Source organism: Mugil cephalus, chromosome 18 (assembly GCF_022458985.1).
Source record: "Mugil cephalus isolate CIBA_MC_2020 chromosome 18, CIBA_Mcephalus_1.1, whole genome shotgun sequence".
Lineage (NCBI taxonomy): Eukaryota > Metazoa > Chordata > Actinopteri > Mugiliformes > Mugilidae > Mugil > Mugil cephalus.
The window spans coordinates 358,635-499,627 of record NC_061787.1 but is presented as its reverse complement, the minus strand read 5'-3'; the positions used below and the strand labels follow the sequence as shown (position 1 = coordinate 499,627).

The following is a 140,993-nucleotide window of genomic DNA, read 5'->3' as shown; positions in this document are numbered from 1 at the left end:
AAAGCAGCTGATAACAACAGTAGCTGAGGTCTCTTCAGTGATAATAAAGTCAGACAGACACAACAGAACCATGGGGTCAAAAGTCACATTGGTTGTATATTACTGGCTGAGTTTCCAGAATAAAAGTCCAGTTGTTCTTTGTACGTGTTTCCATTGAAAGGTCCCTGCGTCATCTCCAGGAAAAAGTGTTTCTGTTGCAGTTTTGCAATAAACTTTTACACTGATACGTCTGCGCCCCCCCCCCCCCCCCCCCCTCCCCCAATGCAACCTGTTCTCATGTATTATTATTATTATTAATATGAATATTTTTAGACTAAAATAAAGTCCTAATGATAACCGAACCCCGCCCCCCAGCGGTCTGAACTTCAAACGGTCGTATCAGTCTGTTGAGGACCGGGGAGAACATCCCAGTTTTACAAATAGTGCGTTTAGCTGAGCGTCTTTGAAGTAGAAAGTATTATTCATTTATAACTTGCAGTAGCGTTGAGCTCAGTGCGAGTCCTGGAGAATCTTTAAAACAACCGTTCATTTTCCAACGTGCTCAAACTAATCCGAAACAAAACTGAAATCCCTGATGGCAGGATGAAAGAAGTGTTTTGATCCTTAAATATTAACGTGAATAATAGATGGACGTACCTCGCTCTGCAGCTCTGTAACCTCTTTAACACGCTGCGTCTCCAGAGTCTCAGGCAGCTGGTGATACAGAGAGCTGCTGGCCTCCTTCCTTCCTGCCTCCTTGTACCTGACCTGCAGGGAAAAACACTTTCTTTCACAACGAACACCACATCATGGAAGACAAGCAGCCTGCTCATCACTGCCCGAAAGCTCTGAGGACCAGCTGAAACACACTAAACAGCTAAAACTAACAGGGCACATGACATGTTAAGTGAAACCCGGGGCCACAAACAAGCTGTGACAACAGAAACTATTTCTGCAGCAGAACGAGGCAGAGAGGACGTGTTTCTGATAATGGGACCAGAATAGACGACGGGAGTCAGTTTATCAGCGGCGTGTTAACATGAGGACACAGTCCTTCTCCCGGAGAACCTGCAGAGAACCCACAAACACAGGGAGAACCGGTCCACAAAGGAAAGACGCCAATAACGCACCCATCATGGACCAGTTATTTGGTTTTGTCTGATAGTTTAGTGTAATTTGTTATCTTAATATACACCGATACTAATATCCTGTTACATATGCTAAATGATCCAGTTCCACTTGAACACAGTGAGTTTTCATCAGTTTTCTTCCATTCTCCTCATATGTTGAGTTAACTCATCTCAAGAGAGAAAACGACGTAAATCAAGTCAAAGATGTGTTTCCTGTGTGAACATCTGATAACGTCACAGCCTTAATTATATTATATATATATTTTCTTTTTATTGAAAACAATGTAAAACACCCTTTTTTATTTTTACAATAAAGTTTGAATAAAAGTCCCACCTCGCTGTGCATCTCAGCCATCTCCTTAACAAACTGAGTCTCCAGAGTTTCAGGCAGCAGAGAGAACAGCGTGTTGGGCAGATCCTCTTTGTCCTTCCTGTAGTTCGCCTTCAAACACACAAAGACACATCAAACTTCTGGACTGATGGTAAATGGAGTGATTCATGCGGCCAAATCTTAACGTGAGCTGTAAAATGAGGCGTTCAGGGCCCTCACCTCGCTCTGCATCTCTGACATGTGTTTGGCGAACAGCGTCTGCGGCGTCTCTGGGAGCAGTGAGAACAGGTTCTTGCTGATCTCCTTCTTGCCGTCTTCTTTGTACTTGACCTGAGGGAGAGAAGAGGGAGGTCACCGGGTCGATCTGGCTGCAGGGCGGCTGAAACGTGTCTGTGTCGGCGTCACCTCGCTGCAGAGCTGCCTCTGCTCCTTGGCCAGCTGCGTCTCCGTGGTAACGGGTAGCTGGTGATACAGAGCACCGCTCGCCTCCTCCAGGCCGCTCTGCTTATACTTCACCTGAAAACACAGAACCTTCACATTCAACTACAAATCCTTTAACATGGACGATTAAAATCACATCTCTGGTTGATTAGTCAGTTTATATATATATTTTTTAATTTTCTGCCATAGATTTAAATTTCTTTAAATACACATTAACATGAATCCAACATGTTTTAGTAAAGAGACACATGGAGACAGAGGACGTTCTCTTTCAGTCAGTGACACAGGATCTGTCTCTACAGCCACCGTTTCACACAGAGCGCCACATCAGTCTGGTTCCTTGGTCTTCAACGTTTTCAGACCTCAGGTCTGATTTAAAGAGGAAGCTGCAGACCTGGAGTTTAACAGACGCCGTGTTACACACCTGACTCTGCAGCTGAGACGTCTCTTTAGCGTGACGAGTGTCCAGAGTCTCTGGCAGCTTCGAGTACAGAGAGCTGGACGCTTCCTTTCTCCCTGCTTCCTTGTATTTGGCCTAGACAACAAGAGGAACGTCGTGAAAGTGTAATTTAGCTCAGATATATAGAAAAGATTAGAAACGCATCATGACATAGCAGAGCATCAGGTACCTGGCTCTGTATCTCAGATAAAGCTTTGGCGAACTGGATTTCATTGGTCTCCTGCAGCTGAGAGTAAACGCTCACACTCTGACTCTTCTTCCCACTTTCCTTGTATTTGTTCTGGGGATGAACAGACAAAGAGGATTAGATCCGATCGGCCACAGCGTAGTGACCAGAGTCAGAATCAGGGTCTCTCCTTATTGTCAGCGCTGTGTCATGTGATGTGATGCAGGAACCAATAGTGAGTCTGGAGGGAACTTTATGTCGTAAAACAAAACAAGTACAGGTAAACAGGTAAACACAGACTAATCTGGTACTTTACTTAGTATATTATAAGAATATATATTAGAGATGTAACGATACACTCAACTCTCAATTACACACAACTTCCGATACTGAGTTAACGATACGATTTTTTAACCTAATGAGCTTCCAGACAAATTATTTCTCAGACAAAAAACACATTTGTGAGGTAGGATTAACTTCAAAACACAAACATATGTAAAAAACATATGTTTAGATATATAAAAACTACAGATTATATTAAATATATCAATTAAAGAGAATCTCTTTATTTCTCTGATGTCTTCAGAAGTTTTAATATTCTAGCAGTGTTGCATCTGGCAGCTGATTATTAAACGTTCTGTAGTATAGTATAGTATAGTGTAGTATAGTATAGTATAGTGTAGTATAGTGTAGTATAGTATAGTATAGTATAGTATAGTATAGTATAGTATAGTGTAGTGTAGTATAGTATAGTATAGTATAGTATAGTATAGTATAGTATAGTATAGTATAGTGTAGTATAGTATAGTATAGTATAGTATAGTATAGTATATATAGTATAGTATAGTATAGTATAGTATAGTGTAGTATAGTATAGTATAGTATAGTATAGTATAGTATAGTATAGTATAGTATAGTATAGTATAGTATAGTATAGTATAGTATAGTATAGTATAGTATAGTATAGTGTAGTATAGTATATATAGTATAGTACAGTATATATAGTTTGTCTGGTCTGAACTGTACCTCGCTCTGGACTTCACTCATCTCCCGGGCGAACTGTGTCTCTGCAGTTTCTGGGAGCTGAGAGTACAAAGACGACGCCATCTCCCTCCTCCCTCCCTCCACGTACTTTTTCTATTGGAGACAATGACATGAATCAACAGGGACGAACACAGAGCTACAACTACACCTGCAGGTTTCACAGTTAAAGCAAAGCTTAACGACAAAAAGAAATGTCTGTAGGTTTAGTTTTCTCGACTGAGCTGCAGGAGAAACAAAGAGACGAATGCAGAGAGCAGAGATAAAGGTGGAGAGAGGTGGAGGTCTCACCTCACTCTGCAGTTCAGTCACTTCTTTGGCGTGTTTGGTCTCCAGAGTTTCCGGTAGTTTGGAGTAAAGAGTGGTGGCAGTCTGCTGCTTCACCGCCTGCTTGTACTTCACCTGTCACACACACACTTTACTTCAGCGCTCTGTGATGGTTCTAATGACTTGAAGAACGTCTGCCTCCACCGAGCTATCAGCTCTGTGAGCCTCTGATAGGAAGCACCAATCAGATCCAGCTCCCTGTCCTGTTTTACCTCACATGGACGGATATGTGGGAAAAACACACCCACCTCACAGAACTGAACTAAGATGCATTTTCAGTCTCAATAGAACTGATAAACTCCTCGTCCCTCCACCAACACGTCAGAGAAACCGGACTTTTAAATTCTGACGAGCTCTGAACAACAGGCCCGGTGACTTTTCTCATTCTCTCCCTGTGTCTGCCATCAATGTCCAAATCTCCCTTCTGGGACAAATACAGTCAAACACTGATCAATCTGGATATGTTCTTCTCTAAAATATCTTCAGATGTAAATAAGAAAAGACAGGAAATGTCTGGACATGTTTCCTGATCACAGAACTTTATCGTCATTAAACATGTTGAAGCTTCCGTTATGATTTAAACTGGTTCAGGCTGTGAACGTCTCCCACCTCGCTGTGCGTCTCAGACATCTCCTTAACAAACTGAGTCTCCAGAGTTTCAGGCAGCAGAGAGTACAGCGTGTTGGGAAGATCCTCTTTGTCCTTCTTATACTTGGCCTTGAAACAGGAAAAACAAGCAGACTGTCAGAGGAGATACTAGACTGGAAACGATCAAACTGATTCAGGATGTGACCAGAGAAATAAGCTGCACCTCGCTCTGGATCTCTGACATCTGCTTGGCAAAATGCATGTCTGCCGTCTCCGGTAAGAGGTGGTAGAGGGACGAAGACGCCTCCTTCTTAAAGCCCTCCTTATACTTCACCTGGATCACAAAACACACTGGTCATGACAAGGGAAGCACATTGAGACTGAAAATAAAGAGAACTTCCAAGGAAAAGGACGCAAACAAACAGTCTGGACTCATTTTGACTGTGTTGTCCAGCTGATTGACTGGTTTAAACTGATGCTATTTTCGTGTGATCAGTACATCTTGTGGGCGGAGCCACGATCTGGATGCCCCGCCCACCACACTGCAGACTACGCCGTCACCTGAGCAGCATCTTATTTCTGGAAGGACCTCCTCCTCCTCCTGCTGCTCAGGTAAAAGTGGAAAGTGTTTGTGATGTTTCAGTCAGCGCAATACGAACAACAGCGTGATCTCACAAACTACGACGAAAAAACACAAAAAAACATCAAAAATACCTGCATACGTGTCTGTTATTTGAGTTTCGTTTCATTCCCAGTTGTTATGTTTAAAGGAATATAAATGTAATGAATTACGACTTAAATCCTTTGAGAGCTGCAGCAGAGTTCAGTCTCTGTGACGTCTGATTGAGAGGGAGGTTAAAACCTGACTGACTGTGTCCAGTGTTATGAAGGCGATAAATGGAGAAACGCAGGACAGAGTTCGTCACCTGACTCTGAAGCTCCGTCACTTCCTTCGCCAGCTCGGTCTGCAGGGTCTGAGGAAGGCTGGAGAACAGACTGGACGACAGCTCCTTCTGCAGGTCCTCTTTGTACTTGACCTGCAGAGACAACATGTGTCCAGGGTTTGTGATGTGTTGTACATGAAGGAGAAGTTGCAGTGATCTTAAAAGCATGAAGTTGTGGTGTTGCCGTGTCTGTGCCGAGTACCTGGCTCTGGATTTGTGAGGCCTGCTTGGCATGTTGAGTTTCCAGAGTTTCTGGCATCACTGAGTACAAACAACTGCCGGTCTCCTTCTTCCCTGACTTCTTATACTTGGTCTGGAGTTAAGTAAAAAAAAAAGCGTCCATCTTTGTATTGGTTTGACTTTTCAGGGACGTGAACCTGCAGCTCGCTCTCATCTCACCTCGCTCTGCAGCTCAGACACAGTTTTAGCAAACTGGGTTTCTGCTGTTTCTGGCAGCTGAGAGTAGAAACTCTGAGACAGACTCTTCTTCCCTTCTTCTTTGTACTTGTTCTACAACATATGACAGAGACAGTTACCTCCGCTACAAGAGAAGCTGATGAATGCAGGACAAGGGGAGGGGAGGTAATGAACATTCCTCTCAAAGAAACAGCTGCAAAACACACTCATTTATAACAGACTGATTCATTCGTCGCAGCATGAATCCACTGCACCGAAGCATCCAGAGTCGCATCCTGTCCACATGAAACGTGACGTCACAGATATCCATACGAATCACACACAAACACGGCAGCAGAGAAGATGCTTGGAAACACAGTGGATGTTTCAGTGCTGGAACTCTAAGAAAAGATTTGTGCAATGGTTCCAAGATTTTTTTTGTGTGACAAAAATTCTTAAAATAAGCACAAAGTTCTTGTCTCTGAACAAAGAGAAGATGTATTTCTTTGGTACAAGGGTTTTTTGCTTTCTTGGAATTTCTTTTTTTCTTTTTTTGCAGTGCATGCTCTGAAAGTTCAAGTGTGTGGAAAAGTTTTCTTTGGATTTTTGTTCTTCTAGCTCCTTGACAAAGCCTCAGCCAGGCTGAACGGAGGTTCACCTACAGTGTTGGAAGTTTAACAATGAGTCAGTTGTTGTTTTTTTGAACAGCTGATCTGAGGTGACTCATTAAATCCAAACACTAAAATAAAGCTCATTAAATCGATTTAAGGCCGACAAATAAACTCAAACCTCATATGCAGATGATGTAAATTCATTTAAGCAAAAGCATCATAGAAACAGAAGTAAACCATTGCACTCTTACTTATGGCTTTTCCTTTGAAAGTAAAAGCTGCAGTGGATCATATTAACATGTCACGGTATGAAATGAAATGATTTGGTCCTCAGGTTGGGAGTCATTGTCCCAGAGGTTCTGAAGTAGAACGTGAGGTAGAGCCTTCAGCTACCAGGCTCCTCTCCTGTTTGGGTTCTGGAGGAAGACACCGTCTCTACATTTAAGGTCAGGACTAAGACTTTCAGACAAAGCTTCTAGTCAGAGCTGGACTTAACCATCCCTTAGTGAGGCTACTATAGGCCGAGGCTGCAGGGGACATGTCCTCTACTAAGTCTATTAAGTCCATTCAATGCCACCAGGAGCTGTGACTGGAAACCCTGAGGCAGCTGACATCGCTGGAGAAGGCAGCTTCCACATGAACATCTTCAAAGAATCAGGTTCATGGTACTTGGTGACAACAACTGGCAGTAAAACCAGAGCTGTGACAGTTTCTTCTAGTTTCACTGATGAATTCACTCAGTGATGAGTTCAAATAACGTGAGAATGTGTTAATGTAAGAAACATGCACCAATCCATCTGAAGGTTTCTTACTTGGCTCTGCATGTCGGAGATCTCCCGGGCGAACTGGGTCTCTAGAGTGTCAGGGAGCTGGTTGTAAACCGGACATGACAACTCCTTCTTCCCAGCGTCTTTGTACAGGATCTACCAGAGGGGAGACAAAATAAAGACTTTCTGAAAGAGGAACAAGCTGCAGGTTTCTGAATATTTTAACTGAGCAACTGCAAACTTCTAGAGCAGTTCATTAATCTGTGAACTTATACCTGGTCCTCAGCAACTTCACACAACAAAACAAATATAAGGAACTTTAGGTTAATGAGGTTGTTTTTTATTATAATTATAATTGTTGCAGCAAATGATCGTCCACTTCCAGGGTGAAAACAGTTGATGCAAATATGTGAAAGCAGGAGTTTTTACTAAAACATCTCAGTGCACGATGCTTACAACAAGTTTTAGCACCTTCACACACAATCACACATTTAGAAAACTCATAGACAAGTAAGAGGTGGAGGTGTCTCAATCAAAGTTGTGTTATTAAGCATCAAACAGAGGAACTTTAAACCAGCTGGACTGAAGGTCAGTGGGTTTAGTTCATGTGTACCTCACTCTGTAGCTGTGATGCCTCTTTAGCGTGCTGTGTCTCCAGGGTTTCAGGCAGTCGGTGGTACAGAGACGCTGACGCCTGCTTCTTACTGGTTTCTTTGTATTTAGCCTGAAAGTCACAACAGGCCCTTAGATCAGAGTTTAGTTCTCAGAGCTCCTTTTACCCCGAGGTGGTCGCTGTTAGGGAGCTGAACTGGACAAAACTCAACAGAATACTGAGCTCATGAGCTGAAGTTCACCAGACACAGACACCAGCAAAGAAATGTGATTTATTCACAAACTGGAAATAAATAGCTGCTAATGAAATGCCACTGATTTATATCCCAGTTACAGGAGGTCTGAGCCAGACAGGACGAGAGGACTCGCTTTATTTCCATCAAACCTCAGTGTTTTCCTGCTGTCCTGTATTTTATCATAGCTCGGTGAACGCAGGTTATTCTGTTCACTGAGCACTGAGTCCGCCCACCTCGCTCTGCATCCTGGTCAGCTCTTTAGCGTGCTGGGTGTCCAGGGGGTCCGGGAGCAGAGAGTACAGGTTGACACTCATTTCTTTCTTGCCCTCTTCTTTGTACTTGACCTGCAGAGGATTGAAAAAGTAATAATAATTTAGTGGAGGGTTTCACAAAGCCTCAGAGTGCTCGTGCAGATGCAGATGTCCTGTATGTTTGCAGTGGTCGAGGGGTCGTACCTCACTGAGCATCTCCATCTGCTGTCTGACAAACTCAGTGTCATTGGTCTCTGGCATCAGGTGGTAAAGACTGGAGGCGTCCGTCTTCAAACCCTGCTTGTACTTTAGCTGCAGCAGACACGATTAAAGCACAGTGAACAACTGATCACTGATCAGGGGTAAGAAGGAAAGAGATCAAACACCACGTTGGGTTTGGAGAGGGGCTTATTCTGAGCATTGATTCCTCCGAGCTCAGGTCCAAGCTCCACACTCCATGGTTTAATTTATTTATTTGTGTTCTACTGTGTTTACACTGAAGCATAAGTTACAATTTAACCCCTTGATTTTCGCTCATTTATGTCACTGAAATTCTCTGTCATCCCCTTTTTGCACATCTAAGCAGTCAGTGCAATAAGAACCTTCACCACGGGCGCCTGGCTTGGTCACGTCTTTTCATGGCGACCCTGCGATAAGCTCTGAAGACGAGGACGGCCTCCATGCAGTTACCTGACTCTGCAGCTGGGAAGCCTCTTTAGCGTGCTGAGTTTCCAGGGTCTCTGGTAGAGTCGAGTAGAGAGAACTGGACACTCCCTTCTTTCCTGCTTCCTTGTACTTCATCTGAAAACAAACCAAAGACCATGAATGTTGAGTGCACATTCACTACACTTCCTCTTCTGCTGGGTGGTTTATGGGACAGCGGCAGCTTTCTGAACCAATCAGAGCTCCTGGTTGTGTTTGAGTAAACGCTGCATGATGCAATATGTCATTTTCTTCTGGTTTCACTAATAAAAGTCATTATAGGATTCAACCAACACATTTTTTTAAAAAACAAAAAACCCCAACAACCCACGTGGACCACAGAGTGGTTCAGATTCTTTTTGTGATAGAAACTTCAGAGTCTTGATTTTCAAAAGAGACCGAGACCATGAATGAGCTCCAACATGTTCATCAACAGCATTTAATTTACTTTGGAAGTGTCCTAAATAGGATTTTATTTTTTTGCATAAAGGCTGGAATGATAAGAGTAATAAATGATAATGATAAAATGTGTTTTGTTGACTTCAGTTTCAGTCCTGATATGACCTGCGTCCACATTTATGGGATGAATTTACATTTATTGAGAGGAAACGTAGAGTCGTATGTCGTCTGCATAGCTGTGAGACTTGAATTACCAGGACAATGCATTTAAATGCTGTAATGCTTTGCATCCTGTTGTTGTGTAAATTTACTGGGAGTGAAATAAAACTAATTTGTAGTCAGAAACATGCTGAGGTCCACAGATGATGAAGCCGTCTCTCCCACACCTCACTCTGCAGCTCTGACACATTTTTGGCGAAGCGAGTCTCAGTGGTTTCTGGGAGCTGAGAGTAAATGCTCTGGGAGAGGTTTCTCTTTCCATCCTCCTTGTACTTGTTCTGGAAGAGATAAAGACACACATGTTGAAAACATCTGGGGGCGACGAACAGCTGCCCAACACAAAATAATGATGAACGTGAACCGCAGACTCAGAAAGTCGGCTTCACCTGTGGCCTAAAACAAGAACTGGACTACAGCCCCCGTCTCTCCCGGTAGATTAAATGTGATTATTGATACATCTTCAGTGAATTTTATAACGGCCTGTGATATTCCTTTGATCCTGTTTCTGATCTAAGCTTTAAACATCTGAGAGCATCCAATAACCAGCGTGGTGATTATTTCTAACCAGTCAAACAGAATTCTTGGTGCAACTCTGTCTGCACTTCAGATATTTTGAGATGGCATCAGCTGTCAGTTCAAACATATCAGGAAGCATCGTGAAGTCCTCTCTGAAATGTCTGAGTAACGGGTATGACTCAGTCTCAGGATATTTTCATAGACATTTCTATGACCAACAACACAGGAGTCAGTTAATACATGTGAAAAACTCAATACGGTCTCAATGGTGCACAGGGCAGACTGAGTAATGAGTATCCATAGCAACCGTACTGATGTGTCATGCTGAATGAACTGTTACCTTTCAATATGCACTGAGTTTTTTATGCTTGTGTGTTAGCAAATGGGGGAAACAGTGGTGCTTGTTAGGGAGCATGTACTGTGGCAAATGAATCCACACTGCGGTGAAACGATGTGTTTGGGATTTAGTTAAAACGTTGTGTCGCCTGGAGCAACAGTTTGACTCACTGATACCTTGTACTCTTGTTTGTATTTATATATTTATATGTGTGCTTTATTCAAATGAATGTATCTGCCTCCTTCCTGAGCTCGGTTCTGCTCCAGGTTTGTTTTTCCTGCCACCACCACCTCAGTGCTGTGAACTGACGCTGTATAAATAAAACTGGACCGAATACAGGAGATGAGCAGAGATGTTCTCTGATGTTCTTCTCATGTCTACGCTGGTTTTAATCATAGACTGTATATATGAATATGGACAACATGTCTCCACTTCCTTGCAGTGGCCAAACTGACTTTATTTGGGTCATAAGCTCCACCTCCCTTTAGCTAGTGGGCGGGACTTGAGACAAACTAAAACACTAAAAAATATGTTTTTCAAGGATGGTTTCTGTCATTTTAGGTAGTTTATAAAATGTTGATGAACATTCAAGTGTCAGTTCCTTGAATAAGTTGAAAATTAGGAAAGTGTATAATCCATCATGTCCTTGTAACTGGTGGAAGTGCCACACGTATCCCCGGGAAAATATAAATATGTTGATCATATTTATATACAGCCTATGGTCCAAACCACAGCCTAACAGAAGACAAAGACATGGAGCTGCAATACTGGGAATGACTCATCTTATGGGTCTTTATAAATCCTGACAGTTTGTTTGGAAGTTTACTGGTGGAAATCAGTGATGTTTAGCTTATAGGCAAACGTCACTGTGACAACATTTGGGAGGTGGAGGAGATTCCAGCTGATGGAGGGGTTGTGTTGACCTCGCTCAGCGTGTCCGTCATCTCTCTGGCGAAGCTGGTCTCGGACGTGTCGGGTAAAGTGGAGTAGAGCGAGCTGGACATCTCCTTCTTCCCGCTCTCCTTGTACTTGATCTGAGATTTATAAGGACATCAAATGTATACATTCATACATCCACTGATTTGAAATAAAAAAACATCATCATAATCAGACATATATTACTCTCGTTTAATGCTACAAGTCGTCAACACATTACCTCACTGAGCAGCTCTGCAGCCTCTTTCGCGTGCTGCGTGTCCATAGTGTGAGGCAGGAGGGAGTACAGGCAGGTACTCGCTTCTTTCCTCCCTGCTTCCTTGTACTTGGTCTGCAGTTTCAGATGAGCATAGGCCTTAATGCATGCAGGTAGCTTTGTGTAATACACATAGAGCCCAGCAGCTGCATGGACGTTTCTGGCTAAAAACAGGTGGAGAAGTTGTGCAGGTGTAGACAGAAACACGTGAGCATTTTAAGCTGCTTTTGTTGTTCTTCTCCCTCTGGGAAAGGAAACTTGTTCACGTTGTGTGACTATGAATGAGTTTGATATCACAGACAAGAGAGCAAAGGAAAAGAAATTGAACAGGAACCCTGTGTAATAAATAATAAATAACCGTATACTGTTTCCGTAGGGTGCCGTACCTCACTCTGCAGCTCAGACAGCTGTTTAGCCAGCTGTGTCTCCGTGGTCTGAGGCATCTGATGGTACAAACTGCTCTGAATCTTCTGCTTCAGACCTTCTTTATACTTCACCTGCAGGGACACGAGGGAGCATCACATGACAGCGTAGATACTGGCCTGGGGTGAACCACGGGAAGATAAGTCCCAAAAGACTCTAGTGAAAATTGCCTTGATTGTAATGAGAACTGGGGACATTTGGAGCCGGAGGATTTGTTCAGTAAGTCCAACAATATGTGGAATCCAGGTTCTTAGGCAGTGAACTCTGCAACCAGCTTCCTACTCTTTTCCATCTTTCACTTCCTGCAAAGACTCTGGACTGAAAGTGGAATCAGCTGATAAAGAAGCAGCTTGGTTGAGTACCTCACTTTGCAGGTTTGATGCTTCTCTAGCGTGTTGTGTGTCGATCGTCTCAGGCAGCAAAGAGTAAAGATTGATGTTCATCTCCTTCTTCCCATCTTCTTTGTACTTCACCTGAAAACAGAGTCGATCTGAAGCATCTCGTACGTGCTCTGCATTCATGTCTTTAGAGTCTTTAAGCTTCCTCTAACCTCACTGAGCAGCTCAGACACTTCTCTGGCGTGGGCCGTCTCTATGGTTTCTGGTAGCTGGTGGAACAGACTCGAGGAAAGACCTTTCTTCAAGGAACCCCTGTACTTGAGCTTAACACAAACATGAGCACAGACAATTATCCAGCCAGAAAAACAGCTTCCTCCACTGAACTTTACAGATCACTACCGTACAGAATGACTACATGACATGTTAAACCAGGGAGGATCAGGTTAGAGTTGCTGGTGACAGTTTAAACCTCCTCACTGACTGCACTCACTTCACTGCTGTGCAACGATGCTTTAAGCAGGAGGTTGACTCGTCTCTGATAACATGAAAAGTCGATGTTGTCAACTCCTGGACTGAAACTAGTCTCCTAATCATCCAGGCTATTTGTGCCTATTTAAGTATTTAATTACCAAAATCAACCGACTGTATTTACTGTTTTTAATGTACTTCCGTCCTCTTTTCATTGTGTTTTAATGCTGTTTCTTCCTATTTGCTTTGAATATGCATATAACAGGTGCTTTACAAAAGCCTTTTACCTCGCTCTGTAGTTCAGACGCCTGCTTTGCGTGCAGCGTGTCCAGAGTCTCAGGCAGAGTGGAGTACAAAGAGCCGGACGCTTCTTTCTTCCCCTTCTTGTACCTCATCTGAAATGAACGCCATGAAATTATAATAACATCATAATTCATCCATGGCGTTCTAAAAACCATTCATTGATAAAGTTCATTTTCAGTCAAAATCAAATGACACCATCGTTACACAGAAGATGCAGATTCCTCACCTCGCTCTGCAGCTCAGCCACGTTTTTAGCGAACTGCATCTCAGCGGTCTCTGGCAGCTGGCTGTAGATACTCTGAGACAGACGCTTCATCCCGCTCTCTTTGTATTTACTCTGTTAAAAGACACGAGGGCAAAAACATGCACCATGACATCTCTGACCACTACACATTTCTGCGTGGAACTTACTAAAGGTGCAGTAGATATGGAGGAATTTTGATGCTCACAGATTTAACCATCAGATTTTTTGTGTTTCTCTTAAATGCAGTGCTAATGTTGTGGCTTCTCCGTGTACCAGGTGTGTGTAACATTCATCACTGTGATTGATCAGGTTGAAAAAATGCTGTTTATTGTGTTGGTACCTCACTGATCATGTCCGTCATCTCTCTTGCGAAGCTGGTCTCTGACGTGTCGGGTAAAGTGGAGTAGAGCGAGCTGGACATTTCCTTCTTCCCGCTCTCCTTGTACTTGATCTGAGGACATTCACACAGAGCAAAGCGCATCATGTTGATCCAGTCCTAAGCTCGGTGAACCCTCGATGTTCACAGTGTGGAAACACTCACCTCACTGAGCAGCTCCGTGGTCTCTTTTGCATGCTGGGTCTCCAGAGTTTCAGGCAGGAGAGAGTACAGGCAGGTATTCACCTCTTTCTTCCCAGCCTCTTTATATCTCGCCTGCAGATATCACACAGATATCATAAGCTAACATCATTTAACTCCACGGCCTTGGAACACCAAGGTTTCAATCATATTTTGAAGACTTTGCACACACGATCATGAGCAGATTTATTTTGGCATTTCATTAAAAGCTCAGAAAATAAAAATCAGCCTCTAGTTTAATTCCGATGCAGTGATACAGTTAATAGAAGCTGCAACGCTCCATCTGTGTAGGAAGTTTCATGAGAGCTTTGAGCAAGTGAGAAGTGACGCCTCAGAGAGTTAAATTAGCTCCAAATGATGACTGAGCGCCGCGCTGAGGAAGGCACTGCTATTCATGCTCAACACAATAAACCAGTATATTTAGAACTGAGCCTAAATCTTCTGTCATTACTGTGTGAGTCAGTGTTGGTCTGTCAGGGCCAGCGAAGCCTTCGCTACAAGCCTGAACCTTATCAAGATCACTGACTGACATTTAATATTCTCCCACTAATCTTATTAAATCATTCCCAAAAGTCTTTTCATTTTTCATTTCATGTCTGGTCTGTCTCTCAGCTGTGGCGCTTCTTTCACTGTAACTTTACATTAGTGGTGGAAAAAGTGAAATGCCTCTTTTCTCAAATATTTTCCAACTCAGAGCTACAACAACAAATAGAAGATAGAAAGATATTCAATATTTAACAGTAAAATAAGCTTTAAAATGTTACTGCAAGAAACACAACGCGACCCAAATATATAAATATATGTGCCACTCCCACATAATTCCTGCTCGACTGCCTAAAGCCAGAAATATTGGATTTCAAGAGTGAAAAGGAGAAAGTGTGTCACGGTACCTCACTCTGCAGCTCAGACAGCTGTTTAGCCAGCTGTGTCTCCGTGGTCTGAGGCATCTGATGGTACAAACTGCTCTGAATCTTCTGCTTCAGGCCTTCTTTATACTTCACCTGCAGGGACACGAGAGCAGATTGACTGGAAATTAACACCGTTTTTTACATGTTGAACTGAAAATGGTGTCACGACAGAACTGATTTTGTATGATTTAAGCTAGAAAATAAATAAAAATGTACCTCACTCAGCAGGTCTGACGCCTCTTTAGCGTGCTGGGTGTCGATGGTCTCGGGCAGAAGAGAGTACAGGTTGATGCTCATCTCCTTTTTACCGTCTTCTTTATACTTTACCTACAACACACACACACACACACACACACAATGACCGTCTTATACGTCCATAATGATCACATTAACTAATATCAGGTAATTTAGTTGGATTAAACCTTTTACTGTACCTCACTGAGAAGCTCTGATACTTCTTTGGCATGAGCTGTCTCTAAGGTTTCCGGGAGGAGAGAGTACAGGCTCGAGCTCATGCCTTTCTTACCCAAGTCTTTGTAGCGCATCTGAAAACAAAGACTGGCTTCAACGTTGTTCAAGTTTTAAAGGACTTGCACAGAGTTTAAGATGTTTACGTTGAAAGAGCAATGACGCTGAGTTGCCTGGCTCATTATTTATTGCTGAGGGACTGTCTCACCTCGCTCTGCAGCTCAGCAACACTTTTAGCAAACTGAGTCTCTGCGGTTTCAGGGAGCTGAGAGTAGAAACTCTGAGAAAGGCTCCTTCTGCCCTCCTTGTACTTACTCTGTGGGAGGACAAGCACAATGATCTGTCAGCAGTGTGTTGACATCTGTCAGTCTATAAGCTCAAAAAAGAAAAGGTCAGTGGAGTCATTTCAGTCTGCTGGACTCTGGCAAATGAGTCCGATCGATCAGATAAAACTCGTTTTTTTGGTGAACTGAAGAAAAAATGTTTGCAGCTACTCTTGAGTGGATAATGCAACTGGAACTTCAATGTTGAAGTCAGTTCACACAGATAAAGGAGGAGTTGAACGGATAAACTAGCTTCAGGTTCAAATGGCACAACTCTATAGTAACTTACAGTCAGTGGAAAAAACTGGGAGCTAGAAACAAACGTCTCTGAAGTAGTGGTCTGTACCGACTAGTCGACTTTACTGCCGCGCCGTGACGATGTAAAAAAAACTTTTACACAGTTCTATGGTCTAAACATATCTGCAGCGCACAGTATTCATAAGCTCATGACTATGTTCAGGTCTGTGTTCTATTTGTTGATATTGTTGCTGTGGTTGTAGAGTTTGTAGTGTTTTTTTGTCCTTGATGTCAGTGAATGCACCATGCCAGAGACGGGAGTTATACAATAGGTCAAAAACATAGCTGTGATTGCTGTAAAGCATTACAAGTCACTGACTCGTCGACATCGACTCACCTTTCAACACATATTAGTCGACTTTAACTAGGTCCGACCTTATTCTGAACAGTCAACGCTCAATTCAGTTTGTTTTAAGTGTGTTTTAAGTGTGTGTCGTACCTCACTCTGCATCTCAGTCATCTCTCTGGCAAACTGGATCTCTGTTGTGTCCGGGAGCTGAGAGTACAGAGAGGACGGAGCTCCTCTGACGTGCATCTTAGGACGGTAATTCACCTGGAACAGAGAGAATGACTGAACCAAGGTGGGTTTAATAACATGCACCAAGAGAGCCGCTGATCGGTCCAGGTTTTCTTCTGTTTACTGGTGAACTGGGTTTGTTTTGTGTAATATTTATGATACTAGACTTACCGGGTTCAATAATTAGTCAGGTTTTTTAAATCTGTCATACAGGCACACAATATAATATGATCATGTAATCTAATATATACAGTACATAATGTAAATGGAGATCAAATAACCAAACTATGTCTCAGACCTTTCTATCAAACCACTGAGAAAGATTTCCAGTGAATTCTAAGGACGATAACGTGAAAGGTTGACAGTGACCGTCCACTAGAAGGTTCAGCAAATAGAACAAAACATTTCTTTAACCTCGGTGAATGCAGAACTGTTACCAAATATGAGCTGTGGCAGTGATGCTTGTTGCCCTTTACACATTTCTGTTCAACACACTTGCATTTATAAGGTGTGAGCGTGTGTACAAGGACCAAAGGGAGAGTTGAACTATCTGTAGTGATGCAGGAAATGACACGTTGCAGGACAAAGAAAGGAAAGCATGAGTTGTGTTTGTACTCAGAGTTATGAGCAGGTGACTTCAAGGAGCTACAGAAAAGGAACAGGGTGCACTCATCCTTTCAGGGGAATCACTTCAGTGGACAAAAAGACGTCATTACAGAAAAAGAAAACCTCCTTCAGAGTACCTCACTCTGCAGCTGTGACATCTCCAGAGCGTGCTGTATTTCTGGAGCGTCTGGAAGTTGGGAGTAGAGGGAGATTGAGGCCTTCCTCTTCCCGTCTTCTTTGTATTTTTTCTGCAACAAGAGCACAAGTGATGACCTGACATCTGTTATCTGTTAGCCAGCATGGAGCCCTACTGAAATAAACCCAGCGCTGATGCTCCGACTGGAGTTACCAGAGTAAATATGTCAGACATGCCCATTGGCTGCACAACTAAGAACCAATGTACCTCGCTCTGAAACTCATGGACGGCCTTGGCCAGCTGCATCTCCGCGGTTTCAGGAAGCTGAGAATACAAACTGTTGCTCATCTCCTTCTTTCCTTCCTCTTTGTACTTGTTCTGAGGAGCAGAGAGAGTTTTATGGAACTTAAGAAAAAGAATCATTTTAACTGGGCTGTAAAACATGGAGCCGTTTACTTTCATGGAGAAGGAATACAAACATGTTTCACTAGTTTAAATATCACAACGTCATTGGTTTTACAATGTGCAAATATTTTAATACACTGAATTCATCCATCAATCTGTCCATCAGGGATTCATTCATCTTGTTCCTCCATCATCCATTTACACCTTTACACCACCAGCATCCAGCCTCTCACCAGTCATTCATCCATTCATCCTTCCTATGAATCACTTCTAATCTTAACCCACTCATCCATTCATCTGCTCACAGACTCATCCTCCCATCACTTCATCCCATAAACTCACAATCAATCACCCTCCCGTGAATCTGTCATTTATCATAATAATCCATCTGTCTGTGAATCTACTCATTTATTCATCGTTTCACCATCATCATGTCCCGTCCATCCATCCATCCATCCGTCCATCCATCCGTCCATCTATCCATCCATCCATCCATCCATCCATCCATCCATCCATCCATCCATCCATCCATCCATCCATCCAGTCTGACCTCGCTCAGGATCTCTGTCAGCTCTTTGACAAACTGGGTTTCTGTGGTTTGTGGCAGCAGAGAATAAAGGGAGGAGGAAATCTCAGTCTTCACGTTTCCCTTGTATTTAATCTGAAAAACAAAAACACGCCATCTTTATGATCCCTACGACCAACTTAACAAAACACGCCTTGTCTTCACAGTTTAACCTGGTTTTGTGTGGTCGTGCGTTGTGAGTTTGCCTGCACAGGTGCATCCGTTAACTACCTCGCTCTGCAGCTCTGAAGCTTCTCTGGCTCGTTGTGTCTCAGGAGTCTGAGGCAGGACGGAGTAGAGAGACAGCGACGCCTCCTTCTTCCCCTCCTCCTTGTACTTTGACTGGAAGAGTTACACGATTTAGACAAATTATCAGACTGACGGATCAATGAGAGAGAGAGAGTCAGGTTCCTCAGACGTGATCAGACCTCGGAGATCACGGCGCTGATGTTCTTGGAGTGGATGAGCTCGGCTCCTGGAACAAACATGCTCTGGCCCTTCATCTTCTCAAAGTCCTCCTTGTACTTGACCTGCAGGGAGGAAGGAGACATGCGTGTTCAAGCTGCACTCCAGCTCCATCCTCTGGACGAATGCTGTCCTCTTTACTGCAAACATCATTTATTATAGGAACTTTTAAATATCTTCTGCTCAAGTTGGACCTTGAACCTTATCGTGGCTGAGTCAGGACAAACATAATAGATTTTCTCCAGATTTGTCTAGTCTAATAAACACATTTATTAGTTTGACATTTTTTAAAACAATTTCTTTTTTGTCTATAATTTCCAATACTGTCTCTTGTTTTATATTACCCACCATCCCACATATACACTAATACCAAGTGGGTGATACTAACAGTAATGATGTCCTCCTATTTCACCTGAATGAGGTGGACAAATGGGACCTCTTCTATATTTTAGGGGAAAATACATCAAACTTCAGACAAATATTTGATACGGTAACATAACATGAGCTCTGAGGGAGTTTCCCGGTGTAAACGAAAGTGGACTGTTGAGAAACCTTAGGTTTTCATGTGAAAGTACTTGGTAGGTTGACCTAGCATCACAACCCAACAGCAACGACAGTGCCGGGAGGCAGAGGCTTTTGTGGTTCTGTTCCCGAGCACATTGTTTCTCTGTGCAGCGTCTGAGTCAACTTGTACTGAAGCTAATGAAGCTCGGGGAGAGAGCCGGACGTGTGTCCTTGTGACTTGCTTGTGAAGCCACCTACATCCATTCAACGTATATTTTCACCCAGAGCGACAGAGCTCCACAGTGCTGACAGACTTCCTTTTAAACACTTCTGGCTGAGACTGACTGGACGTTTGGTCAAACAAACAGAGTGGCAGATTTTCTGCAGAAACCCGGGAGAGAAATGGAATCGATCCACAGATGACAAGCTGTCGTATCCAATCTGTGAGTAGAACCCAGTGTGGGCAAAAAAGGAAGACAAGCGAAGAAATAAAAGCATGGTGCTAAATACTGGTTCCTTTGCATATAACCAGCAAGTGAATCCAAGTTCTCAGGAGCGGTTTACTGTGCTGTCATTATTCCTCCATGTCCGTTCAGACTGGTTGACGTCGCCATGGTAACAGAGCGTGTAATTGACCAGAAATGTTGAGAATGAAGATTCAGCAGAGGGTTGCTGACGTCCTAGGTGAGTGTTTAACTTCTGAAAGCGAATCATCTTCCTGCATGTGACAAAGTAAAATGACGTCTGAAGGCAAGTTTTCAGCAGCAGCTGGAGAACAAGCGGAAAGTGGATTGACTCGCTGCCAGTGAAAGCTGATGACTCATTGTGCAAACAGTCGAGCTGCCAGGTTTGAGTCACACCAGGGAATCAATACCTCACCCGCCAACATCCTACAACAATGTTCACACCCATTCAGCGACGGTTATGCTGAGAGATGTTTAGCTCTAAAAGGCGATCAGGGTCAAAAAGCTGCTGTCCTGTGAGTACACATTCCTCTTTGGGGGACGTTTCCAACGGCAACACTGCCTTCACATCACGTCAGAAGAGGCGTGAAAAAGGAGAACGACACATTGCTGTCTTACACGGTAAAGCAGTTTATTCATGAGTTTAAAATGAAGCTGAAAAAATGACTTGATTTAGAAATCCTGACGTTTTGGCTCCTCAGAGGCTGCAGGTTTGTTTTATTGTTTTACTGTCAAACCTTGAGTTCAATAGCCATGATACATCACGTTTGTGAGTGAAGATGCTTCTATTCATAGAAGACTGGAGCGGTTATACAGGAGTCGTAGGTTGGATTGGAAGGAGTGTATGAAGAGTCTTTGGGAGCAGCATCAGGGCGGCTGAAACATGGAACATGGACATGAGAACTTGTTGGTCTGTACAGGAACTTAAATACCACCAAGTGTCTTTCCCACCAAACCTGCATGGTGACACGCTAAAATGTTAAGTATGACAACATTATCCTGGCATGCTAGCACCATCAGTGTGTTCATGAATATACCTGAGCATCATGAAGCTACAACATGAACAAACAAGCAATGTTCACATTTAACAAACCGACGCTGAATTAACTCACATCACTGACGAGCAAACTGCACCTCCTGTTAAAGGAAGGGTCTGGCAGTGGAGGCTTCACGTCGGAGGAGGCCTGAAAACATACAGGAACACATGAGAACCAGAGAACCATCATTATCCAGACGGAAGGAGGTAGAGACTTAATTAAATCATTTTTATATTAGATTAGAAAGTTTTTTGGTTTGCAACAGAAGTCAACAACCATTGAATTTACAGTATAATACATAGAAACACAGATGTAAGTAATAAATGTCACCAGGTGAGTTATCATGACCGTATATGTAACCCACAGTGCAAGGACACAAGGACGTGACGAGAACTTATTTAGAAACCCTACAGCTGATTGGCTCTGAGTTCAGTACTGCTCAGCCTGTTTTTATTAGTGATGCTGTGGTTCCTGTACGACTGCAAACGTTAGGATTGACTCAATACAGGATGAATAAAACTTTTTAACAGTGATCTGTCAACATTAAAATACCTCAGTTTCCTTAAAAAGAACAGTCTCTGGTTGACTTTTTTGCAGATATAGTCCGTATTGACCTCAAAAGTCCGTTTGTACCCAAACACTTATACTGGCTCTACAGCTGTACCTTTAATGAAAGCCCAGTGTTTCCTGAAAGATCTCAAACAAACCTGTATATAAAACTTAAATCTCTCTATTCTAAGACTTCTAATGGAAACTAAAAGAGCAGAGAACAATAGTGAGAAACTTCCCTTATTCCAGCACTGTTAATCTCTCGCCTCTGTTAACTCGCCGGATCCAGTCCTAGAAAAACACTATCAAAGGCTAATAACGGCACATTTTCATTTGTAGTTTCAGTAATCCTCTCTAAGCCCTCATAAAAACCTGCGGTGCCAGGCCATGGCCCACACCAAGGTCAAGAGAAAGACTGAGGACCAGGACATAAGGTTTCTCAGCAAACTTCAAAAACACTCAGAGAGATTTATCAGGACGCAGTTTGTTCATCTGTTACATGCAGCAGAAAGAATAACCCGATAAACAGCACTGACAAGCTGAACTGTTCCGATGGTTCTGGTCTCACTGGGACATGTTAACTACTTTCATCAGGATCATTGAGCCTGTGAAGCTGCTAATTGCTTCTCTAGTCTGATTATTTGGGCTGAATATTTAATTTGCTTCTGAAAACTTGCAGGAAGTCAAATTTCAAAGTTCTTACCTCAGATTCCCAAACTCCCAACAACCTCTTTGGTTCCGACCTCTCATCCTCTTCTTCATCCTCTTCTTCATCCTCTCCATCCATCTCTGCATCATCTTCTTCCTTCTCCCTTCCCCCCTCCTCCTCGTCCTCCATTACATCCTTACATTCCCCCTCCTCCTCCTCTTCATCACGTCTGGTTGTCGCCGTGTAAACAGTCGTCATGGACGTTACCGTCATCTCCTGGAAATTCTCTTCTTCCTTTTCCTCCACTGTCACAACTTTCTCAATCTCTCCATCCACGGCCTGAGAAGCTGACACCTCCCCCTCCTCCATCTTGGTCGACTCTGAGGTAAAAGGCAATTTGTGTTTATGTCAGTTTTATTTATGACCTTTACTTTTATTTAACAGATAAAGAAAAAGAAAGGAAGCAGGGAAATCTAATGTCCAGATGACACAACCCATTAAAGACGACTCATAGCCAGGACTCAGTATGTGGAGTTTAGAGTTCAGGTTATGAACCAAAAGACATTTGGACCAGTTCAATGTATCTAAAGTCAAAGTCTCAGGGCCGGAGAGTTGGTATGTTTTCATACCAGCATTCACAGCGGCCTGAGATCTCAAAGACAGAAATTAGAGTGTTTCCATATGATGTGTTCATGGCATCAAACGGTTTTCACTGAGTTAGTTTCTTTATGGGAGAGTTGGTCCAACACTGAAGTGTCTCCTGATGGTGATCAGATCAGTCCCTAGGTCGACCAACTTCCTCAAAGTCACCACATGACCAAGGTCAGTGTTTTCACGTCTTTGGTCACCATGTTGAATCCGTCCGCGGATCCTTTAAGGTCACAGTCCCCTGTCAGTCGCCTCCACCAAACCCAGTTCTGACTCACCTCTGCTCTGTGGTTGGATCTCCATGTCTTGGTTTTAATTTTCTGTTTCACTGGTTTAGAATATCGTAACTTCTTTCTTGTCTTCTCTCGTGTTGTTTTCCCACAGTTAACTTCACTTCAGGTTCTTCAAGGCGTTTTCCGTGTCGCCCCTTTTTTTCTTGTAAAGCTCTGAGCTTCTTCTTTGACCTCTAACCAACGATATAAACCCGCTGGCGGCCGAGCTGCTTCGTCTAGTCTCCCACCGTCTACTGTGAGGGCTGAAGGTCTCTTATCACTTTTTGGCTTCTACATTTAGCCCTCCACTCCAGACCTTATCACCACCATGCCCTTCATCTCAGCCAGGGAGCCAGGTTTGGGTACAGCTGTCTTTTAGGGACCAGAACACCATTAGAGCGAGACAGTCCTCACTTCTATACAAGGTTGTTTCAGGGTTAAGACTTGGTTTTAGGGTTAAGGTCACTATTAGGTCATGATCAGGATCAGGATCAGGGTCAGGGTCAGTTACATGTAAATGTGTGTGTGTGTGTGTGTGTGTGTGTGTGTGTGTGTACAGGCCGAGGGGATGAAGCTTTGAGTGTCGTACACTGAAAGGAATTTAACTTGAACACACACACACACACACAGAGGTGATTTAGTTGAGAACTATGAACGAACACACTGGTCGACTTGTTAGCAAGTTACAGGTGATAAGACTCAACTGTGCCAACACCAACAGACGCGTTCTTCACGTTTCTGCCTCAAAATACCCAGTGACGCTGACCCTCTTCACTGATACCACACACCAACGCTGCACGGCCTCCTCTTCAACCAGAACATGGGATAATGCCACTGTTTCCATGGAAACTCTTTTCTTTTTTTTTGACAAAGTGGTGCTGCTGTTTTTCCATCTTTATCTCCAACCCTGAAAACATTGGATTCCATGGATTCCAGCCTGGTTCATCTTTTCAAACACTTGTTTTAACAACTGGCTGTTTTTCTACCTCCATGAATAAAACCCTTCAACGTGAGGTTCACGGTGCATCAGCCTGGTTATTAGAAGACCTGTTATCAACAGCTCCACGGTCACATAAACATCTATTATGGTTATTAGAGGAATTCTAGTGTCCATGTATTTTAGTCCAGTTTTCTGTTGGACGTGTGCTTTTAAGTTTCCAGGTGACCAGCTTATGAGATGAAATCACACACTACAAACACACATTAGGAACAAGCTTCAGACACTGACGTATTAACATTATTTAGTAAGAGGTCAGTTTGTGGTAAAGATTAAAAGCATGAGTTGTCCCAGAATAAAAGAGGTGTACGTCTGTATCAGCCCGCATGCTTGTGGTCACAATGCTAAATTACACAGTGATGCAACAAACACGCCAAACACAACATGAACTGGTCTCAAAATGTCTGACACAGTAAAAGTCCTAAAGATTATTGATATGTCTGTTTTCAAAGGATGATTTGATTCTTCATAGTGAAGCTACTGTGTTTGTAGAGACAATTAAAAAAACACAGTTAAACACAACTGTCAGTGTTGTTAACAGATGAATGAATGAATATTTGTCTCTTCTTTTATGCTGAAAACGCTGTTAAATTAGAAAATCAAAGGGCATGTGAGAGGAAAGGGTTTTTTTTTTTAATCTTCTCTCAGTAATAAATAATTTCTTTTAAATATCCCAAAGCTGTAAATATAAATGATGCAGCTATGTGAGTGTGACAGGCAGCAGGTAGTCTGGCAGGGCCATCAGTGTCAGATGGCTGTGGAGGTAAACAGGACACGGACGACCACAGCAGATCTGACTGTGTTAGAGCCAAGTGACCATCTGCTGCTAAGAACACAACACAACAACAGAGATTTCTATTATTACGCACTCAGTCTTTAACATAATACAGCACGCAGACCACAGACACATACGGGCAAATAAAAGAAACGTGTGAATAACTCCACTCCAACATCCACTCAAAAGTTTAACTCTGAGCAACTTGGGAAACTGGTTAATTCAGCAGAATCTAGGCAGGTATCAGGTTTCACTCTTAACTGGCCAAAAACACAGACACTGACCTGTACACACCAGCTTTGACCATTAGAACCGTAGGTAGAGAGGAAACACTGCAGGACGCACACATCAGCCCTTTAACATCCAGGACGGTTTATGGGACAGCAGCAGCTTCTTGAACCACTTAGAGAGATTCTGACTTTGGTCATAGAAACTTCAGAGTCTTGTCTTTGAAAAGAGACCGAGACCATGACCAGCATTCAGTTACTCTGGCTACATCATGAAAAGGAGTTTTTTTTTATTTATTTATTTTGCTAATAGGTTGGAATGATGAGAGGTTAAATAGTATTAACGCAAGAATATTGTTTCCTGGGGGCATCACATGATTTAGAAATCACCTCCTGCATCTGTATTCTGTGTGGTGCATTTGCAGAGATGAAGTCAAACTCTTACTTTCTGCTTCCGCTCTGCTACATATCAGAGCTAAATGCTGTAGTGATCCCACCATCACCTCTGTGTTTGCTGTTTAGTTTTTTATTTCACATAATGAAGACATGGCTGATTTGCTCAGGATGAAGAACACAAACAAACTCTGCAATTACAGCAAATTACTGGAGGTCTCCAGTGAGCTAATGAAATCACAACCAGGAACAACTGCAGACTTCCTTCCCACAATAAGACGTACATTTTAGAAAGTGAGAGAAATTGCTGCTTTACAGAGCGGTTGGCATGACAACAATGTCACATCCTGTTTCTATGGCGTCAAATAGCTGAAACGAAACTTAGCAAAAATTGACACTTGAACATAAATCAACGTTATATTAACTACCTATAATGACAGAAACCGTCCTTGAAAAAATGATTTTAGTGTTTTAGTCCCGCCCACTAACACGGAGGGGGTGGAGCTTATGAACTATACTGCAGCCTCCAGCCACCAGGGGGAGCTCCCCTTGCTTTGGCTTCACTCTAGAGGAGCTGTTCATCTTCATGCTGCCTTTATGATGTAGATACAACAGTTACCATGACAACTACCTTGGATAAGGTTGCCCAGCGTTTATACTGGTGACATTTGCTTCTGTTGTCTTTATTTTTACCACCACATACCTCAACGAACCAATGATCCTCACCTGTCTAATTAATCCGGCCTTTTAACACAGATTAACAGCTGAGTTGTGCCGGCAGAGTCACCCAGAGTCAACCAGTAAACAAGACACTCTGGGGAATAATCTGCCTCCACTCGAAGCTGAAGCAGAATACACAGTTTTATAGGCGATAATAAAGAGAAAAAGAAAGCTGCCTTACAGACCAGGAGGTCTCTGGTTCTCGTGCTGCTCAGAGCTTGTTAACGAACACAAAGCTTTTCCCGGGAGAAATCCCTGTGATCTCGTCCTGGTGTGAACCTTTGCTTTACTGCCAGACGCCTTTTGCACTTCATAAAATTCTACTCAGACTTGAAATATGGTAGTTCACAATGGATACATCCATCCAGATAATACTCAGAAAATATTAGGACTGACAAAATAAAAGTGACCTCTTTATAAATTACACAAGACTCTTTTGTAATAGCTTCTCGTTTTTCTTTCAGGTCGGTGGTTCCATCTTTGAAACCCGTATCCTGTTTTCATGACCTGAACCAGAACCTCAGGACGAGGCTAAGAGCTACACAGAGTAACTAGTTACTTCTGTTTCAGAGGAAATGCATCAGACGTTAAGCTTAACCACAGACACAATGGAAATGTGTGCAGGTGAAATGGATTTGGATGAAGCTAAATTTCATCCAGTCACCAGGATGTAACATTGGTCAACAAGGTGCCTGGATTGGGGGTCACCTGTGAAAAAGGTTCTGCTGAGGGACGTCACATGCACCGGACATTTAGGATCTGCTGCTAATTAGTTTTCAAGTCATGCAAAGGAACCACAGCTCATTAGATGGATAGGTGACCATAAGGGTTTGGCCTCAGAGACTCCAGGAGTAACAGGATCTAGAACATAAGAGAATGTTTCCTTGATCTTCTCTGATTGGCTGAATGAAAACCACATGACAATAAACCTCACTGAGAGGAACAGGGACGCATTTAAAATATCATGACGTCACTCATCGGATTCTGAACATTGAAAATGAAGCCTGAAGTGGGCGGAACCTGTATTCGCCATGTTGGATGAGCTTTACTCCGCCCACATTCAGATACTCCAAATATGGACATGGGGTCATACTGGGGCGGAGCTAAAGCAGCCTGGACGGTTTCTATTTGATACAACCATGTGACCATGTCACAGCTTCCACGTTAAAATGAGCAAGGAAACACGTTCAGCAGAGGAAACTTTACGGAGAACGTGGAAGGATTCAAATATCAGACGTTCAATGGACTCAGACCGAGTGGCAGCAGCTTTGTGTTGCTGTGCTACTGCCCCCAAAGATAAACTCATTCTGGTTCCCACAGCAAAGCAAAGAGGCTCGACCGAGACCGACTCAAGAACAGACCGGGACCACAGTCTGCAAAGACAGGGAGTTAAAACCCAGCAGGTACAGAACTGCACAGTCAACAACACCAACAACATGGTCAACTCCCGTCAGAACTCCCTTCAGCTCATCTTCCTGTCACATCTTACTCCTACTACCGTCCTCTTCCTCCAGCTTCTGGCTTCCTCTCTCTGCCACCACCAGGTCGCCCTTAAAGAGCTGAGTAATAAAATAAAATGTGTGGGCTGCTGAGTGTCACTCCGTTTGCGAGGCGGTGTGTGTGTTTTAATTAAGTGGAGCAAATGAGGAGAGAGAATTGGTGGCGTATTAACGCAGCGGAATAATGCGATCACTCGGTCAGGTAAACAGAGGGATAGAGAGGAAAACCCAAGAATAATAGCAGTCACTGATGATCATATGTGGGGGGGGGGAGGATAACGTCCATCAGACTAATGAGCTGCACCGGAGTGACTTAATGAAGCTTCAATCTGTGTCTCAAGTCATTGGACTCTTTTTCTTTTCCAAACCAGACCAACAGAAATATGACAATAAAGGGACATTTAAATGAAGTTCCTGTCTTATAACATATCTAAATAAAAGGATCATTAACAAGTTGGAGAAATGTAAGGAGACTAGCTTAGCATCATGTGCTGAGGTCACTGGGTCATCAGGACACATGTGTATGTATATATATATCATTCATTAGCATTATTAGCACTGTAGCTCAGACAAACAGGAAGTGATTTCAGTACGGGTCATAAGCTCCGCCCCCTCCACTGTCTGCGATTAGCTCCAACTAGTTCCAATCATTTACTTGTGGCTCATCTTGCTCTAAGCTCTGAGAGGATCTGCTCCACCAAATAAATACTGACCTGTTTGGAAGCTGTGCTCCACCTGTGCAGCAGATTTCTCCGCGCTTCATGTTGCCTCTGTTCTTGGTGCCTTTAAAATGAATTCATGTATGAATGAAACTGAAAAGCATGAACACATAAATGAAATGTGTTGGTCACTTACACTGATGGTCGTAGACGAAGCTCCTCTTCAAACATCCGATGGTGTCAACACTGGACGGCTTTGTGTGTGTGTGTCTGTGTGTGTGTGTGTTCACTGACCAAAGTGCACCCTCACACATACAATTCACATGCATACCTCACACAGAACGTGGTGTGTACCTGTGTGTGTGTGCGTGTGTGTGTGCGTGTGCGTGTGCGTGTGCGTGTGCGTGTGCGTGTGTGTGTGTGTGTGTGCGTGTGTGTGTGTGTGTGTGTGTGCGTGTGTGTGTGTGTGTGTGTGTGTACATACGTTGCTGATCTGCTCCTGAGTCCGTCTGAGTCTTTGCATCTCAGGCGTATCGGACACGATGCTGAACCCTCGACCTTTACTCTCCTCAAAGTCCTTCTTATACTTCACCTGCAGAACACAGAAAGAAACACTCGATGTTAGAAGGAAAATTCACTGAAACCTTCTACCAGCCAGGAAGGACTGATTATTAGGATTAGAGTTCAAAAAAACTTTGTGATTGAAAAGTATGTTTTTCAGTAAAGACCTTTTTTTTCAGCTGTGTTCCCTTAAATCTTTGTGGGAGGAATAAAACATCTATTGAGAAAACTGGCTTAAGAGGCAAGAGAAGTCAAACTGGATTATTGACCTCATCAACAATCACTGACTGTATGAAGTCATCCACTGGATTTGTGAAGTGTGCAGATCCCCAGATCTCTATGAGATGAGATATGATGAGCCTTTAGTCACTAGTGAATCATGAATCACTAGTAACTACTGACTACTATCACCTGAAAAACACTTCAATGATACTAGCTTTGGGCTAGTTTAATAGAGAACCGCTAGCTGCCAGACAGGAGCGATGCAGCATGGTGCTGGGTTAGCTGGCTGCTAGCAACAGAGATTAGCACTTAGCCTAGCATGGTGGCTTTAGCTAGCTGGTAGCAGTGAGTTGGGCAGTCGTGTTTAACAGCTTAATGTCATCAGGTCCATCCCACTTCCCACCAACACCAGAGGCCAGGTTCCTTCAAACGGATCTTTATTTCATTTCAGTTATTAGAACCTCATCATCTTTATTACTTATCATTATCATTATTTAATTGTTATTATTATTGGTCTATTAAATTGGGACAATGCACATTAATCCCCACTGATGTGTTGGTTGTGTTATTTTTCAGCCATAGTCCCAGAGCAGCTACACAACAGAGTTTGAGATATTTCTTTTAAAAAGTAAGTAGTTGTCACAGTTTCTGATGTGTGGTGGTAACTAGGAATGTGTTCCTCAGATCGGACCATTTAGGAGAATTTAGTTGTACGCCTCGGTACATTACAGTCACCTCTAGTTACAGCTCTACAAGTTTTATCTTGTGTACTTTAACTTCCTAGTTAATGAATGTGAGGTTTCCTGGCTGTCTTTCTACTGTAGTTCGGGCTGGAGATGGTCTGGAGTCCTGTTTTCAGTTTCTGTTCATTTCATTTAGGTTTAGTTTCTTTCTTTAAGGTAAATAGTGGAATAAATGTTCCCACTTCCTCTTTTGTTCTGTTTGGTCGGCTCCTGCAGTCCTTTTTAGCTCTTTAAGTTTGACTTGTTGGAGTTTTATTCCTACTATCTTTAAGCTGAAATAAAACACACAATGTTTGAAAATCTCCAACGGTGGTTTTTCCTTTTATATGTTATGTTTTTGAAAAAGAGACTGAAACAGTGACTATGAGCATGTTCAGTTATCATGAAACCGACCGATGATGTATGAAGGTGGATTTTACCCCTGAATGTGCCCACACAGTAATTACAGCACTGAAGTCAGCTTCACACAGTGTGAATGGGGCTTTAAATACACCATTCAGATGCACTTAAAGCAGCAATATAAAGGAAAAAGAGAAATACCTTTCTGACGGCCTTTATTCCCTGCAGACTATGTCCCACAGAGACATCACATCTAAAGATCCACAAAGATTATTTCAGGCTTCAAGTGTTAACACTAGGGTGGTGCTACTTCCTGAATGCTGACAGAAGAACTTAACTTTCCTCTATTTCACTTTAGGAAAGTTTTGTTTTTGTTTTTTATTTTGCCGTTGTGCACAGTTTTGCACAGTTTTGCACAGTTGTGTGTTGTGCTGTGTCTCTGCCAACCAGCCGGCGGAGTGGCCAATTTACAGCCCACAGACGACCACAACAAATGAGCGACAGACGGTCATTTCTTACTCAGGCCTTACTCTGCCTGCACTTCACTTCGACCTTCAGAGGAAACACTGCGGCTCATTTAGATGTAATGGCACCGTGCTTGTATCCATCAGTCATCTGTAACAGCCCATTAGTCCTCAGAACAGACTTGTATAAGGCTGTAAACTGCAGAGATATGACTCATACAGGTTTTGTGCCTTCCAGTATTACCTCACACTGATTGTGCCCCTTGTCAATACGAAGCAGATTGAATCCACATTTGTCAGTCCGGCGCTCCCTACTTAGCTCATATGACAAGTGAATGAGCTAAACCAAACACATGCAGAGGAAAGCAGCTGAGGGACAGCAACACTTGAGTGGAAAAAGTTGACTGCTCTAAATGGTGAAGGAAGGACGAGGCAACGGACGAGATGGACCAAGTTTTTCAGATATTAATCGTGTTGATGTCAGTTGCAGTTGTGTAAGAACAGACCCCATAAAATGTTGGCTCCATGAAGACCGTTTCACGTGGGTATAAACCATAGACTGTACATAAATATGGTACATAAAACACGTCTCTTCCTCCTGTCATTGGTCAAACTCATGCTATTTTCACGGAGATACGGGCGGCGCCATCTTGAGAGTCTGATGAGTCCGGTCTGAGAGTAGAGTCACATGCAGCCACATTGATGACTGGATGGCGTGGCACTGGTAGTCAGCGATACTGAGACCATAAAGGTACAGATGCTGACACTAACGGTAGTAACCAGACTGAAAAGCAATGATTTCGGTGCTTTATTGAATTTTTAATTAGCTTAGCATCCTTAGCTCTACTGCTGTGACATCGAATCAGTTTTTCTCCTGCATGGATGGAAGTGAAGCTTCAACTTGTCCTTCAACGTTTGTCTAAAGTTTGTCTGGACTTCACCTCTAAAGATGCAACAAGGAGGAAACACCTGGAATTAGATTCAGCATCTGACCACACATAGCATTAGCATAGTATTTTATTAAAGGACCAGAGATGTAGCGTCTCTGATGCCTGAAAGACCCCACGACTTAACGGTTGTATTTATATTACTTAAATTAATATTCTATTCTATTTCAGCTGCATGTCACAAAATGCCTTAAAAATAAAAAGTGTCCGTTTCTGGACAAAGTTTCTATGTTCAAAAGAACCAGTTTGGCTCCGGTACCAGATGAAACCTGAATCAGACCCAGATCTAATTATGTCACATCCTGTTTCTATAGCGTTAAACAAGTAAAATGAAACTTATCCAAAAAAAAAAAGACGGTGGTTTTATTTTATTTTTTAATTTAAACTTGTGTTTTGTCTATTCCCATGTCAGTGTTCAGCACTGTGTTGTTTTTAATCTGCTTTATGAATAAAGGTTGATTGATTGAGCTTTCAATTCTACCTTTTATTAAACATTTGCGTCCAACCAGTAATATGTTGTCATGAACACATTGGAAAAAATGTATTATTAACATCACAGCTTGATTCTACACGTCAACCGTAACCCGGTCATGTCACATCCTCTTTATTAACACAACTGGGTCAGAGATGAACATATGGGGGGTTTCCCACTGTGTATGTTTGTACACTCATGCCTCAGTGTCATTTTCAATTATTATCACCATCCTGAAGGTGAACTTGCAAGAATCAGTTCAAACATGAAGCAGCTCTGGTGTAACCTCGAGTCACAAAAGACATGTGGACCGGAAAATATGAAAAGGATGAGGAAGTGGAAGAGAGAGTCTGTCTTCAAGAGGTCACGATGGAAATGAGACCATGCATATCAATGCACATTTAAACGAGCCCCTACTGGTTTTACAAAGCTCCACGCTAAAAGATGAGAACATCAAAATGTCCTTTCGTTGTGAAATTTTATAAACTCGATCAAAGCTATTCAGCCAGTTGTGAAATATAAAGGGAATATGAAGCCCCTTCTATGTATGAGGCTGCATGTTGTGATTCACCATGATGTGCTTTGCATGTGTGTGCTGCTGGTAAGTGGCTGCAGACACTTATGTTCTAGTCTCTGCTGCTCTGCAGTTTTTACACTTTATGTACAAAAACAAGTTCTGATGGCAGCAGTCTGATACTTAGGGAACTGGAACTAACCCTAACCCTGACTAACACTAATCCTAATATTAATCCTGATCCTGATCCTAACCCTAATACTAACACTAACACTAACACTAACCCTAAACCTGGCACACAACAAAAGAGACCAAGAAAATCAGCTTCAAAACTATCGAAGCACAGGCATAATTATTTTAAGAAGTTCTATCCATCACATTTTCAATGTTTCCCTGAGAGCTTGGATGCTGAATTTTGGAAGATAACTCCGAGATAAATATGACTTAATCCAGGATCCAGGACACAAGTCGGATTTAGGGAAACAGTGGGAAGGAAAATCTCTCCGCCTGTTTGTAAAAATGCAGAAGAAGATTGAACAAGAGAAAACGAAGACGTCTGATGGAGAACGAGCAGCAGAGAGAAACGGGGCCAGAACAGACGAATGTGTAAATCTCTGCTCTGTAAATGACAATACATGGATCTTTATTGGTCCAGAGCAGCTCTTAAGCACACGTCCCATGACAAACAGCATGTCCCCTTCTGCAGACTGCTGAGTGGACATCTGTCCCTTTGTGCTGCAGTCTGCCGGCCTGACATTTCACACACAAACACACAAACGCACACACATCCCCTGGTTCCCTCACGTCCTTCCCATCAGTCTGTGTCAGTAGATCAGCACAGTGACTCATCTGAGCTGCTCCAGCAGCTTCTCCTGATGCACCTGAGCGTTTGTTTTCATCTCCACGTGGTGCCACGAGGGCGGAGATGTGAGCCAGAGAGCTACTTTAAAGAAACGCTGAATGCAGAGGCACAAGTCTGTCAAAATGTCCTTTCACCTTCATGTACACAAGGATCAAGATAAAACCTGTGCTGTCCTAATTCAGCATTTGATGGTGAAGGAGGATCGGGGCAAACTGTCATCTGCAGCGTCTCAGTAGGAGGAAACCATGGATACGGGTATTTTTAACATCTTCAATGGGCCAGAACATGGAGAGGGACATTTAAGATTCATAGTGAATTTGTTTTGCAAGTACTAAACTGAACTTGTGCTGGAGGGAATGTCATCAGATAGGAGACCACACAAGTTAAAAAACGATTGGAAGGGAATTCAGAAGGAATTATTCTTAATACTGAACACTGATTTATCTCTGACTCCAACCAGGAAGATAACGAGAATGATGATACCTCCTCCTGCTTTACCTCAGTGGCATGAGAGAGTGAAGAAGGTGTAATATGTATGGTATGTAATGAAGACAACACACCTTCATCTCACGATGGACATTTTCCATAGAAGTGAATATTTATATTTACCAACGTGGATCATTGTCAACCTGAACAGAAACAATCTAATGAACCGAACTGTTAATGGTTCATTCCTTGTGTGACTGTGGTTTTTCTTATGTACTGTATATATCACATGTTAATGAAATTACATGTGTAAATACATATGATGCCACTAAATATTTGGTTTAAAAAAGGATTTGTTTCACAGGGATTCAATGACATGTCAGAGTTTAAAGCAGAGCACATGGTGTGTTTACCTGGCTCTGCAGCTCACTCTGCTGCTTTAGTCTCAGGTTCTCTGGTGTGTCGGCCACGATGGTGAACGACGTCTTGGGGTAATGTCTGAAAAGAAAGAGAGCAGAGTTACACATCGAAACTACTCTGAGCACAGGCGGAGGATTAGAGAGAATTAGGAAGGCAAAGGAGGATGGTGATGATGTTAAAGCTATTCTGTAGTTAAAGGCCTGCAGGCGGAATGCCACCAACAAACAAATGAAACGAGCAGAAAGTAGCACATGCCAAAGAGAACCGAGGATCCTCAAATGAAATCCTTAAATTATACCAAGGATTAAAGCTCTGCAGAATCAGGGACAGGTGGATGTCCTCACAGGTTTCTAGATGTGTCCATCCACAGTCCACCTCTTCAGTCTTAAATAAGCCGCAGACATTTAGGTGGAGTCGTGACGGACCAGCTGCAGAACCCTGACAGAAAGCAGCGTCTGTGGCTTCTAATCTGTTTTGATGACAGATGTGTCATCAGTTACAAGACACATAGGTCCAAACTGAGGTGCGTTAGTTAATGTCTGACCACTTGGAGCTGATGCTTCATCTAAAGAAACAAACTCAGGAAGAAAGAAAGACAAAAGGAGGCCATTCTTCTACAGTCTGAAACCCTCCCATGGGGAAATTCATGACATTTTTCTAACTCTGCAATACTTGAGTTTTAAATAAATGTTCAGCCTTTACTTTAACTCATGAAAGCTGCAGGCTGCTAAAGGTCAGACCCCTCCCTATCCCGACATTAACCCGAGTTAATGACATTAGCAGAAACAATGAGGGGTCTTAAATAGAGACGCGCCCCCTGCTATTACACTTGTTATCTCACTTGACCTTTCAGTCTCTTGATAGTGGCCTAAGGGTGTGTGTACATTTCTCTGGATCTAAGAACACAATTAGTGAGCAGGGACACAGCGTGGAGGACAAGGGAAGTGCGATGGCGAGGACTGGAGATGGAAGAAGGAAACGCCTCCACACTCCACACTCCAACAACCTTTCAGCTATTAGTATTATTCTTGGCCAGAGAAGAGTTTGCCAAAGAAGGACCAGTGAGAGTTTAGGAGTTCAGTCCAAACCTCCGTCTAAACACTGAGGAAATACACAGCGCTGCACATCAAGCTCCATCGATAACAGCCCGGGTTATAAAGCAATTCCTCTGCACCGATGGTCAGACGTGTCCCTGAAGGTCCTTCATTCAATTACTGTGACTCATGCAGCTTTACTATCTGGAACATGACTCCACGTCGCTTCCAGACCTTTCCTTCCCCCACTGCTCCTCAGTTTGCAGGATTTGGTGAATATTGAACCAAAAATCAATTAGACCCCAAACTAATTTTTGGTTAGCAACAAAAACCTGATGTAATATGTAAATATTCATGGTGCCGTAGCATATTGACTTATGTCATGTTATCTTAATCAGTAAATGGACAGAAGAACTGTATCCCAGTAATCAGATGGTTCTTTAAGCGTTTGGATATCTGGGTTCAAACCTCAGTACTCTGGATCGAAAGAAACTGGAAGTCACACTTTAGTAGTTGACCTGTGGAGCTACTAATGTGACATACTGTAGGTGGACAAAACCGAAACTCCTGCCTGAAAAGGGACATGCAAGACAGAAGTGAATTACAGACCCAAAGGGCACTAGACTAACGTGACTCATTTCAAGATCACGACATAAAATCCAACAGTCATAGCGACGAGCATGTTTCAGATGGAAACGCTGAACAGAACAGAACCCAGAGACATGTTGATGTAGGAGTAAAACGACTTAGCCTGAAAACAGTTTATTTTATGTTGAGTCCAAAATCAAAAGTCAATTTAAAAAGCAGTGAAACCTGTTCACTGTTTTCTGTTCATTACTACAGTTTTTCTCCACTGATTTGTCTGACCAAAACAGCCCCTCCCTCTCAGACACACCTGTGTTCACAGGATACAGGTTTCACAGCAGCTCATCACAGCACACCACTGTTTAACGGAGGGAATGTTTCTTAGCAGTATTATTATTAGTCAGTATTATCAGTCATCCAGCTCCAGCAGGTTAATAATCCACTGATATTATTCCCGTTTACATCTCGTTCCTCACAGTCAGCGTTTCATCCATTTGCATTGTGTGAAAGAAGGTTTGTAGCACTGTTTGTGGTCATCTGTTTCGGTCGTTTAGTCCTGGTCCTGGTCTTCTTCCACCGGGACACGGACCGCTTCACGGTTCTGACACGGTGAGTCAGTCACGGCCTGTCTGGACCTGTGGTCTGGACCTGTGGTCTGGACCTGTGGTCTGGACTCGGTACCAGGTCCGGAGATGCTCCTCCTGTCGGCTTCTATCAGGACTTCTATCTATCAGGACACCTGGAGCTACAGCCAGATAAAACTTTTCCTTCTTTCACAAAATGCAAATGTTTGAAACGCACTGACCACGAGAACGAGATGTAAACGGGATAATATCAGTGGATTATTAACCTGCTGGAGCTGGATGAATGATAATACTGACTGGTTTGGAAATATTTCCTGAGGGGTTGATCAGCTGTGTCTCTGCTCGGTGCGTTACTGGACGGTGAAGCAGCGATGGATGGATGGATGGATGGATGGATGGATGGATGGATTTTATAGATGGATGGATGGATGGATGGATATGAGAAAGGAATTTAGTTTTGAATGGTTTTGTCAGAGATATGAGCTTTTACATGTGAGCTATGGTCATGTGCTGAACTCTACTAATGTTTTACCTAATGCTCTTAGAGTTTTTTGAGAACGTCATTTTAGTTTCAAGAAACGCGAAAAAAACCAACAGAGAAAATCTTTAATATGTGTCAGTCCTCTGCTTGTTTCAGCCAGTTTGATTTCATTTAAAAACTGGTTTCTAGAGAAACAAAATCAATCTGACATGTCGTCTTGACGTCATGTATATAAAAGAAATGGACGAGAATGAAAGTCTGTCCAGTGAATCATGGCTCCAGCATCATGTTCAGTCTCAGTCTGACCACTGCATCCGTCCGTCCCTCCGTCCTCTCTGCGCTGCCTCCCACTTCCACTCTTTCTTCCTCCCACTCTCGTTTCTCTCTGTCCTCTCCCACACACTCTGAATCCAGTATGAGCAGGGAGGTTATTCTCTGAAGAGCAGCAGGTAAACGTGTCTGTTCAGTGAGGATGAGGACGATGCCCACTGCTGTTCAGCTTTAGATTTAAGAGAATCATTTTATAGCCACGAGGATGTGAGATGAATATTCTGTTTTATCTTTATCTTCATGCATGAAAAGTGCTACAGTTTTTTTTTTACAAAGTGTCATAAATCTGGACGTGTCCATGTTGGAGACACGCGGTAAACGAAATGTTATTACAGTATGAAATGGTGAATTATTGCGGTGCTTTTATATACAGACGGCCAAAAGTTATCAGAGGAAAGGAGGCGCTGGTTAGTGGTTAGTGAAGCTAAACCAGGATCTAGAGAACGTCGGAATGTGTTCGGCGGTATTTTATTTTGTTTGTTTGTTTCTGTTTTTATATAAAGCATTTACAGCTGCATCTTTTGTATGAAACGTGCTCTTTAAATAAAGTCAGACTGATTGATTGAGTGTGGCTCCATGTTTCCATGAACTTTACCCTGTGAACAATCTAAAGTCTTTTATGTCCACGTTAATAATATGTCTTGTGAATAACTTTATTTGTTCTTAAATCTAAAAGGAATCTGTAAGTGGCACGAGTCGTCCTGTTTCTGTCATAATTCACTACAAACAGCATCACAGAGTTGTTGCTGAAGAGGATTCTCTGGATTCCTGGCAGTAATTAAGGCTCCCAGGCTGTGGTCTGTCCATGTCTGAGGCCTTTCACTGAGGATTAGCAGGAGATCATCTACAGTCAGTGTGTGAAGCTGAAACCATCATGTGGCTACGACAGGAAACAGCTTCAATAATACCAGGAAAAACAGGATAAATATTCTTTGTTTTCCTGTTGTCAGATGTTTCCCAGAGAATCAAGCTGAACCTGGTGGATGGTGAACGGGCCTGATAAATGTTTTCTGTGTCACATATTAATTGTCTGCACTCGCACTCATCACCTCAGTGCTGAGGTTAGATCAGCTCAGACTTTCCTCCTTCATGACTATAACTCTCTGAATCCATTAAAACTCGTGTCTCTGTGACTTTCTAAAAACCTTAAAGCAAAGTTTTAACATGTGTAACATCGAGCTGCTGGAAACTCAGCCGTGTTGTTGTGTTTTACTTCTGCTCTCTTAGTTTTAGTCTTACACGCACACAAAACTAATTTTGGTTTAAGTTTCACTTCACCTGCTCCTGTCGCTACTGGCAACCATGGATGCTTTGTTCGTTTGGTGCAACCCAATTCCTTTGAGACAAAGACCAGCTCTGTGGGATATTTTACAAGCACACACACACAGCCAAGGTAACTGCTCTGGCTGGACAAACAGCGCGGGACAAAACCTCAGTTTGTGTGGAGTCTTTAACAGCCAGCTGACGTCCAGACGCCTGCAGGAGACAAACGGCCGAGTGTGCTCTGCCCTGCACATCGTTTCAGTTTCTAATCACTAAGGACAAAGTCAGATTCACTCACGGACAAATCTCACATTAGGGAGAAAACCTGGAGCGTCTTAAACCATTAAAATACACTATTCACCTGCACAGAGCGGAAATGCAATCAGATAAATATCTGGATCACATGCACGTTATAGACACATAATCAAACTTAACACCCTCCTATTTGCAATGAGAGGTTTCTGTAAAAGTTGTCCTCAATTCAAAGACAGACAATGTTCACAAGGCTCCACCACAGTCACAGAAAACACTGAAATCAGTTGAATATTCGTGTCTGTTTTAATGAAATGTTTAAAATCAGACAGTAGCAGCGGTGACGTGGATTAAAATCCTTACGACCACGTTTGAGCACGAGTTAATAAAGGAACTGAAGTTGATAATCAGCACTGCTTTAAGTTTGGTGCAGTATATGTTCGTAATGTGACACCAGTCTGAGCTCCTTCAGCTGTCAAACGTAGACACACTGCAGGATATTACATAGATTATCGTGTCAGATCAGGGAGCATTAAATGCATCACCTCACATAATCTACCAGAGGAGGGTAAAGATGAAGAAACAGATGAACTCTCCAGGCCAGTAGGGGGCAGTAATGGGCATTAACATTGTGTCACTTGGGTTAAAAGCCTTTTGGTGCAGGGTCAGAGGTTTTTCTTGATGCACTAGCATTTCAATCTCATACCTGAGCTGTAGCACTACACTCGTAGTCTTTGGGGAATCTGCTCCTCTTCCTTCTTTCATATCTTTTTTATGATCCTAGCAAAATAAAGCCCGTAGAGGTAACTCAGGCCACAGCCGCTCAGTTTAAGATACGAGCCTCGTCAGTAAAACAACTAAATGTTGTGCAACCTTGTGTGTCGGCATCAAAGTTAAGGTGATGACACAAAGAAGTTAGAAGCTAAATCAAAGGTTCCCACTGTAAAGAGCTCAGTGATGTGGAAACGTTTGGCATCAAGACTTTATGTAATGTTTCTGTTTCTCCCTCATCTACAACACGGGCTAAAAAAAACCTCCACCAGGAGAGCAGAAACACACACACACACACACACACACACACACACACACACACACACACACACACACACCAATAATAGCCCAATAATACCTTCACATCCTGCCTTTCTGTTCAGACATCAGCTTTACAATACACCAGTGTGTGTGTGTGTGTGTGTGTGTGTGTGTGTGTGTGTGTGTGTGTGTGTGGTGCAGGACAGTGGGTGTGTTGTGGATACAGATTTAGCTTTACCATTGTCTAACACGTTGCGGTGGCATTTGCCAAACGACATCGGTCTCCTTGCTCCCAGCAGCAGTGACGCACACTAATCTAACAACCGAGCACTGAGACACAGTGAGAGTGAGCGAAGTCCTAAGAAAAGCTACAGACATTTAAACACAAAGACTGTGTGTGTGTGTGTGTGTGTGTGGTGGGGGGGCGTTTTTGTTGCATTATTATGTCATATCTCACAGTAAACAGTCGTTCTGTTGCAGTAAAGTTCCAGTTTAGCTGAATGACAAACCTTTAATGGGCTAACGTGCACCAACTTTAATAAAGCATATGTATATAACGAGAGGATACATCTTATTTGAACCCACTGTATTTCCTACTGATTGTGTGTCTGTGGGTCACACACAAAGCTGCACCTTTTACCTCCAGTGCAGACACTCAAGGAAACAAGGCGTGAACACACACATGATGAAAATCTCCTTCCGTCCTGGACTTGGTTTTCTAACTCCGCCAACTGAACAGAACCAAGAACAGACACACACATGCTAAATGGCTACAACATTTAGCATGTGTGGCTACAACATTTAGCATGTGTGGACCCGACTGAACACAGACGCTGACCGGATGATTAGGTCAGTCAGAGAGTTTCGTCCCTGATCCCTGTTCCCTGACGTACTGTTTTATCAAAACCTAAATCATTCCTGAGATTTTGGTGAAAGCTTCATGGAGGTCACATTAGATGTCACAGTTTTGTGTGTCTCATACAAAGTTATCATCACCCATAAAACCACGATGCTCCAGGCAGAAATAAAACCTCCTGCTGTACCGTCCACGTCGCTTCCATCCCTCTGTACGTTTGGTATTAAGAAAGTTGGGGTTCGAGCTGTTTGATCCTTATTGTGACAAAGATATTAATCCAAATCCAAATATAATGAGGACATGCAGAGCAACTTTGCTTTCCTGAATAACACCTCACCCAGTTTAGATCTTCTTATGATAGTGGATGATGAGCTGAAGGGTTTCCACAGTTTTAAGGTGTTAAACTGAAGTCGCCCACTAGCAGCAGGTCCAGTTTTTCTGATCTACACAGTTAAACTCCCAGCACACGAGGCCCCATTCTCCAGCCCACCACAACGACACAGGATGATACATATGTGTGAGGTCCACACACACCAGAACTACCACCAATAAAGGCTAAACTACCTGGGTCTGGTGCACTTGAACGCACCACAAAGACTGCAGTCAACAACCAGAGGATATATACAGCATGTTACCCACCCGAGAGAAGAGACCCTCATACCAGCAGGTATGTATGAAAAACCTAAGCCAATCATATCACTTGATCGGCTTTTATGGTGTGATGGATCAGGAGGGTAACGGTGCCGTAGTCATTCAGGCGTAGTTTTCACCTTAATGGGCAACTGCCCAGTGGTGTACGGAGGCCGGGCTACAGCATGGATGTGTGTGTGTGTGTGTGTGTGTGTGTGTGTGTGTGTGTGAGTGTGTGTGTGTGTGTGAGTGTGTGTGTGTGTGTGTGTGTGTGTGTGTGTGTGTGTGTGCTTGCTAGTCAGCCTGGCTGCTGTCCACCTTCCTGCTTAGGTGTTGATGAAAATCCCAGTGTGGGACCGAGATAGACTTGGCTCGTAATAAACATTGCTGACAGGTCTGGAACAAGACAGAAAACCATGAAATACCAGCAGCATCCTGCGTCTACTGCACGTTATACTACAGTTACAGAACTGCTTCATATTCTGAGACTACAGGGATATGTATTTGTTTTCGTTACCCCCAGATATATAACTACAGTAGCACAGCTGTGATTGGTCGGCTTAATAGGAGCAGGTCTCCTCTTCAGTGTTTCCAGCTGCTTCTCCATCGCCACCATTTTCAGATTGATTGTTTTGGATCCATTACGAAGGAAAACATGGAGGAAAGGTTCACCGAGGAGGTTCGGTTCGATGCAAACATTTTTACGACTTATCTTTACCAGCGAAAGTTACAGTCGTCATTGTTAAAAGTGAAGCAGGAAGTGAAAACATTAAACAAAATGAACTTCCTGAAAACACACAGAGCAGAGGATTAAAAAACAAAAAAATGTAGTTAGAGCGGATTCTTTTAATTCTGACTTTATTCTGAGATTAATCTCTGAATGCTGAGAAAAAAGTCTGAATAAAAGTCAGAAGTAAAAAGAAAAACTGAAATTTCCCTTTTGTTTAGTGTTTTTAACAGTGGCCCTGATCCTCTTCCGTAGAGCCGACACCAACATAGGTCACAAAAGTTTCCCAGCAGAACAACGAGTTGTCACAAGTTGGTGTGGTCATAATCTTATGCAACATTCTGTTTGTGCATTAAAGTATTGATATTCCTGATTTTGCACAGTGCGACTCCTGCACTAGTCACATAGAGACGTGACCACGTTGGGTAAAAGCCTTAAACGCTGCTCTGAGCACGACCGACTTTCACGGCTGAAGTTCTGGTGTTTAATTACTTCGCCTTCGTTGGCAGCATTTAACGCTTACATCCACCTCTCATGCCTTTCTGTTGGTGGCAGCGCTGATAAAAGGCCGTGACAAATGAGGGGAGTTAATTCAGGCTGTGCTAATTTAAGTACGAGATATTATCACACAGAGGATTTAATAGCAGGCTGCCGGGCTGATCTGCAGCTCAGATTAGACTTTAACAGTGTCTCATAGAGGAGATGAAGAAGTGAGGAGAGTAAAGTAAATCTGGGCCACTACCACTCATGTCACAACCTGATCAGCTCTGCAGTCGCTGGATTGTCTCCACGTTTCCTCCTGAGGTCAAATTTTAAAGTTGGACATGACCACAGGACTAAACCCGTCTCTGGCTTCTGCTGCAGTCAGACAAGCTCAGGGGACGTTGCTGAGTGGACGGGAACTTTGTCTCTGGTTCACGGGGAGTCGCACTCAGCAAACTGTGATGTTTTATGTCTTCCAGGAGACAAGAGACCGTGGTGTCCTTGGTGGCCTTAGCACTACATCTTTCTCACACTGAGACGAAAGGACAAAGAAAACAGGAGCAAAGACGAGGGAAAGGGAGGGAAAACACATGGAAAAGGGGGAAACTTAGGAACAAAGCAAAAGAAAACACAAACAGAGCAGAGAAGAAAGGGAAATGAGGAGCCTCCTGAGTCTCTATCGGCCCAACATGACAGAGCTTCGGATGAAAAGACAACGGCCACAGAGGATCATCTCACTGGAGGACTGTTTCTAACACCATGACACTGTCTCCACTCATCCCTCTTCACTGTCCTCTGTCTTTCTGTTCACTCATTCATGCGTGACGCTCCCAGCCAGCCTTCAATAGAGCCATTTCTCATCCCTCCGTCCTCTCTCCCTCGTTCTTTCTTTCCTCCGGTCGCTCTCTTCTTCCCCGATCCTTCTTCACTTCATTTATTTTTTTAACGACTTGCGTTTAACTCAGTTTTATCTGCCTCTCCTTCCTACGCCTGCTCCCGATTCCCCTCTCGTCCCCTTTCGGCAGACGCCAACCATGAAAGATCAGGCGGGAGGTTGCATAAGTTTCCCTTCGTTAGGATTTTTCAGCAGCTTGTTTTGAGTTGCTGCAGTAAGTTTTCTGCTCAGGGTCATGTTATCATTTTCTATTTTGTCTTTTATGCACATTTTTAATTTATACATAATCTCAGAAATATTATAAAAACAGGCAAAACGAGAATGTTCTAGCTTTCCTCTCGCATGCCTCACATCTGTGTAATGTTTTCACTGAGCTTTGACTGGTTCTTCTGTTTCTGTCCTTCTCTTCTGCACTGTTTCTGTAATGTCCCTAGACTGGAAAATCAGTTCCACTGATGAACCAACACAAAATAAAAATAACTGCAAAAGCTCCTTTTCTTCTGTCAGATTTCTGGTTTGCTTTGTGCTATTTGGACAATAATCCAGCCACAGAAAGTTCAGCCTCATTCATGCAGGACACTATTACCTGGTCTTAAAGGGGGGGTAGCGGCAGGGAGAAGTAGTCGACTCTACCACAGCACCATGACGCATGAAGCTTCAGAGACATACCTCTGCTTCTTTTTTTTATCCTGGTCAAACTATGTTGTCTTACAACCCTGTGAAGTACGATTAAACACTACATATATGGACTAAACATATCTGCAGCTCATGTGTTTATGTTAAGTTCTATTAGTTGCAATTGTTTCTGTGATTGTAGAGCGTGTTTTTTTTTTTGTCCTTGATGTCAGTGAATGCACCACGCGAGAGAGGAATTTATGGTAAAGCCGAGAGTTTGTCATCAGTGTTTATGGTGTTGACATGGGCTACGGCCGACAGTAGTTTGTGTTCAAGCTTCAGTAAAGTTGCAGAAAAGTTTCTTTTGCATGAGACGCTGCAACATGTATTCAGGTCAAAAACAAAGCATCACTTTCTACTGTTTATTTTTTATTAGTGACGTCATCGATTCGTCAACGCCAACTCTCACCACACATAAGTCGACTTTAAAAAAACTAAAACTGGTTCCTAGTGTCTTCTATTAATGTGCACTAAATGCACAGGTATCACATGCAGAGCAGCCATTTGAAAAGTATTAATCAGTAAGTTATCTGGCATATTTCTCCAAACACAGGTCCACTGATAACACTGCTTCCTGTGCAGCTCCTGGTACCTGCTGCTTCATGCTCCTAGTCTCACGTTTCATTTAAAAAACATAATGTGGAAAGTACCTAAAGCTGTCAGAAAACATCTAGCGGAGTAAATGTGAGGCTGCCTTCTTTGCTTATTGTTTTTAGTTTATTTTTGAGGTTTCAGCAAAGACACAAGAGTTTTCTTCCACTTTTCAAATTTCAGTTCAAGTGACATGACATAACAGCTGGACTTTGTCAAGTTTCCGGTAACTGTGATTCAAAACAGAAGGAATTGGAGCACAAAGCCTTTTCTTTTTTAAAATAGATCTTTACAAAGTGTTTCCTTCTCTGATTGATTTCTCCAGATGCTGTGTGCAGTCAGTGAGTCTCAGATGCTTTAAACGTGAATGATATCACATCCCGTCGCCTTCCTGCTGCCCCAGCGAAGCCACAGAGAAAGAGATGTGAACAGTATTTTCTGCGCTGCTGCTCTAGCGTTACTACTGAGGAGCACACAATAAGACGGGAGTAATCTGGGTTATGTGGGCAGCAGTGTTACATAACCACACAGCCTTTAACGCAGGCTGGTAGAACACTATGAAACGTTATTCAGTGCTGAACGCAGCATGTGAAATCATGTCAACGCATGTCAGTCTATGCACATCGATGACGAGCATGAGACCAAACTGACTGAGCTCTTTTCCAGATCACTCACATGTGTCTTTATGTTCATAAGAGCAGCTGGTGTGCAGTGTTACATAACCAGCTTTGATTGACACTAATTTGCATAAAAAAAAGACTGAATTAAACTGAATCATCTGACGAAGGAAGACCTGTGCTGAACACCGATGTAGCCCAGATTATTCCCATTGGGCACCATGCTGAGTTCTTGCTGCTTTGTTTCTTTATTTTAAGACACAGACATCATCAGGTGTGTGCTGCCACTTTTCATTACTGGCCTGTCCTCAGTGTGTTCCATCTTCATTAATCCAAAACAATCAATTAAAAGATTGCAGAGATGGAGAAGCAGCCAGAAACACTGAAGGGGAAACATGCTACTACCAGGAGGACCAATCACAGCTGTAGTGGTCGTAGTTGTGGGGGGGTGCGCTATGTTTCCGTAGAGAAATTTGACTAACGTGCCTGTAAAAGGTGAAGACTTGTTGAGGGAGGTTCGGTGTAGAAGGGCTGCATTAATAAAACAGGTCACACATCATCCGGGTTCAGTCACATGCTGCAGATTAAAAGGAATTCCATGACCTGCTGTAGGAATCCATACATCGCTATGTGAATCTTTGTGTGTCTTTGCCTTGAACAGTGAACCTGGAAATGAGAGGTGACAGCGTGAGGATGCCAGGCCATGTGTCCTCCCATACTTAGCGTTTAAAACAAATCTCTTTCTGGGAGTATTAGACCTTTAATGAAGTCAGAGAGCCCTGTGTGTTAGAGTGTGTCGCCTCTCATGTGCTTCTATAATCCCTCCTCCTTTTCCAGCTTCAGATAGGATTATGAAAAGCACAAGACCGTGTTCATTAAAATGTTATGGTTAAAACAGAAGCAAAATGAGAAAGACTTTTAAGTCAGTATCTGTGCTACTTCACGGAGTAGAGTCCGTCCAGGTCTCCCTGTCATCTGAGGCTTCTCCAGCTGGACGAGAAAACCAAGGAAGTCCCTCTGACCAGTCCATGCTTTCACCTCAGTGATGTGAATATCAACTCCAGGATGAGCTCTGTCTGGATGTGTCTCTGAGTTCGCTCTTCTCCAGCTCGGTTCACCCAGCGCTCCAATTCCCCCCAAGCCAAAGCCAATCACCTGCTTCAGTCGCCAAAGCTGGAATTAGTTCAAGTTGGTATCACTGACTTTGCATCTATGAGGTTTATGTATTTTTTCACCATCATCTCAGTGACATTCATGGTCTCTCCCTGTCTCTTCCTCAGTCTGGCCTTAAGTATGAGCCAAAAAATAAAAAATAAAGAGTTATAATCAGAGCACTCAAGAAAACTACAAGTACCTCGAAACTGTACTTCAGTCCAGTCCTTGAGATAATGCACCACATGTGGATGGAACATTTCGCTGTGGTGAAGTCCTCTTAACGTATTTTATTCGATTGAAGCTTATATCGTTTTGTAAAAACAGACATAAAGTGACAGGTTAGATAGAGGCCAGAATCCTTCTTCAGACTCTTTTCAGTGCAAGGCGTCAAATTAAAAAGAACTCGCCTCTTACTCCATTTCCAAAGAATTACAATAAGGTTATGAAGTGCAGATTGTGGCTCTGCTGGTTTCTAAGAATCATCTGGAGAAGAAGCTGTCGTCATTCCAGCGGAGGAGACACATGCCACAAACAGGCAAGGAAAACAGAGCCGCGGGGCCTTTCACCAGTTATATACAACACTAAAAACAACCAGTGTCACAAAAACCCCAGAGGGAGACGCAGCCTCGCTGAGACTCTTTAATTACAGGACGCCCGTTCGTACACTGAGCGCTACATGTAACACCGAGGCACAAAAGCAAAACTCTGACTGAAAGAAATCCCTGCAGGAAGTCTGCAGCTGTCCTCTGCTCAGCAAACAAGCCAGAAACACTGACGCTGGACGCAGATAAGACGGAGCAGGAGCAGTGACTCTGAAAACTTTCTGACCATACGTCAAAAACTGAGGAAGTGAAAGTAAAGCTTCAGCTTCTCAGGATTTTTTTTTACAATCCAGACCTTTCACCAAAGTGACTGGATTTATTTCAGATTACACCATGAGTTTGTTCCAGTTACTCTCAAATATGCCATTTGGTCACTTCTCTGATTTTTTGGACACAACACAAAAGTCAACATCAGGCCTCAAACCAGACACATTTTCACAGCCGTCCTGTTAAGTGGAAATCATGACTGTGTGGGTTCAGGACAAACACTCACTGAGGCCATTAGCTCCTGAGCGTGGATGACCTGAATTAACCAACAGCATTATGAGCTGTAACTGTCCCCTACATCGCCATGTGCTCGGCTAGTTACCGTCAACACCACGTTCTACTGGAATGGAGGAATGACACCTTTGACATAAATCCTTGTATGTGTGAACAGCGTCAAACCTGAGCCGCTAACAGACTATCACTGTCCACCGCTGTGAGTTTGTTTGTGCATCAGAGTTTCTAACCAACAACGTAAAGTCTTTTTTGGAAAGCAAGGACATTTAGGTTGGTCCTCATCTCTTTACACGTCTGTTTGACTCCTTTTATTGTGAAGGTTCCCGTTAGGTTTTGGTTGGGGTTGTGGCTGTGGGATGCATTATGCCATGAGTGTCCTCACTAAGAAGTGTGTGTGTATTCGTTCATAGAGCTAACGGGTTAGTGCTGGTTTCTAACAGGATGTGGACAAATGTGCCTTTGTTCCCTTCACTGTTCAGGCACAAAAGCTTTTATTTTGCCATAACTGCAAAAATAACAAATAAGTTATTCAGTTCCTCCCTCAAATGTTTAACTTCCTGCAGCATCAAACAAACGTCTGTTGAGCTGGATGGAAAAGTGTTTTTCTTTCAGCAGGTGGAATAAAACTCCTCCTCTCAGAACCGAATGTGGCCAAATCTCCTCCATAAGAAGGTTTTCACCATAAGCTGTGATTTACTCCTATCGCTCAGACTATGTGATGGTCTAACCCTGCGACTTCATCTCCTCCACAGCTCTGAGCTGCACAGATAATAAGAAGCAGAGCATGTGAACGGTGGGAAGTGCAACAGGGTTGGGCGCGCAACCAGAATCACTGAAACCGACCCAACACCAAAACCAGCGCTGCTATAAAAACCTGCGAGTCGCCACAGAGATACGAGCAGAGCGAACACAGGCGAGGATAATAACACAGCAGCTGCAGCCTGTGGATGGTGTTTACTCAGAAAGTTCTTCAGTGGAACAGGGAAACACTCCAGCTGCACTGAGGCACAGGGAGTCAGGACTCACGCGTTGCAGTACGGCTTCTTATCGTAGCCTTTGTAGTTCTTCATGTTGAGGGTCATCTTGCAAACCTCGCAGTGGAAACATCCTTTGTGCCAGTTCTGTAGAGACACAGTCACACACCAGCCCTGGATTGTTAGACCTGTTTACACATTTCTGCAGAAAGATGCTTTCAGACTTTAATAAAAGTAATTCTCCGTGGTTGGTCCTGGTCCTGGTCCTGCTGGTTCCTCTGGGCTGATGCTCATCTACACTGTAGATCCTAGAGCATCAGCGTCCACAGAGGAACTGCTGGGGGGGCCCAGGATCTTTGGTTGATTAATATATATATATTTAATTCTTTAAATACACTTTAAATACACTTTAAGTAAATGTTAACATGGATCCAACACATTTTAGGGACAAACGGAGGCAGAAGACGTTAACGTCCAGTAGCTTTTCACTCATTCAGTTGTACAGGAGCTGCCTGTGTTTATGTTTAACACCCTACTCCCCTACCTACTTACCCCCCTACCCCCTACCACCCTACCATCCAACTCCACTACCACCCTACCATCCTACTCCCTACCGCCCTACCCTCCTACCATCCTACCATCCTACTCCCCTACCCCACTACCATCCTACCCCCTACCATCCTACCCCACTAGCCCTCTATCCCACTACCCCCTACCATCCTACCATCCTACCCCACTACCATCCTAGAGACACTGGGAAATGCCTGTTTTCACCAGTTACTATTGGTTTTCATGATAAACTCCTGTCAGGTGTGTGTCTGTGTGTGTGTGAGTGTGTGTGTGTGTGTGTGTGTGTGTGTGTGTCTTTAGGTGGGCAGTGCCTACATGCTGTTGTGTCATCGGAGCCTCTCAGGACAGACAGTGAACGAAGCTGCTGGAGATAAATTAATAATTTATCACCGTTATGCAAGAGGCTATTACAGAGGCGTCAGCGCCGCATATAAAATGATCACTACTCTCGTCTTTTGTGTTAAATAAAACTTCTACAACACAACATACAACCTGCTGACACTAATCCTTCAAACCGCAGCAGCTTCAGGTTAGATTTTTCAGATAAAACTGATTGATGTGAGGAGGATGGATGTTTAGGATCCTCATCAGTTGGGATCCGTCTCTGTTCTTGCTCATAAACACAGAGTTTCTCTAACAACTCTAAACTCGCTCATGTGAAGGTTCAAACAGGTGAATCAGTCTCCCACGTGTCTCGTCTACCTGTCCACAAATAAAAGTGCCCACCTTGTCCAGGCAGCTGACTTTCTCCGTCGGATAGACGATCTTCCCACAGCGGGCGCACGGTGGGTTCATCCTCCAGCTCCTCTGCTTGGATTAGATTCCACTTGTTATCCGGGACGTGACGCTGTAAAGAAAGCTCCACGCAGTCTGTCCACGCAGTCTGTCCACCTGAGACGATGTGAAAACTGACAGAGACAGAGACAGAGACAGAGACAGAGAGAGAGTCCTGTGTTGACGCTCAGCGGAGCACCGTCCGGTCTGAGGCTGGATGCTGCGCCGGGACCGATCACTCCATGAGAGTAAGTTAGCGGCATTTAGGGCGCAGGAAGACGGGGACGGTTTAACTTCCCTCTAAAATAAAAGCACTTTTTATAGATTCAGGACTCGACACTTGAAACATTATAGGAAACGGCTTGTAAAAATAAAAAATAAATGAATAAAAATATCATAAAAATATCTATATAGTGCAAAGAATACGTTAGTAAAAATAATAAATAAATATTCATAGGAAGAATGAATGAGGTTCAATAATATCGACGGACAATTTATCTACATTCCCTCCAAAATTAAAGCACAGTTTTAGACTTAAGCGAAATTCCTTAGTGACAGTAGTAGATGCACATAAAACATAACAAAAAAATCTTGTTGGAAATCGGTCGTAAAAACAAAACTAAATAATAATAATAATAATAATTGTATATGCACAAATCTACAAAAAATACAAATTCTTTCAAATCTATAAATAAATAAATGATGAGCTGCAGTAATATGGAAGGACAGTTGATTGAAGACCAGGTCCAAACGTTTCCCAGAAGAACAATGAAATGTCACAAGATGTTCAAACGTGGTCATAATGTTGTGGCTGATCAGCTGGTTTACACCACAGGATTATTAAACTTTAGATGAAACGCAGCTCTCTTTAAAGTGCTCTTACAAACTGATCGGTTTAATTAGTTTATTTCTAGTGTATAATTATTAAATGAAGCTCTGACTCTGTGGCCGTTACCAAGCCAACAGCGCCCTCTGCTGCCTGATGAACGAACAAACTGTTTTCAGATGGAGTCAGAACAGGTACAAAAAGAAAAATCACTTTATTCACCCCAAGTATTGACATGACCTTTAAGAACATTAGTCATGCGATGCTGAAAATGACACAAAGAGATGAAGTGGAGACTAATATGAAATTCATTCATCTCTTTTAGGACTCAGATATTTGCTGAAAGCTGCAACATCTTGCTGAAGAGAAATGTGCAAAAGTTCTGTTAAATGAACTTGATATAATCCCAGTTCAAGGCCGACATCCCATTACTGATACTTTTAGACATCTACTTATGACAATGATGATTTTTACAAAGGAACAGTTGTGAGTGTAATTATGAAAAGTGTATTTTATATCTCAGTAGAAGAATTAAACAAGCTGCCAAATATCAGGTTTCTCTTTAACCACCGTTTCTCCAGTTCTCTGTTTGGGGTCAGTTGAGCTCCAGCTGTTTGCAGAGGTACAGGTCGGCCTGGTGGAGGAAGTCGATCATCTCTGCGCTGGCCGCGGGGCCCTTCCTCCTCACCGTGTCGATCACGAAGCCAGCTCTGTCCCGTCTGCTCTGCTTCTCTTTCACCGACTCCCTCTCAGAATCGCTCAGCACTTTCCCCTCAAACAGCTTGTCCACGAGGCTGTCGAGGACCGGCACTGACACCCTGTCGATGAAGCCTCTCCGTACGTCCAGCAGCTTCTCGTCCGGAGGAAGAGTCAGAGTCTTCGGTCTCTCTGGAAAAAGACAAACGTCTCTTTCCCAAACAGGCTGAGAGCTGGTCGCCTCCTTCAGGCTCAGGGAGATGTCTCTGAGGACGCTTTTTAAAATCACCTGGGACGATGTGAAGTAGCTGTCATAGGACTCGTCATCGAATTCTATTTCTGTGGGTTGAACTTTGACCAGGTCGTCCTCAGGAGCCGTGGACAGAGTGTAGAGCTGCTTTGGGTGCAGCTTGCAGTGCGGGGGGGCGTCTATGTATCTCTCTTCTTTAACTAGTTTCTTCCTGGTGCGCAGCAAATCACGGAGCACGATGTTTCTTGGAAGCAGCAGCACTTTGAGGAAGGATATGACGTCAGGGGGGTGAGGGGGGGTGTAGAAGAGCAGAACCAAGGCTTGGACCGGGTCCGGGGGGGAGTCTTCATCCTTGACGTTACCAAAACCTGAGAAGCCTGTGATGCTGATGATAACATGAGTTTCCGTTACCTGACGAGGCCGGATGAACTCCACGCCCTCGTCGTTGACGTGAGCCACTGACAGGTGGCGCCCCCCCCCCGTGGAGCGGATCTCACAGTGTGGGAGATGAAGCTGGCGCATGGACTGCTTCAGACATTTGATGTCAAACAGGGGTCCTGCAGGCTTCTTGTGATGCTGGGCCAGGAGCTTCCTGCTCCAGGGGACCAGACTGTAAACCACGTCCCCCCCTCCCTTCATGTCAAACAGCAGACCGGTCTCTCTGCACCGGTACAGACCTGGAAACGAGCACCGAAACGTGAACGTCTCTTCGTCTTCATCCGCAGTGATGTCAGGTAGAAACTCCTCAAAGCTGCTTCTTAAGTTCTCAGGGCAGCTTGCAGGTCGCATGAAGGAGGCGCTGCTGCAGCCTGGTCCACTCTGGAGGTCAGAGGGGGCTGGTGGGTCCACAGCTACAGGAGAACTATCAGCCTCCTCCAGACCAGGGCCTCCATCACATGGGTATTTTCTGTTTGGGAGACAAAGAGCAGCTTATTTAATAGATACATGTCCCAAGTCAACTTATTCAATATATGTCATTCAATATATAGTAAATGGACCCTTGAGCTCAAAGTTTGCCTTCATTATTTTAGTGTAGGTGCACAAACTAGTTAAATGTTAAAAAATAAAGAGAAGTTAAAGGCGTAGGCCAGTTTGAAAAGGTGCTAATGTCTAAAATTCTCCCACAGAGGTGGAGAAGTGTTGCTACAGGAATGAAACCAGTGTTTGTTTACAGGTCTGCATTATGACTGGAAATCCTTCAGTGTCTTACGCTGTGTCTGAGGGTCCAGGTTCTTCAGACCAGCCGCCTTCCATGGCCAAGCACCCGGTCACGGACTCTGCTCTCTGTCTGTGGTGCTGACCTCTGCAAAAGCAAATATGTTTTCAAGTAGCTGTTAAAAGCAAGAAAACACAGACGTATTCAAGGGTACATTTTTACACTTTAAAGCAAAAGGGATTGGTGTTTTGGCTTTTGCGAGCTGAACGTTTGGTAAAAAAGTATCTGACAACATGGACTAGTCGGGTCCCGTGTCGATCTGATCTCGGTTTTGAGACAACACCAGTGAGCCAATGGGAGCTGCTGATGTGGGTGACTGACATGAGTTTGTCGTGGATGTTGAAGGGCTCTAAAAAGTTATTTTGTGTGTCTATGTTTTTTAGGTGTCATGCTAACTTTATTAAAGTTGGTTTCTAAATGCAAACACCAGACCTGAAAATAATTCCTGGCTGTGAACTGACCTCAGAGTCAGACTACAGAGTGGCCTCTCCTGAATGTCTCCTGAACCCTGCACCTCCTTTCCTCTCAGCTCCAAATCTCTCGGCCGGGAGGGGTTGGATCTCCGAGCTGAGACCAGAGAATCAGAGCTGATCTCTGACAACCTGCACTGAAACAGTCTGAAAAAGAAAAGTATAGTTTAAATCAGTTAGAAACAGTGGAGCAGTAGAGTGACGTTTTACCACAAGCACCTTTTTTTAAATTAATTCTTAGTTTTATTACCTATACTACCTCTGAAATAACATGTAAATATATATGATAACATGATAAGCCCTGAAATTCCTGTTTAAATCTGAATCTGAATCTAAATCTCTGAATCTAAAACCTTCTGTTATTGTGGATCATCATCCTTTTACAGAAAAAACACAATATTAGGAGTTGAGGAAATAAAACATTGTGAGGTGAGAGGTCATTCCAGTAGCTGTGGTTCAGAGGATGGTGACACACCTCAAACTAAATATAAGTGAACTGACCTCAGAGTCTCCAGTCTACAGTCTGGACTCTCCACCAGGTGCAACAGCTGCCTCACTCCTGAATCCTGAATCTGGTTTTCTCTCAGGTCCAGAAGTTTCAGATGGGAGGGGTTGGACTTGAGAGCTGAGACCAGAGAATCACAGCTGATCTCTGACAAACTGCACTGAAACAATCTGAACAGAGAGAGCAAAGGTTCTCAGGTTAGAAGACAAATCTTTCAGTGTTTCATGACGAGACGCTGCTGCATCAGTAAAGACTCTTCCACGTCCTACAGACTAATCCATCCCTGATTCCACTATTCCTAAAGTCTCCAAATGTCAGGACGAATCTAGAAGAAATTATCTGAAGACTCTGGACATGAATAGGCAGGTAACTCAACAGTATCCCAGTGATTCCATCTGGATTCCCAAGGTCTGTCTTTTTGAACTACCTGTGTTTTCATGCACTTTATGGCGCTACCTGAAAAAATATTTAATTAAACCAGAATTTATTTCACTAATGAGGGTGAAACTCGAGGAGGGAAAACACAGGAAGTTAAGCAAGAAGCAAAACACCATGGAAGAAACTTTCAAAAGAGAAAACACAAAGAAAACATTCACATATCATGACAGAATATCAAGTGTGTCAGTGTGAATTATCCTGAGGAGGATTTTCCTTCTTCTAATAAGGTTTAAATTTGGATCATCAACATGATTCTGCCCCAGTCAACAGAGTAAACCACAGAAGAAGAAAACATCCTGAAGATCCTCCTTGTTGGTCAGTAGAATATCAGCCTGATGTCACCACAACTTTAACATCATATTCATCTCAGCACACAAAGAAAACATGGAGACTGACCTCAGAGTCTCCAGTCTACAGTCTGGACTCTCCAGAAAACCACACAGCTGCTTCACTCCTGAATCCTTCAGGTTGTTGAATGTCAGGTCCAGATGTTTCAGATGGGAGGGGTTGGACTTCAGAGCTGGTCCCAGAGAATCACAGCTGATCTCTGACAAACTGCAGTAAACCAGTCTGAGCAAAATACAAAAGATCCAGATTAAATCATGAATAATTCCATCAGATGTGTTCAGGTTTTAAATGTGCAGCTCAACTTCACTGTGTCCTAACAGCCTTTAAGCTGTTAATGAACATGAATTAGATTCAGTTGATAATCAGAACAGTAAGAGTCAGTGAACTGACCTCAGAGTCTCCAGTCTACAGTCTGGACTCTGAAGGAAACCACACAGCTGCTTCACTCCTGAATCCTTCAGGTTGTTGTTGTAGCTCAGGTCCAGATGTTTCAGATGGGAGGGGTTGGACTTCAGAGCTGAGACCAGAGAATCACAGCTGATCTTTGATGAACTGCAGTCCATCAACCTGAACAACAAATAAAAGATGCAGATAAAATAGTCAAAACTGTAATCAGCTGTGTCCTAATCACAGAGTGTATCTATGTGTGGACCGATACATGGATCAGAGGAGGTTTTCCTCCAAATCAAATGTGACTGAATGATGAAGAAACAACAGGAAGCTCAAACACATGCATCTGAACCCAAGATCTCACACTGAAAAAATAACCTAATTAATCCTGTGATAATAACAAAAGAAACAGTTTTTCTCTTGACATGAATTTTGTTGGGTTTTAAGGGGTTAAGAAAGGCCTTCAGCCTGTGTATAGCACTGGGAAGAATCTCACCATATAAGAGTTGTTTTCTGCTTTGCTGCAGCTTGCTCACAGACTAGGACACATCACACCCCAACATTTCATAAGATGAAAACCATATAAAGCTAATTGGCTACACATAGAAACTCACTGACACATGAGAGGCAGCGCTCCTCCCTTCTCTATGGGCAGAGCCTAGGTAGAACAAGGCCACTGTGTCTGCTTGTTTTTCTACCCTTAAGGTGGATTGACTGAAGTCTCAGCGCTGAAATCAATACGTATTCTCTGTGAACCAAATAAATTACCTAAATGTGAGAAATTGTCTCGTGACTTGTGCGTAGATGGACTATCCTTTCCAGAAGGTATAAAGATCCTGGGCTGAAGGAGGAAAATATCCTCCTTCGACAATATATCATGTTCTAAATTCGTCTACACTTGTTCAAAATACAAGTAATTTAGATTTTTTTCATTGACAATCTAATATGTAAGTGGCCCAACAAATCCTCTTATGAAGACCCCCATAACACACAATTTTCGTGGCCTGATGCAATGAATTCTGGGTAAATCCCACCAACCAACCAGCTCCAGTCTGGACTTTAAGGTAAGATTTAAGATAATGTTAGTGATGTAGTTGATGAATTACTGTGGTCTTTGACGTTTTATATTGCTTTATATTGTTGGCAAGTTGTTTTAAAATACTTGATTCAAATTTAAAGCTCTGAATGTAATTTAAAGTAAGCAGAGATGTGTTTTTCCTCTACGTAACATTAGCTTACAGAGCTAGGGAGCTAGGTTTTAGCTGTAAGTCGGTCATGCACTAATAAAAATACGGAGCGCCATCTACTTAAAATAGTAAGGCAACTTTTTGCACAATTTTATCCTGTAGATTAAACAACAATAGTCTGTGTTGTTACAATATTCATTCTGTAAATCAAGTCAATTTACTCAGAAGGCTCATGTCCATTCTCTGATGAGTAATCACAAGGCAGACCTGGACAATATAAGGGAAGTGGTCATGTCTGATCGTAGTATATGACAATAAATGAGGTTCAGTCACGGATCAAAGTCATAAGATCTACAACAGTAAAGGTCAGTGCACTGACCTCAGAGTCTCCAGTCTACAGTCTGGACTCTCCAGAAAACCACACAGCTGCTTCACTCCTGAATCCTGCAGGTCATTGAAGCTCAGGTCCAGATGTTTCAGATGGGAGGGGTTGGACTTCAGAGCTGAGACCAGAGAATCACAGCTGATCTCTGACAAACTGCAGCGCCACAATCTGAATGAAAAATAAAAGTTGTCAGTGTAGAAGAGAAAGTTCTGGCTTGAACTCATTCAGTGTTTCACAACCTGTTCAGAGCTGGAATTCTGTTTTATTCCAGTTTTTTCTGATGTGGGCTTTAAGCGATCGACCACTATAAAATGAGCTTTATGTCTGCACAACTTCAACATCATATTAATCTGAGCACACAAAGAAAACATGGAGTCTGACCTCAGAGTCTCCAGTCTACAGTCTGGACTCTCCAGAAAACCACACAGCTGCTTCACTCCTGAATCCTTCAGCTTGTTGTTGTAGCTCAGGTCCAGATGTTTCAGATGGGAGGGGTTGGACTTCAGAGCTGAGACCAGAGAATCACAGCTGATCTCTGACAAACTGCTGTCCATCAATCTGAATGAAGAATAAAAGATGCAGATAAAAGTCTTGAATTAAGTTTATGAGATGATTATGGTTATGTTTGTGACACCAGGATTGGGTGGCGATACCAGAGGCTTTTGTTAGAGACAGAGTGGTTATTGGAATGATGTGATTTGTTCAGGAACAGAAACTAAATCACAGACCCTGGTCTCACCTGCCATCTTTCTGCAGTCATTCCAACCGAGTCCTGTCTCTTCATCGGCTTCTGTTTGACATGCTCACCCTGAATCCTGCTTGGTTGTGATGTTTGGGTCTGTGTTTGACCTCATGTTTTTAAAAGCGATGAAATGAAAATCTTTTTCTAAGGGTCTCTGTATGTCTTCCTGTCTCTGTGTTTGCAGTCATTTTGCTCTTCCTCTGGTGAAAGTGGTAGTGGAGATGGTGCCGCTGTAGAATGACTGTCTCTTAGGATATATTGGGGTTGGGTACCATTTAACAATCAGAATTAGTTTATATTGATGTTATTGGTGGTGCACAAACGTTTGTCAGGCCTTTGTAGATACGTTAACATAGTTATCTTCACCTCCTCACCCTGAATCCTAATTCGTTGTGATGTTTGAGCCTGTGTTTAACCTCATATTTAAAGTGATTTAAAGTGACAAACTAAAAATCTCATACTGTTTATGCTACACGTACTTGTGCTTTTTGCACTTCTGGTTAGATGCTAAACTGCATTTCATTGCTCTGTACCTTCCTCTTCTATTTGGAACCAAAGCTCAGGCCTTTGGAAGAACACTTAAAAAAACATGTTCAGGTTTGTGTTAATGGCAATACTGAACGATTATCACATCAATGATTTGAACTGGATAAATAAAACTCACAACAGCTCCAGTCAGTGAACTGACCTCAGAGTCTCCAGTCTACAGTTTGGACTCTCCAGTCCTGCAGACAGATGCTTCACTCCTGAATCCTGCAGCTCATTTCCACTCAGGTCCAGTTCTCTCAGGTAGGAAGGGTTGGACTTCAGAGCTGAGGCCACAACTTTACAGTGAGTCTCTGAGAGTCCACATCCAGTTAGTCTGTGATTAGAAAACAAACACAGGTCAGCAGGTTTTTGTCACTCAAAACACAAATAATTTCAGAACAACCCATACACACATTGATCCTAATATGTCAAATGTTTTCATCCAGAGATTTTGCCACCCCATAAATTTGTGATTTGGATGCGTGTTCTGTGTCACTGACAGTTCTCCTCATATTCAGCTTTCAAAAAGATCTGGGAGGCGATCTCTACTTATTCTAGCCACTGACACATTTAAATAACAACAAGACAAACTACCATTTAATTCAGATGCCTACTAATGGTCCTATGTGAATAACTTATGCACAGTCATATAGTGACTTTTATGCTAGTTCCTCTAGCAATAAACGCATATTCAACTCTTTGTGTGGTAAGGCAGAAACATATTTAACAATGATGATTAAAAGAAAGGCATACACAAAAAACAATAGCCAAGTAAAGACACACTTTGATAGTACAACAGATTTTGTGTATGTATAACAAGATGTTTTTTGACCCTGTTATACTTGTGGCTACTGAGTTCTTCCACCTTCAGTCAAAAAGGTCAATCTGGCAAGAGAGTAGTGTTGACATGAGGGTGTAAAGAATATACTAAGTGTTGTGTTGCTTTCTACTGAAGGACTCACTGAGCCTTTCTGCAGTTCCTCACAGCTGGGATCAGTCTCCGTTGTCCTTTCATTGATGTATTGTACTGATCCAGGTCCAACTCATCCAGAACCTCCTCTGACATCTGCAGCATATAGGCCAGAGCTGAGCAGTGGATCTCAGAGAGTTCCTTCTCTGATCTGTTCTCTGACGTCAGGAACTCTTGGATCTCCTGATGAACTGAGAGGTCGTTCATCTCCATCAGACAGTGGAAAACGTTGATGCTTCTGTCAGGAGACATGTTATCAGTGTTCATCTTCTTCAGGTTGTTGATGGTTCTCTGGATGATTCCTGGACGGTTCTCTGTCTGACCCAGCAGACCTCCTAAGAGTCTCTGGTTGGACTCCAGAGAGAGGCCATGAAGGAAGCGAACTAACAGGTCCAGGTGACCATTTTTACTGAGCAGAGATTTCTTCATGGCTCCACATAGAAAGATATCCAGAGACTTAGCAGAGACCTGGTGGTCTCTCCCCAGGAAGTTCTTCAGTAACTCTGTCTTCTTGTTGGCGTAACAGTGGAACATGTAGACTGCAGCCAGAAACTCCTGAATGCTCAGATGAACAAAGCAGTAGACTGATTTCTGGAAGATCACACTCTCTCTTTTGAAGATCTCTGTACAAACTCCTGAGTACACTGAGGCCTCTGTCACATCCAGACCACAGCGCTCCAGGTCTTCTTGGTAGAACATGATGTTTCCTTCCTCCAGATGTTCAAACGCCAGCCTCCCCAGCTTAAAGAAGAACTTCCCTGTCAGCCTCCATCAGCTCCTGTGGACTCGTCTCATGTCCCTCATGGTACTTGTTCTTCTTCCTCTTTGTCTGAACCACCACAAAGTGTGAGTACATGTCAGTCAGGGTCTTGGGCAGCTCTCCTCTCTGCTCTGTAGTCAACATGTGCTCCAGAACTGTAGCAGTGATCCAGCAGAAGACTGGGACTGCACACAGGATGTGGAGGCTCCTGGAGGTCTTGATGTGGGAGATGATTCTGCTGGACACCTCTTCATCACTGAACCTCTTCCTGAAGTACTCCTCCTTCTGGGCGTCAGTGAAGCCTCGTAGTTCTGTTACCCTGTCAACACATGTAGGAGGGATCTGATTGGCTGCTGCAGGTCTGGAAGTGATCCAGACCAGAGCCGAGGGAAGCAGGTTCCCCTTGATGAGGTTTGTCAGCAGTACGTTGACTGATGCCTTCTGTGTGACATCAGACACAACCTCACTGTTGTTAAAGTCCAGTGAAAGTCTGCTTTCATCCAGGCCGTCAAAGATGAACAAAAGTTTACAGACAGCCAGCTGCTCTGCTGTGACCTTCTGTAATGTTGGATGGAAAACATGGAGCAGCCTGAGAAGACTGTACTGCTCATCTTTGATCAAGTTCAGCTCCCTGAACGAAAGCACGATCACCACACTGACATCTTGGTTTTCCAAACCCTCTGCCCAGTCCAGAGTGAACTTCTGCACTGAGAAGGTTTTTCCAACACCAGCGACGCCGTAGGTCAGAACCAGTCTGATGTGTCTCTGTTGGTCAGGTAAGGCTTTAAAGATGTCGTGGCACCTGATTGGAGTGTCATGGAGGGCCTTCATCTTCATCATCACCTCATGTTGGGTATTAACCTCCTCTCTCTGTCCCTCTGTGATGTAGAGCTCAGTGTAGATCCTGTTGAGGAGGGTTCCTCTTCCTCTTACATCAGTTCCTTCAGTCACATGTTCACATCTCCTCCTCAGACTGATCTTATGTTCATCTAAAACCTCCTGCAGATCAACATCATCTGGAAAGAAGAACAAACATTAAGGCAAAAAAAAAAAAATGAAAAGTGACTTTAAATGTTTTGTAAAGAGAATACTCCAATATTTATTTCTTTTTATTGAAATGTATGTAGTTTAAAGTCTCATTTTACTCTGAAATGAAAATCATGGAATCAATATTTAACCCAGAATCTATTCTAAACTTTGACCTCATCTTTGTCTGATGTGAACACACTTGTGACGTTCTTTCTTTTTAAAATGGAAATAAGATATTTTCCAGAGAGTTCCTGTCTCTTGTAGGGAGCTTTGATTTCACTCTTCTGAAACCAGCTCCATGGGGCTAAAGTCTAGAGACTGGGACGTGGTCCCTCCATGGTTTCAAGCTTTCCATCTGGTTTTTATCCTGAGGTAGTTCTGGTAGAGCTCGGACTAAAGGTTTGGGTCATTATGTTGCTGTAGGATGAAGCTCTGACCAACTATACCAGAGGAGACTGATGCTGGTCTAGAACTTTAGACCCATAGTGTATATCAAGCACATTTTGGGGGTAAAACATTATAAATACTGTTCTTTTTTTAAAGCCACTGGGGTCTAAGTGTTTGATTAACAGCAGAGGCAGCAGACTGGGCTTCATCTTACAGCTCACTGGGAATATTTAATACCGATCCACCTATGAAGTCATGCACAATGTGACCATCATTTAAAAACAAATGAATGCATTCTCTTTTTAACAGTGTTAAAAGAAATTTTACATGTGATTAATGCACCTACGTTCGATTATTATGACCTCAGCCCAACTATAGTTTGTGAAATCAGGGTATTTGCATTAACCGTCAGTGTGAACAGAGGAAATCATGCAGGTAATCTACTGACAGCTCTAATACTAATATATGGATGCTCTTCAAACCACTGTTGTGTAACAATGCAATGGAATGTTTGATGTTCTTTCATTTGTAATGATGTTTGTAATGATCTTAAATTCCTATGATGTAGAATGTAACGATGTATCTGTATAAATATGGACAACTTGTCTCACTTCCTCTCATTGGCCAAAGTTGGCATGGCAACTGGTGGTCACCATTATGTCACATCCTGTTTCTATAGTATCAAATAACAAATTAAAACGAAAAAATGACACTTGAAAATGTATCATCATTATATCAACTACATGAAATGAGTGAAACCATCTTTGAAAAGAAATATTTGTTATGTATTTTAGTGTTTTAGTTTGTCCCGAGCCCCACCCACTAACATGGAGGGGGTGGAGCTTATGACCTATACTGCAGCCAGACACCAGGGGGAGCTCTACTAGCTTTGGCTTCACTTTAGAGGAGAAGTTTCACGTATATTATACATTCTTTGATCTGGAGGTTTCCAGAAGAGTCAGCAGACAGATGGACAGTCTTACTTGTCCTGGGTCTTTTTCCACACTGGGGACAGGAGGAGTGTCCTGATGAAGCAGACTGGTCCCAGTATGAGGTAATGCACTGTCTGCAGAACCAGTGTCCACAGCTGGTAGAGACTGGATCCTTCAGGACGTCCTGACACAAAGCACAGCAGGACGGCTGCTCCTCCACAGAAACAGGACTCCTCTTCCTCTCTCTGTCAACACATTTCTGCATCACTAAAATCATTTGCACATTGCTGGTGACAAATATCAACATTTGAATTCACTTTCTTTGATTTCAACTCTCCAGCTTTCTCTGACACAGTTGAACTTCTTTTCCTAAGTTTCTGTCTGTCTTATTGAACTGATACAAACTCACTGCAGCCTACAGAGACTTCACGGTGAAAGTCTTCCGTAAAACAGAGCTGATTATGTCCTTCACTGGTTCAGCTTGGACTCCTGGTCCTGATCTAGACCAGCACCTCAGCTTCCTGTCACTGTGAACCACTGAGCAAACAATGTTCATGTTCCTTCGGGTCAGGTTACGGTAGTTCTCTTACCCTGTGTCTGAGGGTGCAGGTTTTTTACTGATGTCTGGATTAAAACGTTTGAACCAGCGACTCAGCGACCAGCTCACTCTGTCCCCGTCGTCCTCCATCTTCTAGACTTCCATCTGTCTGAGAGGTAAAGCAGAAACACTACATGAGTTCACACGGGCTTTGGTTACACTAGTCCTTCTCCAGATGATTTCCTAACCATCACTAAGCCGTTAGGAAACGTATTTGGTGCATGCATTGTGCTGTGCTTGTGTATTATGACATACTCCCAGTGATTATGGTGCTGATACGACTGGAGAAGGGCTTGCACGGCTCTAATAGCCCCCTCCATGTTTGATGCATGCTTTCTGTGATGTGGTGTTTGTTAATTGTGCACTATTGTGTCTCTTATGTTCTGGCTTGACCTGCATTGAACTATGGTTTTATTTCCCCATTTAAACCTGTGTTGATAATATCTTGTACTGTGTTTCACTTTCAGGATGCTCTTTACCACCTGGCCTGGGACCACAGCTGGACATTAGCTAAAGCTGCCCTATTTACTGGCACCGTGTACAGATTAATGGGGACTGTCCACGTCACAATAAACTAATAAACTAAACTAAACTAAACTAAACTACAGAAACATGATTTCAAATGGAAGAATTCTCCAAGAGAACATCTGCTTCTGTCAGATGTGTAAACAGCTTTTACCATGTGAGCATCATCAGTGTGGAGGAGTTCCTCTGTAACACGGTCCCTGGAAGCAACAGAAAACAGAGACTGATGAGTTCTGATTAACACGGTACATTCAGTCCATTTCTACAGCTGACAGTTTATTAAACCAACACAGACGAATACAACAGTGACTTTAGTGCAGTTGTGCTTGTGACTTTTCTAATGAGCTTCTCTGTGCAGCAGTGTCTCCTAGGTTTGGAATTGAAATTTATTTATTTGCAACAACAAATAAAACAATTTATAAAACAAAAAGATAGAAAAATAACAAGATACACAAAGAGCTGGAGAGGTAGAAAAAAACTAACTGGGCTTTTTCAAGGTACCACCAAAAAATTAAAATACTCAATAATAAAAGAATAATCAATAACAAACAACAGTAAAGGTCTTAATGTGACTCTAAAACTTAGTGCAGGTAAAGTGAAGGCTGCTGTGAGTCTTCAGTCTGGATTTAAAATTCATTAATGAAAATGTGAATTCCAAAGTAACAAACCTCTGGAAGTAAAAGATGATCGGCGTTGTTGGGTTAAACAAAGGGAAGGATGAAGTTTGACGGCATGTCGTGTCTTGTCTTGTAACAGGTAAGAATTCATTGAGGGATCTAGGCGGCAGATGTGTAGAGTAAATGTGGAGCATTCACTCACCTCAGGACCCAGCATACATCATATTACTGCAAGTTGAAATACGCCGTGTATTACAGTAGCACATATGATACTTTGTTTATTACCTTTGTGTGTAAATTGCTGCATGAACCCAAAGAAAAACCTCTGTTTTGCAGTAAATAGCACAGGTCAGCCGTCTACAGCCCCATGACAGAAGTCTGTCTTATGAACAGAATTATGAAGGGTTGCTTTGTGTGTGTGTAGTGTGTGTGTATGGACAGAGACAAAATGTATTTCTGGAGAAGACGGAGCAACAAAAGGCAGAAGCCACAAATATTCCAGCATCCAAGACTTTGACTGAGCCGTAGTTCAAAACCAAAAAGTTCTGTAAAACCAAGAAATGAAGTCTCTGTGGTGCGTTCAGGGGCACAGTGAGAACAGGAGGCGACACATGCGTGACACCGTTTAAAGAAGCAACAGAACCATCGATCACAAGTTTGTGCAAATGTTCAAATTCAAATCAGATTGTTGTGACTGTTGTTCCCTCTACTCACCAGCTCCAGCCTCCTCCTTCATCCACACACTGACTAAAAATGGAGGAGGAACACACTGAGCGGACGCTTTCACTTTCGTTGCTCCTCCCCTCTACTTACACATGTACATAATATAATAAAATGTTCTTTTCCAGCGTGTGGGACCGGGTCTGGGTGTCTGTGTGGGACAGGTAACAGTGGGTTATGGACATTTGGATGGTGGAGACGCTGCTCCGTCCTTCTTTTCCTCCTCTTATGGAATCAGCCTGAGACTTAAACCAGGAACACGATGAGTCAGAGCACAAGAATCAGGACTTCACGTCGTTAAAGAGTCACGCCCAAAACCACCACACAAACACCACACACTTATGTTTCAGCGTCTATAATTACCTGTTTCATGATGCAGTCTGTCCTGCAGCGTCCCTCAGAGGACGAGATAAAAACACGTTTCTTTGATCGTCATCTGCAGTTTGTAGAAACTGATCCACAACTGGGACTCTGTCCTCTGCAGGGACGAGGACACAGAGCTATGACACAGAGAAGCTCCAACTGAAGACAGGGGATTAGAAGCAGCTCTGGAAATCAAAGATCTGATTCAGATCAGAGTGGATTAGATTAGAGACGTCCTCTTTCTAAGAACTGAAAATGTGTCGGACTCACGTCCTGTTTCCCACATCTGGTCCCCCCAGGGTAGAAAGTAGTCAGGAGGAGGTAGACAAGATGTTTTGGGGCTCTGTTAGAGACGAAAACCTGCAGTAATGTTCACCCTGTGTCCCAGGTCCAGGACCAGGTAGAGTTTGATGACTTTTGGCTGATCTCTTTGCCACTGGGATCCTGATCCCAGCTCATCGATCAAAGGGGAGTCAGACATCTTCCTCTTAGCTTCATTTTGTCTGACTGGGAGTGAAGGATCGTGGGTTTGAGGTGTTGATCCAGAACTCTAAAAGTCAGCTGTCATGGCCGAGAGGTTAATCCGACGGACTCTGCTGACAACCAGTGGCACCTTAGAACTGTGGCAGTCAAACTCTGCACCAAATGGATCGATGCTGCAAAAACATTACTCCCCATGTCTAAAGTCCAGCCGGCTGCCTGCTTGTCTGGTCTGGTGTTTCCTGCCATCACAACACGACTAAGAGACAGAGTCACAGGTCAGATTGTTATTGAGGTTCTCTCTCTGAATGGTTCTAAAAGGAAAGAACATGGATCGAATGTTAATCACTAAAATGGTCATTAAAGAACAGTTCAATGTAACAGAAATAATTTCTATGTTTTCAGCGAGTTTCTTTAGGTTCAGTTTGATCTTGTTTTTTTAAACCTTGGTCAGGACAGCTTTGTGTGAAGCTGCTTCCCAATCAACCAACCAATCAACCAACCAACCAACCAGCCAACCAACCAGCCAACCAGCCGGCCAACCAGCCAATCAAACAACCAATCAAACAATCCAGCCTTCATCCAGTCCCATAACTGCCCACGGTGTCAAATAAGCACAATAATTCAAGTCACTCCAACCTCAGGATGAACTGTGAGACACTGAAGATAATTTCTCCAGGATATTAACAGAAAACTTTCAAACAGTTAAACAGAGGGAAACTAATGCAGCCCGAGTTGTTCAGGTTGTAGGAAAAGCCTGCAGCTCCCTCTAGTGGTGCAGGCGACAAACTGCAGTCTGCTGGTTTAAGGTGGGATGTATCAGACTAAAAGGTTCCTAAATGTTTCCTCCACACTTCTAACCCTCATCTTATCGATACCCAACCATCGCTGCCTTTTAACTCACCACACATGGAAGTTTGATACACAGCTGCCTGCACCACATTAAAGACTGGATGAACAACAAACTCCTGCAGTTAAACTCAGACAAACACAATCACTTCATTGATCCCAGGGGTGAAATTAGTTTTTCATTACAGCAGCTTCTACTCAAAGTGTTCAGAGCAATGTAGGCAACAAGAACATGGAAGAATAAGCAGGCAATACACACATCATGGTAAAAATATAGACAAACATGTCTAAGTTCTGAGCTGTTGCTCTATAATAACACTGAATATGGGGGGTGTTGCACAGCGGGACAAATATTGGACATGTAAGTAAATAAAGTTGTACATGTGAGTAAATCTGTTAAAGGCTTAAAGGTTACGGACCCCAGCAAGAAGGGGGAGGTAACACACACACACAATCAGACAAAGGACTGAGATAAGGTGCGTATTTATTTAAAAGACAGCGTGGACGACAGAAATGGACCGACAGGTTCTGTTAAATCAATCAAACAAAACATAAAAAAAATCTGGCTGCTCTAGTGTGTGTAACCAAAACTACAAGGGACCAGCATCTCTGGACCTGGTCTGAACAATCAGGGAAACTAACCGTGACTGCAAAACCAGAATCAGTGGCAGGATCAGATCTTACCCTGACACACACACACACACACACACACACACACCCACACACACACACACACACACACACACACACACACACACACACACACACACACACAGCGCATTAGATCTAGTTCACTCTTATGTTCAACAGCAGTTATGGAGGAGGATGTCCATGGAGGACGGTGTCCACGGAGGACCGTGTCCACGGAGGACGGTGTCCATGTAGGACCGTGTCCGCCAGCGTCCGTCGGGTCCAGCCGGCTCTTACAGCTGGTTGGGGCTGTTACCAATGCGCTGCTCCCGACTGACTGTACTGGGCACTGACACCATAAGAATAATTCTCCAAACTCACTTACCGGAAGGTCTTGTGGGAGTTGCAGCAAAGCAGACAATTATTATTCAAATGGACCAAAACCTCAAACTTAGCCGAAAGGTGGTCTTTAGCTCAGGGGAGGACTTGCAGCTAGCAGCTAGCAGCTAGCTCAAAGCGGGAACGCCCTTAATTATGCAGAATCTTAAACCTTAAACATTGAGACCAAAACCGTTTTTGAACCAGGCTGTAAACGTGTTTAATAATGTTGTAAAGTTGGGCTGTTTAACATGGGGCTCTATGGGGATCTGCTCCCTTTTGCAACCAGCCTCTAGCGGCCACTCGACGAACTGCAGTTTTTTGCACTTCCGCCTTGGCTTCATGGCTCATCGCTCCGCCCCTCCGCTGGGGTCTGCTCCAGGCCGAGAGGACACGCCCACTGGAGACACGCCCTCTAGAGACACGCCCCCTGGAGACACGCCCACTAGAGACACGCCCTTGATTTTTGTGCTTTTACATTTTTTAGAATTGTCTTATCTTTGGTTTAGCACTGTGCAGCAGATTTTATTGTTATTTTATTTTATAAGTCTGGATGGAAGCGGACGGAAGCTGTAACGTGGCTGGTGGTAGTGACATAGCTCAGTAAGGAGGAGTCTGATAAGACAGCTCTGCTGTGGCCGGACGTTCTGAGCACAAACCTGTCTGGCCACCACTCCAGTCGCTCAGGTTACAAACCAGGTAATGAGAGAGGTGCCTCCCTCCTTAAAGGGAATAAAGTGATATTGTTGAGGTGTGGCCACATGTTCAGCCCTCTGTTGTTTTACTGCGGGTGAATAAAAGTGAGGCTTTGTGTGCTTTCCCAGAACTCCTGTAATGTCACACCAGCTCCCATTATACAGTTCTGACAGGTGTCATGGACCCACCTCAGTGTTATGGACAGAAATGTGAATACAGGGAAACGGTAACTGGAGACGGGCGTCATGGTAACACATTAACCTACTGAGCTGTTGTAATTTCTCCAAGGTGTTTGGGATGAGTAGAAAAAACGGTTTATTTTAATATCTGAGCAGGACAGCAAACAATGAAGTCCCAACGTCCTCATTCGAGTACGTGCTAGTTAGTGAAGTCGTAGTTTGTTTCTATCCATAGAGTTTGATACATTTTTTTGCATCATATCAAACTAGTTCAACATAAATAATCAAGTTTCGTCTGTAGAGTTTAACGAGGTTTTCTAACTTGTCCACTTTTGTCCCCTGATCGGCTGCAGGTTGAATCCAGTGAAACGTCCCCTGTCATGTTTTTACACCAACTAGTGTCCAGTTCTGAGGACACCAGGTCCAAATGAAGCAGAATAATGTTCCACAAACCTAAATATGACGATACAGGGCCTCAGGAGGTTGAAATAACTGCTCACCATGACGCATCAGTAAACACAGAATTCAGGCTCTAATCTACTAATGATCAGTTTTCCAGGGATTTATTTCAGTTACCAGCGATTCATGAGGCCACATAGTGTCAGTAAATGATTAATACTCATTTATCCAGACAATAGTCACTGAGTGTCTTCATATGTTTTATAAACATGTGTTTTTACTGTAATTCATGACTAATCCAGGTAGTAATAAAACACTAAGTGGTTCTATTATTTTTCCTCATCTGTGCCTGTTAAGACTTTACAAAGAGATTTAAAGGCTCCGCTCACCAGAGAAACCGTCTCTCATCTCATCACACAAACACAACCCAGAGTGACACAAAACAGACGCTGGTCTGTCTGTGTTTAAACCCCCGTAGGAACCTGCCAGTGTCCGACCTGTGCCTCCCTCCCTCCCCCCTCTTCCCCCCTCCTCCCCCACCCCCCCTCCTCCACTCCCTCCTCCAGCCATTGTGTTCAGACCACTCGAGCTGCTCTCGGCTGAACAGCAGCATTGAGTGTCGCTCTCGGCTCTCGTTTTGTCACCAGTTGTGTTTGTGTGCTGAGAGGAAAGTGATGGACCTGCTGCTGCTGCTGTGTGTGTTTCCGGTGGTTAAGAGCTACAGCTCGGGAGGAGTTACAGAAAGCTGTGAAGACATGCACCCTCACCATGGGACGAAGCCTCAGACGAGTCCATCACCCTTCAGCATCACCACAGACAACACCACCTACACACCGGGACAGGACGTCACAGGTTAGTCACAGAGGGATAACACAAACTACTTCACTTTATCTTAAAAAACTTTATCCAGATGTTTCCCTCACACTGTAATATAATTCATAGAGTTTTTCTATTTTCATAGTTATATATGCTTCAGTAAATTCAGAAATGTATTCAGACTTCGCCAATCAATAACACAAATGAAAAGATTTTCAGACACAGACAACAAGTCCGACATCCTGGTCATGAAAAGGAGGAGTTAAGGCTTGTGTGAAAATACTGAATGAAAAATAAACAGAATGAGCATCTCCTCAGGCCGTGCATGGGTCTGCAGGATAAATCCAAAACACAGTAGAGGACAGGAAGTAAAAAGTTAAATGCAAAGCTTCTTACAAAAAGGTACCAAATATCATGACAGAAATGTTACTTCATGCAGTTTTACTAGTGAAGAACTGTTTTTAGTGTTTGCTTTCACATTTATTCATTCATGTTTTCTTTCTTAGTTCAGCTCTGGGCTCCAGATTCCACAACGTTTTCTGGTTTCCTGCTCCAAGCTAGAGAAGTAGGGGGTCAGTCTGTGGCGGTGGGAAAATATTACACGATCACAGAAGACGTTCAAGTCCTCACCTGCAGTAAAAGACCTGTGAGTTACCTGTCACAGTCAGACTGTGCCAGGGAGGACGGTGTCCGTGTTACTGTGTGTACCCAACTGATATTTGTTGGTGTTTGCTTTTGTTCCAACACGATTAATAAAGTGAAAGACTGATTCATCATTGGCCTAAAAACATGTGCAGCAGATGGAAGAAATCCCAGTTATCACATTTTTTTTATATCCATTTAAAACGAATATACTTCCACTTCCCTACATCAGGACCTCTTCATAGACCAGTTAGGTAGCAGTATGATGTCATATCCTGTTTCACTCTGCATCAACTTCTACCTAAAATAAGAGAAACCATCCTTGAAAAAGAAAAAATGAGAGAGTATGTTAGTGTTTTATTTTGGCCCAAATCCCGCCCACTAACATGGAGGGGGTGGAGCTTGTGATCTATAGTGCAGCCTCCAGCCACCAGGGGGAACTCTATTAGTTCCTCCATCCATATTTATACAGTCTATGGTTTTGTTAAATGTGTTGAATTGTGAGAACATAAAATTAATGATGCATCTTAAAATTTAAAATGTCTAAAATCAAAGTAAAGTATTGAACCAAATGATGTATTTCATCTAATTTTTCATTTTATGGTCACTACACTATGACATTATTCAGTGTAAATTATTATTATTATTTCTCTTTTTCCCTCTTTAATTGTTATGCAGTGGCGCAGAGACGATGAAAATCAAGACACTGATTGCATTTCAGCAGATTTCATGATGCATGGAACAAAGTTTACGTCTAAATTCAAAAATAATCTGGAAATACAGATTACAGTGTATCAGCACAAAGCAGTAAACCCTTTATAAAGTCAATGTACAAACACAAAGGATAAATAAAACAACTTCAAATGAATGAAAGGTAATAATGAGGATTATGGTCACATCTTCAGGGAGAACACGTGATGATGATATTTTCTGTGTGTGTTCAGAGTTCGGCCGTGTCCCACACATCAGACTCTGCAAAGAGTTATATTGAGGTGACGTGGAGGCCAGAAGACTCTGAACACGTGAAAGCTGTTCAGTTCCAGTAAGTTTGAAGATAACTGTGCAAAGCTGGTCGTTACTTGACACAAAACACAAAGTGTTCTAACGCTGATTCATGAAAAAGGGGTTTTGGTGTCTCCACAGTGCGTCTTTTGTGCAAAATTACACAACGTTTTGGGTCGATGTTACGAGCCCTGCACTGAGCTTGGTTAAAGGCAGCGATGATGTGTCTCCAAGTCCTCTCACAACAACACATGCTGTAAGTAATGTCCGTTAACAGCAAGCGATGAACCAAGCTCCTTCACTACCGAACCAGCAGGTTGGTGAACTGACCCAGAATCCAAGTACGACAAACATGCACATCATCAAAGGATAAAATATATATTTATATATCTGAGGCTAATGAAGATGTAGCCTTTGTTTATAACATTCTGCAACTCCTCCTAAGTTGGCAGATCAGCATCCACCCTGGTTCATGTCAACCTGGCTGTGGTGACTCTTTCATGCCAACTTTACATTCTCCACTTCAGAAATCCGGGGGCAACGAGGAGCCACACTAAACAGTATTAATGTCCCCGGTAATGGGTGCTCTGCTGCACTGAAATAAACCAGATTTGTGTTTGGTTGGGAGTTAAACTGGAACCGTGTCTGGTAGAAAGTGTGGACATGTCTATCAGGTCTTTGCTTTTTGTCCTGACATGACATTAATATTGTCTTATCCTGCAGTGGTATACAAGGTTTTACAAACAGTTTCACAGTGCAGTCTGAAAGACACTGGAGCCATTGACCTCCAGGTTGTCCTTACAATGGCTTCCTACTGTTTAGAGCATAGACTGTATATAAATATGGACAACGTGTCCCCACTTCCTTGCATTGACCAAACTGACACTGTGCTCTGCTCTAGCTCCACCTCCTTGACAGAAAAGACAGAAACCATCCATGAAAAAAATCATGTGATGTGTATTTTAGTCCCACCCACTAACATGAAGGGGGCGGAGCGTATGACCTATACTGCAGCCTCCAGACACCAGGGGGAGCTCTACTAGCTTTAGCTTCACTTCAGAAGTCTGCGACTGTCTATGGTTTAGAGCATTAAATATCAAAACTAGAAGCAAATTGTGTCCATGTTGTCATGGTAACAGCTCTGGTCTTGTCCCTCTTAAAGAGCATCACCAGCGCAGAGTGTGGAGTCACCAAGACGTGCTTCAGTCAACCTCCACTGTGTGATCCTGCAGTCGGCTCAGACTGTTATTTCATGTCAGCCATGATCCAGTCTCCCTCCGGAGCTTCCATCCGCTATGAGATGACCGGTCCTTCTCAGGGATACATTTCTTTTGGATTCTCAGATGATCAGATGATGGTAATGTGAAGAGAAGCTTGATTTGTTTCCTGTTATCTAAGAATTATATCAGTGCCAGCAGTGTCTAATTTAGGCCTAAGCTTTATCTAAATGGAATGAGTCCTTCCAACCAATGAACTATCATCCTCCTAAAGAACAGAGTGACTAAAGGAGTCACAGGTCTCGTTCCTTGTTTTTAAGAGGCTTTTAGAGACCACAGCAGACACAGATTTATTTTTCTTTCTTTATATCTCAGTAGATTTGTAGTGACAGAAAAAACATGAGAAGCTAGTGGTTGATATGAGTCCCTTTCAATCCCGTTCTTGAGTTAAAGTCTTTAATTGTTCCTTTGCCCAGGGAAATGATGACATCTATATCTGTGGCCTCGGCAGCGACGGGCTGGTGCGGGTGCAACATGCCTTCTCATTTGGACGAATGGCTCCACAAGTTCTTCCTCAGGCATCTAAGTTCTATTAATACGAATGATTTAAGATCTAAGGCTGTGAAGTTGCTTATAGGGTTATATAATGTTTCATTTTCTTTTCTTTTTTCTGTTTTCCATCCAACAGGACGGTATCTCTGATGTAAAAGCCTGGACTCAGGATGGAGTGATCAGCTGTTCCTTTACTTCCATGAACACTATTTCAACTCAGAGGACTTCAGGCTTCAACCAAACCTACTTTATCTTATTTGCACATGGGCCCAGCAGCAATGGTATCGAAAACATCATGAAAAAATCATACTGATGAGTGATGGATGTAGTTTAGGCCATCAGCATAGTCTGGTAACACACCATTGGGATTTTATTGAGGTAACTGGATATTCCTATGACGGATCCCAACCATGTTGTTGTCAAACAGTGTCCCACCCAAACAGTTTGATTGGCCCAGCAGGTCTTTGCTGGGACATGGTCAATTCTTCATTGACAGGTGGGAAAGTTTGGACTGGCTTCCAGGATAATTCAAACTAAGTTTCAGAAATATTCATTTCTGAGGTTATTCAATGAGAGAATAGTTTGTACACTTTGTACATTGCATTAACTTCACCAGTCATTAATTTCACTGCACTAAATATAACCTCTAGTGGGAGCAGTAACGTAGGGCCACAGACCAAAACAAAAAAAATGCTGTTAGATCCTGTTCATCATATGTTTTTATGAGCAAAGGTTTTAGTCACATGCAAAAATATATGCAAAAGATATTATATGAACTTCATGAACATCTACCATGGATTCTGAACTCCTGCCTGACCCTGTTTCATGTCCTGAAAACAGGGAGATGAAGCTTCTGTGGAGTAGAACAGAAGTAAATCATTCACTCATGAATAAGTGATTATGACACATTTATACATCCACCATGAAGTCCTGTCGGCCCACTGGTTCCCCGAGATCAGTGACCGTAGTAAAAAACATTTCAAATCCATTTTATATGGAACTTTCCAGAAAACAGCTTCTTCACATTTAACCAGATTTTTTAACAACAACAATAATAATAATAATAATAATAATAATAATAATAATAATAATAATAATAATAATAATAATAATGTTACAACATGCTGAACAAACTACAGATCGTAAAGGATTAAACCGAGTGGACACAAACAACCAACATGATAGAAAATGATCAATTACAACCAAACAGACCAACACAGTAACTATATGGACACACTATGAGAAGTATAATCACAATAAAACAGCAAACGACCATCTGCATCTTTTAATTAATTAATTAATTAATTTTTAATCTTTGACAGATGAATTGTTTGCCTGGATTTCTAACCTAATGCTTCTACATGAACCTAATGAGCTGCTCACGGTTGTGTTTGTCTTCCAGATAAAATCGAGTTCCACACAGGTACCTTCATCAGCACTGATAAGATCGACATCTCCAGCCCTCAGGTTGTCCAGAAAGCTGGACGGCCTCACATCATCAAAGCACATGGTAAGATCCTTTCTGCAGAAATAATTAAGCTAAACCACACTTTAAACACAGAGCAGGACCACTATGTGCAGTGGTTCCCAAACTTTTTCTGTCAAGCCCCCTTTTGATGGTAGATGAACAATCCAATTCTGCTCTTCTTGGCCTGAGTCGTATTTATAAAACCCAGAGACAGATATGACTTGTTATATTAAGTTTTTACCTTTTTTGTACTTTTTGTTGAGGTAGTCTTCATCTTCATCTTACAGATGACGTGCACTATATGCGAGCCACAAATCCTTGTTGGTGCATGGATTCCTTCCTATCTCTCATCTTTCTCTTATATATTAGAGCTCTGTTTGTTATATGTGTTGGTCATGAAGCCACGCCCACTGCAGCTCCACTGCCCTGCACCGTATTGTTCTGCTTCTGTTGTTCACTGAGATTTATCAAATGTTGGGACTAGAGGACAAAATGGACACAGTTTCATAACAGAACAGAAATGTAGAGGGAATTCAGACATGGAGTTGTTTTTCAGGAGCACTGATGCTGATAGCCTGGATGACAACGGGAACTCTGGGAATGTTGGTAGCTCGATATCTGAAAGCAGTGGCCACAGGACGGACGGTGTGCAGCAAAGACGTCTGGTTTGTGGTGAGACTTCACACATAAAATATCAGTTAGATTTCCTTTAAACTCAAAGTTGGACCCAAACACTGGCACATTGATGGAAGAGTCCAATCAAAAGACAGAAAACACAACGTGAGAAATATTTAGAGATGGCAGAATAACTGGGCAGCTTCAGACAGGTGCTTACAGAGGCTGGAACCATAGACAGTAATAAAGATGGACCGGAAAACTATTTTTACAACACAGGAGCAAAAGCTTTGCCAACTATGTCAGCCATGCAAATGTGCAACTGTAAAATAAAAGTCACATCAAATATGTTCTGGAATGAGCTGTTCATAATGTTCCTTTTGTGTTCCCTTTGTGTTCCCTTTATGTTCCCTTTGTGTTCCCTTTGTGTTCCCTTTATGTTCCCTTTGTGTTCCCTTTGTGTTCCCTTCATGTTCCCTTTATGTTCCCTTTATGTTCCCTTTGTGTTCCCTTTGTGTTCCCTTTATGTTCCCTTTGTGTTCCCTTTGTGTTCCCTTTATGTTCCCTTTGTGTTCCCTTTGTGTTCCCTGTATGTTCCCTTTGTGTTCCCTTTGTGTTCCCTTTATGTTCCCTTTATGTTCCCTTTGTGTTCCCTTTGTGTTCCCTTTATGTTCCCTTTGTGTTCCCTGTATGTTCCCTTTGTGTTCCCTTTGTGTTCCCTTTATGTTCCCTTTGTGTTCCCTGTATGTTCCCTTTGTGTTCCCTTTGTGTTCCCTTTATGTTCCCTTTGTGTTCCCTTTATGTTCCCTTTGTGTTCCCTTTGTGTTCCCTTTGTGTTCCCTTTGTGTTCCCTTTATGTTCCCTTTGTGTTCCCTTTGTGTTCCCTTTGTGTTCCTCCAGGTCCACGTTGCAGTGATGAGTGTAACAGTAGCAGCCACAGTCATTGCCTTCATCCTGTCCTTCTCATATGTCCAGGGATGGTCTGAGGTCAGTACCAGGACCGTTCTGTCTCTAGTGGTTGTTAGAGTCTTTACTTCTCATTAGACAGAACTGTCAGGGTTGAGCATTTTTGGATTTGTTTTGGATATTGTTTGTTTTGAATATGCCCACAATAAACTGTGTAGTGACAAGGTCAAAATCTTTGGAGTGATGGAAGAAATGCTGAGCCTGTGTGCTTCCCTTTAAACCCAACAACCCACTGAGGCTGAAGCAAAGACCCAGGTAACACCAGGCAGTGCAGTTCAGGTAGTTCAGATCATTGGTAAAACCACATGTTCAAAACATAGGACACCAGCAGACAACAATGGTGGACGAACTCAGGATCCATTCCAGTAGAGCAGGTTGTCCACTAACCAGGGGGTTAGCGGTTCAATCCCTGATACCTCGACATGGAAACCCCATGTTGATCCAGTCTGTTTACTGTTTAGAACAATTAGGGAAAGTTGCTTTGACAGGTGGACGTGGCCCAAACCCCATAAGTCTTCAAAGGTGAAGAAGTGTGCTTTGGTAAGCTGATGAAATAGCAAAAACTGTCCAAACCATAGACAGCATGAAGATGAACTGCTCCTCAACAGTGAAGCTAAAGCAAGTAGAGCTCCCCCTGGTGGATGGAGACTGGATGCTGTAGTATAGCTCATAAGCTCCACCTCCTCTGTATTAGTGGATAGGGCTTGGACTGAACTAAAACTCTTTAGATGGAGGAGGGTTCAGTCATTTTAATTAGTTAATATAATGTTGATGAATATTGAAGTGTCAATTTTGTGCGAGTTTCATTTTAGTTTGTTATTTGATGCTGTATAAAGAGGATGTGATATAATGGTGACCACCAGTGGGGACACATTGTCCATATTTACTCCATGAAGAGGTCTGGACTGTGGGACTGTGAGAGATAAACAAAATGAAAAATAGGTTCAGTCTATAAACTAACATCTGGAGGAAGTGTGGGCGGGGCATCAGTATCGTAGCTCCACCCCCAGACCGCACTGATCAGACTCTGGCTCCAAAGTCTCAAGATTCAAGATGGCGCCGCCCTTATCTCCAGTTTAGCCAGTGAGAGGACGTGGAGACGTGTTGTGGTTAAATGCAGAATATTTAAACAGACTTGAACCTCCCACCAACCAGACCCAAAGGCACCGGTGCTAACTAATCACTAATCATCACCAAAACCAAGAGAGTCAGACAAAGTGTGATTATGATACGGTCTCATAAGAACATGGCTCATCCTTCTCTTTAATATTCTGTGTCTTCAGACTTGTGATAAATACTGATAAGACCATGTGTTTTATTCTCAGCAGTCTGTCATTAGATCTGTCTGTTTTCTATTCATACACATTTAATTGTAATAGAACAACATGTCTGTGTTTCACTGGAGACTGTTCCCTAGTCTAGTGCTTCCTCTCGTAGGGGAGCTGCTAACACGCTAAGGTCTGGTACATCTTGAGAAGGAGGAGGACTGTAACGACGTGCCGGCCACGACACAACTTTATTTCCATAAAACACGAACGGCGGCCGTAACAATAGTTGGTGCAGAAGTTATCTAGACACGACTTTCTCTGTCAGGCTTCACCTACAGAGTTATTGTGTCCGACACACAAACACTGGTTACGCTTAAGGCCCATAAAGGCCCATAAAGGCCCAGCCGTCTCAAGCTGTGTCTGTAACTAAACACGTCTGCTCATTCCACCTGGAAGCAGAATTAAAACACTTGTCATTTTTTGTGTTTTATTTGTTGTTAGAGATCAATATTATACAGACTAGTCGTCCCTAGCACCGAGGACAGAACTGCAGACGTCCGTGCTGTCAATGGAAAAATGTGAATGGAAAAATGCTGCTGTGAGACGTCACTGTCCAATGGAACATTTGTATTATTTTTGACTGAATTTATTTTTAGTTTTACAGTAAAAAAGTTGCCACGGTAGCAAAGCTTTAGCTTGACCTGGTTATAGCCCAGGTGGTTCTTATTTGGTCCCACTATACTGTCTTCAGATGCATTTACCTGTGATGTAGTCAGTGTGATGGCGATAGATGAGTAAACATCAGTGTTGCCGTGTGGTTTCCAGGGAGCTCATCCTGTGTTGGGCTGCCTGGTTATGATCCTCACATTCCTCCAGCCCATCGTGGCTCTGCTGCGCTGTGGACCCCAGCATCCGCTGTAAGTACAGTCCTGTGTGTGCCCCACATATAAATACTTCTACTAGTTAAGATACAAAACAACTCAATATACACGTATACATTGTTATATATTGATCTCAGGTCTAAACTTAAAGTAATCCCCTGGTAACCCTGAGTCCTAATTAGAACTGTTACCATAAAATGGTGAAACCATTGAAACAAGGCTCTACTAAAGAGGATTAAAGCGCAGGATTAAACATCAGCAAACATAAGCGTAAAGGATGGGTGGATTTTAGGAACGAATCTCAAAGTGTCTGTTTTTATTGGACCAACCTTTAATTTCGTCCTCTTTAAACGGCCCAAATAACATGAATGTTAAATTGAACAAGATGTGAGTCTGAAGTTTACATGAACTTTAAAACTTGTCCTTAGTCATCAAGAAGAGAAACAGAGTAGAAACAGAAACATTAATGTTCTCCGCTTCAAATGGCAGCTGGTTTGAATTTAGTTAAACTGATCTTAACTTGGAGCTGAACTAGTCAGGAACTGTGAGTTTATTTGACAAGATAAAATGAGTTTTCTTCATTGGATAATGTGACATTTGTAAGGTGAACTTTAGCTTCTAAGTTTTACAGACTGACTTGAAATGAACCCGTGCATGAAGTGATCTAATCCCTGGACAAGGTTTGTGTTGCCACAGATCATATCCAGCTGGATCTGTGGTTGGAGGCATTAAATACTGCAGCGTCATCACGACCAAAGGCGCGTCTGCAGCTCTTCAGCTTCCTGAATCATTTAAATGCTGAACAGCTGCTTCTGGAATTCATATGGTTCACATATGAATTCATGACGAATTCCTTCACTAATGTACAACGTGTTCCAGTCGCACCTTTAACCGTTCCATGTTACTGCTCTGATGTAACTGTTTGACATGAAACTTGTTGTTTAAATGAGAAGACACCGTCCTTTGTGCTCTATGATTAATTCATGGTTTTTCCTTGGCAGGCGGTTTCTGTTCAACTGGTCGCACGCTTTTAATGCAGTGACAATAAAAGCTTTAGCTGGTGAGCTTTTCTTTTATTATGCAGATTCTTTAATCAGTAAAATAGTCTTTATAGACCTTTATAGTCCGTTATTTCAACCATCACAAGTGTTGAACCGTCTCGTTGCCTGACACGACACAGTGGCGGCCATATTCACAGGACTGAGGCTGATTGACAGCACGATGGACCGATGGCTGGTGAAAGTGATGGGAGGCTTTACTGGCTGGGAAGCTTTGCTCTATGTGCTGCTGGAGGCCCATTCAAAGTGGAAGGTTTACACCAAAGGTAATTGGACTCCAGGAAAACCGTTGCATTTCTTCTTCTTCATCTTACGACTGTTAATGGTGTTATGAAGTAGTGGTAGTAGTTGTAGTAATTTAGATAGTCGTACTGGTATCAGTACTACAACTGTCAGGGGACTAAACTAAAATGGTTTCCAGGAGAAACCACATGTGTAGCCTACTTAGATCCATGTTTCTGGGATCAGGATGATGCTGATGCTGCTGATGATACAAATCCATTTTTATTTGGTGCCATATTGGTTCTTTGAAATCTCCCAGCGAACATGTTTGATTTGTACGTTCTCTTCAGTTTGTTAATTAGAACACACATCCGTCAGATCCTCCATCCATCCTTGAAGCTCCTCCTGCCAGACCTCCTTCTTGTCAGACCTCCTCCTGTCTGACCTCCTCCTGTCAGACTTCCTTCCTGTCAGACCTCCTCCTCCTGTCAGACCTCCTCCTGTCTGAGCTCCTCCTCCTGTCTGAGCTCCTCCTCCTGTCACACCTCCTCCTGTCAAACCTCCTCCTGTCAAACCTCCTCCTCCCTTCAGACCTCCTCCTGTCTGACCTCCTCCTGTCAAACCTCCTCCTGTCTGAGCTCCTCCTCCTGTCTGAGCTCCTCCTGTCAGACCTCCTCCTGTCACACCTCCTCCTGTCAGACCTCCTCCTGTCTGAGCTCTGAGGGCCTTTGGATGGTGTCTCTGTAGAAAGACGTACATTTCTAAGTGTTGTGATGGTGTCTCTCTCGTCTTCAGGTTGTTTTACGTGCTCCTCATCATGTGCCGATGCTACATTTACACAGACAGAGCAGGTTGACGTATTAAAGAAACGTTGGGACACATACAGGAATCATATCGCACCAACTTTTGATCCAGTGTAGAACAGCTTTTAGTTATTAACCCGTTTTCTGTTCCCTGAAAAAGGCCTTATTGTATAATTGTGAAATACACATATTTATTTGGGTTGGTTTTTAAACCTGTGGTCGTTCACCACTATGACTCTATTCACTGGACTTGAACTGCTTTAATTTCAATACATTCGTCACCCTGATGAAGGCAGTGTGCCTTAACTTTTACACTGTATTAGCCACTTTTAAAGGCTTTTTAAATTGTGAACCTTCTTCTTTGTTTGCCACAGTTCATCACATTTACACCTAACAGCCCCACAAACAGTTCTTTCCTACAAAAACCTACAAACTTCGGGGTGTTTTAAACCTTCTGACCGTAGAGTCTCTGTAACAATGTCGGCTTTTCCACACTTGCTTGTGATGAAGATTACATTTCCAATGTTTGCTTTTGCTTTACAGATACCACTGGTATATCTCTGGAATCAAAACCGGTAAGAAAACGATGAGGAAAAAACACACAGAGACACACACACACATATATATATATAAAATACTCTGTGATGCTTTATGTGATTTCATGTGATTTTTCGTCAGATAACAGCTGATGTTCTGCTCATGACTGTCTTCTTCCTGGGAAACCTCTGCTTCCTGATTTCACTGCTGGTTGGAATTTCGATGTCATGATCTTACGAAGAGTCAAATAAACCCTCAGTGCTTTAATGAGTCTCAGAGTCAAAGTGTTTGACGTGCCGCTGTCTCAGGTCTACGTCCTGTCTCCAGTGAAATAAACCACATTTATTTCCTCTAGTTCACTTTATGTGATTAGATGGAAAACTCTGAGCACGTTCAGTTTGTTATACTCCCTCTGATAAGTCGACAAACCTTCGTCCCTTTGACAGATTTTCTCAATGACGCTGATTGGCAACAGGGAAACATAGCACATCTGTTCAGGGGTATGTGAACTATCAACGGGCAACTGAAACAAGAAAATACATCCCACCTGCTACTTATAGAAAGATGGTCATTCTGACCAGGACCAGGACCAGGACTAGGACCCTCCACCACTGCTTATAAGGTCCCACTGACCTGGAAAAAACATCTTTAAAAAATCTTTATTGTGCAATAACCTCCATGAACAAACACAATTAGACACAAGCTGCTGTTAACGTATGAATCCATCCTGAGCTAAACTACTGAACCCTGTGAAACACTCAGGTTAAACCACAGCACAGAATACGAGGCGTTTACGATGATCTCATTTTCTAGAGCATCTAAGTGCATCAGTCTGTCTCACAAAGACAGTTTGACGCAGGATGTCAGCCAGTAACCGAGTCAGTGACCATACGATCGTACCACGTTCGTGCTTCTATGTATATGATACAAGTCCATAAACTTTGCATAGAAATGTGAAGAGAAATGTGTAGCTTCTGTGTAGCTACTGAACCCTGTGTCACAGGCGAGTCGTTCATGGACGAGCTGGTGTCTACGTTCTGTCACGACTCTTTGGAGGCATCATTAACCCAACACTGTACTTCCTCAGTTCACTTACATGAGAAACCTGTGAAATGATGAACAGAGTGAACAAATAGTTGTCAGGATAAGCAAAGAGCAGACACTAAAACAAAGATTCCTGTATTTATTTAATTACGAGTGACTGCTGCATTGAAATGAATGGATTTCAGTTTCACATCAGGCTTCATGTTAATATTGTAGAAGAGAGGACAGGAAGTAATGGAAGACATTAACAAGTGGGCCAGGAAGCTATATTTCAGCTGGGAAGTCTGACCATAACATTTGCATGCCGCTCCTGCGTACACGTTGTTCAGAGCAGGACGGGAGGCGAATGGGAGCTGCTCTCTGTGCTGTCGATGGATTTCAGCTTCGCTCGGCTTCACACAGGCTCTTTGCTGCTGTTTTAAGACCATGGAAAACCTGGAATGATCTAAACCAGCCACATGACTCAAGTAAGTGCATCTGTTCCTGATCATTCTCTAGTTGTTTCTTTGGTCAACTCCACGTTTAGTCATTTACTGATACAAAATGTTAGTGGTTCTACAAGTTCATTGCCATTAAATTATATATAGAGACACATGTTCCCTGTAGAAACAGGTGATGTGGGTCCATGGATTAGATGAGATGCATTAAAGGAGTCTGTCTTTTACTGGATGTGCACTGTAGAAACTCTGAGCTACTCCTGAGTGACAGGTGATTGAGGGAAAATGGGACAATAAATGAAAAGTGTGACTGTTGACATGTGGTCTGTCCACAACTACTGGAGGCTGTTTGTTTTATGTCGGTTTAATGCGAACGTATTAGGTTGTTCCTTTGTGTCCTGAGAGATTGGTCACTTCATGCTTAGGTGCTTGTTTCGTTGTAATTTAGAATTAGAGCATCAGCCACAGTCTTGGTATTAATTCTTTTTCATTTCTTTCTTAATAGTTGAAATTATTCCTCGTCTGCAGAGTCTCATGGCAACAGATGATCATTAGATTGTGAGCTGACCCTAGTAGCAGTAAACCTGTCGAGGCTGCAGCCTGGTGGAGAATAGTTTATAGAACAACTTGTTAGGACACTGAAGTCCAGGTCTAAATCGCTAAGAACTGTTTGGAGGAAAGATCTGGTCTGTTTATTAATTCTTTTTGAGGTCAGTTCAAAGAGGATTTCACATAAATCTTGCAGCAGTTACAATCATTTTCTAAGTCTGAAAAGTAAAAGTAAAAGTTTGAAACACGCTGTCGATCATAAACCCGAATGATGCGTGTTTGCAAAGATGCAAAGCTGCTGCAGGAAGCTGTCTGAACAGTGGGCTACTTTTCCTTTTGACTCAAAGCCTTTCAGCTCTGCCTTCAGGATATGGAATATAAATGCTTAAAGATCAGTCTGTTTGTCCTACATCTAAAAACTGCAGGGGCTGTCAAACGTACTTGTCGCAGACCAAAAGCAGCAGCAGAGGTTCCAATCTGACCCACGGGAGGAATTTGACAAAGATATAAACTGCATTTTTTAATGAAAATAATTGATTGAATTATTTTCCATGACCGCTCCTGCTCCAGAGCGTAGCGGGGAGGGGGTGGAGCCTATCCCAGCCGTCATCGTGCACCAGGCAGGGTGCATGGTCCTTCTCAGGACAGCGCTTTGTTTTATAACAGTACCTGATTTGTCCTCTAGGGGTCGCTAAAAGCTGCTGTTATTTATAGTTTATTGTCCTGTTATGTCACTGGTCCAGGTCCCTTCAGATCCCACTGAAGCAGGATGAGTCTGACAGCCCTGCTCTGCACCAGCCGTGCTGTGCATTCTTAACATAGTGTAGGAAACCTGTTTTAAATTCTCCTCCTAAAACATCCTGGAAAATGACTTTAAAACCAGCTGTCAATGCACAGGTTACAGGCTTTTCTCCTTCCTGGATTAGAAAGAGTTTTTCTGACTTTAATAGATGAAGTGACACATGTTGCTGCTGAGCTGTGTGTGTTAGCCTCTGCCTCTTTAACCATCTCCATCCTCGAGTCAAACGCATTCAAACATTATGCAAACGGTGGTTGAGAAAACCATGGGAACAGCAAATTAAGCTTAATGCCTGAGCCTGGTTCTCCTCCCTCACAGTGACGTCACTGCTGGTTTGGTTCTGGTCTTAGTCTTTGAGTTCCTTCCTCTGTTTAATCATAGAAAGTCTCCTTCACCAAACTTATGGCGAACAACAAATATCTGACTGAAAAGTTAAATGCAAAGTAGATCCACAACATTTTAAGGAAAGAAAAATCGTGACAGACGATGATGATTAAATAAATAACGGCAGCAAGAATCTAGTTCATGTAATAAAAGCGTTTATTCAAAGACTAAAAACTTCGACTTGTGTATGTGTGAGTGTGTGTGTGTGTGTGTGTGTGTGTGTGTGTGTGTGTGTGTATGTGTGAGTGTGTGTGTGTGTGTGTGTGTGTGTGTGTGGTGTGTGTGGTGTGTGTGTGTGTGTGTGTGTGTGTGTTTATTGTTGTAGTAGTTGTATGAGAGTTATGTCGTTTAGTGTGCTTTGTGTTCGTCGGTGATGTGGCTGTTGTTGTGTTGAGTATGTGTGGTGTGTTTGCTTGTTCCTGTGTGTTGTTGGTGTGTTTGTTGTGTTTTTGTGTGTGTGAGTGAGTGAGTGAGTGGTGAGTGAGTGTGTGAGTGTGTGAAGTGGTGTGTGTTGCTTTTCGCTCTCAGTACATGTGAGTTCAGTAACTGAAAGAGTTCATTGATCAGTTTATTCAGCCTTTGTTTCTCCAGACGTGATGAATGAGCTGCTTTTCCAAACCAAGTGTAACATGACGTAAACATGTGATGGTGATTTATCAGAAACTTTGTCTCCTGTTTTACCTGCTTGGATGTTTTTGGTCAACATCCAGTTTTTTTGTTGAGTTCCTGCAGTGAAGTGAAGTGAAGTGAAGTGAAGTGAAGTGAAGTGAAGTGAAGTGAAGTGGGTGTTGGGTTGTTGCTCCAGGGCTCATCTGTATCTGGTGCATGTGTCAGTGAACTACTACTAATCCACTTATCATGTGCAGCACATTGTTCTGAGGAGGCTCAGCCACCCACCGTGTTTCACTACGGCCTCGTGTGAGGAGGCAGACGGCCAACGCTACAACACCAGACACTAAATTACAACATCGCCTTGAAGAACGTACAGAGAATTTTCCAGACAAAGATTCAGATTCAGAAAACTTTTTTATTAATCCCCAGGGAGCAAAAACAAGACAGAACATTACAAAAAGAAAGAAGTGTGCCATAAATGTAACTGTATGAGTGAAGTGAGTAAAGTGCAGATGTAAATATGAATTAAAGGGATTATACATAATATAACTAATCTTTTGTGCTTGTTGTGAGATGAACCGTGTGAACAGACCCAGTCAGAAAGGCTTTGCTTACATAAGGTCATATCACGTAACCTGTGATTGTCCTTGAGGACACGTGGCCACAGACTTTAAACGTTTTATTCTGGACCGTGGACCAGGCCCTTAGACAGGAGATTACATCGAATCAATATTTAATTGTTGGCTGGCCACATGTACCTTTCCTTTTTGGGCTCATGTTGCTGTGTGCTGTTTCCATTGCAGAGCCTCATGGAGGCCGAGGTCTCTAAACATCAGCCCGTCCTGGACTTATAAGGTGTCATTGTCGTCAGCAGGGATTCTCTGTGAGCGCGCTCTGTTCACACACTCAGTTTAGGAACAGAGGACGGCTGATACAGTCTTTTTCTTTCCAGGACACTGTGTGTGTGCTGAGTAACTTTAACTATGTAGGATTTAGATTTTTTCAGTAAAAATAAGTGCATGACAAGCAGCTGCATGTGCTTTACTGTAGCATCGGAACAAGAGCCGGGTCACATGTGTAACTACATTCAGTTATCTCACGCATCGATCCAGGTTCTGCTTCAACATCACTCTGTTAATCTGATGATTCTAGCTGGTAGCAGCAGTAGTTTAGCAGTTAGCATCCCTGGATACTCTATACATTTGCCTCATTATAATAACTTTACATTTAGTAAAGTAGCAGGAAGAAGGTCACGTAAGCATTTCATTGGTTGGCTGCTCGTCTTTTCTTGCTTTTGCAGCTATTTTTTCTTTTTCCTTACACTGAAACCCTGTAACACAGGAGGTCAGACTCATTTCAGCCTAGTGTGACGCCAAGATAATAATAACAACACAATAATAACCTGGAAGTAACGACAGCTCCAGATTTAGTTTAGTTTTAGTGGAAAGAAGAACAAGTAAAGAGAATGTTCACATTTAATAAAAAAAGAAAAACGCTGTCTGGGCACAACTGAGGCTGTGATGGCAGCTGCTTTTCTTCTTCTTCTTCTTCTATTTTCTGTTCACTATTGGTCACATGTTACAGGACAGTTTAATTTGTTGCGTGCTTTTCAGCCGCACATTACAATACAACCCACATTTTTGACTTCATTATTTTTTTTTTAAAAAAAATATTTTTTGTATTTTATTTTACTCCCAATATAAAAATCCCCTAGATCAGTGTGAGTGTTCCATCATTTAGAATGTGTCAGGCTCCAAAATACAAAAATCAAAAGGAGTCAGGGACATGGAACCATAGGTAACCATCAGATAGGTAACACAACACAACACAAGACATGGAAACATGGCGTGGAGACATTATCGACGCGACCAGGAGCAAAGGGAAGGCAGATAAATACACATGAGGGCCGAGGGACGACAAGACACAGGTGAGACACATGAGGACAATCAAACCAGGTGAAACCAGGAAACCCAGAACTTAACAAAATAAAACAGGAAACACAAAACATGATTCACAAAATAAAAGACAGACACAGAACCTTGACAGATGGAACCTGGAGCTTAAAAACAACCAGAGGAAAAGTTTAGTTTGAACTTATTCAGGGTAAATAATTCCCCGTCCCAAATCAAAGATGCTGTCGTGGTAGAATGTGAATGTTCCAATACAACAGCACATTTCAAACATTAAACCTTTTAACTACAGTGCAGTAAAAAAAAAACTATTAAAAACTAGAAGACAGAGAGACATCCTGAGAGAGAGTGATAATATCTGCTGGTGGAAACTGTGTCATATATGAGCACAACACTGACTGTGAGATGAGCGAAGTTATTCATGTTGAATGTAAAAGATGCACCGTGCTGGTTCCTGACAGCTCAGTTAGGCTGCACTGATAACTTTATGCAAAAGGGATTTAACAGCTGCTCCTGTCATGTGCTTCATTCCAAAACCAAAACCTGTTTCTTTGGATTGTTCAAACACGGTTATGAAGCTGCGTGTGGCTGGAGTCCATGTCTGACAGAAAGTTACAGGTTTAATTTGAGATAACAGCTATAATGGACACATACTGTAACTCCAAGTCATATTTACCAGGCAAATAACGCCGGCCCCACACACCATAGAAGGTTTGCATAGAAAGCCACGATATCAGAGGAAAGTTGTTCCAAGGCTTTGCAGCGATACAGAAAATATGACCAGTAATCAATAGAGCAATTATGACAAAGGCAACACAACGAGGCAGCGACACAGTCCTCTTCAACCCGCAGCACTGAACCGTGAGTACAAACAGAGTCTTTTTAATAATCTTACAGCTTCTAAAGGGAACGAGGGCGTCACTACAGGTTCAAACCACAAAATGACACTTTTAAAGTAGCAATGGAAAGACACTTATCAAAGGTTATATTCTAATGTGCACCAAGTAAACGAGGTGTTAATTAATTAATTATCATAAGTATGAAAGAAATGAGATCTTTTCAGTAATATGTTTATATATTTATATGTAGGAGTTTACAAATATGGGCCACAATTCATTAGCAACCAGTATATTATTATTATTATTATTATTATTATTATTATTATTATGAACAGGTATCTTACTGTACTGGACTAAACTCATGAAGATTAACCTTAAAATATAAGGGTAGTGATCATTTACTGTCTGTATTTTTCTGTGTTTGCAGAGTGTGAGGTTTTATTTTCTTTCCTGAAGGTGTTTTCTGTACACTTCACCTCAAACAGGAAGAAATTGTGCATTTGGTAGATTATTTTCCACTATTTTATTTCTATTTTCCATATTTGATTCTCTGGTGAATATTCTTAACACCTCCCAGGTTTTTACACCTTCTGAAACTAGCATAAAAATGAATCAACACATTATCTGTCCTGTGGTAGATAACGACAACCCAAACAAACAAATGAAACACACACATTATTCTTGTGCATTCGTTTATTCAAGAATATTCACATATATCTGTGAGTTGTTCATCTGAATGAGTCCTTGTATCCAGTGTGTGAGTCCGTGAGCTCCTTGTGACCAAGGAATAAAAGATTGTAGTATCAGCAGTTTGCACATATCCATAAATGAGAACACGATGAATGTGTGAACTCTGCTGTGTGTTGTTCATGTTCAGGTGACGTGGATCCGGTTCAGCTCTCGTTAAGGGGGACAGCTTCAGCTCAGGACTTCAGAGCACTCTGAACCTCTCAGGTTAGACACTTCTGGATTCACCAGACCAGTTTAATGACGATGATGTTTAACCCGTGTGGTGACCCTCTCTACTCTGCTGCAGAGTGATGGCTATGCTCAACCTGTGGAACGACGACCCAGAGGAGATTCTGTTAGACTTGGGATTTGGCTGCGATGAACCTGACCTCTCGGGACGCATCCCGGCTCGATTCATCAATCATCAGTCTCACGCAAGAGGAATAAACCTCCAGGTGTTTCTAGAGGCCCAGAAGAACCGGCTGGACCTCGAGAACCCAGATGTCAGCAGTAAGTCTCCGTCAGTAGTTCATTCAGGTTGGAATGTACAGAATGACCAGAATCTGGCTCCATGTGTTGACATGTGTGTCAGGTGTTGAGTTTTCAGATAAGTTTTGTTTTGACTCAACCAAAGTTTGTGTTAATGGGCGGGACCAAAGAGAAACATACTTAAATCATGATCTCAAAGGATGGTTTCTATCACTCACTGTTGAGCCTTCTTGGGGAGTCTGGGCCTAACTTGATGAAACTACTGCCTCCTGCTGTTGGCTAGGCTAGTTAGCTGGTGTCGTCTTGTTGGTTGCTAGCTGGTAGCTGACTTCTAGCCTGCTGGTTGGTTTTCAGTCAGACTGGGCTTCTACAGGGATTGTAACATGTTCTCCTGTGTATTGATGAATGAATAGTGTTCACAAGCTTCAGTCCATATCATGTAGTAAGTGGATGCTGCTTCACAGTGGTTCATCAGTGGTTTGGTTCCTTGAAAGATTCCTGTTCCAAATGAATTTTCTGTGATTTTTCTACTTTCCTCTCTCACTCAGGTCGTTTCAGGCAGCTGGAGGTTCTCCAGCAGGTGACCACAGCGTTCACCTGCTTGGTGGGACCTTTATCCTCCCCTCTAAGATCAAGACCTGACCTGCCTCCAGAGGCCCAGGAGAGGAGGAGGCGCATGGGCATGCTGTTCAGGCGAGCATCGAAGAAGTCACTCAGGCAAATGCACAACTATAAAAGCCAGGACCTAAACACAGCAAGGCTTAGAGACAGCAAAGCCCCCTTAAAAAGAGACAAATCTGGATCTATGGAGATTCCCCTGACAGAGGAGCAAGAAGCTGAGTCCCAGCCTCAACTGGATTCTTCCAAAGCCCAGACAGGAACACTCGGCTCTGCATCCATGATGGACGGCGCCCCCCCGGCACACAGCTCTGTACCTCGGAGGAAAACGAGCCCAGGGCAGGCTAGGGACTCATTTGAAATGGAAGAGGCAAGTTAAAGGAAAATATCTTGTAGCAGAACTTTTTGTAGTTAGAACTAAGACGAATTCAAATGTGTAAATACTGAGGGGGAAAAAATAATATGAGGGGGGAAGAATAATCAGAGCCCCTGTCTGCAAACCTCAAGAAAAACATCAACTAAACATGATACTGTCACTAAGGTGTGAACTTTGTGAACTGGGTCAAGGTGCATCACAGGTGTGTTCTAATGTATTTCCTGCTGTACTGACTCACCTAATAATGTGGTGTAATTTCATATCTCATTGTAGATCCACAGTTTTGATGAATGCAGTGTCACAGGGGCCTACACGAGTGGAGCAAAAAAATTAGGTTTGTCTTAAAGTATATAATTATTTTCCTTTTCTTTAATAACACTGTTACAGTATCATCCGACTCAAAACTTCAGCAGTTTTTCACGAGTCCAGACAATGAACATCCAGCCAAACAAATGAAACAGAACCTTCCTATATGTATATTTCTTTAACCGTTCTTTTGGCCTCGTTGTCTTGTAGCATCACCCAGTTCTTCTTACGATTCATCTCACACACAGATGTCCTGACATCCGTCTATAATCACAGGCCGTTCTGGCCCAGATGCAGCAGAACAGGCCCAAACCAGGACATTAGCGCCCCCATGTTTCATGGAGGGATGAGGTTCTGATGCTGGAATGCAGTGTTGGTTCATCTCCAAACATGACGATGCCCAAACATTTAAACCAAACTATTCTACTCTGGTCTCATCTGTCCACTAAACATTGTCCCACATGTCCTTTGTGGACAGAGAGCAGTGTCTTTGGTTGTTGAGTGGATTCATCAACATGAACATCAGCCAATGTGAGAGAGGCCTTTAGCTGCTTAGAAGTTCCCCTGGGTTCCTCTGGTTCCTCTCCCACTATGATGGAGTGATGTTTGTTGGTGGACCACTCCTGTGGAGGGGAACAGTCGTCTTCAATCTGTCTGACTCTCTGTGGATTATTTGTGGCTTCAAGACTCTTTACAGATGGTTGTGGAACCTTTTCCAGCCTGATGAGCAACAACAACTCTTTTTCTGAGCTCCTCACAAAGCTCCTTTGATCTGTTGTCATCACACACTTCAACACAAACATGAGACAAATCCCTGATTTATAGAAACTAAATGAGGTCTGAGTCTGGACAGGTGGACTCTAATATGGCCCTGGAATTAACTTGTAATATTGGCTCATTCCCTGAATAAACAAATACCAGCGCATCATATTTCTGTTTCATTTGTTTAATTGGGTTCTCTTTGTCTGCTTTCAGGACTCGTAAATAATTTTAAGGGAAACTCTATGTACACTAACGTAACATCGCTCTTCTTGCCTCTCCCTAATGCTTCAACCTCTCACTGTCTCTACTTCAGACGTCTTTATAAAACTTTTCAAACTTTACAACACAGGCTTTGGGCCACGTTAATTTGAACATACACGTCACCATAAACCTGCATGCATCATTTGCATAATGATACAGCAACAGTCTACCAAATGCAAAGTCACTTGAAGATTTTGTCAGTTTAATGATGTCATGTCCGGCCTCACTAATGCTCCAGAGTTTTCTGGCCCTTGTTTCTGCACAGTATTTAATGCACGGCAGAGTACGGGCATGAAGGTGTCTGCATTGGGAGATTATGCACAATAAGAACAGACTTTAAGAATGGCATTTTGGAAAGTCATGTTATTATGAATATATTGCATACACCAGTCAGCCATAACATTATGACTATTGACTGTACAAATGAATAATATTTAAACCATGTTGTGAGAATTCATTGTTCGGCTGGGAAACACCTGGGCCTGGTTTCCGAGACTGATCAGGAATCTGTGGGATGATCCACTGAGGCCCCTCCCCTCAAAAACCACCACTAACAACACTGTGTTGCCAGAAACCATAGGATGAGTCACAACTGTTTTGGAGACACAATGGAGACTTACACAATATTAGTTAGTTGGTCATAATGTAAGGCCTGAACGGTGCATATTTGAAGCCTGTAGTAGGTGTGTTATGTGCTGTGCCTGTGCTAATGTTCATGGTTATATTTTAGCTCTTAGAACTTAGCTCATCCGATAACATAACATTTCTCTGCGTACTACACACTTATCTTTCTCTTCCACCAGCTTGGCTGCTGATCGCTGCATGTCTCTACTTGTGCTCTTCCTTCTTCTGCTCAGTGTGTCGGTTTCATCTTTCTCTCTGCCTCCTTTAGCACAAATGGCATCAGTAATAAATGGAGTGATTTTACAGAAGTAGTAGCTTGAAGATGATGCTGACTGACCAAAGCAACCACACAGCTTGTAAAAGATGGTTCTCCACAAAAAATAACAGTCTACTTATAGTCTCATTGTCATCAGACTAGAAGCATGAAATAAGGTCCCTGCTTTGTCTCAGATACATTCTAGACCATTCAAGGCATTAACTCAACATATCCTTATCCAAATCCTGCAAATTGTGAGGTTCTCCATGGATTTCAATCCTCATAGAAGCAGCAACAGTGAATACTGGGCCTCCTTGTTATTATTCATATCAGACACATGGAGTATTGTCAGTTTGTAAATGTGTAAATCAAATATATTAATAATTATCATCAGGATTATCAGGACTATGTCATCAGTTTGTATGGTGTTCTGCCTTGAAGAAGTTGTCACCGTTCACTGTCGTTCTCTACACCGTTGATCCATAACATAATGACGTCTGGACACAAGAGCTGGTTGTTGCACCTGTCAGTGGGTGGGATGTATCAAGCAACAAGGGAACATTTTGTCAGCAAAGTTAAAGTGTTAAATGTGTTTAAAGCAGGACAAATAGAATTTTAGCTTTGATAGCTCAATGACTGCGTCCTAGCATCTCCAAAACCACAGCAGCTATTGTATGCACCAGTAAGAATGTTAAAGGTCTGTGGGTGCTCCAAGTCAGCAGTGGCTGCTACCTATCAAAAGTGGCCCAAAAAGGAGCAGGGCCATGGCCAGCCAAGGCTTACAAGTGGGTAACAAATCAGAAGAGACTCAGAGGACCTTCACAGAGTACTTGACTAAGAGCAGAGATATTTGTCTTTGCTATATTATTTATTTATTGTAACAATGATTCTTGGTAATAAATCTTGTACTGTTGGAAAACCTGATTGTTTCCCCTTTAAATGGTGCCACATTTCTATGGAACATTTGCAGGATATTTGTAGCACAGTGGAGAGTGTAGATTGCACCAATGAAAGACTTTCCAAATCCTCTCTGCCAATGCAGACCAGACTGTTGTTTGGTGGATTGGATGATTGAAGTCCAAAGACACAAGACATTTTGTTAGTTTAACAACGTATTCATTTAACAAACAAGAGCCTCAGCAGCGTATGGAAGAACTAATCACAGCCCGGCGCCTCCTCCTCATGCCGACCACCAGCCTGGTCACACACAGCTGTGGAAAGGCATCCCATTCCTCAACCGGCATTTGTCACAAGCCACCCAACATGGTTGCGTTGGACACACTGACACAAACAGCACATCACAGCTGATCCCACAAGTGTTCAATGGGGTTTTCAGTCAGACTGCTGGCAGGTCATTCCATCCACTCCACTCCCACATTCAGGAGGTAATGTCTGATAAACTCCACTCTTCTGTCGGGGTGAGCGTGGTCATCTTGGAGGAAAGTGTTTGGTCCCAGACTGTGGAGATATAGGATTGACACTGGTTGCAGAATTTCATCTCGATATCTCTCTGCACTGAGATTGTGTCCAATGATAACAGACCTAGTTTTTCCAGTGATGCTGCCCCACATCATCACAGATACCATCACACTTCTTCGTCTTCTTCTGCTCCCTTAAGGCATCTGGAGCTTAAATTGTACTGCAGTAGCTGTTTTTCCTATTTTTACTGTACTTGGGGAGATAATTTCACCATTTTGACCCCATCTATTCCTTCACACAGCAGTGCACTTAGAGGGTGCAGCCACTACTTTATCAACTTCTGCAGCTTCTTTTTGTCAACAGCTGAAGAGCCAGTGTGCCACATGTAAGCGTAGTACCACAGCTCTCCATAGTGGCACAGTAGAAGCCATGAGCACCTCAATTTTTACTTTTTCAAGACTTTTGTTTGATGTGAGGCCTAAGACTTCTGAAGGATGTGCTATAAATCAAGATGTTAAGGAGACCAGGGATGAAATCATTCAATCAAAAATGAAAGAGTTCATCTGCAAAGCAGGGTCTGATTTAAATACAGCCAGACGTAGTGAATTTGAGTTTTACGCAGAGTTTGTTTATCCCGTGCAAATGAAACATCTCATGATGTCCCCAGGTAAAACTAATCCTGTGCAAATAGGACTTTAGTGTGATTCAAGTGCCTGTGTTTTTGTTCAGCCTCTATGACCCAACCCTCTCTAGTGCTTTGACCTTCTGCCTCCCATGAGTTTGCTTGACTTTCAACAGAGAGGAAACTAGATAAGAAATTTGAGGCTAGGAGTGATTGAGGTTGTGCTGTTGTATCGTTAACGTTATGAAACGCTGTGACTCTTTCCCCTCTTTGTCTTTGAGCAGTGCGGAGTCTAACACGCGCCGACAGCACTTTTTTTGACGAGCTTCCTTTCATCCCTCAACTGGCGCCACCAGGACCTGACACCACCAAGGTCTCCTCAACCTCCAGATCTATGGAAACACCATGATAAATACTTGAGTCACTCAATCAGTCTGGGTTACATACATTTAAAGCATACCATAAGTAAAACACATGTTTCACTGTCTGTATTTCCTGTTTGCTTGAAGGCTTTGACAAGTTTCTCAGGACGGGACACTGAGAGTCTTCGAAGGGAGAAGCCAGGACCTCCATCTCCCCTCTTCTGCTTATCTCTGGCCTCTACTGCTGACAATGGACATGTTCCTTCCTCATCCGGCCCTTCAGTGGTCTTTGGTCCGCCTGGGCCTCCTTCTCCACTCCTAAAATCTGACCTTGAAATTCCAAACACAGACTTGCCACCGAGTCAGGACCTGTCTCCACCCAGTTCACTCTCTGTAGTCGTGTGCCAGCACCTCCCCCGTCCTTCTTCCTCGGGAGAACTTCAGAACACAGTTTACTCCCAGTCTCCAAATCTGCCTTCTACTGCCTCATTTACCTCTGTCACACTGATTTCCTCCCCTAAATCTTCCTCATTGATTAGCAGGGTAGAGGGGACTAAATCCATGGAGACAGATGTTCCATCCCAAGACCTTGAAGGCAAAACATGCTGTTCTTCTCCAAAGGACCCTCCTCCTGATTTATCGCTTGCACCATCTCCAAATGTGGGTTGTCGCTTTTATACTACGTCTTCTATACAGTACGAATTTAGAAGTCTGCAGGACTCTGAATGGACTTCAGTGTCTTTGCCTGAAGACCACATCCCTGCTTCTGGTTTCTTACCATCTCTGCTTCCCTATCTATTCCCATCTGCCACTCCCAATCTTCCCTGTGCATCCAATTTAGCCTTAAAAGAGTCCATCTCACACAGTCCCGAAAAAATCCAAGTGGGCCTCTGTACTCTGAATACACAAAAGGAAGAGCCCTCTTCCCTCTATTTTCAGTTGGATAAGGAAGGTCCCTCAGTTCTGTCCTCACTTGTTTTTGACTCTCGTAATTCAGATGTTGTCACGGATCGAGCTGGTGGAAAGAATTCAGACCTGACGGAGCCGGACATTCCCGGACAAAGCAGAAAATATTGTAATGAGGATAGGAAATACTTGGCTACAGGCTCTTGCAGCCGTGAAGTTGTTCATGTCCAGAAGGAAAAGATATATTTACACTCAAAGGACATGCTTCAGAGGAAGGAAAAGGGTGAGAGAAGTACTGACACTGTGCAGGCCCAAGATGTTGATGCTGAGCGTAGTGCTGGTCTGTCAGGACCTTCTGCATCAGTCTATATAGATGTATGTGGCCAGAAAGAAACAGACTCTCAGCTCGTTTCTGTGCTTCCACCTAAAACAAAACAGAAACAGTTTAGAAAGGTCTACCAGACAGGAGTCAATGGCACAGAAAGTGAATCATCTAGAACTAATCTAATGTCACATAACCAGGATCCAGAGCTGCATAGCAGCGCTGAAGTTAAACCAAATAATCTCAGTGAGTTGGAAAGCTTAGACCTGGTGATGGAAACCTCGGTGGATGGTTCAGACAATGAAAATGAGGACATGACAGACTTTTTTCAACAGCTTGACACTGAAGGGCATATTTACTGGGCAGAACCAGTCCAGGTTTCCAATCCTACACTTGTGTCTGAGGAGTTGGGCAGTTTTAAAGGCTCACCAGAGAATTCTCTGGTACCTGGAGGTCCTGCTGATCCCAACTCATTTTCATCCACCGGTAAATCTGTGCATTTATCTTCGTCATCCCATACAGACTATGAACAGAGCTCCTCAGATACATCTTCCTCCCTCACAGTGGTTCCAGTCCTATCCTTGTCCACCACAGACTTCAATCCATCAAACCACTCAGTTTCTGCCGAGGGGCCTTTATTCCTGTCCTCTCATATTGTCCACAGGAAGGATGTCCCCTACATGACTGAGTTGAAACACAACCCAGTCCCTGGCATTCTCCCGTTAGACACCTCCACCCCTTTCCGTGCTGTCCAGTCATGGACGGACCTGCAAATCCAGCGCAACCTTCTCTCCAGGAAGTTACTGAATGGATCTTTTCATTCTGCAGCAAACGAAGTGACACAGAGACCCACAGTGGACTTCTCTCCATCTCCACCTTTCCCCCGGCCGTCTAATGACAGGCAGACACACGACTCTGAGACGGCTGGAAATCAAGAGACTGGTTTGGTCTCTATGGATGGAGAACTGTGGCCAGATAAACAGGAGGAGATGGACGTGAATGGAAAAGAAGATGAGGAGAACATGTGTAAGACAGACACGGTGACACGCTGCTGCCTCTGTGACCAGTGCTCTAATCAGAAGAGTTACAGCAAACAACACAATCCTGTGAACGCCAGTGTAAGTGATGCCACATTATCCATAGTGTGTTCTTAGTGTTTATAGCTTAAGAGTAAATATGAGTGTCGCTATGGCTACCGTAAATGTCACTATGTGCATTTACAGTCCTGGAGATTTTCTATCTTGCAGCACTATAGGCTGTAAATAAGGATGCAAGATGGAACTACACCTCTAAAGTGAAGACAAAGCTAGTAGAGCTCCCCCTGGTGTCTGGCTGCAGTATAGGTCATAAGCTCCACCCCCTCCATGTTATTAGATGGGACTTGGGCCGAACTAAAACACTAAAATACACGTCAAATATATTTTGTATGTGTTTAATATAGTGTTGATGCATGTTCAAGTATCATTTTTTTGAATAAGTTTCAAATAAGCTCCACTCTCCGACCACACAATATAGACACTGAAGCCGCTGCTACAAAAATAGCATAATTTTGGCCAATGCAAGGGATTCATCGGAGAACTAAAATGTTAAAATATATGTCAGATATTTTGTTAAAGGATGGGTTCTTTCATTTTAACTTGCCTCCGCATGGCTCCATATTTATATACAGTCTATGTTCTCCACATTTATTAGCAGGATGAGGAGAACCTCAGATGTAGTCAATGTCCCACTATGACACAAAACACAGGGAGACACTGGCTCATTGTCGGGTGGGGGATGTTGAGGTTAGGACCCAAGTGCAGGACAAGATGAGAAGACAGGAAAGGTATTTAATGATCAACAAACAAAAGGCGCTGCAGGCAAGGCAGGAAAATCCAAAAAGAATCACCGACATGTCATGGAAATGAGGAACGTGGCAACATGGAAATAACATTAGGGAAAGAACATCAACGACGCGACAAGGAACAAAAGGAAGGCACGGCTATAAATACACATGACAAGACACAGGTGAAACAGATCAGGGCAACGACACCAGGAGAAACCAATTCACATTCAAGAGACAAGGAGGCACAAGACAGGAAATCCAGAACTTAACAAAATAAAACAGGAAACACAACACACCTGGACAGACATGACAAAACCACAAGGAAGGAAAACAGACAGGAAACTAAGAAACTTCAGACAAAATAAAACAAGAAACTCATAAAATAAAAGACAGATACAGACAATGACACTTATTTAAAATTTAAAACTTATGAGGAAATCAGGAAAGAAGTGAAGAAGCTCGGGAGGCAACTACACAGATGCAATTTTCCCTAATCTTAAGTTTCCTAATCTGTTGCTCCACCTTGTTGAATAGTGAGGAGACAACGTGTCCAGGAATATTGGAATATTATTGTGGTCCACTGTTCTTGTTGTTTAGGTCTATTAGGTTTATACTGTGGGTGGATGAAATGTTTATTAATAACCAGGATATATATAAATATATCCTAAATCCAGGAACCCAGGAAGTTTCTTTTGTTGCTGTTGTTGTTTTGAGCCTTTCTTCCATGCTTCCATGCTGTCTGGGTCTGTGCTTATAAGGAAACTCTACTTGTTCTCCATAGGACAACATGATGCTGAGTCTGAAACTGTTTCGCTCTGTGCTCAGTATGATGGAAGAGGAGCTTTCTGAAGACCAGGCTTTAGTTTACAGTGCTCTCTCTGACAAGGAAAGGTAGAATCTCCCCAATCACATTCTTTTCCAGAACAATATACTGTAAATATCTGCTGTTTTATTACTACTTCTTAGTAACTGCACATTTTATTTCTCTGACTTTACATAGTCTTTTCATACTGGTAGGAACCAGCAGGGATATTTAATTTAATATACTGAAATTCATATGATGTTACACACTTTACAGACTTTTTTTGGTGTGTGTAGGTTTAAGGTTCGAGAAATCGAACAGCTGAGATGCGCCGTGAAGCGAGAGGCTGGAGAGCTGGAGATGCAGTTGAAGGAAGTGGCTCATCAGTGTGACGGCAGCTTGCACCTGGTAACACGCTCACAACACTCCTTAACAAACAGTTTTGACTTCTCATATGAAACAGTTTTAAAAACGCTTCGTTTGATGTTTGACTAGAAAATGCGTCGCTTGCTGGATGAGCAGTCCCGGCTGTCCTCTGAGCTCGGAGGTTTCCTACCTGAAGTCGTGCCCACATGAAGGAGACCCGTCCCCGGTGGGACGGCAGCCACTTAGCGATGTCTCCCGTCCCGACTCCAAACAGAAACACAAAGCTGCTCGTCAACATGGGACAAGGATTCCACCAGAGCCTCCTCCCTGATCAGAGAGCATCTGGGGTCATTGCCTCAGTTAGTTAAACTTTCTAGGGTGAGATAGAAACACTCACTTCATCCTGTCAGCTACATGATGACATGATTATTGGATGGATAGTAAAAACTGTCAACATTAAGGCTACACACTCCTCCACTCCTCTTTCCTCTCTGACTAGAGACTGTTACACCATCACCACTGCACCACCAGACTGTTCTGCACATGCACACTTTAAATAATCTGTTTGCACAGTTCAATATACCAAATATTGGTAGCTACTGGTTATTATGGTCTGTCTGTGTTTGGTATCACCTAATTTATCATCTGCCCACTTCCTCTATTATAAACTATGTTATAGTTCCTGTTCATAGACTGCACACAAACCCACCTGTATATATGTTCTATATATGTTTATAGCAGCTCAGTAATCACTGTGTGTATCTTCACTCACCTGTACACAGGCTTCCACCTGTAAATATCGTCCATATGCTATAAACCAGCCCCAAATACCATAAATACCATAAATACCACATCATCTTTGCTCCAGCTCCAACTGCTGACTGAACTCTGGTTATGATGGATTTATCTGATCTGATCTAATCTAATCTAATCTAATCTAATCGGATCGGATCGGATCGGATCGGATCGGATCGGATCTGATCTGATCTGATCTGATCTGATCTGATCTGATCTGATCTGATCTGATCTAATCTAATCTAATCTGATCTGATCTGATCTAATCCAGTGTTTCTGATTTTAAACTTGAAGCTCATTTACTGAATGTTGTGTTTGTGAGAGGTTCTTCTTAACAGTCAGTATATTATGAATGAGATTAAAAACTTAAATATGAATATAAATGTAAATGTCTGGTTATATATCTGTAATATATCCGTAACCAGGGTGGGGCCCCATAATTATCAGGAAACGTGACATTTTTATTTTAATAATTAATAATCGTATTGATGATGATTATTAATTATTGCTGATACCTCATTTGCTCCTAGAATCCATGACATCAGCTAGCAGTGTTGTCACCAATTAAATGATACGTAACAGTAAGTTAAGGAGACAGGAAGTCTGTAGGCGCAATAAAACACAATTTAACCACAAAACTATGAACAAATCCAATTTACATTAAGAACTGATTCATTACAATCCTGTTATTTGTTGTTGACAGACGTTTGGTTGATTTTAGGCGCCAGAGTGAAAACGGTGATTAAAGATGAAGCGATAGCAGCATTAGAAGGTGACGATGATGATGCAGTAAAGGGTTTAGATGAAGTCACGTTCCGGACTACATGGTCACTTCCGGCGGCGCAGGCAGATCCGCTGCAGCCTCCTGGCTCGAGCCCTGGCGTCAATGGGACGAATCTCAGCCCTGAACTTTGACTGGAGGAACCTGAAGGAGCTGGCGCAGTAGCTGGGCCTCTTGGAGTAATAAATCAAATGGGAGTCACTCTCAGGATCTGCAGAGACAAATGCAGTTTTTGAGCTTTTGATAACTTCTTCTGACTCATGCAGCCTCGACAAAATCCGTTTCCTGTTTACGGTACCATAGAGGGTTAAAATACAGACAACTTGTAAAAGTGAAGTGGTCTCCCATCACATCCAGAGCTGAACCAAAGGCAGGTGGAGTAGTTTCCCTTCTCAGAGACATTTCACAGTTTATCCAGACACTCTCTCGACTTAAGGCTTAAGACTTTCCTTTAGGTGAAGCTGAAGCTTCTGTATCTCCAAACCTCCTCATTAAGCTTAAGGACTCTTTATGATGGAGAAGCAGCCAGAAATACTAAAGAGGAAACACGCTACCACCAAGTGAACCAGTCACAGTTCTCGACGTCTGCGTCTGCGTCGGTATCTGGCGCTGTGTCAACTTAATGCTGAAGCCTTAACTGTGAGTTAGTCATGCTGCTATAGTCCTCTACTGTCTTCTCCTGCACCAAACTCCTAATATCCTCTTATTGGTTTTCTGATTTCTTCGATTTCTACTCAAGCCACCATGTGCTACTAATGTACAGCATGTTAATAACACGTTAATAGCATGTTAATAACACGTTAATAGCATGTTAGTAGCATGTTAATAGTTGTGCGTCCCTCTCTGTAACCAGGGCTGGGTTCTGGCTTTCAGACCAGGTTTTGTAAATCATCTTGACACAATTTGTAATGTTACTGACGCCTGATGAATTGAACTAAATTAAATGAAACTGAACTAATTCAAGAAGCTTCTTCGGTTCTAAATCATTGGTGATGAAACTCTGGAGTCACTGCTCATTAATTAAAGTGAGACCATTTACTGGGGAACAAACCAAAGTTCTTGGATAACCTTTGTTTCAGCTTTGTTTGCTGGAGCGACTGTGACCTGGACGACTGAGAACAGAACTTCCACTTTACCGTCTTTGGACACATACTCAGACTACACTGCAAAACTCTGACGTGAGGAATAGTATGATTAGTCAGGTTGATTGGTCAGGTGAGTTAAGTCTTTATTCATGTTTGGATACAAATAAAATAAAAGTGATAATAGTTAGAACTCCCAAACATATACGCTCTTTGGTCGTGAGTAAATTCAATCATTTAATGGATTGTACTGATTATTGTGTAACAGAAAAACACACACTTTACAATGCTATACAATGCTATACAATGCACACTACTGACATCCTCCTGACTCTGACCATCTCAACAAAGTACCTCATCCTAACCTAACTGCCGCCCGTCCTTTAAAACCATTAATAATCTTAATAATAATAATAATAATGATAATAATAACAATAACAATAATAATAATAATAATAATAATAATCCCACCTGGTTTATTGTCTTTTTCTTCCTTGTTTGGCTTTTGTTCCTCTTGTGGCCTTTTGTTCTCCACTTGTTCTTCTTCTTCTCCGTCTTTTTTCTGTTTCTTCTGTCTCGTGTCGTCTCTGTCCACTGGCCTCCTTGATTCTTCAGGCTCCTTTTTCTCCTCCTGCTCCTGGTCGCCCTTCTCTGCCTCCTTCTGAGTCTTTTCCTCCAGTTCTACAGACAACGACCATATTATTATAAATGTAACTATATTATTGTAAATGTAACGACCATATTATTATAAATGTAACTATATTATTGTAAATGTAACCATACAACAAACCATTCACACTGAAATAAACCCTTGTAACATTTTTTAACATTTGACACCAGTAATTTAAACCTACAAAAACAATCAGGTACTTCATGTTTGTTTGTTGCAGCCTAAAACTCATCCACCTCACACATCCACCCAGAAACACCTGAGACATGAAATAAAATCTCACTTATCTTAAACTGGATAAAAAGAGAAGTTAAGTTCATAGTCTTGTTATCCTCAACATTTGGTATGAAAAACTATTAGCATGAATAATAATTATTCCATTAAATTAGGAAAAGTCATTAAAACATGAAGCAAAAAAAATGACATATTAATGTATAAATGTCACATATTTAGAGACTGTAACAATGAATGAGTCAAACTGACCCCAGAGGTAAAAGGAGGGTTAATAATTTACAGCCAGGGATGAATCTAAACAGCCTCATTTCATGCTCTGAAAATGAATGAATGAATGAATGAATGAATGAATGTAGCTTTATTTCAAACACGTAATAAAAAAAGATTATTTTTTTATTATTTTAATCTAACATGAGACGGAGTAGATGTTACGTGTTACTTATTCGATCCTCTTCTCTATTTAACGTTTACTTCCTGTGTTATTTTTTTCCACACGCTTATAAACATGTATATTTATTTTCTTTAAGTTCCCAAATAGCAAATAGAGTTCAGTTTGGATTTAATGGTAACTTGTTTCTATCAAAGCACTTTCTCTTGCAGAACCTTTGTAGGAGCTTGGTTTTCCTGTGTCTTGATATGATGTGTTGTGTCATATTTGTGTTGTGAGAGGAAACGTCACCATATCTACCTTTGGCTGCCTGCGTCTTCCACGTCTCTCTGTTCTGATGAATCTCTGTGTTCCACGCGACCTGGAAACCCTTGAAGTCCCCGGCGGTCAGAGAGCAGCTGGCCTCCGAGCCGGAGCTCTTCTTACTGGAAGGAGTCCCATCGCTGCCACTCACACTGTTAACGTAGACATCATATACATGCATGTAGATATATATTATACCACCTTTAACCCTTCAGCTGTCAGAGCAAGAACACGGAGAAAAGGGAGGAAAAAGTCCAAAAGGTCAATACACTGTAAAACATTTCAAGTCAGTAAAAGCGGAAGAAAACCTCAAAAAGCAGAGTTAGATAAAAATGATCATTTCTTGGTTCAACTTGATGCTGAGTTAAAGAAAACTAATTTTATCTTTGTCAAATAAACTCACATTTTTTCAAGTTAAGATCAATGTAAATGAATTCATATCAGCTTCCATTTTATCTAATGTTTTAGTTTCTACTCAGAAGTTTTAAAGTTTAGCTAAACTTCAGTCCTGATCTCAGCATCGTGGACTAAGTCTGGATTAACTGAGGAAGATCTGGGGTTAGTTCTCCAAGAACCTGGAAGGCCTGATGCTGTCTGAAGGTAAAGGGGGGCCACACCAGATACTGGTTAGATTCAGATTTCTCCACCAAACCATTTTCACTTCAGTTTTTGAATCATTCTTAGTTTACAGCATTTTTTCATACCTGTCTAAAACTGTTTCCCAGTGTCTGCCTCTTCACTGATTATTATTTGCAGTGCATACATTGGTAAATGCTCCATGTAGAGTGTTATCTCTGCGTAGTGTGAGTGCGCTGGTGTCACCTGGAGTTTCTGAAGACTGCCAGCGTAGAGGAAGACGCCTCCTCCATGAGTGGTGTCACGATCTTCTCGATCATTTCTGTTAACACAGTGAACGTTGGCTCCACGATGAAGTCAATGAATCCTGCAGGAAACCGTCACCATCCCACATTAATGTTCAGTCTGTATTCTCTGCTTCTTGTTTTTGCTCATGACACTAAATCATTGGATGCTTTCAGGCGTCAGTAGTTTGAGGTAAAAGCAAAAACCCCAGAAATGATCACAACTAAATGGATTGTTCACCATTTGTCCCATAAACACATGAACATGGGGGCCGACTATGACAAACGCTCCATTGCTGTGTTGGTATCTACACTGTATCAGTTTAAATGTTAATGATATGGTAATTCGTGGTTGGCTGAATTTTGACTGGAGAGAAGGAACTGGAGAGAATGTGCGTGTTAATTCTGGTGGAGGTAAGATCCGCGCTAATCATCAGATGATTCTTGGATGTTTTTGTTCCAGGGTCACTCACCAGCGCAGCGGTGGTGGAGCATGAACACATGCATTATCCGTTTGAAAAGTTCAGATCACTGTTTACATGCCGGAGAAAACTGAATTATAATCTCATTATCTGGGCATCTCAGTCGGATAATGAGAACTCTGATTTTAACTGGAGTAACATGTTAACATGCACTTAAGTTCTCCTTCTCCTGTTAGAGTCCGATTAAGGCAATAATTTGTTTTTTTTTGTCTTAACAGTTACTAGGGCAGGATATTTTAAAAGGCATCACTTACTGGTGCTTTTCAGTTTTCAGGAGAGAATCTGTAATAATAGTTTTTATTCTGAATGAATGAGGCAAAACTCCACTGAAGGTCTTTAATGTGACTCGGGTTAAATGGGAAACTATGCTGCCAACTTTCATACCCAGGTGTTAGATCTGGAGTCTGTTCAGGAGACTTTTGTTTGGTTTTTTGAGACATTTGTTCAGTGTCAGGCTGAAAATGTCCCAACAGACCTGGGCAAGAGTCAGGTCCCCTCCTGGACAAGATACACGAGGCCCAACAAGTGTCTACATATGAAGGACTGAGCAGTCAAACACAGAACTGATTAAACTGGTGGATGTTTGAATGGTCGTGTGTGTGTGTGTGTGTGTGTGTGTGTGTGTGTGTGTGTGTGTGTGTGTGTGTGTGTGTGTGTGTGTGTGTGTGAACAGATTTCAGTTTCAGAACAGTCTTAGCACATTAAAGCAGCTCAATCACACAGTAAGGTGCATTAATCATGTGTCTTACCAATCTGGGACTGGGCCACCATAGTAGATTTACGGTCACAGAGAGGGGAGAAAGGTAAACCCAGCTCTGCTTCTCTATCGCCCTGAAAACAAAGTCAACATTCCACGTCTCCCACAGGCATCCAGCGTCATTAATACACAAACCTTTATTACTACTACACTATAAATAGCTGCCAGTAAAGGACAAAGAAATGTCTTTTGGTAACAACCTGTCTGAAGAACTCCTCCAGTAGTGACATGGTCCATTGGTGATGGAGGTCCCACTGTTTAGCAGGATGGCTGATGTCAGCGGTGTGTAGCAGCAGCGATAAGGCCTTTGGTTTGTCAATCCTGCAAATACAGGCCACTCACTCACTGCTTGGACATACATATATGTGCTTCTGCCCAAACGTTCACCAGAGAACCTGAACCTGAAGCACTGATCAGCATGCTGTTCTTATACTGTAATATCTATTATCATCAGTCTGTCTCTCTCTGTAACAACTCCACCCAAACACTAGTGGGCGCTGTGTCAGGTTCATTTATGTTTCCACTTCCTGCTTCACTTTCAACGATGCCGACTGAAACTTTTACTTAAACTTCAGGCAAATTCCACTAAACACAAGTGGTACAGATGTTTGTATCTATAAACCTCCTCAGTTACCGACTCTTTACTGACTCAGAACAATCAGTTTAAAAGTTAAACCGTCATTTCTCAGCCTACCCAGGTCTTCTCTGGCTTCATTAACAGAACATATTCGCAGAGATGAAAGCCTGCTCAGCACATCACTGTACTGTATCAGTATCATCCATACGATTCAGTACGTGAATCGTATGGATGAAGTAGCTTGGTCGAGTTTATTTACTTGACCAGTTAAATTGTAGGTTTCTTGGTGTTGTATGTAAAGTACTGAACCATGGAACATGTTTGTTCTGACTATCGTTCTCAGCTACTCACAGCTCAGGCTGCTGCAGGAGGCTTTTCATGACTTTGATCTGCTGGAAGTGGCAAGACATGTCGGTGGCAAACACCATCTCCACGACCAGAGTCCGCAGTTTCCTGAAACAGTGAATATGTGAAACATCTCAGTCGCTACTGCAATGGAATGGATTGTAGTACCTTCAGATGAACTGATGCAGTGTTAACCATCCGTTTGTATTCAGGCTAAACCCTTAGAGGGTCGTAGAGGAGCTGCAGCCTGTCCTAGCTTCCTAAGAGGAAGGGTCCAACCCATGATCCACAGCCAGTAACGCTCACATCTATGGCTAATTTAGCATCAGTTCACCTGCCTTGTCTTTGGTGTGTAGCACAGCAAGAACATTCAGACACTACATGATGATGTGTTAACCTCAACCTCACACCTTCCTGTATTGATCACTTCATAAACAAATATGAATGTTTGTCTCCTCTCACCTCCAGTCGTCTCTTGAAAGATTAGAGAGAATGTTCATTTCGTCGCCGTCGTGTAGGAGGCGAAAGGCAGCGCTGAGGTGATGGTTTTCCAGAACCGCCCGGTCATTATACAGCATGGCTGTGTCTGACCTGCAAATCCCACACAGCCACGCTCAAAATGTTTCCGTTCAAACAAATAGGATGGAGCTAAAGCAAACAAAGACTTGGTATTAGCAATGAGAAGCAACTGAATCTATCGCCCAGCTCTTTAAAATGAACGATGGGAACATGTCACAGTTGTGAGACGTTCTTTTTATTATTGCATTTTTTTGTTTGTTTTTGTTTTGCTGTGTTTCCATTTGTGCAAATATCATGATCAACATCAAGCTCCACATCGTCCTTGTTACTGGATGGAACTTAAACTGAACACTAAAATACATGAATACGTTTTTCAGGATGCTTTGTGTCATTTTAGGTATAAAAGATCAAACAGATGATGATGTCACAGTCATGTGTTTTACGTTGACACATTTAAAATAGAAACAGTTCTTGTAATTGTTGCTGATTGTAAATCACCTGGTCTGAATATGGAAGTTATTGGTGGTCCCTGTGTGTTCAAAGTCGTGGATGGCAGCTGCAAATATTATGGCAAATATCTCCAGTTCAGTTAGCCAATGCTGTAAGAAATGTTCACATGTGACATTATGGAAAACAAAATACACAGAGTGATGTTTAGGTAATTTAAGGTAAATGTTCAAACCCAGGTCAGAGGCTACGGGAACCAAACGGAAATAAGTGTCATTTATATCCTTCATCTTCAGGCTTTTGATTTCAGACAAAGAAATAGAAAAACTTATCTCTTCATATCTCTGGACGCTACAACGTACAGTGTGAGAATTATATGTCACTTAAAACTGATGCATCTGCAGCTGTTTCACAAAGAGACACTCACACCTACAGACAGTTTAAAACCAGTAATAAACCTAACAAGCTCTACACAGTTGAAAGTTATGTGAATATATCATCTGTACAGCTGTGACGTAAACGAACCCAATCTGTCTACTCTGTCCATTTAAAGCGAACAGAGGGAACTGAGTCACAGCTGTTTTTGTTGTGTTTCACACAAGTTCCTCCTCCTCCTCCTCCTCCTCCTCCTCCTCCTCCTCCATTGGCTCAACCAGATCCAACTCCCTCCAAAGAGTCATACATCCCATCCTCACTCAAGACATCCTGCTTGTTGAAGGCTGCCTGGAACATTTGACCCTAGTTAAACTTCTGCCCTGTGACATATGAGTGTGGTCCAGGCTGCGTCACCGTTCATCCAGCCTCAGACTTACCACCATGCCCGTCTTCAGGAGGAGGTAGTGAATAGTCTGTGTGACGTCGGCCGCATGCATTAGGTTGTGGTACGGGTTGCTGTGTTTGCTGTAACCTGCTTCCAGTGAGTCCAAGAATGACATGAGTGCAGAGAGCGGGATCTGATAAAGATAAAACAGATAAATACAGCAACATTAACAAAGGTTGGACTGAATACCAGCACCTCTGAGAATTAGTCAGCATTAATCATCGTATACTCTCCATACCAAAATAAACAGAACAGTCAAACACTGTTGGACTAAAATGACCAGACCTTGATATCTGATGACAGAAATGAAGGAAGTGAACTGTAAATAATAGATAACAGACTGGTTCAGTGCAGAGAATGGTTCCTTGTATGTGTACATGTCTGAGTTTACCTTGAAACGGTTGATCAGGTCATATCTGGTGAGCAGCTCATAGAAGACGTATTTCAGAGCGCGGTGTCCACTGGCATCATTCAGAGCAAACACGTCAAAGGACCACGTGTCCACATGCTGCAGCAGACACGTACAAACCGGTTTATTACCAACGCCCGGAGATTTGGTTTTACTTCCTCAAAAGCTGCTGTCTTCAGTTGATAATTGTCTAAACTTACAGCAGGTTATGCACCTGAATCTATGACTTCTTTACACAAAATATGACATTTTAAAAGCTTCTCAACAATGACAAAACTAAATGAACAAACCAACAGCCACAACAGCACGAAGCAGCAGCTCTTAGAGGAATTATCATTACACAGGAATGATAATTCATATTAAAACAATACGATGACTGGGTCACAACCTGCCTTTTCATTTTTAAACCGAAACCTGGAACAGTTACAGATGTTAAATTTGACAGTAGCTGTTGATCCACATGTATAAACTTCTAAAAACCAACGAGTGAACTTTTCCTTCAAAGGAAGATGAGACTCAGCACCAACACATCGATACCTTGAGTACAGCGATGACATTGGGGGGATAACTTAGACCGGCCATGCTGGAGGTTCGTCTGTACATCCTGCCACACAAACACACCATGAAACACAGACACAACCAACACTGGTACGGTGAGAATCACCATAAAGTCTGTATTAAACTTCATTAAATTAACCACAAAACAATAGAAATATGTCATAATTCAACATTAAATAGAACAGGACTGATTCGAGCTGAATTTGAAGGACTGATGATATGTTGTCACTGTTTGTGTAGGAAAGTATTACACTATAAATTATTACACTATAAAGTATTATACTATAAAGTATTATACTATAAAGAAGAATGTTCTGTCTTCGTTCTCCTGTTTCTAAGTCAGTATTGTAACAGTAACACCACTTGCACTAAGCCCCAGACTCAGTAAACTCAGCAGACTCAGTGTTCGTATAATTTACTGAATGTTGACGTGGCTCCATTGAAGCAAACCACCAGGTTATTTGACTGTGACTCACAGAGGAGGACACATCCTGGAACCTGAGGCACCTTCCACAAAAGAAGAACGAAGTTCTACCCTAAGATTAAGAGATTTAGCTTCACTGGATGAGACTGAACCAAGTTTGTAGTGTGATGTAGTGTTTAATCTTTCTATAAAACTACGGCTGCTTATTGGGATGCACGTTTGTTTTTTCTCAAAGTTGCTTGTCATCTTTGCAGGACATTAGCATTTGCATGAATAGTTGGTGTGTGATTGTGTCATTTATTGTTACCTGTAAACTGATGCATTTCTATGTTGTTAGTTTCATGTGTTTTGTTGTGATGTAGAAGAACAAACCAAACCTTTCCACAAAGATGCCGGCCTGCACCGCACGCACGATGCTGCGGAAGCGCGGCTTGTCTTCACTGCTGCGCAGCATCATGACCCTTTGTCGGGTGAAGGTGGAGGCCAGCCAGTCACGGACCTCCAGCGGCACAGTGTCCGACTGAATGTCACTCAGCTCATCGTCTGGATCCACCACCCGCCTGCAGGAACATTCACAGGTTGAGGAATTTAATGTATGTCTCAGTTTCCCTGCATGGAAATGTTTCAGCGGTAGAAAGTATCGTGACTGATAAGTGACTTCATTTAATCTGGTGTGATGACGGAATAAAGCTCTCGCCTGTTTTCCTCCACGTAGAGAGATTCAAGAACTGAGGCGGCGTATTCCAGGTTTCTCTTTAAGTCCACCACAGACGCCTCCCCCCTCTCCAGCTGCTTCACTAGACACCGCAACCTGCAACACACATCTGCCACATGAGTAGACAAACAAACACATCTAACAACGGCACGCTGGGCTCTGTAGCAGGAAAACCTTCACTAATCATTTCTAAACAATGAACCAGGGACAAATAAGGAAACAGTCTCAACGTAACTATTATTATATAGAAATCCACTTAGCAATTAAATTATATCTATGATCAAAATGAAATAGCACAGAGTGAAGGAGTTTTACACATCCAACATTATAAATATACATTATTATCATCATTCTTCATTCACTGTTGAACTGTCCCTAGTCTCTTCACCAGAATACGTTGGATTCATGTTAATGTGTATTTAATGAAATTTAAATTTGTGGGAGAAAAAAAAAATCTATATCTAAAAATGTCAGCGAAAGATTCTGCGACTCCCCAGCAGTTCCTCCACGGACCCCCCAGGGGTCACGGACCCCGTGTTAAAGACTTTCCTTCAACGACATAAAGTAAAACTGTTAAATTGTTGACTATTTCAGTTAATTAATATTGTCTGATTGCTGATTTGCACTAATTAGTAAATCTTAAAGTGTGCCTAATGTTTTGGCAAACTATTGTGTATCTTTATTGCAGATTTTCATCTTCATAAACATTTTTATACAGTTACTTTTTGTTCTTTAAAGTGTAACTCATCCAGTGTATTTCTCAAAGCTGCTTAGATGTTTCTATCCTGAGACGTGAGACGCTGCGTCTCCTTCACATGATGAAGCCGTGATGCAGAGCTGGAACAAACTCCTCAGTCGGACTAATGCCGGTTCACGCCTCGTGTCCCTGGCTGTGTTTCTGTGCATGCTGACCTGAGAGCAGTCTTCTCCACGGCGTCGGGGGCATCGAGGACGGGCAGCTCATCAGCCAGGATCTCCTCAGAGTTCCTGGTGTCGGTGCTCGTTCCTTTGTGCTGAGTGACGTCGGTATTAGGTGTGACAGTGCTGCACAGAGCGTTCTGGGACCGGGAGCCTGATCAGGTTCCACATAAACAGACATTCTTTAACATTTCAACTGCACATCTCAAGAGAATAGGTCCCAAATGCACAGAAATAAAAACTGTGAGGTGACACATATTTGATCTGAGTCACTCTGAGCGATTCAGTTTTATTTGAACGGCAAGAGTCTGGTCTGACAACAGGTTTTAATCTGCACACACCTCAGCTCAGGGAAAGTTTTGCCTACATTTGTCCTGACAAATACTGTAAATTGAGATGGATCCTCAAAAGTGAATCTACAGCAAGTAGAGCTCCTCCTGGTGGCTGGAGGCTGCAGCATACGTCAATTAAAATGTCAATTTTAATAAAATAAAATCAGTTTGGCCAATGAGAGGAAGTATCCATATTTATTTCCAGCCTATGGTCTCGACCTGCTCATTATTTCATATTTACAAATTAGAAGCTACACTGTCACAACATAATCTATCCTGACTGTTTTAATGGTATCTACATGTCTACATGTTCTGGAAGTTCTTAATAATCCTTTGTTTGTTATTATGTAGTTTAAGGTTTAAGATTCAATAAACTCACGTGAGAAGAGAGCGTGTGGGCTCCGTTTCTTTCCTCCCACCTCATTGGCAACTGTAGAGAACAATGAAATATCATAATTAGTAGAACACAAATATATGAGGAGCAATAGATGAGAAATGAGCTGAGTGTCAGAGAAAAGACAGTAGAGGTCGTCCTGTAGAGCAGGTGGATGACTGGGGCCTGATGATCTGACTGAGGGGGGTCAGGTCTATATTGGTATATATATATATTGGTATATGACGACTGATGCTGACATTGACTTCAGTCTGTGGTTCAGGTTCTGGATGCAGGTTCCTGTTGACCTTAGTTCCAGACATTGCTCAGGTTGGTCTGTCTGTTCTTCTTCCATGTTGTGCAGAGACAGGTTCACGTCCAGTGAATGCTGCTTCCACACGTCTCCCAGCAGAAAACTGAACCATCACAAGATGCTTCAAATGTTTCTGACTTCTCCTCTCAGAGGTCGTAATGTTGTGGCTGATCAGTGTCTGGGACCAGACGAGACCTGGGTCTTGTCCTCCGTGACCCTGTTCACCAACCAGAGAGTGTGTGTGTGGTGTGTGTGTGTGTGTGTGTGTGTGTGTGTGTGTGTGTCTGTGTGTGTGTGTGTCTGTGTGTGTGTGTGTGTGTGTGTGTGTGTGTGTGTGTCTGTGTGTGTGTCTGTGTGTGTGTGTGTGTGTGTGTGTGTGTGTGGAGTAGGAATTGTGACAGAGGACACTTCATTAGTAATAATTACTCCCTGAGCTCAGCATCCTAACAACTGACAACACACAATTACTTGCACCAATCAAACTGATGCCGCAGTCATTTCCCATCTCTTCTGGTTCCCATAGAGATAGCATTAAGTAAACACACACACACACACACACACACACAAGAAAACAAACACAACCAGAAAACTAAAAATAGAGCAAAGTTTCCTGTAAACACACGTTAACCTGCAGCACCGGATCAAATCTCTGACGTATCATTGGTCCAAATATGTCCAAAGCAGAATCCAGGCATTAGATGCTCGGTGTGTAGACAGTGATTCAGGTCACATGACCCCACTGAGGACACATGAGACTCAACACGTGTGTGAGTCTGTGACCGACGGGTAAACCCGACACTAAAGTGTGACTCTAAAGTCCTTTGATTGAGGTGATTTCACCAGAATTCAAACATCCAGGATATTTTTCCGTTCACATTCAGTTCAAAGCCGATAAAAGATCTCATGCATTAATGTGCAGAGAGTTTGTGCCAGTTTTCCACAAATTCATGCTGCTCTGTTCCTGTTTGTATTTAGATTCCACTTTATTTGTCTTTTATTCATATCTCTGGTGCTTTTATTTAGATCTGCACCATTTTATTTAACACCTATATACTTTAGTTTCTTATGGGAAATAATCCAGGACCTGAGTGTTTGATTTTATTCCATCTCTTGCTTCTCTGTGGCTGAAAATGACAAATAAAAATGCTTGAATCCCTGAATAGATTAGAGCTGAGAACACAGCATCACCTTAACGAACTCCACTGAGGTCACTCACCAATGGTGAAGCTGAAGCCATCGATGCTGAAAGTGGCGCTGCAACACTTTTTAAATCCGAGTTTTTTAAGTGTAGGTTCTGTCATGGTGGCTGCAGATTCTGCTCTGGCTGGTAGACGAGTGTGGAAAGCGCTTCACTGCCTCCCAGGAGGACGGCTGATAATCCTCAGGCTGTTTCCTGTGACATGTGCCTGTGGTCTAGTGTAGGTTCTTGTTGCTGCTGGTTCAGGTAAAACGTAGGCGTCCCTCCCCCCTGTTCCTCCTCCCTGCTCCTCACCCCTCAGGGCCGTGACGCTGCACTGACACTCAGCAGTAATCCCCCCGGAGCCCAGACTCTGCTGGTTGTCATGAGGAAAGACGCACAAGGACGTGATGTCTTGATGTGAAGGGAGCTTCTGACATGAGCCTAATGCGACCAGACATCTCCAGCTGAGGCTGCGTGCAGGTGGAGGTGGGAGGTAAAAGCCACAGGGAAGTTAAATGACTTTTCTTTTCAAGTGATGCAGCTTTGAGTGAAAGACCAGTTTTCCTCTTTATATTTGTTTGTTTGTTTTTACAAAAGAAGTGCTGAATTAATTCAAAATGAAATGGTCAGAATATGAGGCCTCAGTGCGTCCTAATCCATCCCACTCATTAATATTCATTTAATTCAACTAATTAAGCTTGAAATCCCAAACATTTTAGTCACATGTGAGAGTTGTGAGTGAAACTCGTGCCTCTGTGTTATTAATAGTTACTGATGGAACTTGTGTTTGTTGCTGCAATGTGTTTAAAAACAGACTGAAATAATAAGAATGAAGAAATTCTCACTCCTTTTTAAGTGTTTTTGTGCTCATGTGCTACGTTGAGCAGAGCTAACCACTAACCCTAACCCCCCCGGGGGCTGAGCCTCCCGGTCCTTAGATCCTAGAGACGCCCCTGTGTGTGTGTTTGTGGGTGTGGACGGCACATGTGCTCCTGTTCACAGTAAATGCTGAGGCAGCAGAATGAGAGCGCTGCACTGATGTGGCTGTAAAGTGGAGCTGGACTCACTTTGAGATCATTTATTTATAACCATTTTACTTCTGTCATAGTGTGAACACTTGTGCTCTGCAAAAAAAGGCTCAATAAGTCGTCCTGGCTTGTTTCTATCGTTTAAATCAACTTAACATAATGACTTAATTTAACTTAACTTAATGGGGAGTTTTACAACAGTAGCTGCATCTCTGAGTCATGAACTGACCGTGACTGTTGGTAGAAATATGAATGAGCTGTAAAAAAAAATAAAAAAATAAAGTGCTTCAAATTTCATCTTGATCTGGTGAAAAAGGGACTAATAATTATCGTATAAGATCCTTTCAGGAGTTTTATTTCATGCAGAGTGTAACACAGTAACTTATCTAACAGACCCTCCTGAGCTGAAATAAAACTTTTCTCAAAGTTGAGTTCACTCGTGCATTTAAAGCAATTTTTGAACTATTTGAAATGATTTACAGTGATATGCACATTATGTTAGTTTTATAATGTTTCCTTATTCTAATACATGTGACCCTGCAACTGTCACTTCATAATGATGATAATAAGTAGAACTGTAAACCGTGGGATCCGACCTGGACCCAAAGCCATTGTCACCTGAGTGAAGGAGCTCAGAGGAGCAGTTGTTAAGTAGCAGAGGTGTTTTGTGTGTTTGTAGGTTTGTGTTGCTCATATAAAGACTTTTTTTCTGTAGATCCATCACATGGTCGGCCGGCTGCTTGTGCGTCATTAACTTCGGGAGGACGTGGACCAGGACGCGCTTTGGGAACACGACTGTCTGGCGGAGTGACGCTCATCATGGAGGGAATATTCCCTGATGGCAGACGCCTACTTCACAAGGATAATGTTCCCTGTAGGAGGAACACAGCAACAAGTTCAAGGTGTTGATTTGTCCTCCTTATTCCCCAGGTCTTTCTCTAACAGGACGTCTGAGGCTCCACGTCCATGGATCCTGCACCTTGGACCTCAGTCAGGAAAACTTCTTTTTTTTTCTACTCGGAGCAAAAACAAACCTGCATTGACAACCGATTCTGTTCTTCACAACTGCGCATGTTGATGAATAGTGTTCGATCTAAAATTCGACACACATGCCAGACACTCTGCAATTAGCATGAGGAGAGGCCCCAATAAATCCATACAAGGCCAGAGGATCATAACGCTGCGCTCTGACCGGAGACTATACCGAACTAAAGAGACACAACAGAGCAGCAGAAACAAGATGAGCACGCGCCTAAGACGCCACCGCACAACAACACATTGCAATCAATGCACAGGACGGACTGGGAGAAATCACTACGACCTCCTCACACTGCAGCCACGTCTGCATCTGTGGCACCAGGGGGCGCCAGAGGGCCAGGCTGACCACAGCATCCTACCAGCTATTAGCTCATATGACACAAGACCTACTGACAGATACACAATGATAACAACACAATGTATTAACATAAAAAACATAAAAAACATTTACTTCCTGCAGATCTGATCCAGTGTCTATGTGATGACTGAAGCACAGAGGCTCCTCCCCTCACGCCTCAAACTAATAAGACGAATACATCATTAGTGCAAATGTGTTTTAATCAGAGTAAAGCATCTAGTCATCGTTCTGATTGGTTAAGTAGCGAGAGTAAGTAGTAAGAATCATTGCCAGAGGACACACTGATGTGTCCCCAGCACAGTCTCAACAGCATTGAGGACATTCCAGGGGACACGTAGTTACTGTAGTGGAGCTTTACGCAGCCGTGGAAGGTTCTTAACACATCAGCCGGACCAGCATCTGCTCATTTGAGCAAAGAGGAACAGGAGGAACCTGCAGAGGGTTAGGGTAGGGTTAGGGTAGGGTAGGGTAGGGTAGGGTAGGGTTAGGGTAGGGTAGTTAGGGTTAGGGTAGTTTAGGGTTAGGGTAGGGTAGGGTAGGGTAGGGTAGGGTAGGGTAGGGTAGGGTTAGGGTAGGGTAGGGTTAGGGTAGGGTAGGGTAGTTTAGGGTTAGGGTAGGGTAGGGTAGGGTAGGGTAGGGTAACCCTACACAGCGCTGTGATCATCTCTGACCAGACTATCAGAACCTGTGCTTTTCACAGATGAGCAGCTTCACCCTGAGCACATGTGACAGACCTGAAAGTGTCTGGAGAAGCTGTGGAGAACGTTGTGCTGCCTGTGGCATCGTTGTCCGTGAGGCTTCAGCCCCCTGAACCCCCCTAATGATGCCAGTGCTTGGACCCGTTGGACCCTAAGCTAGTGCACCTGATCACCAGTCAGCACAGGTCACATCCAGCTCACAAGCTGCAACAAACAGATGCTCAGGTCCAAATTTATCCTATTTTATCAAAGCAAAATATTAACAGATAACAGTGTCAGTAACAGTGGTGTGTCTAAAGTTAATGTGCAAATAATACATAAAGGGAACTTTCTCTTGACTTGCTGTTTTGATTTTAGTCAGGTTTTAAAATCAGCTGAAGTCCAAATATTACCACTGTGCTGATTACCACTGATGGTAGTAACATAATGAGCTGGTGACTCTTAAAAACAAACCTCATGACGTCACCACTTCATAACCAAACACATCGTGGTCATTCGAGGAGTCGTGCTGAATAAAGACAAATAAAAAATACAGGTGACATCACGTTGGAACGTTTTATTCAGAATATTTAGAAAAGTGTTTGACAGTTAATCGGTTGTATAAAATAAGATGATCTCCTGCTCCACAATGTTCAGCGCTAGGAGACCAGCAGCTGTAGGAGTCTGGCCACAACCACGACATTGAGGCTGTTTCCTAGAACTCTGTATTGCTGAATGGTAGAAATCTGCTCCGGGAAGCCTGAAAAAAACACATTAAATCAGGATAAATAAAGAAAAATAACAAGCAACTGAATTTAACCAAAGCTTCCTTTACTAATGACACATTACATATTTAACGGATTAGAATTTATCATATTATAACTAATTATTATTATATAATTACATTATAACTATAATAACTGGGTGGGTGGACACTGTGCAGGACAAAGCTGTTTAGGACATTGGGAACACATGTAGCTAGGTTGTAGGGGGCGCTATTTAGCCATTTGTGCTCCTGCAAAATAACCATAGTACGTGAAATCCTTTACCACCAGTGACATGGCTGCAGTGTTTCATGAGGTTTCAAGCATCACATTATCAAGATCTGACATTTAAAGTGGATTTGATCAATACGTTAATGGGAGTAAATTGTAAAACACGTAATTTCCTGCTGCCAGTAGGTGGCGCTATGATCATCACTGGATCTGTTGAGGCTGCGGCTCTTGTCAAATAAAAGCCAGAAGCTTCTCACAACCATTTCAAATGTGGACGGCTGAAATGTTAAGTAGTAGACGCCACCAAAATACAGGAGAGATTTTACAGATTTCTGCTTCTGACACAGTTAGATGACAACATGCAAACTATGTGAAAGAAAGAGGCTGAGAGACAAACTGATTTTTAGCTTTCTTACTTACAGAAAGTTTGTGGGAAGCCCATGAGGTTGGCTACTTCTCTGGGAGTAAAATAGCGTAGCTTCAGTTTTGAGAGGCGTTGGAGTTTCTCTTCTTCAGAGCACTGGTCCAGATCCGTGAACACGGTTTCCAGCTGCAGAGGTCACGAAGCAAAAGCCATCAGCACACCACCATAAACATGTCATTACTCTGGGACTCAGGTATTACAGCTACGTGAACAGCTACGTGAACACAAGCCGTTCTCACAAAGCTTTCTTACACCAGAACAGAAGAATTAAGCTGGAGTGAGCAGCCGGAGACTTGCAGCTCATAAGGTTAAACTCAACCAGGGAAACAGCTGCAATGAAGCGAGGTCAGAAGTCCTGTCCACACTGTGCACTTTGCTGAACTGGCTAACGCCAACGTCCTGCCTGTGGGATTTGCCCCATTCGGCCTTGGTGAGGTGAAGTCTAGCTTTTTTAAAAAAGGTTTCCCAGGTGGCCCACATCAGGGTCCAGGATAGATATTCACACAGGTACCACTGGCAGGTTCAGGGCCAGCTGACAATTACTGGACTGGAATGATGTGACTCTGTCACTGACATCAATCCAGTTCTGGCAGAGGTTGGGCGTGACACTGCATTTATTGCTGAAATGAAGGCAAAGTTCCATGATCTGAACATAGCAGCCTGAAAGTCCCTCATGCACAAAGGATGGTTTAGATATTTGAAGTGTTTTATTGGTGCTTTATTGTAAAATGGCCTAAGTCCTTCTGGAACTCTAATAAAAATGGTTTGAATGATTATTAATTGATGTCACATACTGACTGTAAATATCACCTGGATGGTTTTTAAAGGACGACTGAATATTTATAATATCAGTGATGCAGAACATAGTTGATATTGAATGTGTTCCACTATGTGTCAGTAAACGCTCATCACAGCGTATTAATGAAGCTTGGTTTTCTCACAATACATTCACTCAGCACAGTATATATTTATCATCTATATATATATTTGAACATCTGTAGCTAAATGCAGTTCAGTATTGTACAACGTGTTTATTAAAGAAGAAGAAGAAGATCTTTTTTTTGAGGTGCATTCAATGACCTCTGATCCATTTTGTTGGCACCTGTTATTTGGAACTTTTGTATTTTTTCATGTTACAGAAGAGTTGATTTTTTACATACTTGAGGTGACAAATATAAAGTACATACAGGTTGGCAGGTATGACACCGTTTCTGTTCTTCTGTGATCTTAGCGTTTTAAGGTCTTCACTTAAGGAGAACTTACCTCGGTTTCAGTGCAGCCCTGCAGCACTGACCCAGTTCCCTGCACATACCGACCGTAGCTGTGGATAAAAACAAGAATAATATTATACATCATCATTTTAACCATGTTTAGGTCTGAAGGTCTGAAGAAGCCCTGAACATGTGACGAGCTCTAAGTGAGTGATGTGCATTTAAACCCAGTTTTCTTCCTGATCATAGTAAACAAGCTGGACTCAGCAGTAATGGTAAATGGGTGCAGACAACTGAAGTACATTTCCTGACATCTTTCTGTTTTTTTAGTGCTCTTAAAGAAAAACAAAGGATACAAACATCACATGGGATACTGGCTGGTTTCCTCTGTAAATGCAAAGAAATGCATTTTGAGCCAATCACAGCCATTAGTGCCCAGTTACATTTCTGAGAGAAGTCCACGTCCGGCTACAGTGTCAGGGTCCTTCATAGCGTCCGGGTACCATAAATCATGCATTGCAGTCCCAAGTGTGGCATGTAACATCAGAGTGGGATGAACGGAGGACGAGGAGGCGTAGCTGAACGTGTATGAGCTCACATGTCGCTGCAGCATCGGCAGAATGACGGATGAAGACATTTATTGAGATGATTCCCAAGACAAGCGATATTTAACTCGTATGCAAACGATCCTCTGGGCCGTCCACACTATGTTCAGCAGACTGCAGACGAGCACAAATGTCCTTTGTGGACAGAGAGCAGTGTCTTTGGTTGTTGAGTGGATTCATCAACATGAACATCAGCCAATGTGAGAGAGGCCTTTAGCTGCTTAGAAGTTCCCCTGGGTTCCTCTGGTTCCTCTCCCACTATGATGGAGTGATGTTTGTTGGTGGACCACTGAGTAGTAGCAGTAGTAGTAGTAGTAGTATAGTCATCCTAAATCTCCATTTGTTCTGTGAACTCTTTAACAAACGACATGTTCCTAAACCTTCTTCAGCAGATGGACTCTAACTTAGCCTTGAGATGAACCTGTAATCCTAGAGGTTATGTCAGATTGGCTCATATTCCGGAAACTCTGTCGATGTTTGAGTCTTTTTATGCAGAAATGTAAAACTTATATAATAAGCAACACACTGTTTGACTGGATACTGACAGATTTTTTGTCATTGTACCTGCATCAAAACACTAAAGACTGTTTCTACTCAGTAGCTTAGCTCATTATTTACATACAGGTTTCAGGGTTAACAGATGTTTCATTCATTATGTATTTAATAATGCCACCAGGATGCAGTGAGTCTGAGACGTTGGGCTGTGACGGATCCAGGACTATGTCACATATGAGGGAGGCTTTAAAATGCTGCTGTCTTGTTGTCGTGCTGCTGTGACACCTTCGGCCTTTAGGTGGCAGTCTTCCAGGGCGCAGGCCTCTAAAGTAGCACATCACATACATCTTAAAGGTCCCAATTACCAACTATGAGCCACAGACCAGGAAGGATATAATGGACAAGGAGCTAAACTGATCTTAAATCGCTGGTGCTACAAATGAGCCTGATCTTAAGATTAAGGTTTTAGTGTGTGAGAAACAAAGTCAGGCTTTAGCGCCACATTACCAATACCACAGGGTGAACAAGCTGCTCTATAAATGTTAGAATGTGTTGAGAATCGATGTTAAATACTCCACAAAATGATCATCAACTTGTTTTTTAGCAAAGCCAAGACCTGCAGTTAGTAACATATATTATTGAGCTTATTCTGATGCAAGCTCATCACTAAAACCGTCCTGTAATGAGTGACAGTTGTGTGACTGCTAGTGAACGTACCCTTTGGTAAAGCAGACAGATCTCCTGCACGTAGGCCGGACAATGTCCAAGATACGACCATATCGCAGCAACACTTTAGACGAAAGGAGATACTGTTCCAGGTTCACTTCCAGCTGTGGTTCCAAAAAGTCTTGGATCTGCCCGACAGACAGACAGCTGTTCTGACTCTTCTTCCTCTGGGCATCCAGAGCCGTCTCTAGTTTGTACAGGTAAGGAGCCTCCTGTGCTTCCTCTGCTGGCCGGCTGGCAGCTTCACAGGCAGGACTGAGGATCGTAGGGTACGTGAAGGAGTCAGTCTCAGCTGGAACGGGGAACACGTCGGCAATCTAAGAGTAGAACCTTCATAGTTAGATCTACAGCTGTGGCTAGTTTTTATTTTAGCTGCTGACTAAAGCCTGTTCCATGTCACCTGCTGGGTTAGTGAGATCTGAGAGTCTCTGACATGGAGTTACCTTCGAAGGTGTCAGGGTGCTCGTGTTTTCTGATGGAATTCTAGCAATCAAGAAGTAACGTAGTCTTGAATTTGGGATCCCAACCTGGATAATGACAAATGCATTTTTAAAACATGACGTCACATATATATATATATCAGATATATATCAGATATATCAAACAGTGCTGCATTTACTTACAGCTGTAGGTGAGACCATGATCTCTTGGAAAGTGTACCCACATTCAGTCAGGGTTTTCACCAGCCGTTCCCTGAGATAGAAATAGATAGAAATATATAGAAATTAGGAACATGAACTGTCAAATGAACATGGAGAACATCATAAGAGAAACTTAAATGCACCAATAATGACGTCAGTGCTGTTTAAAAGTATCTCTGCAAACCGTCCAGCCCCAAACAGGACGTCAGCGTCCCCATGTCCCACAGCGGGGACGAGTTTCTGATCAATGCAGTGTTGGTTCGTCTCCATTTATGAGACGTCTTATGTGAAAATCACTGATGCTTTGAGTCATTTCTAATAAGAGCTACTTCTGAGCTGCGCTGTAGATATGTAACAGACACACATGGACATGGTTGGTACTTGGGTCTATTTCATTTATAAAGTATTAATTTTACTCCACAGGTCGGTGGGTACTGAGAATATGTCTGTAACTTTTGTTTGACTGGGTTGTTTTTGACTCTCAGGTGACGTTTTGAATGGTTTTTATGTAGATTTGTGCTGCGTTGTATTTAGATCCATTACTACTACATGTCCTCTGCCCTTTGGTTTTCAGTGTCGCTGGGCTCATATGTGTCATTACCTGGCAGTCGAACTCTCAAAGCCTTTCACATTCTCCAGCAGGATGAAGCGCGGCGGCCGGCACAGCCTGACCGGGAGAAAGAAGGACAGAGTTTATTTTTACAGCTCATGAACCAGTGGCTTCCTGGTCATAACTGGAGCCTAAAGGCAAAACACTATAATATAACTGATGAGATTTGTTATAAAATGTTTTAGTTCTATTTTCATGCTGTTGCATTGTTCCTCATGTCTCTCCATATAAGAGCTAAATAAGAAACACTAGTGACAACCAACCAGCCATAACATTATGACTAATATGTTGTTGGTCCCTCTTTCATGACCCGTTCATCACACTAGACCCTGAAGATGTGACACTGGTTCATCACACACATCCCACAGATGCTCAGTGGATTCAGATCAGGGTTCTAATTATCTGGATCTGGATCTGGATCTGGATCTGGAGCCTCCCTCAGGTAAGTGAGACTCGTGTATCCATTGTAGAAACTTAGAGCTGAACAAGCATGACATGTGTCTACATGTGTCTATTCTATCATGTCATGGCTGATGATCCGTGTCTGCCGCAATTAAAAAGAAACACTTCCGTAGTTTTAGTCCAACAACGGCGCAATTAAACACATTTCAGATTTAGGCCAGAGAGGAGACTCAGAACCTGGGCAGGAGATCGAGGATGTAGAGGAAGCTCTTTGTTCTGGAATCAGCAACGTCCCCCTGTATCCCTATCCTGCAAAGACAGAATGAATAACTAAATAAATAAAGTCTGACATTCACATAGTGATCACAACAAAACACAATAAACTGAACACAGCGGGTGAAACACAGAAGTAAAGAGCTCTCATGTTCATACCTGGTGAAAGGCTGGCAGGGAGGGCTCATCAAAAGCAAATCAAAATTTAATTCATTGAAGTCATCTAACGTAATTCCCTGAAAAATAAAAAAATAAAATGAGTTACGTTCATAGGTTAGTTAGTCTGAATCAGTGTCTTATTAAAACATTCAGGCCTAAAACCTCGATGGTCTTGTTCCAGAGGGCTGTGTCAGGGAAGTTGTGCTTGTAGATTTTATTGGCCACGGTGTTTATGTCGACAGCAGCCACCACCTGAGCAGGTAAACCGCTCTCTGTGGGAAGAAAAGGGACTTACAGTAAATGCTGATTCTTAAAACGTGCAGCTTTGTTAAAAAGAGTAACTGTAAAGTTAAGGAACGATGGAACGCAGCGAGGAAAGGTTAACAAACACCTGCATGACTCATGTTTGTTTCAGTCGCCACTTTGAAAGTGAAGCAGGAAACACAAATGAATCAGACTGGCTAAAAAGACACAGCGCCAACTAGTGTCTGGGTGGAGTCATTACAGAGTGAACCAGACTGACCAGGTACAACTAGAAATGGTGCAAAGAGTCATTGCTCAGTGTGGAGCGCAGTCAAGGTGCAAGGTACGAGGATTACGTACGAATTCTCCTCTCGGTTTCTCACAAACTTTTCAGTTTCTCTGAATTATTGTGGGAACCTAAAACCTGAGCTCTAATCTGGAAATCTGAATTTGCAAAATGCAAAAATTACACAGAATAAAATACACAGAAATCTGTCTCCTGTTTTACTGAACAGGACACAAAGCTGAGACCTGGGACTGAACAGCAGACTCTTACTTTTCTTAAGAAATAGCATTTTTTTATTTATTATTAAACATTCTCCTAATTTACTGGTTCTTCTTTGTATTAAAACAAATGGGGAAAAATCAGGAGTTGTATTTACTTACAGGTTATTATTCTGTTTTGTTAATGATCCACAACCACAATATCAGTTGCACTTGAACTGTTGCTGCATTTAAAGAACGACTGAGAAGAAATTCTGAGGAATTAAATAATTATTCAGGTTGTGTGTGTGAGTTTCAGGGTGTCAAACTAATATGAGATAGATAATATGAGATGAGAAAATAGATTTTGGACCAATCACAGCAGCCTGACGGTCCGCGTCACACAGTGACACTTCCGGGGGCGGTGCTCGTCGGTTACAGCGTGGTTTGGTAAATAATCCTGCGGGACTAGAAACGACACGTGTCTGGCTGCGTGGATAAAGTGCAGGTCACAGCGTAACACGCAAACACTTGGAACCGAACCAACAGTCTTTGCTGTTGATTGTGTTGTGACCTAATGAACGGAAACGTGGCCGAGGATCCAGCAGCGACGTCCAGAAAACATGGAGTAACATGTTAAACATGCTGAACAAGCCGCCTGTGGATCCATGAACTCACCCTTTAAAGCGTAATGCATCCCTCCTATGCCGCTGTACAGCTCCAGGACCCGCAGCTCCCCCATCACACACAGCAACACACAACAACACAACAACACTCAGGCTCCTTCTTTCTTCTGGGTTCCTGGTTGTGTTGCCGTCGCTGTGCGTGATGCTGCCCTCTACAGGATCAGCGCCACATCACACATCATAACTTTATTTATTCTTTATTTAAAAACAAAGCGACACATTCACGTTTGTATACAAAGGACAGACATGCAAACAACAACAAAGTACAACAACAATAATATAATAACATAAAACAAACATAAATATATTTACATACATAAAAAATAAAATGTTTCTGATCTAACGCCATTAATAACAGCATGTCCGTTATTTTTTGCACTAATAAATCACATTTTTACGCTGCCTTGTTTTTGCACAAACTACACGTCACTGTCTTGTCCAAAACATTTTATAGTCTTAGAAATTATTTAACGATTTTAACTATTTTAATTAGCGCCACACTGTAAATACACAGTGTCTTTATATTTCTATTTTCTCTCAGAGCGAATTCGTTTTTATTTAGTTCCGACTAAATCTCACAATTCTGACTTTAATCTAAGAATTCTGAGGGAAAAAAGTCAGAACTAAATTAATTAAATAAATAAATGTCTCTAACTACATTTTATTTTTTATTTATGTATTTATTTTCCCACTGGCCCTAATCTTCTTCACTAGTTTCGTATATTCTTGTCAAATTCTGCGCTTCTGTGACGAGGACGTTTCCCATAAATGAAACTATGTGTCCTGACATAATTAAAATGATATGAAGTAAAAAAGGACGGAAGCTTCGAAACTCGCTTCGTAAAAGACTGAGAAGCCTCGGTCCTCGTCCCCGTCCCCCAGGTCCCCTGTCCTCTGTCCCCCGTCCCCCGTCCCCGTCCTGGGACCCCTGTCCTCCGTCCCCCGTCCCTGGTGGACACCGTGTTGGTTGAACCTAAACACACAGAAACAGGAAATGTCCTATTATGGACGGGTGACTCGAACATTCACTTCCGTTTGGGTGTGAGCTCGAAGCAGAGTCCCGAGAAGCGACAACAACTTCTTCTTTTGGCCTTTTCGTTTTTAACAAGGTAAAATTCTTTAGTCTTTTTCTGCTTTTGATGTAGCAGAACCACAGTGGACTAGTTCTGTTTTAGCTCAACAGGAAGAGGAGGAAGAGAATGAAGAGGAAGAGCAGGACTGCGCCGTAGCACTTTTTTCATGAATGCTTTTTTCTTCCAGGATAAAAATGTCCAAGTCCTTGAAGAAGATAGTGGAGGAGAGTCGGGACAAGAACCTTCTGGAGGTGGAGATGTGCGACCGGGGGATTTCGAACATGCTCGACATCCCAGGACTCTGTAAGAGACAGTTAGATGAGGGTTGGGTTCGGTTAGGTTTAGGTTTAGGTTTAGGTTTGGGTTAGATGAGGTTTGGGTTAGGACAGTGAGGACAGTGAGGACAGTTGGGACAGTGAGGACAGTGAGGACAGTCCGTCCGTTTCCTCTAAACGTATGGAGACACCGTTACTCGTCGTTGATCCGCAGAGACGCGTCACAGGAGACAGACGCAGACACGAAGTCACTGTGACGCGCAGTGGGAAGAAAACACGGGAGATGTGTTCCTCTGAAATCACAGGTGGCAAACATGCAGCCCGCGGACCTAAAGCGGCCCACCCGCGGCTCTAATCCGGCCCTCAGCATCAATTTACAAAGACTGGAATTAGAAAGAAAATAACTTCTACCTGTAACTTATCCACGGGTTTAATCAGAGAAGTGGACAGAAGACAACACTGAGACCAGGAGGAAACGATAATCTGCCCAAATTACTTGTGCATTAAAGTCTAATTTTCCCAAACAAACAAATACATCACTATATTATTTCATTTTCATTTGCTTACTTGTCTCTCCTCTTTTTTTTTTTATTTCTTTGCGGGTCGTAAAGCGTTAAACATGGCTGCCACATTTTGTGCAGGAAGGTAGAACGTAGACCGTCCTCCTGATGTGAAACTGTCCTTGATGATTTAGTTTTTACTGGGGATAAACTGTTGGTTGTTGTTGGTAGTGAATGTCTGGACCAGATAATGATTCCAGCAGAAATGTTTCCTAAGATCACGTCGTCTCCTTTAGACCATGAAGGGAAACTTGGTTCTAATCTTCAGGTCTTTGAATAAATAGTTTTGTGTCGTACGTCAGTGAGAAGCAGGAACAAACAGAACAAGTGTTTCACTGACATCATGTTTCATTTGTTTCAGTTACTCTGTCCAACATCACTCAGCTGGTCCTCAGTCACAACAAACTCACAGGTAAGATTCTTCACATTCGGATTTTCTTCTTGCTTATGAAACCTGGACTATTGGACTATTAGAGGAAGAACTTTACAAAACGGTTCAATCTAAACTATAAAAACGTTCCCACATCTGATAGAATCTGCCCTTTGACACCAAGAACCCATTTACACAGAATCCAGTTAAAACACAACAACACAATAAGCAGAAAAATAATGAGAATAATACAATAAAATGAAATAAAATAGGAATCAGCCAAACTGACTGTCACGTTTCCATCGTACAAACCGAAACAAATGAAATGTTTGTCGACTTTAATGACGACACGATCAAACCTTTCTTTATGTTTCATGACATAGCAGCTTTAATTGTTCTTTTAAATGTAAAATGTGATAAAATAGTATTTTTAAAAGGTCTCTGTTCATTTTAAATAGTTTTTAAAAGGATTTTGTGAATGTTTTTTATGAGTTTTAAATATAATTTGCAGTGATCTACTAATTCCTGACGTTTGGATTCACGTGTGTTTGTTGGATCTATGTTGTTTTCTACTCATGATTCTTGTGGCTATTTTTTAGTGAATGTTTTACGAGTATTTCCCCAAACGTTAACACAGTGTGTCCCACATGGAACAGACATAGTGTTAGTGATATAAAATGTTTTCTTATCCTTTACCTCATGTTGGTTTTGATATTTTTACCTTTGTATAATTTATGTGATTTCATGCAGCAGGACACACAGACATTTACTGACTCTGTTCATTTCAGGACCATCAGTCACATAAATATCATTCAAAGATAATTTATTTAGATCAAACCAACTCTTAAAGGTTTAAGTCTGTGATGTGTTTTTCCTTGATGCCAGAGGAACCGTTTGACTTTCCAGCCGTGTCACAGAACATCCTCCAGAATATTCAGAGCATTAAAAGATAATAACTTTAGTAAATACAGGAGAATTATAGTGGGAGTAGTAACACACGGCTAATTTAAAATGTTCCTTATACGTGGGCAGAGCGCTGGTTGGATATTAACACATCGAATCCTTTCACAGTCGCTCCAGTATCAGGATGTGAAGTGTAACTGGGACAGTGTGTGTCTTTCACATCACTTTCCTCTGTGGTTCTGTTCCAGTTGTTCCTCCCAACATCTCTGAACTGAAGAACCTGGAAGTTCTGAACATGTTCAACAACCAGATTGAAGATCTTCCCACTCAGCTCAGCAGCCTGCAGAAGCTGAAACACCTGAACCTCGGGTTGGTTTTACCTTTCTGTCTTTGCACTGTTTCATATAAACACATCCAGGTTCAGTCAGACTGAGGTTTGAAGCTTAAAGCTCAGAAAAATCCCTTCATCCCTTCCACCTGAAACACACACACACCACCAGGATAATTATTTAATACCTCAGAACTTCTTCTCAATAGTTCTTTAAATGCTGCAGCTGATACTGTTTTTATCGCCTTCTGGTCTTTTTGAGCCTGTTCACATGATTCTACACCACATGTTGTGCCTTAATGCTACGGATCCATCAGGACGTGTTTCCATGGGGAGTTAAGTCATGTCTGACATAGAAATAAGACCAGAGGCTGAACTGTCCTTCCCTCCTGTCACCGTAACAGTGGAGTTTTGGCACATGTTGGGTCGGGTCATGAACATTTCCTGCTAAAACCTTTGTGGTGTTTCTATAATGAAAGTGTTTGACCTCTGAATGAGTTCAGTGACATGTCTGTTTCATCATCTCATCCTCCAAACAGAACCACTTGTAATTTCTTTCACACTCCTGGAGGTATTGCTGGTTTACCTGCACCTGTACCTGTACCTGCACCTGTACCTGTACCTGTACCTGTACCTGTGCCTGTACCTGTACCTGTGCCTGTACCTGTACCTGTACCTGCACCTGTACCTGTACCTGTACCTGTGCCTGTACCTGTACCTGTGCCTGTACCTGTACCTGTACCTGCACCTGTACCTGTACCTGTGCCTGTACCTGTACCTGTACCTGTGCCTGTACCTGTACCTGTACCTGTACCTGTGCAGGGATGGAGCTGCAGCATGGGTTTCCCTGCCTCCACCAGAGAAAGGGATGAGATAAAGACTGATGGTTAGACTATTGGGTTCAGGTCCGTGAGCTGAATGTTAAGAGAAGCTGAGTCACAAGTTAACGGGTTAAAGAAGAACAGAATAAAGGGTTTGAACGGTTCATGTGCAGAAAGCACCAACGTCTCAGATCTGTAATGAAACATGAAATAACGCGTCCTCCACCCACCTGCTCAGGGTCTCAGCACATCCTGAAAACACATACGCATGAATCACACATGTTTCCACATGATTCATTCATCTGGTCTTGTTGATGCAGGATGAACCGTCTGAGCACTTTGCCCAGAGGATTTGGTTCATTGCCGGCGCTGGAGGTTTTGGACCTCACCTATAACAACCTGAACCAGAACTCGCTGCCTGGAAACTTCTTCTACCTCAGTGAGTACACACACACACACACACACACACACACAGTATGCCAGCATCATTCACAGGTTTGTTAGATCAGATCTGACTCTAATAGTTCAGATTTAAGATGGAGGAGGATTCTAGCTCTTATTAAGATCCGATCTGGGTAATCCAGTTCCACAAAAGAGGTGGAGGTGGTCTGGGTCTCATGTGTCTCATGTGTCCTCGTTCCTTTGGTTTCTGTGGACGTGATGCTTCTGGAGTCACATTAAAGACCTTCTCATTCATTCAGAAAATAATCTGAGGTAAAATTTAAAAAGTGTTTAATGTGAGAACAGGAGAGTGATTCAAAGTTCAAATTCAGTTCATGCCATAGATGCTATTTATTCATGTATTGCTTCAGGCGCTTCAACATGTGTAACGCAGACTGGCTGAAGCTTTCGCTCAGAGCAGAGATCAGGAAATAAAAATGGAACGTTTGAAGAGATGTTCTTGGTTCTGAAACAGAGACAGACGCTGTTAGAATATTCTAATGTTCGATAATATTCTACATAAAATCCTGCCAGAGTTTATTTACACACACAGACACTGAGATCTTCAGACTTCCTCCCATCTTTGAGCCAGTCTCTTGATTCCATCTGTACTTTGAGTTTCACAGCAGCTTCAAACAGAAAGACCAAACCTGGAATCAGCTTAAATGATGACGCATTAACAGGGAAATATCCCATTAACCCATTAAATAGCTTCCGGGTAAATTAGGTCCATTGAAACAGAGCAAAGTTTAAATTGTGATGAAAAGTTTTTAACATTAATAAGGATTTAAAGATGTATCTCTTGTCATAAAGGTCTTTCTAGGAGCAGTCACGGCTGCTTCACTGAACCATTTAAAGAAAGAAGGTCCTATTTCAGTCAGCGTGATAAAGTCACTTCTGTTTATTGCTTAATGGAATAGAAGTCGTGGTCTTCGTCCAACCACAGGATAGAAACGTGTGCAGACTAACAGACATGTTTGTGTTGCAGCGACTCTTCGAGCTCTTTATTTGAGCGACAACGACTTCGCCGTCCTTCCTGTTGATATCGGGAAGCTGACCAAGCTGCAGATAGTAAGTTCAGTCCAGTTCCTCACTGCTAGATTTACCAGCCAGATACGTCTGCTCACTCGTAGTCGTCCCAGGTACGCTGAGAATTCTGCTGCAGTACAAGAATTAACAAAATCAGAAAGAGACGCTGTGTCTTTTATTCTTATAATCGGTTTAGGTGAGAGGATTTAAATCCCGCAAAACCTGTCATAAAAAAGGTCAATCTGTGTAGGAACTGACTGGTTTTGCCTCTTCAGTTACAGACAAACTCTTATCTCCTAACATCTGTATCATGTGTGACTGCAGCGACGCTAATTCATCACCTGCATGAGAAAACGTGTTAACTCGGTATCAGAAATCATGTCAAACTGTGGGTTAAATGTGTCGTTACATCCATGATAACTGTCCCCTTCCTTCCTTCCCTCCTTCCTTCCTTTCTTCCTTCCTTCTGTCCTTCCTTCCTTCCTTCCTTTCCTCTCTCCTCTCTTCAGCTTCCTTCCTTCCGTTACTTCCGCCCTTTCCTTCCTTCTTCCTCTCATTCCCTCCCTCCTCTCCTCCTCTCCATCCATCTCTGTTCCTTCCCTCCCTCCCTCCTTGCAGCTCAGTCTCAGAGATAATGACCTCATCTCGTTGCCTAAGGAAATCGGGGATTTGGCTCAACTCAAAGAGCTTCACATCCAGGGCAACAGACTGACTGTGCTGCCTCCTGAACTAGGTACTGAAGATCAACGCACACACACGCACACACACATACACACACACACACACACACACACACCTGCAGGCTCGGCTGTGTGTATGAAACTGTGTGAGCTCAGTGGTGTGTTTGTGTGTTTGTGTGTTTCCAGGGAACCTGGATCTGACTGGTCCTAAACAGGTTTTCAAGGCAGAGAATAATCCGTGGGTCACTCCCATCGCAGACCAGTTCCAGCTCGGAGTTTCCCACGTGTTCGAATATGTCCGTTCAGAGACCTACAAGTAGTGAGTACTAACGCTCACACACTCATGTGATGGTGCAACACGTGTTTAATTGAAATATATTACAGTATGTTATTGACCTCTGGTGGCGTTAATGTTATTCTGAAACTGTGGCGAGAGAAGCTTCAACTGAAACAAAACCAACAACACAACAGTGTTATTTAGTGGCTGGTTGGGAGACTTCAGGCAGTTAATGGGAACTGATTCTGTTTGCTGCACATTCACCTCCAACCAAATAAAGTCCATGAGACGTGTCATTCATAACCTTTATATGAGCACAAACCAGATGGAAACTGTCTCAGACCATCAGCAACACGTCACTAACATGAGAAACTAAAACAAATACAACCGAGCAGAATCTCATGTTCTCAACACAAACATGAAGGAAACTATTAGAAACTGATCCCACAGAACCGAGTGGAGAGAAGCTGCAGTCGCCCTCATCTTCATCTTCACTGTGGCATCAGACGGAAACATCGACATTTATGTTGCAGGTTGAAATGGTTGAAATTTGCAGAAATCTGTAAAACCGTAATATTGCTTTGTCATCGCACTCATCGAGTGTTGATTCCTTCCGTTTGCATTTTGCAATAAAAGGAGCAATTCATTATATTTATCGACAAGCAGATCAAAGTGACCAATCAGCTGTGTCGATCAAGCTGGATGATGGAGTGCGTAGCTGCCCTGTTTCATGGACTGACACTGTGTCTCTGCAATCAGTCAGTGTCAGCATCCATCAAACAACACATGCATAATGTATCTACCAGCTCGTCTAAAGGCCTGGGCTTAAAAACCACCACAGTAAAACAGTCCTGGACACCTCTGCTGTCTTTCATCACATGACCCAGTTCTGACCTGTGGTCCTGAATCAACATAATAACACAACCTGTTTACAGCCTTATGGTCGCTTTAGTCCTAGCCTTAGTCCTAACCTTAGTCCTAACCTTAGTCCTAGCCTTAGTCCTAGCCTTAGTCCTAACCTTAGTCCTAGCCTTAGTCCTAACCTTAGTCCTAACCTTAGTCCTAACCTTAGTCCTAACCTTAGTCCTAGCCTTAGTCCTAACCTTAGTCCTAGCCTTAGTCCTAGCCTTAGTCCTAGCCTTAGTCCTAACCTTAGTCCTAACTTTAGTCCTAACCCTAACTAAGGTCCCGGAGAGGAGCAGGGACTGGGGGTTTGTCCTGACGGGATCTGTACCAGAATATGTCCCAAAGAGCAGCTGACGTCTACACACACAAACCTAAACTAAACTAAAACTTTCTGTAGGCAAAATATCTGGAGCTGTTGCATTTACATTTGGCAGCAGTTGATAAGACACATCAACACACAACATGTTCAAGGAAGTTAGTGAAACTGGTCGTCCTCAGTCCACAAATACAAGAAACACCATTAAAGAGAAGGAGCATCAGGAGCAGGCTGATTAATGATTTCTTACTTTCTGAGGAAAAGCACTCGTAGACTGAGACCGAGACTTAGACTTAGACTTGGACTTAGACTGAGACTTAGACTGAGACTGAGACTGAGACTGAGACTTAGTCTGAGACTGAGACTTGGACTTTAATGATCCACAAGGGAAGCTGCTTGGTCAAAGTATCTTAGTTGTTTCAGAAGATGAGCCGTTCTTCAAACTATTGACATGAACATTTAATGAGGGATTAGTTAAATCATCCAGTAACATATGATCAACTGAAAAACATACATACGCGTCCTTCACGACGCTGCCTCATCTTTTTACTGACAAAAAGCCCTGAATCCTTAATTAGCTGCTGTTTATTCCCCATGACTGTGTCTGTTTCCTGCATCCTTCCCTCCTCTGGCCTCTGTCTTTCTGCTCGTATTAAACCGTCTGTACCTGTAGAGGAGGCTAAATGTCTGGTGGTGGGAGGAAACAGTCAGATCGATGGGCTCTGGCCTCACTGCACATTCAGCTCACATGCACATCCCATATATATAACGTCGCATGGTAAAGGGAAGCAAATACCAACTCAAATTCATTCCTTTTGCATATGCACAAAGTTTGCTGCGATTAATTAGGCCGTGTGGAATAGCACAACTCCATAAAGACATCATCATGGAGTGTGGATCCATTCAGCCCTCTTCTTTTCTCCTCTTCTGGATTTAATTGGCCTCAGTTCACCACTGTGGCTACACATGAACACACATGCATACACACAGAAATTGAATGAGAAATCTTTATGTTGATCTGTAGCTGGATCCCTTAGTGAACTGTATGTTTGTAAAAAAAGAGATGTGTGTTTCGAGTGTTAATGTCTGGTTGGACGTGAGACGTCCTCCTGAGGTCCGACCTCTTCAGCACACGACACCAGAACATAAAGAGTCGACGACTCGTCTCTGTCTGTCTTTGTAGGGTTTATACTTTAACAACATGACGCCAGGATAAAGAAGAATAGAAGCAGCACTGAGAATCATTTTGATTACACCATGTTTTAGTGTAATCATGTGTCTGAGTTTAACAGAGTGTTGGTTTGGTTTGCACCAGGATCAGAATAAAAACTAATCCATCATCTTTGGACAGGAAGTAGTATTAGTAGTAAAGTGTAACCTGACTTCTCTGTGTAACATTAAATGTAACACGGAGGACAGTGATGCTCGGATGGAGCTCCAGAGACGAACCTTTTATGTGTTTCATGTGTAAGTAACTGACGTGCAGATTTGACTTTGCGTCCTCAGTCTCGGGGACGTTGTGCTGCTAATGTGTTTCACACAGAGGAAACCAGTTCTTTGAGTCCATGTCGCTGCTCCATAGACGCGCTGGTCCAGGTTTAGTCAGGACAGTGACGGGCGTTAAAAGAGTTACTGTCAAATAACGTAACAGCTTCTTCATTTCACCTGGTTCGTCCGTCAGAACATTTAACAGGTAGTTGGACAAATTCTTGCTCAGTATTACTCAGCATTGTTCGTATGTTATGTTCGTACATTTAGCTCTTCAGTTTGATTCCTGGTACGTGTTTGTAAAATGATCATTTACAAACCAGGAAACTCACAGATACGTAGATGCAGCTCCTGCACAACACTTTCCACTTTCTGTTTGGTCCAGATCGGTTCTTCCTCTGTGCAGACACAGTCTTATTGTTCTGTATGTTCCCTTCTTTCTGGAGTCTGTCTGCTCCTGCACAATGAAACGTGATAGATTTACATGACATGTTCTGGGACGTGTTAACTCTATGATCATGAACCATGTTCCTCAGTTTACCTGTAGGTGATTACCGTTAGCAGAAGCTTTCTGAATACATGTCAGTAACAGAAAAAGAAACCGAGAAGATTTGAAACAGTCACAACTTCAGTGCAAAAGTTAAAAAACAAACCACAGTTTACATTGTTCACTTTAACTCTGAGTCTGTAGATAAATATCCCGTGTGGAATTAATTCCTCGTATATGCAAGAAAAACTCAAAGACCTGATGAGCACATAGTGAAATGTCTTCTGATAAGTTCCTCTCTATATAATAACCATGTGTATTTAGGTGTAAAGTATAAACTATGAAGTCTGGAGTGTGGATGGAGAAAGGATAATATTTATTTGGGATTAATGGAAAAGAATCCACAGCGTCTCTGTGATTAATCTGATCAGAATGTGAATAGTTTGACAGCGCTCGTACAGAGTCAGTAACCGTGTGTCTCCTCTCTCTCGTCCTCCCAGTCTTTATGGCCGACACATGCAGGCAAACCCCGAACCTCCCAAAAAGAACACGGACAAGAGCAAGAAGATCAGCCGCAAACCACTGGCTGCCAAGAACAAATGAATCCCAGCGGCGGACGTCACTGCATGTGCCTTCTCCTCTTCTCTCATCTTTGTTTATTTCAACCTTTTCTATTTTATGGGATTGTTAATTACGTCCGTTTCTGCATATGCAGATTTAAATATCTGGTCCAGTGGACTCTGGATACTTTTTTACTCTTTTAACGGTTTTGAGTCCAAAAGTCAAAAACATGACGATTGTAAAAGTTTCCAGATACCAAAGCAAAACGCAGAGTTAATGAGTCCGTGTCTTTGTAAATAACTCGTGCTGGCAGAGTTTTAGGCAACACTACTGTGTATACGTGCAGACAATAAAGACACAATCTAGAGGCTTAACGAATATATAACTCCTCTCCTGTTAGCATGCGTTTTAACCCTGTTAGCATTCTGGTCCATGCATTTCTCCTTTCAGCCATGAATTTGCACCTTTTTATTTTATTTTATTTTATTTTATTATGGAGATACTTCTTCAACACAGCTGTGCAGCTTTTCATATATTGCATAGAGACTGTAGCTGAATGATATCTGTAAACCCAGGATGGATTCTTGTCATGTTTTGAATGATAGTGTTGGTGTTGGTGGTGTTAGTGTCGTAAATGTAGTAAATGTGCAGTTCTGATTGTGAGGAGCTGAGATGGAAAAGCTCTCATCAGTTACCACTTCCACAAAGTGCCATTTAATTACAATCACAGCACTGAAAGCAATTATTCCTCTAACGAACTTCATGCTTCATGTACATCACTAACTCACAGTTTGTTCAGCGTTTCTCAGCAGCTGTTATGTTTGTTCTAGTTGTTGAGACGCGGTTACAGATATTTTATGTTGTATTTAACTCAGTATTATCGTCCTACCACACGCTGTCTTTTCACTTTGTTTCCTGAAACCCAAATATAACACAGACGCACCATCCTCACACTGTTTGTCCTTCATTCTGTGTCATGTTCCCAGTTTTCACATCAGCCATAACATTATGACCACTGACAGGAGAAGTGAACAACATTTAAATCATCATAAATTAATGTTCTGCTGGGAAACGTTTGGTCCTGACATTCACAGTATTAGGAAGGTGGTCCTAATGTTATGCCTGGTCGGTGTGTGTCACTGTGACTTTCAGTCCTTAGTAGTGAAGATGACGGACGGACAGACAGTAAAAACAAACAGATCAGGGAACAGAATTAAAAGACATAATGAAAACGTTGCAGTTAAACTTTTTAGTCATAACTTCACTTGTTCCTCTGTGATATTTTCTGACCAGGTCTGATTAAGTTAATATCACTGGACTGACCCTTCACAGGTCTCACTGTTCCTCCTAAAATCCGTGTTTCCTTTTCACTTCATCTCGGTTCATCTCACATTTCCACAGAAACAATGAGTCCCTGGTTTGCTGCAGCCCATCGATTCCCACACTGTGATTTATAGGTGGCATGTGTGTCAGGCTGCACTTAATTGTCTATGGGAAGCTGAGCGTCGCTTTAATGAGTGTGGTGACACGGGGCAGAGAAGGAAGCAAAGGTCCAACATGAGGTGTGAGTACAGGGCCGGTGGTTTGGTCCAAGACGCACGGATCACGAGACGAAGCGTCACCGAGCACCAGGCTGAAGAATGAACGACTGTGTCAACCCAGACTGTTCATTCATTTACACGAGTCTTTAATTTTCTCCATCTCTTATGGAGCGGTTGGCATGGCAACTGGTGGTCATCACTGTTTCTGTAGCGTCACATAAACTGAAATGAAACTTTGACATTATATTAACTATTTAAAATGACAGAAACCATCCCTGGGAAAAATGGTTTGGCCCAAGCCCCGCCCACTAACATGGAGGAGGCGGAGCAGCCTCCAGCCACCAGGGGGCGCTCTGCTAGCTTTGGCCTCACTTCTTGGCAGCTGATGGAAGAGGAGGGACAGGGACACATTAATGTGGACACATGTTGGTTTAGTGAAGGACACAAAACGTTATTTCATGTTGTTTTGTTGAAACTGTTCGTTCTGGGTCTGTTTGCTAACGCAGAATGAAACGTGATTAATAATGATTCAAAATAAATATTTAACTGAAATGAATCCACAGCAGCTCTGAGATTAATCCGATTAAAGATCTTAATCGTTGGACAGCATTGGTTACTACAGAGTAACACTGTGTGCTTCTAAAGAAAATTAAAAACCAAGATATTGTTTTATAAATTTTAATAAATGTGTCACTGATCACGTTTTATAATCTGGTGTAACTGGTTCTGTTCTGAGCAACCGGATCAGATCAGACACTGATCAGCTGTTACCACAAAAACACTGGACACAAGGACTCGTAGATACTTATGAACAAGACGTTTTCTTACTACAATAATTTAGTTTCATTTGTTTGTCTTCTGTTTGTCTACATTCAAACTAAATCTGCTCTTTATGAGGAAACTTTCTTTATTTCTTAAACCGTGGAAGAAGCCGTTTCAGAATATTTACACATGTACAACTTGAAGCAGGGATTTACTGAGCTCCTGTTCACATTTAGACTAATTAAATATCATTGTCCTCATAAACAACCATCTGGGAACTGCACCATCTAAACTGGCTGGTTCCACATGGTTCCTGTGAAGCAGCCGCCCTCTGCTTTAAAGATTAGGCTTAAAACCTTCCTTTTTATAGAATTTACAGTTGAGGCGGACTCATGTGACCCTGAACGTCTCTCAGTTATGCTGCTATGGACTTGGCTGCCAGAGCCTTATAATGATGCACCGAGCATTTCTTCTCTGGTGCCTTTCCTCTCGCGCTCCGCATGCTTTTACATTTCACTATTGCACATCATTAAGTGGGTTTTCTCCTCCCGTGGTGCTGTAGACCCGGACCCAGTTTATTACTCACACAGGTATCCATTACTTCCTGTTATATGCCTCAGTCCACTTCTTTATTCTGATAATAAGCTTTTATAAGTGCATTATAAAGCTACAAAATCAATTAATACTTTGATTAGTGGCTCCATCCCTGATTCCTTCATACTGTAGAACGCACTCAGACACGGACCAAGAACTCAAGACACAGACTGGGGAGATTTTGATGAGCTAAGCTCTTAAGTATCATGTGTTTTTACTATGTGTCTATTTACTATTTAATTAGGTGTCTACTTATCATTCTTCTATGTGTGTGGTGTAACTAGCACAAACAGGGTTTGGTTGGTCCATTGGATTAATGCAATTCCAACTCATGAGTTTTAATTATTTCCAGTGATAAAATCTACAAGACAGAAATTTATAAAAATATTCAAAAGTTCTAATAGTTTAATTTAAACAGTTTCCTACGATGGTGTTTGTCTCTGTTCTGGTTTTACCAGGTTGTCCTGACATGAGCTTGTAGTTTCCATCTAACACATGAAAAACACACAAACTACACTATATTAGCATTTCAACATATGTATGTGGAAAGATTGTGTATGTACGACTGATTTAATGCAACAACTAATCAGAAAAGCTAATGAACAGAATATTACAGGAGTAAACTACCATTTACACACAGGACGGCCATCTTGGAAACTCAGGGGTAGTGACGATTCTACGACTTTCTGAGGAGAAAATACGACTTTGGGGTCATAATAGTTGGAAATACAAATTCCAGAACCCAGAACCTTCCTGCTTCCAATGAGTCAGTAATAATAAATATATAGTATGGTTTTTTAACTAATATTTGTAAGCTTTTATTTCTTCTTCTTTTTTTTTGGCTGGTTCTTCCTTAAGGCCACACTGATTTCTCCGGTTTTGTCCATGTCCAGGTTCAGGCAGAGCATCAGCTGATCCACTGTGACTGACCAACCACAGTGGACACAGCTGTGTGTCACGGACAGAGGAGGCTTAGCCCCCAGGACACGCATGTTGTTTATGTTGTTTATGTGAGCACAAAATTTCACAAACATTTATTTATTTATTTATTTACTATTTACTGTTCCAAAATTGACAATAATAAAAAATGAAGAATATTACTTAATTACTTGAATAAATATGATACTAACAGGGGCTTAAGAATATTTTTAGAATATTAAAAGCTCCTTGTCCCAGTTTAGATGCAGCAGAGAAAATGGAATAACTGACGGGAACTTGTTCTTCTCCTCCAGCAGGTTAATACGACGTCCTCTCTGGTTGGCTGCCTAATAATCATATAATCAACAATAATACGAGTTCAATCCCTTCAGTTGCACGAAAAGATTTAATTAGTTTCATCCTGATATAAAATATATATATTATATATATATATATATAAAAATGCAGCTTTTATCAATTTATCCAAACACTAAAAGGGCAAAACAAAACCGAATAAGTTGCTCTGCTTCGATAACAGCAGCTAACCGCTAAAACCTCTGTGGCACTTCTGCTTCTTCCTGTTGTCCAACCAATTATAAAGCATGACGTCACCATCCCCTACTCACCTCAGCAGGTACCTACACCGGTTTTTGAGATGTTTTTGTTATGGAGCATGAACTCATTCCGGTTCAAGTCTGATTGAGGCGTATACATGCTGGAGAAAATGGATTTCCAATCACATTATCTGGGTGTGTTAATCAAATAACTGTTTTCATGCACTTAAATTGTCCAGTTAAAGTGGGATTAAGGCAATAATTCATTTTTTCATGTGCATGTAAACGTACTGACGGGACGTCTGAGGCCTGGCCACATATTCCTGGTGTTAGTGGAGCCGTGGAGTTTAGAATTATTACCGCTGCTCTGTCCAGTATTTGGCTTATTCCAGTTCCTCCTCAGCTAATTCATCATTCACCAACTGATATTGAGAGAAAAGCCGATGGAACGATCCACTTCCAGGGACTCTTCAAAAGGGCCTGAAGGACAAATGAAGACAGAAACTGTGAGGTTAGTTTGATTTTAGTGGCAGATCTGCTCTTTAAGGATAAAGGGAAGGATGACAAACAACGTGCATCAGTTTAACTCAATTCTTGAATTCTGTCTAGAAGTTTCCCAGATTCCACCTCGTTTTACCCTTTATTTTTTGCACTTTGCATTGAGCAAAGTGCAAACATTTGGCCAATAAAAGTGATTCTGATTCTACGAAACTTACACAGACGTCTTTAAGTGAAGTACAAATATATTATACAATTATATAAAAAAAGAAGTTTTACATTACAAGTTCACGTCCTCTGCTCTAAAACACTCGTAAACACAAGTGTCTATGTCTCATGTTAGTAACATATGAAAGCAGCTCACTGCTGCTTGTTACAGTGTCTCCTACATCACAATAAGTGGAATAGTAGCTGTGATTGTTTCCACGGTTAATGCTGTGTTATCGTAGTGCGACAGTGGATTCGAGTTCTTCTCTAACTAATGGAATAACTGGGCAAGATGCCACCGAGCTAAAGGGCTAAAGATCAGGGGCAGATCTGGAAGAGGAAGAAAAGACAAAAAAGAGAAGATAACATGTCCTGTTTCTATTGGATAACAGAGCCTTATGACACTGCCCCCCTCCCTCCCTCACCTCCCTCACCCTCCCTCCCTCGCTGGTGTCTGGAAGCTTTGTACTTCTTGGTGTCTTGTCCAGACAGACCATCTCTCTGCCCTGGATCCTTGTCAGAGTCCAGCTGCTGTGGAGATGCTCCGCTCCATCCAGGGTAGGACTCAGCCTTCAACAATGTTTCACAGATGAACTGATCACAGAGGTGAACTTCCACGGACTCTTTAATAAACTGCAGGGGGAGAAGCAAAAGAAACTAAAGTGTTGTTGGAGAGAGCCGAGGATGCCCAGAGGAGGCAGTTGATCAGTCTTAACTAAGTGGTGCGTCTTTTTTTCCTTTCTACTGGTTTCTCTCCAGCCAGCAAAATTTCCCCTAAAGGCAGACGACAGGATCGAGCTGCTCTGGCGCGGCTGGTCGGGAGGAAGCGGCTGCTGGTGGCGGGGGTCCTGGCCGTCGTTATGGTTCTGGTTCTGGTCATCCTCATCCCCGTCCTGGTCAACTCGGCCGGGACTGCGGGCCACTACGAGATGATCGGGACTTGTAGGATGGTGTGCGACCCGTACGGCACCAAGTCTCCAAGCAGCACCGCCACGGCGGACACGGTCCGAGACACCAGCCGCGTGCACTCTATACCCACTTTTATTCAAGGTCCCAATGGGGAACCGGGTCGTCCGGGTAAGGCGGGTGCGAGAGGACCTCCAGGTGAGCAGGGACCGCCTGGTCCTGTTGGGCCACCCGGAGAGAGAGGGGAACCGGGCAGACCCGGTTTGCCCGGACCTCCGGGGCCCAGCGCGGCGGCCAGTGCCATCAGCGCTGCCACCTACAGCACGGTGCCCAAGATCGCCTTTTACGCAGGGCTCAAAAAGCAGCACGAGGGATACGAGGTGCTCAAGTTTGACGACGTGGTGACCAACCTGGGAAACCACTACGACCCGACCTCTGGGAAGTTCACCTGCTCCATCCCCGGGATTTATTTCTTCACTTACCACGTCCTGATGCGCGGAGGCGACGGCACCAGCATGTGGGCTGACCTGTGCAAAAACAACCAGGTAACAAAACCCTAGAAGAATCCACGGACACAACACACACAACCCGGTCTGGTGACGCTCTCAGATCCACTTACACATGCGCGTGTGGCAACAGCAGGAAAAAATAATCCATGTGCGTATTGATGAACGCGCAGGGAATTGAAGAGAGAGGGTGAGGAGGAGGAGGAGGAGGAGGAGGAGGAGGGGGGGGGGGGGGGGGGGGGGGGGCAGCCGAGCCGCGGACTGAACAAGTTAATTGGACAGAAAGAAGTTAGGAGCCTGGATATGAGAAGATGAGCAGTTATTATTATCGCTGGTCAATTACACACAAGTCAGAGAAACCTGCTATGCGATGCTCAGGGGAGTCAGTGTGCAAGCTGAATTTATCTGATCCACTCATTTATCTGCAGTTATCTTCAGATATTTGGCAAGAAATAAAAATAAAAATACATATTTATGTATAATATTCAAAGAGATTCAGTATTTAAAGCTACAGGTCCTAACAAGAAGGGAACAAGACTTTTTAATCTAACGAAAGACCCCAGCAACATAATAATAATAATAGTAATAATAATAATTATTATAACAACAACAATAATAATTACAATAATAATTACAATAATAATAATAACAATGATTATAATGATTATAATAATAACAATAATAACAACAACAATAATAATAGGGCGGTGATGATGATAATAATAATATTAATAATAATAATAATAATAATAATAATAATAATAATAATAACAATGATAATAATAATAATAACAGGGCGGTGGTGATGAAAACCTACGGGGACCCTCTCCTCAGT

General features: G+C 42.5%; 9 protein-coding genes and 1 long non-coding RNA gene across 11 annotated transcripts in view; 5 read left to right on the top strand and 5 right to left on the bottom strand.

The window, feature by feature from the left end:
• LOC125024444 (nebulin-like) overlaps positions 1–23,083 on the bottom strand; it is a 43,678-nt gene extending 20,595 nt beyond the window's left edge. The window contains exons 1-41 of the mRNA XM_047612222.1: positions 22,818–23,083; positions 21,946–22,271; positions 20,769–20,840; positions 18,652–18,753; positions 18,455–18,565; positions 18,209–18,319; positions 17,521–17,631; positions 17,255–17,365; positions 16,434–16,547; positions 15,583–15,690; positions 15,341–15,451; positions 15,123–15,233; positions 14,889–14,999; positions 13,963–14,073; positions 13,762–13,872; positions 13,404–13,514; positions 13,162–13,269; positions 12,619–12,729; positions 12,431–12,541; positions 12,032–12,142; positions 11,610–11,720; positions 11,377–11,487; positions 9,768–9,878; positions 8,971–9,081; positions 8,485–8,592; positions 8,263–8,373; positions 7,795–7,905; positions 7,227–7,337; positions 5,807–5,917; positions 5,610–5,720; positions 5,390–5,500; positions 4,687–4,797; positions 4,485–4,592; positions 3,840–3,950; positions 3,534–3,644; positions 2,511–2,621; positions 2,306–2,416; positions 1,846–1,956; positions 1,660–1,770; positions 1,444–1,551; positions 637–747 (exon numbers count right to left, since the gene is read on the bottom strand). Of these exons, the coding sequence (XP_047468178.1) occupies positions 637–747; positions 1,444–1,551; positions 1,660–1,770; positions 1,846–1,956; positions 2,306–2,416; positions 2,511–2,621; positions 3,534–3,644; positions 3,840–3,950; positions 4,485–4,592; positions 4,687–4,797; positions 5,390–5,500; positions 5,610–5,720; positions 5,807–5,917; positions 7,227–7,337; positions 7,795–7,905; positions 8,263–8,373; positions 8,485–8,592; positions 8,971–9,081; positions 9,768–9,878; positions 11,377–11,487; positions 11,610–11,720; positions 12,032–12,142; positions 12,431–12,541; positions 12,619–12,729; positions 13,162–13,269; positions 13,404–13,514; positions 13,762–13,872; positions 13,963–14,073; positions 14,889–14,999; positions 15,123–15,233; positions 15,341–15,451; positions 15,583–15,690; positions 16,434–16,547; positions 17,255–17,365; positions 17,521–17,631; positions 18,209–18,319; positions 18,455–18,565; positions 18,652–18,753; positions 20,769–20,840; positions 21,946–22,271; positions 22,818–22,842 (4,620 nt within the window). The 5' untranslated portion in view covers positions 22,843–23,083. The remainder of the gene's footprint in view (positions 1–636; positions 748–1,443; positions 1,552–1,659; positions 1,771–1,845; positions 1,957–2,305; positions 2,417–2,510; positions 2,622–3,533; positions 3,645–3,839; positions 3,951–4,484; positions 4,593–4,686; positions 4,798–5,389; positions 5,501–5,609; positions 5,721–5,806; positions 5,918–7,226; positions 7,338–7,794; positions 7,906–8,262; positions 8,374–8,484; positions 8,593–8,970; positions 9,082–9,767; positions 9,879–11,376; positions 11,488–11,609; positions 11,721–12,031; positions 12,143–12,430; positions 12,542–12,618; positions 12,730–13,161; positions 13,270–13,403; positions 13,515–13,761; positions 13,873–13,962; positions 14,074–14,888; positions 15,000–15,122; positions 15,234–15,340; positions 15,452–15,582; positions 15,691–16,433; positions 16,548–17,254; positions 17,366–17,520; positions 17,632–18,208; positions 18,320–18,454; positions 18,566–18,651; positions 18,754–20,768; positions 20,841–21,945; positions 22,272–22,817) is intronic.
• A 27,600-nt stretch (positions 23,084–50,683) lies between these two features.
• LOC124995800 (NACHT, LRR and PYD domains-containing protein 1-like) lies at positions 50,684–53,669 on the bottom strand. Its single transcript, XM_047568480.1, has 4 exons — positions 53,622–53,669; positions 53,112–53,267; positions 52,645–52,737; positions 50,684–52,341 (listed from the first exon to the last, which is right to left on the bottom strand). Exons 3-4 carry the CDS (start codon positions 52,686–52,688, stop codon positions 51,084–51,086), a joined length of 1,302 nt encoding a protein of 433 aa, XP_047424436.1. The 5' UTR covers positions 52,689–52,737; positions 53,112–53,267; positions 53,622–53,669; the 3' UTR covers positions 50,684–51,083.
• An 8,643-nt stretch (positions 53,670–62,312) lies between these two features.
• LOC124995866 lies at positions 62,313–65,365 on the bottom strand. The gene is made up of 5 exons (XR_007110766.1): positions 64,815–65,365; positions 64,545–64,729; positions 63,513–64,426; positions 62,999–63,044; positions 62,313–62,428 (listed from the first exon to the last, which is right to left on the bottom strand). It is a non-coding gene; the product is annotated as an uncharacterized LOC124995866 (long non-coding RNA).
• Positions 65,366–68,756: 3,391 nt separating this feature from the next.
• Positions 68,757–80,470, top strand: zgc:163022 (putative ferric-chelate reductase 1). Its single transcript, XM_047568479.1, has 15 exons — positions 68,757–69,007; positions 69,478–69,617; positions 70,558–70,655; positions 70,757–70,871; positions 71,778–71,972; positions 72,309–72,410; positions 72,521–72,665; positions 73,787–73,894; positions 74,409–74,524; positions 75,368–75,454; positions 77,527–77,618; positions 78,584–78,642; positions 78,763–78,906; positions 80,209–80,240; positions 80,344–80,470. Exons 1-15 carry the CDS (start codon positions 68,830–68,832, stop codon positions 80,431–80,433), a joined length of 1,701 nt encoding a protein of 566 aa, XP_047424435.1. The 5' UTR covers positions 68,757–68,829; the 3' UTR covers positions 80,434–80,470.
• A 1,019-nt stretch (positions 80,471–81,489) lies between these two features.
• Positions 81,490–89,022, top strand: itprid1 (ITPR interacting domain containing 1). Its single transcript, XM_047568646.1, has 4 exons — positions 81,490–81,713; positions 87,654–87,730; positions 87,813–88,015; positions 88,543–89,022. Exons 3-4 carry the CDS (start codon positions 87,817–87,819, stop codon positions 88,989–88,991), a joined length of 648 nt encoding a protein of 215 aa, XP_047424602.1. The 5' UTR covers positions 81,490–81,713; positions 87,654–87,730; positions 87,813–87,816; the 3' UTR covers positions 88,992–89,022.
• A 129-nt stretch (positions 89,023–89,151) lies between these two features.
• LOC125024423 lies at positions 89,152–98,095 on the top strand. 2 transcript variants are annotated; one of them, XM_047612173.1, is made up of 6 exons: positions 89,152–89,322; positions 93,523–93,611; positions 93,748–95,946; positions 97,435–97,544; positions 97,752–97,863; positions 97,951–98,095. In XM_047612173.1, exons 3-6 carry the CDS (start codon positions 94,162–94,164, stop codon positions 98,029–98,031), a joined length of 2,088 nt encoding a protein of 695 aa, XP_047468129.1. In that variant the 5' UTR covers positions 89,152–89,322; positions 93,523–93,611; positions 93,748–94,161; the 3' UTR covers positions 98,032–98,095. The 2 variants fall into 2 exon arrangements, with proteins under 2 accessions (XP_047468129.1, XP_047468130.1); XM_047612174.1 differs by lacking the exons at positions 89,152–89,322; positions 93,523–93,611 and having other exon boundaries at positions 93,743–95,946.
• A 1,331-nt stretch (positions 98,096–99,426) lies between these two features.
• On the bottom strand, positions 99,427–112,318 carry LOC124995962 (calcium/calmodulin-dependent 3',5'-cyclic nucleotide phosphodiesterase 1C-like). Its single transcript, XM_047568743.1, has 17 exons — positions 112,140–112,318; positions 110,617–110,667; positions 109,900–110,059; positions 108,970–109,083; positions 108,650–108,832; positions 107,828–107,894; positions 107,273–107,389; positions 106,874–107,014; positions 106,113–106,213; positions 105,558–105,686; positions 105,102–105,203; positions 104,374–104,494; positions 104,166–104,247; positions 102,897–103,017; positions 102,072–102,226; positions 100,951–101,160; positions 99,427–99,608 (listed from the first exon to the last, which is right to left on the bottom strand). Exons 1-17 carry the CDS (start codon positions 112,222–112,224, stop codon positions 99,445–99,447), a joined length of 2,103 nt encoding a protein of 700 aa, XP_047424699.1. The 5' UTR covers positions 112,225–112,318; the 3' UTR covers positions 99,427–99,444.
• A 3,448-nt stretch (positions 112,319–115,766) lies between these two features.
• Positions 115,767–123,306, bottom strand: trdmt1 (tRNA aspartic acid methyltransferase 1). Its single transcript, XM_047612106.1, has 11 exons — positions 123,150–123,306; positions 121,908–122,017; positions 121,746–121,822; positions 121,551–121,622; positions 120,903–120,968; positions 120,284–120,353; positions 120,104–120,187; positions 119,652–119,977; positions 117,887–117,944; positions 116,620–116,749; positions 115,767–115,964 (listed from the first exon to the last, which is right to left on the bottom strand). The coding sequence occupies exons 1-11, from the start codon at positions 123,211–123,213 to the stop codon at positions 115,864–115,866; spliced, it is 1,158 nt and encodes a 385-aa protein (XP_047468062.1). The 5' UTR covers positions 123,214–123,306; the 3' UTR covers positions 115,767–115,863.
• Positions 123,307–124,119: 813 nt separating this feature from the next.
• rsu1 (Ras suppressor protein 1) lies at positions 124,120–134,623 on the top strand. Its single transcript, XM_047568544.1, has 9 exons — positions 124,120–124,266; positions 124,418–124,533; positions 125,427–125,477; positions 126,587–126,707; positions 127,808–127,926; positions 128,917–128,999; positions 129,576–129,690; positions 129,824–129,956; positions 133,612–134,623. The coding sequence occupies exons 2-9, from the start codon at positions 124,425–124,427 to the stop codon at positions 133,712–133,714; spliced, it is 834 nt and encodes a 277-aa protein (XP_047424500.1). The 5' UTR covers positions 124,120–124,266; positions 124,418–124,424; the 3' UTR covers positions 133,715–134,623.
• A 4,628-nt stretch (positions 134,624–139,251) lies between these two features.
• The window catches only part of c1ql3a (complement component 1, q subcomponent-like 3a), an 8,752-nt gene continuing 7,010 nt past the window's right edge, over positions 139,252–140,993 (top strand). The window contains exons 1-2 of the mRNA XM_047612211.1: positions 139,252–139,304; positions 139,506–140,197. Coding sequence (XP_047468167.1) covers positions 139,286–139,304; positions 139,506–140,197 — 711 coding nt within the window. The 5' untranslated portion in view covers positions 139,252–139,285. The remainder of the gene's footprint in view (positions 139,305–139,505; positions 140,198–140,993) is intronic.

Excerpts from the sequence above, each read along its gene's own strand:
- LOC124995800 (XM_047568480.1), bottom strand. The coding sequence starts at position 52,688 with ATGGAAGGCGGCTGGTCTGAAGAACCTGGACCCTCAGACACAGC. Across the intron at positions 52,342-52,644 it reads CCTGGACCCTCAGACACAGC|AAAATACCCATGTGATGGAG; the intron begins GTAAGACACTGA and ends TCTCCCAAACAG.
- zgc:163022 (XM_047568479.1), top strand. The coding sequence starts at position 68,830 with ATGGACCTGCTGCTGCTGCTGTGTGTGTTTCCGGTGGTTAAGAGCTAC. Across the intron at positions 69,008-69,477 it reads ACCGGGACAGGACGTCACAG|TTCAGCTCTGGGCTCCAGAT; the intron begins GTTAGTCACAGA and ends TTTCTTTCTTAG. Across the intron at positions 71,973-72,308 it reads TCTCAGATGATCAGATGATG|GGAAATGATGACATCTATAT; the intron begins GTAATGTGAAGA and ends TCCTTTGCCCAG.
- itprid1 (XM_047568646.1), top strand. The coding sequence starts at position 87,817 with ATGGCTATGCTCAACCTGTGGAACGACGACCCAGAGGAGATTCTGTTA. Across the intron at positions 88,016-88,542 it reads CGAGAACCCAGATGTCAGCA|GTCGTTTCAGGCAGCTGGAG; the intron begins GTAAGTCTCCGT and ends TCTCTCACTCAG.
- LOC125024423 (XM_047612173.1), top strand. The coding sequence starts at position 94,162 with ATGGAGACAGATGTTCCATCCCAAGACCTTGAAGGCAAAACATGCTGT. Across the intron at positions 95,947-97,434 it reads ACAATCCTGTGAACGCCAGT|GACAACATGATGCTGAGTCT; the intron begins GTAAGTGATGCC and ends TGTTCTCCATAG. Across the intron at positions 97,864-97,950 it reads GTGACGGCAGCTTGCACCTG|AAAATGCGTCGCTTGCTGGA; the intron begins GTAACACGCTCA and ends ATGTTTGACTAG.
- LOC124995962 (XM_047568743.1), bottom strand. The coding sequence starts at position 112,224 with ATGACAGAACCTACACTTAAAAAACTCGGATTTAAAAAGTGTTGCAGC. Across the intron at positions 109,084-109,899 it reads GTGGAGAAGACTGCTCTCAG|GTTGCGGTGTCTAGTGAAGC; the intron begins GTCAGCATGCAC and ends TGTGTGTTGCAG. Across the intron at positions 107,390-107,827 it reads ATGTCATCGCTGTACTCAAG|CATGTGGACACGTGGTCCTT; the intron begins GTATCGATGTGT and ends TGTCTGCTGCAG.
- trdmt1 (XM_047612106.1), bottom strand. The coding sequence starts at position 123,213 with ATGGGGGAGCTGCGGGTCCTGGAGCTGTACAGCGGCATAGGAGGGATG. Across the intron at positions 121,823-121,907 it reads TCTGGAACAAGACCATCGAG|GGAATTACGTTAGATGACTT; the intron begins GTTTTAGGCCTG and ends TTTATTTTTCAG. Across the intron at positions 119,978-120,103 it reads GCACCCTGACACCTTCGAAG|ATTGCCGACGTGTTCCCCGT; the intron begins GTAACTCCATGT and ends TTCTACTCTTAG.
- rsu1 (XM_047568544.1), top strand. The coding sequence starts at position 124,425 with ATGTCCAAGTCCTTGAAGAAGATAGTGGAGGAGAGTCGGGACAAGAAC. Across the intron at positions 125,478-126,586 it reads CAGTCACAACAAACTCACAG|TTGTTCCTCCCAACATCTCT; the intron begins GTAAGATTCTTC and ends GTTCTGTTCCAG. Across the intron at positions 129,957-133,611 it reads CGTTCAGAGACCTACAAGTA|TCTTTATGGCCGACACATGC; the intron begins GTGAGTACTAAC and ends TCGTCCTCCCAG.